Source organism: Malania oleifera, chromosome 4 (assembly GCF_029873635.1).
Source record: "Malania oleifera isolate guangnan ecotype guangnan chromosome 4, ASM2987363v1, whole genome shotgun sequence".
In the NCBI taxonomy this organism is placed as follows: domain Eukaryota; kingdom Viridiplantae; phylum Streptophyta; class Magnoliopsida; order Santalales; family Ximeniaceae; genus Malania; species Malania oleifera.
In genome coordinates, this window is record NC_080420.1 from 48001732 (window position 1) to 48145910 (window position 144179).

The 144179-nt window shown below is 35.8% G+C and overlaps 1 protein-coding gene across 4 annotated transcripts; it reads right to left on the bottom strand.

The window, feature by feature from the left end:
* Positions 1-28429: 28429 nt before the first annotated feature.
* Positions 28430-77047, bottom strand: LOC131153566 (uncharacterized). 4 transcript variants are annotated; one of them, XM_058105956.1, is made up of 7 exons: positions 76436-77047; positions 61348-61589; positions 61126-61248; positions 60869-60985; positions 60540-60722; positions 52605-52746; positions 28430-28918 (listed from the first exon to the last, which is right to left on the bottom strand). In XM_058105956.1, the coding sequence occupies exons 1-7, from the start codon at positions 76893-76895 to the stop codon at positions 28740-28742; spliced, it is 1446 nt and encodes a 481-aa protein (XP_057961939.1). In that variant the 5' UTR covers positions 76896-77047; the 3' UTR covers positions 28430-28739. The 4 variants fall into 4 exon arrangements, with proteins under 4 accessions (XP_057961939.1, XP_057961940.1, XP_057961941.1 ...); XM_058105957.1 differs by having other exon boundaries at positions 52605-52731; positions 76436-76983; XM_058105958.1 differs by lacking the exon at positions 60869-60985 and having other exon boundaries at positions 76436-76965.
* Between the last annotated feature and the right edge of the window lie 67132 nt (positions 77048-144179).

Genomic DNA, 144179 nt, shown 5'->3' on the forward strand with positions numbered 1-144179 from the left:
TTTTTTGAATAAATAAAAAGGGCTTAAGAAGAGAAGATTTTTTAAACCATGTTTTTAAACATATATACTCTAAAAAGTTTTTTTTTTTTTTTTAATAAATAAAAAGGGCTTAAGAAGAGAAGATTTTTTAAACCATTTTTTTAAACATATTTATTTCAAAATATTTGGAAATGAATTTTAGGAATCTTTGGGAGTAATGGATGGTTTCAAAAAACATCTATAAATAGTCAAAATCTTCAAAGGTTTAATATGATGATTATTATTGAAACAATTTTCAAAGGTTTTTGAAATCAAGCAATCTTCAAAGGTTTTTAGATCCAGCAACCTTCAAAGTTTCAGATCCAGCAATCTTTAAAGTTTAAGATCAAGCAACCTTCAAAGTTTTTAGATCAAGCTATTTTTCAAAGGTTTTTAGATCAAGTGATTTTCAAGTATTCAAATTTCTCAAAGGATCTAAAATTTTCTTGTGCTTAAAATTTCTGATCTGATATTGATTTATATTTTTGAAGCAAAGCTTTAAAAAATGAGAATCTTTCATTTTCTTTGAAAAATCAATTGATAATTCATACTAAGCGTTGAGCTTCAAATTTATTATATTTGAATTACTTTAGAGTATAAGTGAGCTGATCATTGTACTAATCTACTCTATTGTGAGAGTTCTCTTTTGTACACAAATTTCTTTATCATCATTCTTTAACGATTTAGAGTTGTTGAATCTTTGGACCAAACAAGGGGTTATTGTTTGGAGTGGCGGGCTCTAGCTTGACAGAAGGAGTGATTGTAAATTGGTATTGTTCCACCAGGTAACGGAACTAATATAGTGGAATCCTTTGGTGTTTTGCCAAAGGCGAGGAGGTAGGCTATGTTGAAGCTGAACCTTATAAAAATCTTGTGTCTTTCTCTCTGCTTTACTTTATATTATCTACTTGCTATTGTGGTATGATTTAAATGTGCAGTTCGCAGATTCTTAAGTGAGAAAGAAACAAAGGTACTTGATATTTAGAAAGTACGTTTTGATTAATCATTTGTAGAAACCCAAAAAGGGAGTATGTTGGTTAATCTGCTGAAATCTTGATCAAGTAAAGTGCATACTAAGAGTTTACAGAAAAATCAACTAACGTTCTAATATTTTTGGTTGAGTGATTGAATTACGTTGATTTCATTAATTGACTTGTGAATTTAAATTTTAGTATTTTAAAGTGTAGTTATCGTTTATATATCTTGTTTTCTGGGTAATTAAAATCAAAAGCTTAAAAATCATTAAAATCTAAAAAGAATCTAATTCACCCCCCCCCCCCCTATTGGGAAGCTATTCCTCATTTCAATTGGTATCAGAGACTAGTTATAGAAATTCCTAACAAGAAACTATAAAAAGATCTAATGGCAAACATTGGAGTAGCACCCTTTGGTGAAGGACAATCCTCAACCCATCCACCAATCATTTGTGGACACAATTACACTTTTTGGAAAAAGAGAATGGAAATATATCTCCAACACATGGATTGGAAAGCTTGGGAAGTTGTTATGGATGGAAATCCTATTCCCACTAAGTTAGTTGATGGAAAGCACATTCCAAAAGAAAAGAAAGACATGACAGACTTAGACTATAAAATGCTTCAGATAAATGCAAGTGTTATAAATGCGTTATATTGTGCATTAGATGCTAATGAGTTTAATCGAGTCATGGCTTGCAAAATAGCTAATATCATTGCAAAAATCCAGGACATGTTAAACCAGAGTGTCCATTGTTCAAGAAGGACAAGAAGAAAAAGAAGTAAGCAATGAAAGCTACTTGGGACGATTCAAGCTCTAGCAAAATTGAAACTGAAACAAATGAACAAGAGATGGCAAATATATGCTTCATGACTAATGATGAAGAGGTAACTCTTATTACTCTTCAACAGAATCTTAAAATGTGTCTTGTGATGAGTCATGTGATAGTTTGCCTTCTTATAAGGAACTACAAACTGAATTATTTTCATTACATAAAAGATTTATAAAAGTGTCTAAAAGAAATATAACTTTGAAGGATCAGAATCAAGAACTAGTAAATCAACTAGAATCATTCAAAGTTATTGAAGAAGAAAGAAATACTTATATTAAGAAGCTGGAAGAAGAAATAAAACAAGAATTAGATAAAACTCATAAAAATGGTTTGAATAAGAAAGAGTTAGAAATAAAGAACTCAAAAAGGTAGTGGAGGATAAAGAAAAGATTATCTATAACTTTACTAAAGGTAAAGAGAACTTTGAAAAGATGATTGGACAGCAAAGGCTTCATGGAAACAAAGAAGGAATAGGCTACAATGGTAAAATAAATAAAAAGAATAAAAAGCTATACATGGGATACTTTAATAAGGAAGCTAGGTTTTATGCTAGCACTTCATCAAATAACAAACATGAACACACCACTTGCTATATGTGCAAGAGTAAAGGTCATATAATGTTTAATTGCCCATTAAAGAAGAAATATGTTAAAGTCCAAGGAGAATGGAAAACAAATAATGGAACCAACAGTAAAACAATGAAAGTCAAAAGAATTTGGGTTCCAAAAACTAACACATAGTGTCCCTCATTATAGGTTTGCCTTAGGACAACAATGACAACGGACAAATGGTACTTAGATAGCGGATGCTCAAGACATATGACCAGTGACAAGGCCAAGTTCACCACCTTAAAACAAAAAGATAGGGAATACGTCACCTTCGGCGACAATGCCAAAGGTAAAATTGTTGGTATTGGTAAAATTGGTAAAGAATCTTCACTCACTATAGATAATGTGCTATTAGTAGAAGGACTAAAACATAATCTTTTAAGTCTTAGTCAACTAAGTGATAAAGGATTCGAAGTAATGTTTATGAAAGAAAAATGTGTTATCTAGAATCCCAAAAATAAAGAAACTTTGTTTATGGCTCATAGAATAAATAATGTTTACTGTATAAATTTTGAGTAGCAAATCAAATCATAACTTGTTTAACAGCTATGAATGAAGTAAGTTGGTTACAGCATAGGAAATTAGGACATGCCAGTATGGACCTACTATCTAAATTATCTAAGAAAAATCTTGTAAAATGATTACCAAACATTAAGTATGTAAAAGAAAAAATGTGTGATGCATGTTAAAAGGGAAAACAAGTAAAAACAAGTTTTAAAACGAAAAAATTCATATCCACCAAAAGACCCCTAGAACTTCTACACTTAGACTTATTTGATCCAACTAGAACCTTAAGCTTAGGTGGAAAACAATATGTTTTTGTAATAGTAGATGATTTTTCAAGATTTACTTGGGTAATATTTTTAGCAAACAAAGATGAAGCTTGCAATCAATTAATAATCTTATGCAAGAAACTACAAAATGAGAAAGGTTATAATGTAACAAGCTTTAGAAGTGACCAAGGAAGAGAGTTTAAAAATAATGAAGTTGATAAATTTTGTACTAAACATAGAATAACTCACAATTTTTCAGCATTTAGAACTCCACAGTAAAATTGAGTTGTTGAAAGGAAAAATAGAACTTTGCAAGAAATGACAAGAACAATGCTCAATGAAAATAGTTTACCTAAATATTTTTGGGCAGAAGCTGTAAATACATCATGTTATATTATAAATAGGGTATCAATAAGATCAAAAATAGATAAAACACCATATGAAATTTGGAAAGATAGAAAACCAAATATATCCTGCTTTGATGTATTCGATTGCAAATGTTTTATATTAAATACTAAAGATGACCTGGGAAAATTTGATGCAAAGTCAGATGAAGGTATTTTCTTAGGTTATTCTACAAATAGTAAATCTTATAGGATTTATAATAAAAGAACTTTTACAATTATGGAATCAATTCATATAACTTTTGATGAATTAACTAAAGAATTATATTTTAGGATGTTCTTAATGTAAGTACTTCAAAGATTAAACTCAAATATAAAGTGGTTTGAAGCTCATAGAAAATCAAAAATATTTTTTAAACATATATACTCCAAAAAGTTTTTTTTTTTTTAATAAATAAAAAGGTCTTAAGAAAAGAAGATTTTTTAAACCATGTTTTTAAACATATATACTCTAACAAGTTTTTTTTTTTTTTTAATAAATAAAAAGGGCTTAAGAAGAGAAGATTTTTTAAACCATGTTTTTAAACATATTTATCTCAAAATATTTGGAAATGAATTTTAGGAATCTTTGGGAGTAATGGATGGCTTCTAAAAACATCTATAAATTGTCAAAATCTTCAAAGGTTTAATATGATGATTATTATTGACACAATTTTCAAAGGTTTTTGAAATCAAGCAATCTTCAAAGGTTTTTAGATCCAGCAACCTTCAAAGTTTCAAATCCAGCAATCTTCAAAGTTTGAGATCAAGCAACCTTCAAAATTTTTAGATCAAGCTATTTTTCAAAGGTTTTTAGATCAAGTGATTTTCAAGTATTCAAATTTCTCAAGGGATCTAAAATTTTCTTGTGCTTAAAATTTCTGATCTGATATTGATTTATATTTTTGAAGCAAAGCTTTAAAAAATCAGAATCTTTCATTTTCTTTGAAAAATCATTTAGTAATTCATACTAAGCGTTGAGCTTCAAATTTATTATATTTAAATTATTTTGGAGTATAAGTGAGCTGATCATTGTAGTAATCTACTCTATTGTGAGAGTTCTCTTTTGTACACAAATTTCTTTATCATCATTCTTAAACGATTCAGAGTTATTGAATCGTTGGACCAAACAAGGGGTTATTGTTTGGAGAGGCAAGCTCTAGCCTAACAGAAGGAGTGATTGTAAATTGGTATTGTTCCACCAGGTAACAGAACTAATATAGTGGAATCCTTTGGTGTTTTGCCAAAGGCGAGGGTGTAGGCTGTGTTGAAGCCGAACCTCGTAAAAATCTTGTGTATTTCTCTTTGCTTTACTTTATATTATTTACTTGCTATTGTGGTATGATTTAAATGTACAGGTTGCAGATTCTTAACTAAAAAAGAAACAAAGGTACTTGATATTTAGAAAGTACGTTTTGATTAATCATTTGCAGAAACCCAAAAAGGGAGTACGTTGGTTAATCTATAGAAATCTTGATCAAGTAAAGTGCATACTAAGAGTTTACAGAAAAATCAATTAAAGCTCTAATATTTTTGGTTGAGTGATTGAATTACGTTGATTTCATTAATTGACTTGTGAATTTAAATTTTAGTATTTTAAAGTGTAGTTATCGTTTATATATCTTGTTTTCTGGGTAATTAAAATCAATAGCTTAAAAATCATTAAAATTTAAAAAGAATCCAATTCACCCTCCTCTTGGGAAGCTATTCCTCATTTCAAATTGGTTAAGCTCTTCCTATATAGACATTACCCGAGATTCTTCCTCTATGGTTTCCTTAATATTTTTGGGCTCTTCGTGGGATAGAAATGCAAAATGACTCACTAGGTTTCTTAAGGAGGACCGAGTGGCTACACCACGTGAAGGCTCACCTATAATTTGATCTAAAGGGTGTTCCCTAATGAATTTCCAATCCTTAGGCAACTATTGAACCTCACTTTCAAATTTACTTTCTTCAATTGATTTATCATTGATTTCAGAATTTTTGTCCACATTATTTTCAATAAATAGCTTATCTAATCCCTTTCTAATATCAATATCATCTTCATCATCTCTTTTAGAAAATGGGTTAGATTCATCAAATACAATATGAATAGATTCAATAACAGTTAATGTTCTTTTGTTAAAAATTTATATGCTTTACTGTTAAGTGAATAACCTAGGAAAATACTTTCATCATATTTAGAGTCAAATTTCTCTAGGTACTCGTTATCTCTAAGTACAAAACATTTACAACCAAAAACATGAAAATAGGAAATATTCGGTTTATGGTTGTTCCACAGTTCATATGGAGTCTTATTAAGTGAGGTTCTAATTAATACTCTATTCATTACATAACAACCAGTGTTCACTGCTTCGACCTAGAAGTATTTAGGTAACTTATGTTCGTTTAGCATTGTCTTACCCATTTCTTGCAAGGACCTATTTTTCTTTCTACAACTCCATTTTGTTGTGGGGTCCTAGGTGTAGAAAAATTATGTGAAATGCCCTCTAGGTCACAATACTTTTCTATGCCATCATTTTTTAATTCAGTTCCCCTATCACTTCTTGTATGAGTGATTTTGTAGCATTTTTCATTCTGAATTCTTCTACATAGTTTAGTGAATTGTTCACAGGATTCATCTTTATGAGAGAGAAATAGCACTCATGTGAACCTAGAATAATCATCCACAATAATAAAAGCATACAATTTACCACCTAGACTTTGAACTTGATTAGGACCAAATAAATCTAAGTGTAACATTTCAAGTGGCCTAGTAGTGGAAATGAATTTCTTTTTCTTAAAACTAGATCTAATTTGCATACCCATTTGACATGCATCACAAATTTTATCTTTCACAAAATGTGTTTATGGCAAGCCTTTGACTAAATCCTTTTTCACAAGTTTTGACAACAAGTCCATATTAGCATGTCCCAAACATCTATGTCATAGCCAACTAGCTTCGTTTATTGCAGAAAAGCATGTAACTTGTTGAGAAGTTAAATTATCAAAACAAGTGGTGTATACATTTTCATAACATTCAACAGTAAAAAGTACTTTATTATCAAATTTACTCTCAACAATGCATTTATCATTTTCAAAAGATACTTTACACCCTTTATCACACAATTGGCTAATACTTAACAAATTATGTTTCAAGCCATCAACAAGAAATACATTATCAATAATGAGAGAAGGTTCCTTACCAACCTTACCTATGCCGATGATTTTCCCTTTTGAGTTGTCCCTGAATGTCGCGAATTCTCCTTCCTTGGGAGTGATGGATGCAAACTTGGCCTTGTTGCCAGTCATGTGCCATGACCAACCACTATCCAAGTACCATTTGTCGTTGGAAGAAGACGACCTTAAGCATACCTACAAAAATATCTAAGTAACTCACGTTGGTCCCAAAATTCTATTGGGTCCAAAGGGGTTTGTTTCTTATTCACCTTTGACTCACTATACCTTTTTAATTTTTACATGCCTATTTCTAAATGGATAGTCAAGCTGAATGTGACCAATCTGTTTGCATTTAAAGCATATCAATCGACATCCACAATCTTTAGGTGGAATTTGGGAATTTAATTTTTGAGTAAAATGTCCTAAGCAAAGATCACGTCGTATCACATTTTCAATACCATTAAATCTGAGACCTTTTTTACTAAGAGAGTTTCTTTGGGCCTCAAGGAGTTAATCAAAATTGCGTTGACCCTTAGTGAATTTATAAATAATTTTGGAGCTATCCTCCAATTTTCTTTCAAGTTCGGCCATTTTCACATTCTTTTCTTCTTGCCAAGCAGAATGAACAGATTTTCCCATTTCAACAAGCTTTTAATAATTTTCACATTTCTTTTTCAAAAAATCATTTTCCTTAGTCATTTTATCTAACAATTTTGACACACGAATATATTCATATTGCAATTCTTTATAAGTAAGCATGCTATCATAATCACAATCATCATCATCATAATAATATGAAGATAAGGAGCAGGAAGACAATACCTCATCACCATGTGCCATCAAGCACAGGCTAGCAACCTCCGAATCACTGCAGTCTGAATCTAAATCACTGCTACTTTGTTTATCCCATGAGGTGCCTACTTGCATGGCTTTCTTCTTTTTCCTAGATTCCTTTTTCAGCAATGAGCAATTAGGTTTGATATGCCCGACCTTGTTGCAATTGTAACACGTGGGAGTGTTCGATTTTTCTTTTCTTTTACTAGGCTCTCCCTTCTCAAATACTACATCTCTAAATTTTTTGTATGGCCTCCTTGAAAACCAAGGTGTAGTCCCAAGAGGGGGGTAAATTGGGTTTAAAAATTTTCTTTTAATTCTTTCCAAGAATCCTTAACTTCTTTTTCTTCTTTTAATGAATTCTTTACTTCTTGTTGATTTATTCAAATACACAATAAATACTTTCAATCCACAACCACAAGTATTTAAACAAACAAGTTACTAATTAATTAATCAAACCAATCAATTTTTCAATCAACCACAAAATCCAAACTAAGATAGAAGATTCAGCTTGTGTTTGTTTACAGCCCTATAGTTAATGAATTTGCTTTCTTAAAATGAGGTGCAATCCAATACTCTTTCTAAAAGCTTAGACGTTAAATAAACTTTCAGTTTAAAGAATCTTTGAATGTTTCACCAATCAACGTACTCCCTTACGGTTTCCGCAAAGAATGGATCAACCAACGTACTCCCTTTCATTTTCCACAATCCCAAAAACAAATTAAGCTTAAGTTTACTTAATATCAAATCCACTTAGTATTTATAATTAAGTAATTTAAAATATCCATGAAATTTATATATTTACTGAAAATAAAGAGCAAAGGAAAGAGAGAGTGAGACCACGATTTTTACGAGGTTCGGCTTATACCCAACCTACTCCTCGCCTTTGGCAAACCACCAAAGGATTCACTAAAATCAGTTCCTTTACCAAGCAGAAAAACACCATTTACACACACCTTCTGTAGGCTAGAGCCCGCCTCTCCAAGTGATATCCCCTCACTCGGTAACTCCTTCAAATAGGTTAGAGCAACACCTCTCTAAGCAATATCCCCTCGCTTAGCCAATGATCCAACAATCCTGGAATCATCACAATCTACAAGAATACAAGACAAACTCTGCGTACAAAAACACTCTCAAATACAGAGCAAGTTGTACAAGTTAAATCACTAAGTGTACTTCAAAACCAAAACTAAGTAGAAAATATAAAGCTCAAGGTTTAGAAGTTACCAATGGTTCTTTCTTATTGATATAGAAATCTTAGTTTCAAATCAAAACCAAAGCTTTTTAATCAACCATCAATTTCATAGAGTTTCCCCCAGCAAAAGTGTGAACAAGTATGAGCTTTAGGAGAGTTTTAGTGTAGAAATCATGTACTGCTTGAGCGTATATTTTCATTGAGTAAAAGAGGTATTTATAGACTTCTTAAAGAAAACTTTCCTCATTTAACAAGTTAACATGGAGTATTTAGGTAACTTTTCAAAAGATATTAAATCATAGAATTAATTTTTGAAAAACTTCTCGTATAGTTCAAAATTCAAAATCTCCATAGAGTCAGTCGGCTGACTCACTCAACTAGGTCATTTTTGTACTAGTCAATTGGCTGGACAGGCGGCTGACACCATTCTGTCTCTCAAAAAATTAATTCTGATAAATTATCAGTCAATTGACTCAACTATGTTCAAAATAGTCAGTTGAATAAACAGACCAGGGAGTCAATCGGCTGACTGATCCCAGTTCAAAAATGGTGAATCAACTGACTAGTCCTCTTTTTCATTTTTGATTTTTATACTCTAGTTCATTTTGAAAATCTCAAGTACACTCTTTCAAAATCATTTTCAAGGGTTTTACAAGAAATGGTTTCTAAGTGTTCTTATCCTAAAGAGCTTCACATATCTAAATAGTAATGAATTTGAAGTACTTACAAACATTCTTCTAAGCATGATCTCCTTAATCACTAAATCTTCCAATCTCTTGAGATTCAATATTTTACTTCAAGTCCTGCCAAGCCTTTAAGCTCTTCATATGTCTTTTATTTCTTCAATATTCTGAAAAGCTTTCATTTGATTGTATTTGATTTATAGTTTGCTTCCCTGATTAACCATGAGTGTCCTTTGGCTTGGTCTTGAAATAAAACCACTCAACAACACATGTTAAAACATCCTTCATTTTTTTATCAACAAAACAATATTGAAAAGCCCAGTTAGGCCAACAATCTCCCCCTTTTTTATGATGACAAGTGAGGAACAAAAATTTGAGTAAGCCTTGAAAAGACTCCCCCTTACAATAAGCATCATCTTAACAATATTTGTAGTTTCGAGACCAATCTCAATATCATACAATATCATGCTCATTACATCATTCAAGTTCAAGATCATTCAATATCAAATACTTCTCCCCCTTCCTTTTGATACATATATTGTGCTCAAATTTTTTAATACTCAATTTTTGTTCAATACTTCTCCTCCTTTTGACATCAATCAAAAAGAACAAGATATCAAAAAGATTAAGTTCAAATGAATATATGAACATACACTTCTCAATATATTGCAATATAGTATATGTAGTGTGTTTCGATAGTAAAATAGTCATGCATATTTCATATTTGTTATTCATATTGCATATGTGTTGTGACATCTTTAAATTTACAATCAGGCATATGTTGTACAACATTCATATTAGCTAAAAATAGTTCAAAAGTCCTATTTTTCATTCATAATTCATCATTTTTTCCCTCTTTTGACATTAATTCATGAAAATTAGATAAAAATCATACTACAAGCAATGAGTCATAATACTCCCCCTAAATTTAATACATTCAGATTTGATACCAATTATGCTCTTAAGTTTATCATCCCATGCTTCAAATATTGATTCATATCATGTATGTGCTCATGGATACTAATATCAAATACCAATATCATGTCAATATCATTATATGCTCATAATTATGTTGTCTTACTCAAATACCAATTGATATATTCATGGATACCAATATACTTCTTAAATACTAATGTTGATGTCATATCATGCATTACTCATAGATACCAAATTATTTATATGCCAATTTTTCATTTATCCATGTAATCCATCATAAGAATACATGGTCAAGAATTAATTAAGTCATTTCAAAATTCATATTTCTAAATCATGCTCAATAACTTTATGCTCATATTTTCAAAATATAGTGAGCCATAAATCATTAATATTTTCATCGTCTTTAAAGATTTCAAGATACAATCTCAAGATATACACATGTAGTATATTGCATATCACATAAGCATGAAGTCTTTCATTATCATGTGCATTGTACTATACTTTTGCTTGGATTGTTGTTATGTTGCTCAAGTATTTCATTTTAAACTTGTTTTAAAAAAAAATTTACCATCAATCAATCGGCTGAGTTTTTTTCAATTCGGTTGACCTATCATTTCTCCTTAAAGGTGTTGTTCAGTCAGTCGGTTGATTTTATGGTCAATCTGCTGACCACTTCTCAAGCTCTCTTCTTTAAAATACTTATGCAATGAGCTCAATTTGCTTTAATTTTATTTTCTTTTGATTTCATATGAAGTCCAAATTTTGCTTTGCAAATCTTAATGTTTTCTAACTTAAGCCTTGTATGATTCATTCATTGATTGAGGCCAACAATTTTTATTAGTTTTAATATGATAAGCATCATTAGGCTTCTTAAAACTCATTATTTCATTTTAACCGGTTCAATATCCTTGTAGAAGATGTGATTAAGTTTCTTTCATAATTTCTAAAAGGAATACCTAACATCTATGGAATCCTTGATTTATGAACTTGACTTTTATCTTGGTACCCATATTTTCTTGGGTATGGATAATCTAACAAAAGAAGTTTCTTTTACTTTCCAAACTTGTTTAATTTTCACATCTTCCCTCTTTAATGGACATTCAAACTTTATATGTCCCTTCTTCTTACATAGGTAGCATATAGTGTGAGTATAGGCATTAGAAGAGGTGCTAGCATAATTTTTTGAGGCTTTTATAAAGTATCCCATGTAGAGATTCTTTTTTCTTTTATTCTCAGTTCCATTAAATCCTATGCCTTTTTGGTTTAGGGACATTCTTTGTGATCCAATATTTTGTAAAAAAAAAAAACAATTTCCCTCTAGTAAAATTGTAAATGATCTTTTCTTTATCTTCAATTTGTCTTTTGAGATCATTTATCTTTATATCTTTCTTGCCATCAACATTCACTTGTGATTTCACTATTGCTTGAGACAAGTTATTGATTTTACTTTTTAATTCAAAAATATATATGTCTTTCTCAATTTCCATAGAAGTTTGGAGTCTTAGATCTTCTATTTCTTTCATCAATTTTTCATTCTTGCTTTCTAATTTCTTGATTTTCAAATCTTTTTCCTTTTCAGCAAGATTTTTAACTTATAACTCTTCCATAACTTCTTCATTCTTGTTTTTCAATTATGTGTATCGTTTAGTCACATTAACTAACATCTTATGAACCTTGAATAAATCATTTTAAAGTTCTTCATAAGATGACATACTCTCATCATCGGATGCAATAGATGAATCACTGCCATATTCATTATCCGATTTGGATGAGGAACAATGTTCTTCATCGTCATCCCATGCCATATAGCAAGTATATGCAACCTCTATGTCACTTTATTCATCGTCGGAACTACTTGTACTAATATTATCCCAAGTAGTGGCTTTCATTGCCTTTTTCTTTTTGGAAACTTTCTTAAGTAGTGGATATTCTGGTTTTATATGTCCATCTTTGTTGCAATTATAACATGTAGGAATTTTATTTCTTGATTTCTTCTTGCTAATTTCTTTTTCATCTGATTCAGAGTTTTGGTTTCTTCTTTTGAATTTTTTTTTCCTTCTAAGGATTTTTGCAAGTTTCTAAGATATGAAGGTTAGTTCATCTTCATCCATCTATTCTTTACTACTAGAGTTTTCTTTTGAAGTTTTGAATGCTATAGATTCTTGAGCTTTGGTTTTACTATTCCTTTCATTCATTGACATTTCATATGTGAGTAGAGAACCTATTAGTTCCTCTAAAGAAGTGGTTTTAAGGTTCCTACCTTCTGTTATTGCGATGGCCTTTGGTTCCCATATAGGTGGCAGCCCTCTAAGAATTTTTCTTATCATCTCATAGATAGTGTAGGTTTTTCCTAAGGAATTTAGGGAATTTATTATGTGAGTAAACCTAGTGTACATGCTAGTTATAGATTCATCTAGGTTCATTTTAAAAGCTTCATATTCGCTTGTAAGCATATTAATCCTATTATCCCTAACATCTATAGTGCCTTTGTAGGTTACCTCAAGTTTGTCCCATATTTGCTTGGCTGATTTGCAAGCCATGACTCTATTGAATTCACTCATATCTAAAGCACAATATAAAGCATTCATAGCACTAGAATTAACTTGCAGCATTTTGTGATCAATTTCGGTCATGTCCTTTTTCTCCTTAGGAACTTGTTTTCCATCTACTAGATTAAGGGGAATTAGGTCACCATCCGTGGCAACCTCCCAAGCTTTCCAATACATAGTTTGAAGATATATTCTCATACGTTATTTCCAAAGAGTATAGTTCAAACCACAAAAGATGGGTGGTCAGGTTGAGGATTGACCCTCTCCGAAGGGAGCTACTCCTATGTGTGCCATTACATCTTTCTATAACTACTTGTTAGGATATTTTATAACCCCGATCTGATACCAATTGAAAACTAAGGTGTAGTCCCAAGAGGGGGGTGAATTGGATTTAAAAAGTTTCTTTTAATTCTTTTCAAGAATCCTTAACTTCTTTTTCTTCTTTTAATGAATTCTTCACTTCTTTTTGATTTATTCAAATACACAATAAATACTTCCAATCCACAACCACAAGTTTTTAAACAAACAAGTTACCAATCAATCAATCAAACCAATCAATTTTTCAATCAACCACAATATCCAAACTAAGATAGAAGATTCAGCTTGAATTTGCTTTCCTAAAATGAGGTGCAATCCCATACTCTTTCCAAAAGTTTAAACGTTAAATAAACTTTCAGTTTAAACAATCTTTGAGTGTTTCACCAATCAATGTATTCCTTTACGGTTTCCACAAATAATGGATCTACCAATGTACTCCCGTTTGATTTCTGCAATCCCAAAAATAAATTAAGCTTAAGTTTACTTAATATCAAATCCACGTAGTGTTTATGATTAAGGAATTTAAAACATTCACGCAATTTATATATATAATGAAAATAAAGAGCAAAGGAAAGAGAGAGTAAGACCACGGTTTTTATGAGGTTCGGCTTATACCCAGCCTACGTCCTCGCCTTTGGAAAACCACCAAAGGATTCACTAAAACTAGTTCCTTTTCTGGGCGGAAAAACACTGTTTACACACTCCTTCAGTAGGTTAGAGCTCGCCTCTCCAAGTGATATCCCCTCACTTGGTCACTCCTTCAAATAGGCTAGAGCAGCACCTCTCTAAGCGATATCCCCTCACTTAGCCAATGATCCAACAATCTTGGAATCGTCACAATATACAAGAATACAAGATAAAATCTGCGTACAAAACACTCTCAAACACAGAGCAAGTTGTACAAGTTAAATCACTAATCGTACTTCAAAACCAAAACTAAATAGAAGATATGAAGCTCAAGGTTTAGAAGTCACTAGTGGTTCTTTCTTATTGATATAGAAATCTTAGTTTCAAATCAGAACCAAAGCTTTTTAATTAACCAACAATTTCGTAGAGTTTCCCCCAGCAAGAGTGTGAGCAAGTATGAGCTTAGGAGAGTTTTAGGGTAGAAATTATGTATTGCTTGAGCGTATATTTTCATTAAGCAAGAGAGGCATTTATAGACTTCTTAAAGAAAAATTTCCTCATTTAACAAGTTGACATGGAGTATTTAGGTAACTTTTCAAAAGATATTAAATCATAGAATTAATTTTTGAAAAACTTCTCATATAGTTCGAAATTCAAAATCTCCGTAGAGTCAATCGGCTGACTCACTCAACTAGGTCATTTTTGTACTAGTCAGTCGGCTGGACGGGCGGCTGACATCATTCTATCTCTCAAAAAATTAATTTTGATAAATTATTAGTCAATTGACTCAACTATGTTCAAAATAGTCAGCTGAATAGACAGACTAGGGAGTCAATCGGCTGACTGATCCCAGTTCAAAAATGGTGAATCAACTGACCAGTCCTCTTTTTCATTTTTGATTTTTAAACTCTAGTTCATTTCGAAAAGCTCAAGTACCACTCTTTCAAAATCATTTTCAAGGGTTTTACAAGAAATGGTTTCTAAGTCTTCTTATCTTAAAGAGCTTCACATATCTAAATAGTAATGAATTTGAAGTACTTACAAACATTTTTCTAAACATGATCTCCTTAATCACTAAGTCTTCTAGTCTCTTGAGATTTAGTTTTTTACTTCAAGTCCTGCCAAGCTTTTAAGCTCTTCATGTGTCTTTTTTTTCTTCAATATTCTAAGAAGCTTTCGTTTAATTGTCTTTGATTTACAGCTTGCTTCCCTGATTAACCATGAGTGTCCTTTGGCTTGGTCCTGAAATAAAACCACTCAACAACACATGTTAAATTATCTTTCATTTTGTTATCATCAAAACAAGATTGAAAAGCCCCGTTAGGCCAACACTACTATTCCTCTTGAAGAACCTACTGAATTTCCTAGTAAGCATAGCCATATCATCTCCAAATTCAGGTTCACTACACTCACTGGATGTATTAGTAGACGTTTTTAATGCAGTAACTTTTCTCATTCTATTGTGCTCATTTAGTCTCTAATTAATAGCTAACTCATAGGTGATAAATGAGCCTATCAGTTCGTCTAGTGACATTGCCTTAAGATCTCTACCCTCAAATATGGTTGTAGCCTTTACTTCCCAAACAAAAGGCAAATCCCTAAGGATTTTCCTAATCATTTCATACGTAGGATAGGTCTTACCTAATGCATGCAATAAATTATTGATGTGTGAACCTAGTGTACATGCTCAGTATGGACTCACCAGTGTTCATCCTAAATGCTTCATACTCACTGGTCAACATATCAATCTTACTATCCTTCACATCTCTAGTACCCTTATAGGTGACCTCTAACTTATCCATATCTCCTTAGTAGAAGAGCATGTCATAACTCTGTTAAATTCATTAACATCAAGACCACAATAGAGATTATTCATGGCAGTAGAATTTATACTAAGAGCTTTCATATCATCATCGGTATATTCTTCTTCAGCCTTAGGAACTCTAGTTTCACCTTCATTTTTCATAGGAACATAGTTTCCCTTAAAGACAACTCTCCACGCCTTCTGGTCAATATTCTGAAGATAAATATGCATCCTTTGTTTCTAGAAGGTGTAATTGACACTATTGAAAACAGGAGGATGTGTGGAAGAGGGTCCCTCGGGGAAAGGGGCTACAGTGTTATAAATCATCTAGATCTTTTGCAGAATAATGGTTAAATCTAAGCTACTAGGCCCCGATACCAATTGTTGGTTTTACTATAATCCCAAGAAAGGGGATGAAATGGTATTTTAAAATTTTATTCTCCTGGGTCAGATATCCAGAACCAATACTACACAACCCTAGGGTCAATCTAAAATAGAAAATTAAATGAATCAATAAATTCATCTGAAATTTAATTATGTAAACAAATTATTGAAGCAAACACAGTAAATCAAGTAGAACACTAGATACGTTATCGAGGTCCGACAAATGTGCCTACGTCCTCACCTTGGCTCACAAGCACAAGGATTACACTAAGGCTCACTTCATGGGTGGAGTGGCACTATAATACAACCAGATCAAATTAACACAGGGATGACCTCAACCTTTACGACCAATCCTTTTGAACTAGATTAACGCCTCCTCAGGCCATGTTTGGAATACAACAAAATCACAATACAAGATGTGTACAAAATATATGCATATCAAGCAAGTTAATTTGTACCAATATAATTGTAACGACATGCTTATATTATCATATAATAAAACATGATAAATAAAATAGTCAACCTGAACCCGACGGTAGGGGGGACACCTGTCATACACAGCGGAAACCTAGGCAGCAGTAAATGTAAATCACATTCTCATAATCATAAAATATAAAATACCATAGCAAACTACAATCCACAGTAATACTGCATTCGTACACAACCTCAAAATATCAAAAATACAATTAGGATCCCACAAAAAAAATCTCTTGACCCTAGCCCAAACTTACCCTCCTAGCAGGGTAGTACAACTAACTCAATAGCGGTCACGCTCCGCTGGTCTTTCTGGATTTCCTGAAAATCATTTAATGTTCGAGGGTGAGACACTTCTCAATAAGGGAAAATAAACTAAATACAGTTGTGTGACAACATGAATATTTAATGATTATATAGATATATAGTATATTTTCCATACCAAAAAACATTAACCATTTAATAACTGCATAAATGTATACCTTCATATTTTAATAAATCATACTAATCATAACTGTCTGGTATAGCTAATAATACTGAAAATATACCAAGATGAATAGCTAGCTAATGTCATGTATTACCCCCCGTGACGGGTTGTGTAGCCTTGAGGCGGGACCCGATAATGGTTGGCCGATCACTGCAGAGTCAAAAATGTTTGTAAGTACGATGGGCCCGCTACACCCTGGTCCGGACTACTAGGTGGATGTCTACAGCTCTACAATGAAAGCCACATCGACTATCCATCTCCTACCCCCTCGTGGGGTGGTTAGCATCAATCTGAACATAGATATCTGATCTATATAGCTACGGTACCGTGCTCCTGAAACTAAACTAAACTAACATTCGGGTTCTGATAACATATAGTACATGATAATATAGCATTTAACATAAATGGATTGATAGCACTTCTATACTTTCATAAATATGGCCTTGCGCCGAACATTTTGTAAATACGGCTTTGTGCCGAACATTTCATACACACGGCCTTGCGCTGGAAATATATAACATACACGACCTTGCGCCGAATATCTCATACGTATCATTCTGAATAAATAAATCAATTATCATGTATTTTTCAAAATCATAATGCATTGTATTATTTCATAATCCTTGAAAACATGCTTTACTCATAAAATTGTCATATCATACTACCCTTCATGAAAAATAATATTCATGCCACACAAAGCTGAGTAAATTCATACATTTCATTCTAAAATCACATTTTCTGTATAACAGCAGTATTTTCCCAAATATGCATTTTTCTCAATAATATTCAAATTTAATACATGATTTCCTGAAAATTAATTGCTGATAAATAATAATAGTTTGCATGAAAAATAAGTGCTTTAGTTTATTCCCTTACCTGACAGTGGAAAGGAACCCCCCTAAAGTCCACTCGTCATGCACCTGTAGGGCTCCCCATTCAACACCCTAAATTCAACAATCCCCATAACTAAACTTTAATATTTTCCTATGAATAACATTTCCTATAACTATGAGAAGACCAAATTCTGAATATTTAGCCTTACCTTGAATGAGGGATGAATTTCAACTTGCTTCCACCAACGATCTGCTCTGGCATATTTGGAGAAAACTTCCCCAGGAGCATCGTGGTGGCCTCAAAATGTCGATCTAGCGAACAACGGAGCCGAAATCGAAGAGAGAGGAGAGAGAAACCGTAGGGAGGAGAGAGTGAGTGATTTTCCTAATTTTTTAGCATTTAAATTTGAGTTTTAGGCAATTTATACAAGGGGCTTCGTCGACGAGCCACGTCACCTCGTTAGGGTGTTTATACAAAGGGCTTTGTCGATGAGTCACATCACCTCGTCAACGAGATCAAGAGGAAATTCATCAATGAACTCTCCCCTTCATCGACGAAATTCAGAGTTGCCCAAAACAACCTCTCGGTATCTTCTCGTCGACGAGACACACCTTCGTCGACGAAGGCTGCTGCCTCTTTTTGTTCGATTTCCATTTTACCCTTTTCTTTATTATTTAAAATACCATTATTCCTCAGGTCATTACATTCTCCCCTCCTTATAAAATTTCATTCTCAAAATTTACTATTTAGATAATTCATCATCCCTTAAAGGCAAAATGGTTTGCTCATTTTATTACTTACCCTCACTTATGACGGAGGAATACCGTGGTTACATTCGAGTTCTGGGAGATTACATATACAAAAGAAAATTTCCCCTAAAACTAAAATACTACACAATCACTTACATATCTAGTTATATCTGATCTTCTTGGAACAATTTCAAGTACTTCTGTCTGATCTGCTCCTCGAGCTCCCAAGAAGCCTCTTTTACTGTGTGATTCCTCCATAGAACCTTTTCTAAAGGAATCTTCTTATTATGTAGTTCATGTTCTCTTCTATCCGGAATCTGCACTAGTACCTTCTCATAGACTAGCGAATCCCTAAGTTCTAATTCACTATAACTAATAATATGAGAAGGATTTGGGACGTATTTTCGCAGCATGGAAACATGGAATACATCGTGCATCCTGGATAACGCATGTGGTAAAGCTAACCTGTAGGCAACTGGTCCCACTTTCTCTAGAATCTCAAACGGACCGATAAACCTAGGGCTAAGTTTACCCTTCCTCCCAAACCTCATAACTCCTTTTAACGGAGCTATCTTCAGAAATATATGATCCCCAACATCAAATTCTAAATTCCTATGGTAATTATTGGCATAACTCTTCTGTCGGCTCTAAGCTTCACTAATTCTATCCCTGATGTGCCGAACTTTATCATACGCCTGCTATACAAGCTCTAGTCCCACCACTTTCCGCTCACCCATCTCATCCTAATATAACAGAGAATGGCACTTTCTACCGTATAGAGCTTCAAATGGTGTCATGCCAATGCTGGCCTGATAACTATTATTATATGAAAATTCTACCAGTGGCATGAACTGAGTCCAACTACCATCAAAATTTAATACACATGCTCAGAACATATCCTCTAGTATCTCTATTGTCCTCTCAGTTTGCCCGTCTTACTGAGAATGGAATGTCATGCTAAACGATAACTAAGAACCTAAAGCTTCTTGCAAGCTTCTCCAGAACCGTGACGTGAAACATGGGTCTCGATCTAACACTATGGACACAAGCGCTCAATGAGAATGAACTATCTCCTGAATGTAAATCTCCGCCAACTGGCTAAGGAAATAGCTGATCTTGATAGGAAGGAAATGGGCGGTCTTGGTCAACCGATCTACTATCACCCATTTCGCATTATGGCCATGCAACGCTGGTAGCAGCCCTAAAATGAAGTCCATGGATATATGATCCCACTTCCACTCTGGGATAAATAACGGCTGCAACTGACCCACTAGCCTTTGGTGCTCAGCTTTTACCTGCTGGCACATCAGAAACTGCGCTACATACTCAGCAATTTCCTTTTTCATACTACTCCACTAGTAAAACTCTCGCAAATCTCTGTACATTTTCATACTTTCAGGATGAACTGTATACAAGGATCTGTGAGCCTTCTCCAAAATAGTCTTCCTAATGTCAGCATCTACAGGAACACACAATTTGGAATGGAACCGTAAAGCTCCGTCATCTGAAATGCAGAATTCCTCTCCCTGACCAGTCTGCACTCTATCTATCACCTCTGCTAATTCTGGGTCTTCCTTCTGAGCATCTTTAATCCTCTCTTGCAGAGTAGGCTGTACCACTAAACTGGTGAAACATATTAGAGGATCACTCTCTACCAACTCTATGTCAAGTATTTCTAGATCCATCATAATCGGATACTGGATCTCTATAGCTGCTAACACTGGTCTCGCAGACGTCCTGCTCAATGCATCAGCTACCACATTTTCTTTCCCTAGGTGGTAACTGATAGTACAGTAGAAATCTTTAATAAGCTCTAACCACCTTCTCTGTCTCATATTCAGTTCCTTCTGAGTGAAGAAATATTTCAAACTCTTGTGGTCTGAGAAAATCTCACATTGCTCGTCGTACAAGTAATGCCTCCAAATCTTTAATGTGTGTACCACTGCAGCTAATTCCAAATCATGGACAGGGTAGTTTTTCTCATATTCTTTCAACTGTCTAGACGCATACGCCATCACCCTACCATGCTGCATCAATATACAACCAAGTCCCTTCAAGGATGTGTCACTGTAGATAGTATAACCCTCACCCCTTGACGGGATGATCAGTACTGGTGCCGTGACTAGCCTCTGCTTCAATTCCTAAAAACTCTGCTCACAACTATCATCCCATTTAAATCTAGCATTCTTCCTAGTTAGTTGTGTCAGATGCCTTGATAAAGCTAAGAACCCCTCGAAAAAACGTGAGTAATAACAGCTAATTCCAAGAAACTCCTGATCTCCTAGACGTTCCTTAGTTTAGCCCAATTCACTACCACCTCAATCTTACTAGAATCCATAGAAATTCCATCTCCTAAGATAACATGCCCCAAAAATACAACTTTCTCGACCCAAAAATCACATTTGCAGAACTTTGCATACAGCTTCTTCTCCCCGAGCATCTACGAAACTTGCCTTAAATGTATCTCATGCTCCTTATAGCTCCTCGAATAGACCAGTATAGCATCAATAAAAACAACAACAAACTGATCTAAATATGGATGAAAAATCTTATTCATCAAATCCATAAATATCGTAGGAGCATTTTTCAGACCAAACGGCATAACAAGGAACTCATAATGTCCATATATGGTCTTGAGAGCCGTCTTCGATATATCTTTCGTTCTTACCTTTACTTGATGGTAGCCTGATCTAAGGTCGATCTTAGAACACACCCGTGTACCCTGGAGCTGGTCAAATAAATCATCGATACGGGGTAAAGGATACTTGTTCTTGATGGTCACTTTATTAATCTCCTTGTAATCTATGCACATCCTCATAGACCCATCCTTCTTCTTCACAAACAGTAATGGAGCTCCCCATGGGGATACACTAGGTCATATAAACCCTTATCTAGTAAATCCTACAACTGATCTTCAGTTCTTCCAATTCTACTGGCGCCATTTGATACGGTGCTTTAGAGATCGGCGTTGTACCTGGAAGTAGATCAATAGGAAAATCTACCTCATGATCAGGTGGCAAACCCGGTAATTCATCCGGAAACACCTTTACTACTGGCATACTAGTGAGCTTCACTTCATTCCCTGTGGTTTCCTTCACGAAGGCAACAAATCCCTGACAACCACTCAGAAGTAGCCTCCTCGCCTAAACAGCTGAGACCATCTGAGGTAGAGAATGTACTCATGACCCTATAAATCTGGTCTTCCTGGGGGTCTGAATATCGCCTCTCTTGCACGACAGTCTATACTGACAAAATTAGCAGCTAGCCAATCTATGTCGAAAATGATATCAAACTCATGCATGTCCAACACTACCAAATCAGCAAATAGAATCTTCCCCTGAAAATCAACTAGACAACCATGAAGCACCCTACTACATCTCATTGCTGACCCAATCGGTGTAGCTACTAAGAATTCAACATCTAATGTCTGTGTTTCAGCCCCATACAATTTAACATGCCCCAATGATACAAATGAGTGTATGGCCCCCGAGTCAAAAAGTGCAATAACTTTAAATGCAAACATATTAACCATACCTGACACCACGTCACCGGCTATCTCAGCATCACCCGGCATTAGAGCAAAAACCCTGTTTGGGGCCATATTCCTCTGCTGGCCACCACGTGGCACCTAGTAGCCTCCTCAAGCAGGTCTAGGAGTAGGAGCAGCACCAATCTGAGCCTAACAATTCTTTTTCATATGCTCTGGCTCCCCACACCGGTAGCAAACACCTCGCTCGGCACGACATTCCCCCAGGTGTCTCTTCCCTCAAGACGGGCAAGCTGGAGATGGCTGCACACCCTAAAAATCGCGATTCCTGGTCTCCTGGCTCCAATATCTGTAGGAGCCACCTCTCTTCCATGAACCATGGCCAACTCCCTGCTGGGAACCAGAAGATGTCGATCTCTTCTTCTGCCTCTACTCCTCAGCCTCCAACCTCTCCCCAATCTCTGCTATAGTGGCTTTATCCACTAGCTCATCAAAATCCTGCAACTTCAGAATTGACACTTGCTTATATATTTCTCTCCTCAAGCCTCTCTCAAACTGTCATACCATATTTACTTCATCTAGTATGATGTATGGGGCAAAGCAAGATAATTCAATGAACCTCACCGTGTACTGATGTACGGTCTGCTGTCCCTTTTCATATTCAAGAACTCCTTTATCTTAGCTTCCCTAGACAAGGTTGGAAAATACCTGTCAAAGAATGTCTCCTTAAATCGCTTTTATGTCATCTCCACAGGTACCGTCCTTTGCTGTTCAAAGAGTTTCATTGTCGTCCACCACCTCTAAGCCTCTCCAGTCAATCTATAGGTAGCAAACAACACCCTCTGCTCCTCCGAACACTACAACACTGCAAATATTTTCTCGATCTCCTGCACCTAGTTTTCAGCGACTATAGGGTCAGTTCCTAAAATCCATAGGGTTCATCTTACTGAATTTATCAATCGAACTACCGTAGCCTATCGACGGACCACCCTGTTCCCTCGAACTCCTGGCAATTTCAGCCATGGCTTGGTGTGCCACGCTATGCAAAACTACATCCGAATCACCGCCCATAGTGCCTGAGGGTCTAGCACCCTCATTTCCACTAGCACTACTGCCACCAAGGTCCATACTGAAAACAAATAACTTAACTTAGAACCCAATTACCATAATATATCATCCAATTAGTACCATATTCCCTTAATTAATTCATCACTCCTAATCTTAATTCAAGGTTCAATCTTACAACCTAGATACCCAACCTGACTATTGTTTAACATGACTTTCCTGAAATCGTCACCCTAGGAAAATCACAGAAACACCACAGAAGTCCTACATCTAGACTACAAAACTAGACCTTAAATTCCCTTATCCTATTCTCTGGTATTATTACTACTGCATTCTAAAGTCTACAGAACCTAGTATCCTAGGCTCTGATACCAAACTGTAACGACCTACTTATATTATCATATAATAAAACATGATAAATAAAATAGTCAACCCGAACCTGACGGTAGCGGGGACACCAGTCATACACAGCGAAAACTTAGGCAGCAATAAATGTAAATCACATTCTCATAATTATAAAATATAAAATACAAGAGCTAACTACAATCCATAGTAATACTGCATTCATATACAACCTTAAAATATCAAAAATACAACTAGGATCCCACAGAAAAAATCTCTTGACCCTAGCCCAAACTTACCTTCTAGCAGGGTAGTACAACTAACTCAACAGCGGTCACGCTCTGCTTGTCTTTCTAGGTTTCCTGAAAATCATTTAATATTCGAGGGCGAGACACTTCTCAGTAAGGTAAAATAAACTAAATACAGCTGTGTGGCGACATGAATATTTAATGATTATATAGATATACAGTACATTTTCCATACCAGAAAACATTAATCATTTAATAACTACAGAAACGTATACCTTCATATCTTAATAAATCATACTAATCATAACTTTCTGGTATAACTAATAATACTAAAAACATACCCAAGATGAATAGCTAGCTGATGTCATGTATTACCCCCCATGACAGGTTGTGTAGCCCGAAGGCAGGACCCGACAATGGCTGGCTGACCACTGCCGAGTTAAAAATGTCTGTAAGTACAATGGGCCCACCACACCCTGGTCTGAACTTTCAGGTGGACATCTACAACTCTATACTGAAAGCCACATCGACTATCCATCTCCCACCCGATCGTGGGACGGTTAGCACTAATCTGAACATAGATATCTGATCTATATAGTTACAGTACCATGCTCCTAAAACTTAACTAAACTAACATCCGAGTTCTAATAACATATAGTACATGATAACATAGCATTTAACCTAAATGGATTGATAGCATTTCTATACTTTCATAAATACGGCCTTGCGCCGAACATTTTGTAAATATGGCCTTACGCCAAACATTTCATAAACACGGCCTTGCGTCTGAAACATAAAATATACACAGCCTTGTGCCAGCTATCAATCACGGTCTTGTGTTGAATATCTCATACATATCATTCTAAATAAATAAATCAATTATCATGTATTTTTCAAAATCATAATGCACTGTATTATTTCATAATCCCTAAAAAAAAATATTTTACTCATAAAATTGTCATATCATAATACCCTTCATGAAAAATAATATTCATGCCACACAAAGCTGAGTAAATTCGTACATTTCATTCTAAAATCACATTTTCTATATAATAGCAGTATTTTCCCAAATATGCATTTTTCTCAATAATATTCAAATGTAATACATGATTTCCTAAAAATTAATTGCTGATAAATAATAATAGTTTGCATATAAAATAACTGCTTTAGTTTATTTTCTTACCTGACACTGGAAAGAAACCCCCCGCAGGGCACCCCGTTCAACACCCTGAATTCAACAATCCTCATAACTAAACTTCAATATTTTCCTATGAATAATATTTCCTATAACTACATGAATACCAAATTCTGAATATTTAGCCTTACCTTGAATCAGGGATGAATTTTAACTTGCTTCCACCAACGATCCGCTCCGACAAATTTGGAGAGAACTTCCCCAAGAGCGTTGTAGTGGCCTCAGATCGTCGATCCGACGAATGACGGAGCCGAATCGAAGAGAGAGGAGAGAGAAATCATAGGGAGGAGAGAGGGAGTGATTTTCTTGATTTTTCTGCATTTAAATCCGAGTTTTATGCTATTTATACAAGGGGCTTCGTCGATGAGCCACGTCACCTCGTCGACGAGGTCAAGAGGAAATTCGTTGACGAACTCTCCCCTTCGTTGACGAAATTCAGAGTCTCCCAAAACAACCTCTCAGTATCTTCTAGTCGATGAGGCACACCTTCGTCGACGAGTCTATACTGCCACGTCGTCAACGAATGTGAAGAATTCGTCGACAAAGGTTGCTGCCTCCTTCTGTTTGATTTCCATTTTATCCTTTTCTTTATTATTTAAAATACCATTATTCCTCGGATCATTACAATAATCAACACACTACAGTATGATAGGATATGATAAGCTCTATGTAGTCTCAATGTCTTCTCTCAAAATAATGCTAGTATATCAATTAGAACGTGAGAGTGTTTGTGTTAGGATCTTTGTTTCAAGATAATAATATCAATCACAAGATGCAGTAACAAAGATCTTCAGCACACAAGCAAATATCTCAAAAATATTTTTCTCAAAATAAACACAATAGATATTTAAAATCGGTCTGTAAAAATTATTTCACAAACAAAAATACAATACAAGCTCTTGAGTATTGCAATGATAATGCAAAACTCACAAGCTCTAAGGAGTTTTCCCAAGGAAGACTTATTGACAAAGTCTCCAATAAAAACTTGAAACTTACTCTCAAGTAAAAATAAATCTCAATCAAATAGACCAAATGATAGTGTAAGCCTTATAGGATAATCACAAGGGCACTCTTACTAAACGATTTTTGCAATGGAAATGAGTAAGAATGGAAGTGGAGAGCTTGAATATGAGAAATAGGGTTTCTGAATTTCATAGAGAATTTGCTAATGATATTTTCTAATTGAGTGTTAATCCATCCAAATGAGGGGGCATATATAGACGCCCTAAAAATTATAACTGTTTGGGACCTATCTGGTATTTTTTGAGAAAGTTTAAATAGGGTTAATAAAAATTAACCACGCTTTAACTTCGGTAAAATTTGAGCAACCTAAGAGGTTTGGTTGACCATTTTTTAAGGTTTGGTCGACCGGGTTACTTAGTTTGGTCGACCAAGGGGTTTTTTGAACCAAGGTATTGGTCGACCAGACTTGAGGCGATTTTTGAACCTCCAAGGTTCAGTCAACCAACCTAAGTTCAGTCAACCAAACCATTTTTCTTCTTCAAGTTCGGTCGACCAAGGCGTTGGGATTTCCCCACGTGCCAATTCAGTCGACCAAGGTGTTGGTGTTTATTTTAAGGATGGTTGACCAAGTGGTCAAACTTTTGACCTTGGGGAGGTTCGGTCGACCGAAGATCTATGTGTGTTTTGGTTCGGTTTAACCCTACACGATTTAAAACAAAAAACAAAAAAAATATATATCTTTTTGTAAAAACATTGATGTTTTGTTTAAAAAAACTCTTGCAAATCTATTGGTTGTTGATGAAAAAGTTGATTTTTTTTTTTTGCTACATAAACCATGAAAACTCATATGAAGAGATCCTCCAACATCAATCACGTGTACTCTTACCATGTGTAGAAGCATTAACATACTTGGAATCACCAAAGAAATCAAGAGAGAAAGCAAAATATGCACTCTCATGAATTGGCAGTCGACTATATACAAGGGTCAATCAACTGCTTGTATCCAATGACTATATTTTCGAAAAGAAAGAGAGGTCGATTAGAGTGTCAAAATCATGCATGTGCATTGAAATTCTTATATCCAATGACTATATTTTCGAAAAGAAAAGAGGTCAGTCAATTGTCTAGTGTGGCCAGTCAACTGCATGAAGGAGACTGTCAATACACATGCATGATTTTGACACTAACATGTTTTCTCTGATGCAATCATAAAGAAATATGTCCTATGATTCCTAACATGTAATTTTGATATAGCAAAGTAGAGAAATCATGAAGCATAAATCACATATATACTTCAACATGTCAAATTCAATCATATGCATAGAAATGAATGAAGTAAAGGATTTAACACTAACTTTTTTGAAGAACAACTCCCTATAGATCAAAGTAGGAGACCCCTCACATCGAAATAGACCCCCAAAGTCTCCTTCAGGAGAAGAGAATTGTGAGTTTTCTTCTTTCTCCTTCAAATGAAAATCCTCTTTAAAATTCATGAATTCTCTTGAAAACCCTCACTTTGCCCTCCCCTCAATCTACCTTAAAATTTCCCCAAGAATGTCCTTTTTTACACTTTCAACGAATGAAAAGGAAGACCATTATCAAATTCAAATTCAAAAATAATTACTAATAACCACCTATAACCACCACTTACTAACCGCCAATGTTGGAAGTTGATATGTAACATCAATGGGATGGTTGATCCAAAGTTTCTAGTCAATCACATTAGAATAAGTCAAAAAATTCAAATTTGTGGCACCAATCAACTGCCTGCAAGATGGAAGCATCAACTAATTTTGACAAGAGGGTTGGTCAACCACCTTATCAAGTCGATCGATACTTCTCTTTCTTCTTTATTTCCTTTAAAATTTTGAATCTTCATTTGGATTAAATGGATTTGGTCAATAATTGACTACCAAAAGCAGCAAATGCTTCAGATTTATAAATCTTTCTAAACCAATCAAATGAAAATTAAGGTCACTTAAAAAGAAAAAAATGTCTATTTGACTGTAAAATTATATTGGCATATAAATTTTAAGAAGCCCTAAATAGTGCAGTAAAACGTCTATTTGATGTTCTATCACCCTTTTGATGAGGTGAGAACATTTGTTTGATTGCAAAATTACATCAGTGTGCTCATGTATCACATTGACCGGCATGCCTGGACCACATGCTAATTGAAGGAATTAACTAAGACAAGTTTTAGAACCAAGATGCTACTATTTCAAATTGTGGACAAGTCACTGTTAAACCACACAAGGGAAACCATTGTCACACTAACACCTATGTAATCCGCTAATCAAAGTGCGGTTGAAGTTGCGAGGTCAGACGAGAGTCATGCTAAACATCTCAAAAATAGACCTGAACTACAATAATTTACCCAACTTATTTACAAGCACTCATTCAAAAGTGGTAAAATTACATCAAGCATCTAACCATACTGGTAAGCTCAAAAGAAAACAACGAAACTTGAATCAATTATAAGCCATAATCAAACTTCAAGCACGGGCTTCCACCAAAGAAATTTTAATCAATTATAAATCATAATCAAACATCAAGCATGGGCTTCCACCAATATTAGAGAATTCTTTTCTAAAAAATGTAGTAGAGATAACCGGTTAGTACCAAACCCTTCCAATTTTACATTACTAGACGTACATTCATGCGATATGCATAACTATACATGAATAGGTGGACAGCCTCAAAGCCACATTTGACTGACTGTCAATAAAATCATTTATTGCATACTAACTAGGGCGAGACTGCGCCCGGTGGGTAAGGGTGGTGTAGTTAAAAAAAAAAAAAGAGGAAGGAGAATAATTACAATTCATCAGGTATATCAAGAACATCTTTTCTAGGGCTGACATGAACGTTAGACGTGGACAAATCATTTTTCTTATCAGAAACAGATGGATAATCTCCTTTCTGACTGCTCTCTTCGTCTTTTCTGGATTTTGTAGGAGTTGAAGATCCAAATATCTGCACCATTAAGCTTCCAACTACAAGGACAGAATAAGTTTTAACATGATTAATATGCTATTTGTATAAAGATTTATTCAAGATAAAATAAATTAATGCAACTAAACACTTCAAACTCAGTCTTTAGTTTAAAGTCAAACCCTCTTTAAGTTAATACTTCAATTCAATGCTGAATGTCTTCAATTCTTGACACATAAAATGATTTAACCAAACCAGCACTAAGACAATAGATACCACAACTACATTATTAAGAAGCACTCCAGGAAAAAAAAATAATCTGAATAAAAATTCAAATCATTACTTTTGCTTACAAGTTTACATACAAGAGTGCATTACATTTTTCAGTTATAACAAAACAAAACATCCAACTAGTACTACCAAACACTTGCCCAGTACAGAGCACAAAAACACTCTCAAAGCACCTTGCCTTGCTCAAAGAGAAATGTTGTTGAGCAATTGGCTTATCAACTGCATACAAGCCTTTCGAAAAATTTGAAGGCACAAAGTCCAGTAAACATACTTTTGCTTTTTTTTAAAAGTAGTTCAAAAAAAAAAAATTCTTCATCAGAATGATTATTATATAGCATCTAGAATATTACCCTAAATCGTGCAAAATGAGAAAAAAGGATGCATAGCCAACCCACTAGTGGGTTAGGTCGCAAAGGTTACTGGCAATGTTGTTTCTATCAACACTTCCTTTCACATTTTGCAATCCACTAAAACACATAGTTACATGATGTAACATCTTGACTATATTCCCATAGAAATTTTCTTGGAAAAAGGAATATTGATTATTGTACAGCTTTTACTGCTATTATCTTCTTCTAAAATGGTTTATTGCACTACTACATTTTTGTAATCAGCAAAGAACTGATGATGTATTATTGAGTATAGAACGAGTGATTACTAGCGCTTTACCAGATACTATAGACCAGATGGCTATTACATAAAACATCAACTAAGATGAACATAAATCCAAAATCTATACATAGGAAACAAGGAGAGATGAAAAAAATATGCTCCCCTAGCAATTCGTATAATTGAAAGCAATTGCAGTGAGTATTACTCCACGCAACACTACAGAATGTAATCGGCATCATATGACTTAACAATCAAAAAAGGAACAGCAATTACACCCAAGCAAGGAAAGAAGTTTATTTGGCCAAACCTTTGGCCATGTGGTTTTTCTCTAAATGTGTATGAATGAGTCTTACTTCTCTTATCCTTCTCACAATATGCAACCTCATGGAATATACTTTTGAACTTCCAAGGTGCAGTTTCCTTTTCTTTCCAAGTTCCACCATAAGATAACCATCAAAGTCTGTTCTACTAAAAAAAACCTGCCCAATTTGCCACTATCACAAAGCATAAACCTCCAAACTTATCTTCACAATAAGCATCTCTGCTTTGTTGGAGTCCGCAAGTCACTCCCTTCTGCAAATCCTTTTGGACTCTCTTTACACCACCCCCCCAACAACCCCCACCCCCCCCCCCCCCAAAAAAAAAAAATAGGCCTGGATTTGTCCAAATTAAATTTCATTGAATATTTTGTAAGATTCCCGAGTTAAAGCTGGTCTCCATTTTTAAGTTTTCTAATTGCTTTCAGTGGCCAAAATTCCTGCCAATGGAAGCTAATAATTAAAAAGGAATTGTCTCTCCACATCACTTTGTGCATGATCTCACGTTCTTGTCTTTGTAGCACAAGACCATAGTAGCATCCTTGGAGGGGCACAATGGGCATACAGATATGTCCCAGAAGAACCTCTAGTGAAACATGATTCGATTATAAAGATGTCGTGGGTGTACTTTCGGTGTTATAATGACTATATGGCTTATATGAACACACATCCAAGTGGACAAAAATAAAAGCATGATTCCTCAAGCCTACTAATGATCACTCATTGCTAGAATGGGAATGGCATGGAAAGATTTCTTGAGGGAGAACACTAGGTGAGCATCCTACCACCCTTTGTCCTAAGTAAGGATAGAAGAACTTGGCAGTAGGCCTTTAACATCCTTAAGAAATCTTGGGTTTCTATGTAGGATTGAGAGCCCCATGGACAACACTTAAGGAGTATAGTGTGTGCGTCACTCTCAATGCAGAGCTCAGGATGTGCATGCGCTATATCCTTTGGGTTCATCATGGATGCAGTCTTATACACATTGGGCTACTGAGAGATACTAAACCATAGTATGTCAATCTCAAGTAGTATAGTATACTTCTTTACTAATAGCTCCTAATTATGGATGTTTGATGGCATGTACACTTGCATGAGGATTGTGCAATGAAGGTGAGAGTCGCCCTTGATTCTTGTCAAATGTTAGCACTATACCCTTACCATTCATGTCATGGTTCCTTACCATCCAAATGGGACAAAAGTGATCATACCCAGAACATTAGAACATTGAATGGGTCCATGAGTGTTTCCATGAATTGGGACAAGTACAACTGTATAGGACTTGGTGTCTTGTTGCCACACAGGCATGCTTTTGTTAAATATTTGATAGCCCACAGTAAAGTTGATTCTTTTAGCCATGGAATTCTGCCACCCTATGATGGTGTCAAAGCAGGTCATTCCTTTGTGGGGTACAATCATATTAATATTGTTGGCATTAACTCTATCGTTGAAAGTTGAGGACTGACAAAGTGAGATGATCAAACACCCTAGAGTTAGTGACACAAAGTGTGTGCTATGGATTTTAGCTTGGAGATCCCTATTGATCATGTTGTGTTCACCTCGAGCTTGTTGGAGTTCTTATTTGATATCATGTGTTCTAATAAATGAGGATATTGATAAGATGGAGTGCGGAAAAATCTTATAGTCTCACATTCTCGCATCCAAGACCCATACGTGAGGTGCATGATAGGAATACTAATGTGTTGTGGAAGAACATCTCGTCTAAGATGGATTAGACCATGGAGATGTCATAAATATGCTTTGAGTGTTACTATAAGTATATGACTATATAGCATACCAAGAGCTATTGAAGTGTCGTTCACATAAAAAAGGGAGTATAACTTTTCAGACCTACTACTAATGTTTCCTCATGTTAGAGCAAGAACAGTATAAAAGGCTTCCTAGAGCACGGTTTTAAATAGTGTATTGGGTAGCACAGTGTAATGGTAACGAGTGTAGGGGCAAGCGTGAGTAGCAGATGTTACATAACAAAAAGGAGGTATAACAACCATGAATTTGTTTCAAGCACAAACAATCCTATATATATTGGTATTTGAATTCTTTAAGCTCTCAATCCTTCTTAAAAAGATCTTTAGTGTATTTTGGATCCTTTAGCTCAATTTACTAATGTTGTTTAGCAAGGCCAATAAATATTTTATGAACAAGTATTGACGCAAAAGCAAAAAAAAAAACAAAGTATATCTTTTCACTCTTTTATTAATAATATGTTTGATAAATAAATAAATAAAATAAAGTGGAGAGTCATGGTCTAGGGGCTAGATTGGTGTCCTATATCAATTAATAAGGCAACCTAGCTACAGAGACCCTTTGAGGAAGAGAAGATTAAATGCTTGGTTTTTGAGATGGATAAAGAGAAGGCCCCTGGGCCAAATGGCTTTACTATGGATACCTTTCAAGACTGTTGGGACATTTTTGAAGGGAGACCTTCTCAAAATGTTTCTTGAATTCTTTGATAATGGAGTGGCAAGAAGGAGTATGAATTCTACTTTTATTACCCTAGTTCCCACAAGGGATTTTATGAGTCAACGACTTTGGACCAACTAGGTTAGTCATGAGTGTTTATAAGATTTTAACTAAGGTGTTATCTAAGAGATTGGCTATAGTTCTAGAGGATACTCTCTCTCTTAGCTAATTGCTTTTATAGGTGATAGATAGATCCTAGATCCTATCTTGATAGCAAAAGAGGTAGTTGAAGATACTGTCCTGTTGAGTTATGGCTCATATTCAGAGGATCCTATTACAAGTTGGGGTTTTGCATGGAGAGTGAGGGCACCCGCAAGGCCCCTAAGCCCTTCATGCATGAAACCTCCATGTCTACTTAAACCAAGCTCAATGGGAGTGCATAGAGAAATCTGGGGGGGAGGGCTCCGCCCCACCTGCAGTACGGTACAGTACGCTTAAGTCAAAGCATAGTGTAATAGTATTATCATATTAGGTTATTTTGGAATTGAATCATATATACATATTGTAGCCAAGGGTTGAAACCCTAAGACAATTTTCGTTTGATGATATAGTGAAAATTGTGCAGGGGCTCTATGGATGTAAGCATTGCAGAACCACATAAATTCAGTGTTCTTCTTCTCTCTTTTGATTTTCTCTTTTTTTCAAATTTTTTGTTTGTGTGTATAACCTTAGAACGTGATTACACAACAATTGGTTTCAAACCTAGGTTTATGCTACATTTTCTAGGGTTTGCATCTTTATCATACTAAGGACGAGCGAAGTGAAGACTAGATTCAAGAAATTCGATGGTAAAGGAAACTTTAGCATGTGGCAGATGTGGATAACTAGTCTATTGGTTCAACAAAAGGTTTACAGGGCTCGGATAGGAGAGAACTCAGAGAAGATTAATGAAGATGATTGGATGGAACTGGAACAAATCGCCTTCAGTACTATCTAGTCTTGTTCAACAAATTGTCAAGCATTTATGGATGAAATTGGAGAACCTTGATACTTTGAAGATCAATACTAACAAATTGCTCTTGAAGAAGTCATTGTTGTTTCTTCATATGCTCAAGGGTGGGGGTCTGAATCAAAATACAAACTAGTTCAAAAAAATTCTCAATTATTTACTCAAAGTGGATATGAGGATTTTAGGGGAAGATAAAGTCTTAATGTTCATTTGAAAACTTGATTACTACACTATTCTATGGAAAACCCACTCTAAGCTTTGAATGATTTTTGGGGTTCTAAACTTCTGTAGGTCTGAGGGAATCGACATACATTTTACAATTTGTCAAACTCCACCACAACAAGGGGTGACTAAAAGGATGAACCGGACCCTACTTGAATAAGCTAGGGGTATAAGACTATATGCAAAATTTCCCAAGACTTTCTAGGTAGATGCAGTCAACACAGCTTGCTACATTATTAACAAATCACCTTCTACAAAGTTGGATGATAAAGTGGGAATGTTTGGACAGGTCAAGAGAATGACTACTCTACATTGAAGATCTTCAATTGTTTAACAATGCTCATTCCTAGTGAGCTTTGATCCAAATCAAACCCTAAATCTAAAAGGTGCATTTTTGTTGGCAATGAAAAGGAGATTAAAGGGGTCAAGTTGTGGGATCTAGAGGATAAGAAGGTATTCATGAACAGAAATGTAGTGTTCGATGAGACGTCCATTATGAGGTAAAAGGAAGATGGAAAAGACAATAAAGTCAATAGGAAGGAGCTATAGGAGCAAGTGGAGCTTGGTAAACTACAAAACTAGCAACCAAAGGTGTCCTAAGTTGAGCAGCATGATCAGCAACAATCAATTGACCACGGTGTAACTACATACAAATCCAAATGCATTACCCATGCACCACAGAGATACGATTTTGAGAATATAGTCTCCTTTACTCAAGTTAATGGCAATGGAGATCCATATTCTTTCCAGGATGCAGTTTCTAGCCCAGAAAGAAATAGGTCGTAAGAAGAGGAGTCTTTGCATAAATATCAAACTTGGAAGTTGGTGAAACTTCCTAAATAAAGGAAAGTAATATGACGTAAATGGGTGATTAGGAAGAAAGATGATACTCTAGAAAGAGACAGTAAATGATTCAAGGTCTAGTGGCAAAAGGGTACTCTCAAAGAGAAAAGATAGACTATGATTGGGTATTTTTCCCGAATGTTTGAGATACCTCCATTGTTTTTACTGGCCATGGCAGCTCAATTTGATTTGGAGTTAAAGTAGTCAAATGTCAAAATAACATTTTTTTTTCATGGTGACTTAGAGGAGCAAACTTATATGGAGCAACCGGAAGGTTTCAAGGAACTTAGGAAGGAGAATTATGTTTGCAAATTGAGAAAATCATTGTATGGTCTAAAGTAATCACCAAGGCAGTGGTACAAGCACTTTGATTCACATATGATGAGTATTAAATATACCCGTTGTGAGAATAATTATTGTATTTTTTTTAGAATTCTATCTAATGGTTCATTTGTCTTTCTACTATTCCATATTGATGAAATGTTGATTGCTGCAAAGAATATATGTGATGTCAATGGTTTAAAATCCTTATTGAGTAGGAAATTTGAGATGAAGGATCTTGGTGTTGTGTAGAAGATCCTTGGAATGGAAATTATAGAAAGATAGAAAAGATCATAAGCTTTGGGTCTCTCAAAAGGCTTATATAGACAAGGTGTTGGAGAGATTTAGCATAAGTAATGCTACTCCAGTACTTACCCAATTGGCAAATCATTTAAACTATCTTTAACACAATGTCTACAATTGAAGAGGATGTTGAGGAGATGCCAACGGTACCATATGCAAATGCAGTGGGTTGCTTGATATATGCCACGGCTTGCACTAATCCGGATCTTGCACAAGCAGTTAGTATGGTGAGTACATTTATGACAAATCCCAGCAAGAAGTATTGGAGTGCTTTGAAATGGACCCTCAAGTACTTGAAATACACTGCAGATTTTGGCATTGAGTTCAGTATATGATAGGATTCAGCTTTGTTATAGGAATTCATTGATGCGGGTTATGCAAGTGATTTGGATAACAAGAGGTCCACCATAAAATATGTATTCACTATGGTAGGTGGACCTATTTGTTGAAAATTCATCTTACAATCAATTGTTGTATCGTCTACCACTAAGATAGAGTACATTGTAATGCTAAAGGCTGGAAAGGAAGCTATGTGGTTGAAGGTATTGGTAATTGAACTTGGCATAGAGCAAACTACTCATTTTCTTTGTGACGGTCAAAATACTATTTAATTAACAATGAATTAAGTCTATCATGCCAGAACAAAGCATGTTGCAGTTAGATAGCACAAGATACGAGAGTTAATTGGTACTAATGAGATGCAATTAGTTAAGGTGGCTACACAAGAAAATGCAGCTAAGATGTTAATAGAAGTTGTTACTAAGGAGAAGTTCTTGCACTATGGTTGATGCATTGAGTAGGACGATTGAGAGAGGAATCGATAAAGGGATGGTGAAGGGGACAAAGAATGGCATGAGGATTGTAGTATTTCAAATCTCTAGTTCACAAATGATACTACTCTCTTTCTCACAGATAACATGGTTTAATTCTCTAATTATCTTATAGGTGTTTGAGAAAGCTTCCAATTTGAAGATTAACTTTTCTAAGAGTGGTTTTGTGGACCTTGGCATTGACGTGGACCTTTTTGCTAGGCTTGCGAGTTGTGCTATTTTGACTTGGCCGATAACTTATTTAGGTGTTCCTTTAGGAGGCAATCCTCATGCTGGCTCCTTTTCGGATCATATTTTTGAAAGAGTGATTAAGAGACTAAATGGTTGAAAAAGGAGCATTATCCACCTTAAGGGATCATATCTCATCCACATGTGTCTATCTTCCATTTCTTTGTACTATCTTTCTCTTTTTAGAATTCTTGTGAGCGGTACGGCAGCTTAAGAAATTAATGAGGGACTTCTTGTGGTCGAATGGGGGAGAGAGTAATAGAGATCACCTCTAGGCTAGGATGTTGTTTGTAGGCCTAAAAGAAGGAAGGTTTAAGTCTTGGTAATTTGGTGTCCAAAAATATTTTTTTGGTGGGGAAATGTTTATAGCACTTTCCTAAAGAGCCTAATTCTCTTTGGCATAAGGTACTTCGTAGTAAATTTGGCCTATAACAAAATGGGTGGAAAGCGAAAGTTAGGTTTAATATTACTCATGTGAGTCCTTGGAAGTTCATGTCTCATATTTATGATTTCTTTTTTCAGATCAATAGAGAAAGTATATATTAAAAAGGCATCAAGCAGATGCCAATCCAAGCTAGAAGATATCAACCACCTTGAAGGGTGTCACAAAAATAAAAAATTACATTAAACTCATTTGCTACAACTCCACAAATGCCAACTAGTAACCGCAGTAAACCGTTGCTTTTCTCTTAATTAAAGCGTCAAGACTGAATTTTGGAAACTCTTATATTCCTCTATTTCCAAACACACCAGAAAATCACAGTAGGAATGAGAGACAAAGCGTTCTTTTTTTCTTTGGCGCCCAAATCCCTTTCCAAGCACAAAGCTCCCCTCAGATAGATCTACTGGTAACCCACTATTGTTCAATAAGAGTCAAAGTCATATTCCAAAGATTTCTAGTCTAGGGGCAACAAAGAAGAATATGGTATACTAATTCTGCCTCAGCCATGCAAAGGGAGTATCTGGCGCGTTTGTTTATAATGGCGAAACCCCTTCTCTGTAAGTTGTCTAGGGTCAAGATCTTACCAGGAGCGGCTTCCAAGGTCAAAAAAGAAAAAAGGAGGCAACCTTATTAGGGGCAGCCATCTTCCATAATTGAGACTGAGAGGAGTTACTGTTGTTGGACTCGAGAACAAAAGGTTTTCTAAAAAAGGATCTAATAGTGAAGACCCCCTTCTTGTCCAAGGATTAGCAAGAAGGTCGTGAATGTTTAGAGGTTGAATGATATAATGATGGCTGTAGAAATCAGTGAGTTGGTGAAGTTCCTAATCTTCCACATTTCTTTGACCGGGGATATTCCAGAAAAACTCATGAATTGATGCTTGAAGATGCTGACTTTTCTTGAACTTCTCAATGATGGGGTCCCAAACTCCTTAATCTTTAAATCTAGCTCCAAAAGTCAACCCAAGGTGCTGATAGGGAATCATCATAATTTGCACCCAAAGAGACCTGCAAGGAAAGGTCCTCCAAAACCATAGACAATTGGAATAATTTCACCTTTTTCGAGATTAATTTTCAAACTTAAAATGACCTCAAATGCAACTAAAATGCATCAAATTTAGAATGTGTAGACAGTCATCCTCATAGTAAATGATGTTGTCCTCCATAAATGATCATAATTTGCACCCAAAGAGACCTACAAGGAAAGGTCCTCCTAAACCATAGCCAATTGGAATAATTTCACCCTTTCCGAGATTAATTTTTAAACCTAAAAATGGCCTCAAATGCAACTAAAATGCATCGCAAATTTATGTGTAGACGGTCATCCTCATAGAAAATGATGTCCTCCGTAAATAAAAAGCAAGAGACCTCCAAAGACCTTCCATTTCTTCCAATCTTAGGCCTTTAAAAATTCCACTACTCGTGGCTTTTTCCAACATGAGGCTTAATACTTCCGTCACCACAACGAATAAAATGGGAGACAAAGGATCCCTTTGTCTCAAACTTCTGGAGGAGCCAAAGAAGTCTAGGGTACACCCATTTATGAGCACTACTACCAAGCTTGGAGTACTAATGCAAAGGGTAGTCCAGCTGCCCCATCACTCCTTGAAACCCATGTTTCTAAGAAGATAAAGTTGAAAGTTCAGTTGATGTGATCAAAATTTTTCTCCTTGTCAAGCTTACGCACCACACTACTTCTCCTTTCTCTTTAATAAGTATCCACCACCTCATTAGCAGTGAGGGTTGCATCCATGATCTGTCTTCTAGCCACAAAGGCATGTTGGTGATGCCTGATAACTTCCAAAATGCCTCTTTCGATCCTTTTAGCAAGGACACTAGAAAAAATCTTATGCATACTCTCCACCAAGTTGATTGGACAAATGTCCTTGATATTAAAAGCCCGAAATTTCTTCGAAACCAAAGTCAGAAACGTGGTATTAATGTTGCACACGAATCTACTAGACCTAAAGAAGTCCTCAAAAGTGTCGACAGAGTCCTATTTGAGGGTGTCCCAATTAGATTGAAAAAGGGATCAAGAAAAACCATCTAGGCCAAGTGCTTTGTCTCCCTTGCAATCTCTTATGTCTTGGAGGATTTCAACTTCTTCAAAGGGTCTCTTTAGCCAATCCATAGTAGAGGGACTGAGCAATTTAAAATTAATTCCGAACACAACAGGTCTCTAGCTTTTCATTTCAAAATAAAGAGCTTCGTAAAACTCACAAATGCCCCTTTTGATATCTCTTTTCTCAACCAAGGTGTTCTCCCTAATTTCAATGCTTAAAATGGTATTCATCCTGCAATGAGTATTCGCAGTGCAGCGAAAAATTTTAGTTTTATTATTACCCTCCTTGAGCCATAAGGCACTATATTTTTGCCTCCAAGTGATCTATTCAAGGCTAATGATCTCTAACAATTCCTTGACCCATGTCCTACTCGCCAAGCTCCTTAATGTCATTAACAATGATAGTCTCTTTTGCCTGAATATTTCCAAAGGTTCTTTTATTCAACATCTTGAGCTTTTCTTTCAACCCTTTCAACTTTGATGCTAGCACAAAGCTAGCATTCCCCTCAACCTAAAGCGAGGCCACCAATTCTTAATGAGGTCTTTGAAGCCAAAGTGCTTTAACCGCATGTTCTCAAAGCGTAAAGGGGTTGGCCCCCATTTGACACCTCTCCTGTCAATAAGGATAAGGAAGTGATCCGAGGTATATGATTTTTGAAATTGTTGTGATTTAATCACATATTCTCAAGTTGGAAAGGGATGGGCCCTCATTTGACACCTACTGTGTCAATAAGAATAAGGAAGTGATCCGATGTTGACTTGGGAAGGAGTCCTTAAGTGGCTTTGGAGAAGTGAACATCCCAATCTATAGAGATAAGGAATATGTCAATCCATGAGAAAGAAGGTGGCTCTCTAGTGTTGGACCAAGTAAAAGTTCTCCTCATGAGTGGAAGATCGATAAAGGCATTCATAGTAATGAAGTCCAAAAACTCTCTCATGCAATTGCTCTCTATTTAATTTCAAAAATTTAGTATTTGGTGGGTAATGGGTAGTGAATACATTCTTGGGAGGATTTTTACTTTGGGGAGATGCCTTTGGCTATTGCTTAACCTCGTCTTTATCAAGTCTCTATTCTTCAAGATACCCTATTTCTAAATTTTTTTACAAGGGGATTGTTTCTCTTAGAATTTCCATTTTAGGAGAAATTTGAATGATAAAGAAATTAATCAGTTGGTTCTTACAACCAACTTCCTTGAAATCAGAATAGGTTTTCTGTATTTCTTGAATGAATAATTTGTACAAGCCGATACATTATACTTATAATACAATCGGGTATGCTAAAGATGGAAACAATCTCCTAAAATAATCTCTCTCAATAATAGACAATTCTCTACATAAATATCCTTTAAATCACTCCAAGACACTTGGGATTTCTACACTCCCCCTCAAGTTGGATCATAGATATGGATCATATCCAATTGCAGATGAAATCATCAAAACTCTATTGGGCTAACCCTTTGGTAAATATGTCTGCTGTTTGTTCCTTGGTAGGAACATAAGTCATACAAATGGTTCCTTCTTCAACCTTTTCTTTGATAAAGTGTCGGTCTACTTCTACATGCTTAGTCCTGTCATATTGAAATGTATTGAGAGAGATACTGATGGCTACTATGTTATCATAGCAGAGTTTGATAAGGAATTTCACCATGATCTTAAGTTTTCTACTTCGAGCCACTACATTATGTTTTTTACTCCTCTAAGTTACCAAATTTCCTCATACAAAGGTGCAATATGCAGTGGTAGACCTTCTATCTTCCGTTGATCCTGTCGAAACAGCATCTATGAAAACTTCTACTTCCTTGCTTTCACACTTCTTGAAGAAAATTCCTTTGCCCGGAGAACCCTTGAGATACCTGAGAATCTTGTACACAGCCTCTAGGTGAGTCTCCTTTGGTGAATGCATGTGTTGGCTTACCACACTTATTGCAAATGCGATGACAGGTCTGGTATGTGATAGATATATTAGTTTACCAACGAATCTTTGATAGCTCTCCTTTTCAACCGATATTCCACAATCTTCAACTTTCTTTACTGCTTCAATAGGGGTTTCACTAGGCTTGCATCCAAGCATGCCAGTTTTAGTTAAGAGATCAAGGATATACTTTCGCCTAGAGACACTGATACCCTTTTTGATCTAGCAACTTCCATTCCCAAGAAGTCCATCTCCACTGTATCATCTCCAGTTAGGATTATATCATCAACATACACAATCAAAATTGTTTTCTTCTCATTTTCGGACTGTTGGAAAAACATACAGTGATATAATTGCCCTTGTCGATATCCTTGGTTCTTTATCGCCTTCTCAAATCTATCGAACCATGCTCTAGGAGATTGCTTGAGTCCATACAGGGACTTCTTGAGTTTACATACTCTGTTTTCTTCACCTTTCTTACTGAAACCTGGCGGTATTGTCATGTAGACTTCTTCTAACTCGCCATTTAGAAATGCATTCTTAATGTCGAGTTGCTGAAGTAGCCAATCCAAGTTGGCTGCCAAGGACAGGAAACCCGAACTGTATTCAATTTTGTCACCGGTGCAAACATCTCCGTGTAGTCAATGTCATAGGACTGTGTAAACCGTTTTGCAACAAGATGGGCTTTATACCGTTCAACTGTCCCATCAGCTCTATATTTCACAATGAAGACCCATTTATAGCCTACTAGCTTCTTCCCTCTCGGAAAATTCATAACATTCCAAGTTCCATTCTTTTCCAGGGCCCGCATTTCCTCCATAACGGCTTCCCTCCATTCAAGGATCTCCAAGGTTTCCTGGATATTCTTTGAAATTTTTCTCTTGTCAAGGTTAGAGGTAAAAGCACACCCTGTAGACAAAGTTTTATAAGACATGAATTTTGAAATGGAATGGAGAGTACATGACCTAGTTTGTTTTCTGGGAGCAATGGGTAAATTGATGTCATCAGGTGCAAACTTATCAGAAGAAAGCTCATGGCCATTTGGATCTATTACCTGGCTCATGGTTACTCAGAGCTATCACCAGTTCCAACTCTCTTGATGTCTCAGGTATGAGATTCTCCCTGTTCTTTGATTTTGGCTTCCTTGAGTAAACAAGTATCTCCTTGTTATTTTGTTTGTCTACATCTCCCCCTGAGTTTAAGTGGTCTTTTGTACATGACAGATCATGGAATGATGTAATGACAATGGTGTTGACAGACTCAGTGTATGGCACAAATTCATCAACAGAGAAATCAAAGAACTGATCTTCACTCCAATTCTCCACTTGAAGAGAAGGCTTTTGGAAGTAAGGAGTGGTTTCAAAAAACGTAACATCAAGGCTAACAAACAATTTTTTTATGACAAGATCATAACATTTGTAGCCTTTCTGAGTAGGAGAGTAATCAATAAAATGCACTCAATGGTGCGAGGCTCCAATTTATCCCTATTGTGAGCATGAACATGTACAAATGCAGCACCCATAAATTTTTAGGGAGAGATTGGAGTTGAGCCGAGAGTTGGGAAAACATTCTTGGAATTTTTGGAGAGGAGTGGCAAAAGAAAGAACCCGACTAGGCATTCTATTAATGAGATATATAGCTGTTAAAATAACATCGCCCCAAAAATATTTTTTTCATATTTGTAGTGAACATCAATGCCCAAGTTACTTCAAGAATATGCTTATTTTTGCGTTCGGCAACCCCATTTTGTTGAGGGGTATTCACACAAGAACTTTGATGGATGATTCCATTTTCTTGAAGATAATTTCCCAAAATATTATTGAAATATTTTGTACCATTATCAATACACAAGATTTGAATGTGAGTTTGGAATTGTGTTTGAATCATGGAGTGGAAATTAATAAAAATATAACGGCCTTCAATTTTATCTTTCAACGGGTAAACCCAACAAATACAAGTGTGATCATCAATAAAAGTAACAAACCATTTCGTGTGAGTGCAATTAAGAGAGCATGAGGGCCCCTATAAATCAATGTGAATCATAGTAAAAGGTCTGGATGGTTTGTATGTGAATTTTGGAAAGGAATTACGTTGGTGTTTTGCAAGTGCACAAATCTTACACTGAAAATTAGAAGACGTCTTATTTAAACAAATGGAAAAAAATAAACATCTTACGTCTTAAAAATTTGGATGACCCATCCTAGAATGCCATAACAAAATTTCACTATCCCTAGAAACAGATGCAGAATCACAAATAGCAGTTTGACTTTGTTCGCTCATATTCGCCTGCTCAAAGTAGCAGAGTCCCTCACACTCATGGTTCTTTGATTTCTCTGTTGATGAATTTGTGTCATACACTGAGTCTGTCAACACCATTGTCATTACACCATTCCTTGATCTGTCATGTATAAAAGACCACTTAAACTCAAAGGGAGATGCAGAATCACAAATAGCAGTTTGACATTGTTCACTCATATTCGTCTCCTTAAAGTAGTAGAGTCCCTCACACTCTTTAGCAATGTCAATCGTCTTCCCCAATGATAGGTCCTAGAAAACACAGTGAGAGGAAACAAATTTAGCTGAGCAAATGAAATCTTTTGTCAACTGGCTAATGGATAACAAATTGCAAGATAGCCTAGTACGTGTAGGACAAATTCTAGAGTTATAGAGTCAAGAGATTCGAATACTCCCTTTGCCTGCAACAAATGAGAGTGATCCATCTGCAATTTTAACTTTCAAATTTCCAACACTAGGTGAATAGGATGAGAACAGGTGATAGGAATCGGTCATATGAGCAGAGGCACCAGAATCAATTATCCATGGTGATTTGTAATGAGAGACGGTATTTAAGGCTATCAAAAAATTACCTCGGTGGGGTTAAGAACCAAAAGGAATACGTGTAGAAGACTAACCCGATGCTTGAATGGTGGAGAACATTTTATAGAGTTGCTCCAATTGTTTTGGATTAAATGTGCCACTTGAAGTGGAATTATTATTTTTCTCACCTTATGGTTTCTCTGCTGGGTTATCAATAGCAGCTTGGTAGCCACGATTTTTGGGATTCTATCTCGGCTTCCAATCTGCGGGCTTCCCATGTATTTCCCAACAATTATCTTTTGAGTGGCCCGGCTTGCGGTAGTGCTCACACTAGGGTCTTCCTTTTTGCATTCATTGGCTTGTTCCAGTAGGAGTTTCTTTTGAAATGAGGGCAAACATTTCGGGCCCATTGTTTTCGACCAAAATAGGCTCCTTCAACATCACTTTGCGCCGGTTCTCCTCTCGCCTCACCTCCGAGAGAACTTCCCGAGTTGAAGGCAGAGGACGTCGGCCAAGAATCCTCCCTTGCACCTCGTCCAAGTCTCGGTTGAGTTCGGCCAAAAATTCGAAGACTCGTTCATTCTCGAGTCTTTTCTTGTATCGGGCACTGTCTCCAGCGCATTTCTATTCTTCCTCAATGCTCAAGTCGAGTTCTTGCCAAAGATTCATCATCTCCATATTACTGTCTGCGACTTCTCTTTCTCCTTGCCGCATCTGCCATAGCCGAGTTTTGATCTCAAAGATTTGAGAGTAGCTTTCAACGTCTGAGTATGTCTCTCGGACAACATCCTAGACATCTTTCACCGACGGTAGGAACAGATAGGTCTTGTCGATTGAAGGTTTCATGAAGTTCACCAGCCACGCAGTCACCATGGAGTTCTCTGACTTCCACTTTTGCAGAGCTACAGCATCGGTTGAGGTGGGCTTCTTCTTCTTGCCAGTAAGGTAGCCTAACTTTCCTTTGCCGTCAATCACGAGTTTGATTGACTAAGCCCATTCACGGAAATTCTTTCTGTTGTCTCTCCACCAAGAGTGGGAAGGACGAGCTGTCTAACCCATTCGAATTCAAGGTAGAGATGGCTTCAGTCTCACCGTCAAGAGCTTCAGAGGTGCACGACCCTCTGCTGTTGACGGCTCCTGCCATCGTTAACTAGGATTACAGAAACCCTAGCTTTGATACCATGAAATCATAATAGTATTCTATATTTCTTGAATGAATAATTTGTACAAGTCGATACATTATACTTATAATACAATCGATATGCTAAAGATGGAAAGAATCTCCTAAAATAATCTCCTCAATAATAGACAATTCTCTACATAAATATCCCCTAAATCACTCCAAGACACTCGAGATTTCTACATTCCTTAATTATTTTCATGCTCATTTGGAAGTGATAAAAGGGATTGGAGTTTAGATCCTTCTAGGGAATTCTCTTGAAAATATTTTTTTCTCTCACTTGACTACTGACCCTAGTACAGATCCTTTTGCTTTGAAATCTTTGATTTGGAAAACTAAAGCTACCTAAAAAATAAACACTTTTATTTCGACTAGGGTTCTTCGAAGAATTAATGCCAATGATTTGCTTTAGAAGAGAAGGCCTAATAAGGCCCTATCTCCAAATACTTGTATTATTTGTTTATAGAGAGGTGAGACTTGTTCACATATATTTCTTCTTGCCCTTTTGTTTGGGTTGTTTGGAATAAGCTCTTTCGTGTTTTTGACAAAGACTAGGTTTGTGCCTCCACCTTGAAGGCTTTTTGTACCATCATATTTTGGGGTTCTAAAAAAAACAAGAATAGGAAATCCCTGTGGTGAGATGCACTATTATGGCGCTATTATTTGGTTGAACAGGAATGCTAGAATTTTCATAAGAATTGCTACCGCTAATAATTTGCTCTGAAGTAGAATGGTATATTTGTGTCATTGTGGGTGTTGGCTAAAGGATTTTTCCATCATGTTTCTTTCAAAGACCTGGAGCAAGACTAGTTGGCTCTGCTTCATTGAGATGGCTTTCAATTTATGATGAATTTTCGTTGTAATATACTATTATTGATGTAAAAAGAGGATTTCTTATTCTCCTTATTCTACTTTTTTTCTTTTTTTTCTTCTCTTTCTTTTCGATGCACATTCTTCTCTCTTCTAATAAATTACGAAATACAAATAATACAATAAATTAAACAAGTTCTATTATTTTATTTGTTAAAGTCATAAAAATCTAATAAATTAAGACCAACAAGTTATATTGTATATTTATAACCTAAGCCTTAAAATTATAATACATATGTTTCTAAAATTTATCATTAAAAAATTAAAATACTAACAACTAGAACACAACAAAAACTAGAAAGAAAAGAAGGTTGAAGTTGCAAATATAATATTATATATATATATATATATATATATATATCAATTCTTTAATATTATCACAATAAATATCAAATTTTTAACCAATGCATCTCTTGCAAATATTAATAAAAATAAACAGTTTTTGTAGCATTATAGTCCCCATTATAATCTTTCCCATCCCCTCTTCACATAGCTTATCAAGAATGACTTATGAAAGGGGAAAGGAAAGAAAAATGAAAATAAAAAGTAAAAAAAAAAAATACCAATTATGTAGCAATAGTAGGCAGTTGTTATGCAATGGTACCGATCAGCAGCAGCCACCACGGTCGTGAATTTTATTCCAACAAATTAGCACTGTGTAACAATATTGTGAACCCAAAAAACCATAGTGTAGTAGTCGCAGCCACTATTTAAAACCACATTCTAGAGGACGAACATCAAGTCAGCTTCCTACCATCCCATGTCTTAAAAGGCACTATGTGAGCGCCCAGAGAAGAACTTGGGGGTTGGCTCCTGACACCCTTAGACCCCAAAAAATAGAGAGGTGTCTTGGGCTTCCACATGGAATTGGAAGCCTCATGAACGACATTATGGAGTATAGTGTAGCATGTCACTCTCGATGCAAAGGTTAGGATGTGCCTCCGTGATGCTCCTTGGGCTTACCTCAAATGTTACATTCTTATACCAATTAGGCTATCAAGGTATACCAAACCTTTGTCTGCCTATCTCAAAACAGTTCCACTAATAGATCTATCTTACAGATATGTACAGTTACATGAGGATTGTGTGGTTGGGGCAAGAGTCACCTCAGTGCATGTGGGATTTTGAGTACAACAGCCTTACCATTTGACTAATGGCTCCTCGAAAACCATCCGACAACCATCCCAAATGCGATGGGAGTTGTCATACCCACAATGTATGACTACTACTAAATGGATCCACCTTGAGTGTTTCCTTGTATTCGGATGAGTAAAGCTAGACAAGACTTGGAATATTCATGTTGCTGCACATGTTGATGAGACATGGTGTAATCATGTTGCCACACAAGTTGTTGATACTTAGTGTAGTCATATTCCGCACAAGTGTGGCTCCATCAAATATTTGTCATCCCACTACAAAGGTGATTCTTTCAGCCATGGGATTTTATGGTCCTATGACACTTTGCACCACCAAGTAACAAACTCCAATCAAATCCATAACTCCTCCCATCTACTTTGTCCCAGTTTTCAAGCCCAAAGGGCTTACACAAGCCCCTGGAGGGGGCGCAATTTAGATAATAAAATCTATTATGGTGCTCTTAACTAATGCCTTAAGCTTTTGGGTTAAGTAGTCCCTCAATATTTTTTTCGCAAATGCACCAAAGAGAAACAGTCTGGCATCTCTACTTCTCCAATTATTTTTCCTAACCAAATTTCTTTAGTGATTTTCCTAGTCCAATTGTTGTTAGTCCACATACCCATGTCCTTTTCTTTAGCACCCTTGCACATTAACAATACAAAATAGCCTGGAAAGAGCAAATCGCAAACCCTGTTTAATTGAGCTATCATACATACCATGCTGTTCATAAATGTTCTATCCCTCCAATTCTTGAAGGCCTTTTTTGGTTTTCAAGAAACATGCAATTTTTCCATAACAATCTTTGATAAACCCAACACCAAGACCTCCATTCTTCTTTGATTTAGCAATACTCTAGGCTCTAGCTTGCCAGTTAAAGTCCATCTCCCTCCCCTTTATTTTTTCTCCTAACCTTAGCTAGTATGTTGAATAATGACACATAATAGAGGGGTGAGTTCACCATAGTGGGTTTTAAATACGTTAATCTCCTTCCTATTAAAAAATTTTTAACCTTTCAAATAGCAAATATGCCCCAGAGGTTTTCAATGATTGGCTGCCAAGCAATATTGGCTCCCAATGGTAAGCCCAGAAAATAAGGGCACAGTATGGTACCACTTTTTGACAAGTACTTACTTCAAATAAGCACTAAATTGAAGTTAAAAAGATGCATTTATTTCCTAAATAAGAAGTTAAGAAGACAAGAATTTATTAAGGGAAGGAGTAATAATTAGGATTTGCCTATGTGTCTACTTAGGAGTTGTCACCATTTAATTGGATTAGTCTATAGATGATGTGGTAAACCTAATAATTTCTTCTTTTTTTACACACAGAGAGAAGAGAGATACCAAAAGGGGCTGGGGCTTTGCTGCCTTTTTCATCTTTCCTTCACATTGGTAATAATTGTTGCTAATAACAAGTACTAACGAAGAAAGAGATGTCGGTTGAATCAAAAGAAAGTACTGATTTTAAGCATTGATAGAATAAGAAGTGTTTGGTAGCTCATGATTATAACATATTAATACAAGTTGTTAGACTACCACTTTATTTAAAAACTTAAGCCATTCAATTGTGGGTCAACAATATATGTCAAGTTTTAACACTCCCCCACACATGCAGCCTAGTTGCATGTGGAGAGATAAACAAAGACAAATAACACCCAATATGGGAATAATATTGTTTTAAATTGCCATACAGTAAATGCAGGCAACAAGTCTGGAACCCAGGCAAGCAACCACAGCTCTGATACCATGTTAGAGTACACATTACCAAAAAGCTAAAACTGCTAGGTTATATAAGCCAAGAATGTATATCAAACTTTACAAAAAATATTAAATTAAAATAACTTCATATAACTTTTTTATAAATTGATCTCATACGTCACATAAAAATTAAAATGATAGAACATGCATAAAAATTAAAAAAAAAAAAAAAAGGTGCCTTTCTATCCCTAATTTTTAAGTTTACACGTTGGCTCCCAACCTCATTCAATACCAATAGCAAATTCATTCTCTTTGCAACCCAAATTCAGAAAATGCAGAACCAATTGCAATTTCCAATAGAAACATGAGCATGTCTGGCCATGTTCCTGGAAATTACAGATTTGAGAGCAAGTGTGCAAATGTGTGTGTGTGTGTGTGTGTGTGTGAGAGAGAGAGAGAGAGAGAGAGAGAGAGTGAGACAGATCTGTTTCTCTTAAAAAAAATACAGATCAGCAGATTCTAATTTCCAGCAAAAAAAACAGAAATTTGTTCTTAATCCAAAAGAACAAATTCACCTTCTTGTCCATGGAAGGTGCCCACTGCGCCGGGGGAGGGGGGGGGGGAGAGATTTCTCACCCCAAGAGAAAAAAATAGCAGCAGATCACCTTCATTCAGATCTGAATAGCTCAACAATTTTGCACCTTTAAAAATATAAGGGGACAATAAATAAACAAATAAAACAAATTAATTGTAGCTCCAAGCTGGAAGGGACAGAGATGGCAGAGGAGGCATGTTGTACCCGAGAGAGATTAAGATGAGCGTTAGTCAGTTGGAGTAATTTACATGTTCATTCCATCATTTATGTGGAGTTGTAGCTCCTTAGGAGCAGTAACTTTTTTCTAATAGAAAGTTTCATTAATAGGAAAAGAATTTACAAGAGGGAGAATGAGACATCTCCCAAGAAAGATTTGGAACAAAACAAAAATAAACAACTAGGAACAACAAAGAGAGAAGAAAAACAGCCACCATGTTCCTCTAGTCTCTTTGTAACTCCTGAAAAGACCCTCTGAAGAATACTTCCACCAGTTGAGAAGTCCCAAAATATATCCCAGAGTACTTGTGCAAAAGTTCTTTAAAAAAGTGATTTTTTTAGGTACTTAAACTAAAATTAATTGTTCAAAAACTCAACCAAACACCACCCCTTATGTGCAACTACTTATTAAGGGCCGCAAGTGATAAGCAATTCAAGGGAAGAAGAAAAATAAAAATAACAAAACAGTGCCAAGCAAGGGCTTAATTGGCAGCCTCTGCATTTTTCGTCCCAGTCCTCTAGTAGTCTAGCTCTAGAGCTTATCAGCTCACTTGAGCTCCTGCAAGGCAACTTTTAGAAAAGTTTTCACCCTCAGACCAGACAACTGGAAAACATCTCAAGGTCCTCTTGATATTCACCAAATTCTCCCAATCAACAGCAGAAAATCATAGTCTAATCAGCAAATTGGAGATGGCAGATGGTGGAGCTATCCTTCCTAGCCTTCACACATTTTCTGATACATCTGGTTCGTCAAGTAGAATAGGGTGGGAATGGAATAGCGATATATAGAGATATAATTGTTTACAAAGAGAAAAGTGGTGTCATTCCAAGGCAAGTGACCATGCAAAAGTTATTATTCAAACAACATGGAATATATAGAGGAGTATTCCCAAATATCACAATGGGGAATGTCCATACCTATGCCATTCCATCTTGGTTGAAATACCAACTTTAGCATGATCATTTGCTATTTCTTTGTAAACTACTGTATCCCTCTACAATAGCTAATCTATTCCCACCCTATTCCATTCCATGAACCAAATGCAACATTAATCTTTTTCTCTGGCAGCCAAAAAGAGACTATTTAACCCTTCTACCACCATTAGGAAAAGTTAGGGAGACCCCATGGGCAACTCTCGGACGGATTTTCAATGTGCTTGCGGAGCCTGTTGATAATTGTCAACCCTCCATGTACTCTTTAAGTTACTCCAAAAAGAAGCCATTGATGAGAGCAGACAACCACCATAGATGTGCACTCCTGCATCCAATTCCTCCATTTCTGCCTAGAACTATTTTCTCTATCACCACGTGCAAGAGCTGCCAGTTCACACTATCATATGGTTTTTTAAAATTTAGTTTAAATGTCCACCTTTTCCAGCTCTTCTTAAGAAAACCCACCACCTCATTAGCAACCAGCAATGGGGATACCATCCAAAATTTTTCTTCCTTCAACAAGCGTTTAACTGAGTTTCATTAATTAGGTTATGGAACAGCCTTCAGTCTACTGACCAGCACTTCTGAAACCAAATTATAGATACTGTCAATGAGAGTAATTGGCTTAAGTCTTTGAAGCTAGTACGGTTTTCTACTTGAATTAGGGCTGTAAAGGAACAATTAAGGTCCTTTACTGACTTCCCATTTAGATGAATCTCCTCCCAGGAACCCCATCACCTCCCCCTTTACCAAACGCCAGCACTTCTTAAATAAAAAGAAACTATAGCCATCGGGTCTAGATGCTTCATCCCCTTGACATTCCTTGCTACTATGACCTCTTCCTCAGAGAATAGGAGCACCAAATTCCTATTAACAGAATAGGATTTTTGGAGCAGAAAAGTGATTTTTGAAGTAAAAGGAGGATGCAACAGACAGTCGCAACTGTTATTTGGATGTTGTGGATTCTGAAGCAATGGAGGTCTTAGATGGAAAAGTCACCTGGGAGAACTCATCATTAGCTGCCCTCTCTGAAGTAACCACAGTTAATGACTGACCACCTGCACTACCCCTCAAAATTTCTTTTATCCCTCAGTATAAGCCAGAGTATGAAAGAAAGTAGTACTTTTAGCCCTCATTCAGCCAAGTCTACCAGGACTTTGCCTCCATAAGCTCTTCTTCAATCTATACTGCTCCCCAACATCACTTATCATTACCAGTATCTTGCTTTCGTCGTCCTCCTTAAAATTTCTTTATTCCTTCATACCTTCAAAAGCATTCAGTTCCACTTCAACAGCTTTTGTTTTAGCTTCTATCTTATCTTCTAAAAAGGTTATGCTCACACTAGCATCATCATTGTCATCATTATTACCTTGCACTCCAAATTTTAACATTTTCTATGTGGAGAGGCTAGCATGCATGTGCATACACGCAACAAGCGCATGTAAAATAAATCGCTTCTTCACTCGAGCATTCACCTCATTTATGCTTACTTCTTGGTGCAAAGGCTACAAGAGACTTCAGCGCCTTAAAACCGCATCAAGCCCCTAATAACACTGATAAGTAATTAACAAGCATTCACCCAATATTACCAAGTTAATGAGTACTTGAGATTTCCATAAGTTTGCTCTTTTTTGAAATTAAAAAGTGTTCTTTGCGTGTATTTTCATCTGTAGATGCACATTTGAACAATAAAAAATGTCTTCCTTAATACTGGTTCTAACTTCTAACTAAGAAAAGGGAATTCTGAAGAGCCAAACCAAATCGAACTGTGAACAAATTGGTGAGACAGCTCAGTCATTTGGTCTATTAAGTTCCATTCCAATTCTAGTAACAAAGGAACCAAAGAGCTCTAGTTCAATTCTTGGTTCTACCAACGGATTGAACTGATCCATTAACCAAACTGAACCAACATAAAGACCTTAAAACCAAACCAACTCACAGTGACTAAACCAAAACTTAAAAAATAAAATTTATTTGACCCAATCCAAAGTGAATTTTAGTGCCTCGTCTTTGCTAAAGGACTATTATTCACCCTTGACATAAAGTTTTAAAATCTAATGGGAAACCAATCGATATGCTATCCGACAAGCTTTGAATAATATTTATTGGATATCTTAATTAAAGTTATTGGCTGATCACTGTAATAATATCTTAACCAAGTTAACCTACACTAGACTTCCTATTCTTCCAACATTTCTACTGAAAAGTGCATGATGCCATCAAAATATTAGAGCTTGCCAGGGATTACTTAGTATTACAACCATTGGCGGAACAATACAGGTACTGAGTTACCTATTATTAATGGTAAAAGTTACCACATTGCTTTCACTCTTGATTCTGTTACTTCCAAAATAGACATTAAAGCATTTTGAACCACATTATTGCAAATCTGTCGCTTCAAAGTAGCCATTAAACATTTTATGGTCCAGTTCTCATTCCAAATTAACTTTTAAGTAAAAGTAAGAACAAGAACATATGACAAAATTACCAATCACGAGAGGAGCCCCAATCCATCCAGCTGTGCCCCACCTTTCACCAAGGAGAAACCATGCAAAACCAGCACCCCAGACTGGCTCCATCCCATAAATTATTGCAGTTTCTGTGGCTGATACATCCTGCATGGCGGCCATCTATGTAACAAACAATTTGAATTAAAAGACAATTGCAAATACAATCTTCCTATTAATAGAGCTGTAAGAAGAAAAAATTTCAAAAAGATGAAAATGAAGGAGATTTCCCACCAAAGCCAATAGAGTTATTCTTACTTTCTTTGATCCCCACAACCTCTCTTTTCTGCTTGTCAGTTTCAAGCATTTAGGGTCTGTTTGGTATTATTTCTATTTTCTGTTTTCTGTTTTCTGTTTTCTGTTTTCTGTTTTATGTTTTATGTTATATGTTTTCTGTTCTCATCTGTACAATGAAGAGACATAATGAAAACGCATTTGCTTAAACTAAAAACCATATTTTTATGGTTTTAGTTGCTCTATTGCCAGAATAGGTCAATATCCAGAATTAATTTTTTTGGATTAAATTATTCATTTCACACATACTTTTTTAATTAAAATTAAAATTAAATGATTAGATGAATTTGAAATATAGTCATAACAAAAATGTAGGTAAAATTTCAAAGAATTATAAAAAATAATAAAATCCATTTAAAAAATATTTTTACTATTTCAATTGTCATATATAGTAAGAATGTTCTTGTAAAGTGAATTTTGAAATATATGAATAAATTAAAAATGATAATTATAAGTATGAATTAAGTAAAATAATTAAATTAATTTTTATTTTTATTATTGTATTCTTAATTTGTATTGTTTGTTCTTTTATTACCGTAATCATATTTTTTTTAATTGTTATTTGATTGAAAGACAAAAATGTGCATTTTTAATGAAGCTTTTAATTTGTTTTTAGGTTTAGAAATACTAACCTAATAGGTTGTTGGGTTTCAGTTTCTGGTTTTTGTTTCTGATTTTTAATTTTCATTTTTAATTTTTGTTTTCATAATTTTTCACAGTGATACCAAATGACCCATTAAATTTTCAAAGTAAATTTTGAAGAAATTTTTGCTTTCCACCGCCCTCAAAATCAAAATGGCAGTCAATTTTCTTACAATTTCCAACAAAGTTTCCATGAATCATCCAAAATTTATTAAAATCTTGGAATTTTAGCAAATTTTTTTTTGTCAACTGACTATGGAAGAAAATGTTAAAATTGAATTTTGAATTTCAATATCCAAATTGAAATTTCTCCCTTATAAATCTTCTCCTTATTAAAAATAAAGATTATTACAGGAAGGAATTGAACATAGATATTAGCTATAACAATATATTCAATGTTTTATGTCTAAGTCAGTTGTATTTGCATAATAACTAATTTTTACCCAGTTTATGAATTTCTTTATAATAACCGAATATGTTTAATGTGTTAGATAACCACTTAACCTAAAAACTTAAGCTATTAGGTTGTGGGTCAACAATATATATCAAGCTTTAACACTCACCTGCACATGAAAATTGATAACACATGGAGGGATAAACACACGATAAATAACACCACTACAGGGAATATAATAATTTTTTAACCACCACGTAATAAACATGGGCAATGAATCCAGAACCGAGGACCTCTTGGTAACCAACTCTGATACCATTTTAACCACTTTACCTAAATGTTTAAGCTATTAGGTTGTGGGACGACAATGTATATCAAGCTAAAACAATATGTAAAGCCAAAAAACAGTCTTTTTTTCCTTTTTTTTAATTAACTGCAATTGAATCAGCTGCACATTGATCGCTCTCTATTCAATCAATTAAATTTCATTTTCATGTCCAGAGACGGGATGGTTCTTTTTCCTGAGCATTTTGGGCAATTCAAGAACTTGACAAACAAGCAAAAAAGCCCTAAACATTTGAAAATGTTTAACTCTTGCATTATTATGGATATTAACTGTTTATAAAGTCTCATATTAACAGTTTAAATGACATATATTCTTTTTATTAACAGTTCATAAAGTTTCATATAATTGTCTTCTATATTATCAATTTTCTTTTTTATGTCCAGGGACAGGATGGCTCTCAGTTCTTGAGCAAGCTCAAAGACTAAGCGGTAATTGAAAAAGCTACTCAAAAGCTAGACAAACATGCAAAAGAATCCCTATAAATTTGAATGTTTTGCATTATTATGGTTAGTAACAGTCTAAAGTTTCATATTATTAGGAATGAAAAAAATCACATTTCTACTGATTTTCATCCAATTTTAAAATCAAGATCGAATTTGACATTGACATAAAAAATCCCGCATTTTTTAAGCCTCAAAATTTTAGTCAAACTGAAATTTAGAACCTTGGATTCAACACATGAATCAAGCCTATTGAAGAAGAGGAAAGATAAAACCAGACAACAAGCATACTAATATTGCAGTTCTATTTACATGTAGCATCAAAAATTATATATATCACACCACCACCCCCACCTCTCCAAATATGAAGGCCACTTACGAGAAACATCCTCATTTATACTTCTGTCAAAAAAAGCAATACCAATTACTTATTGAAAAGCGGGGTAAAAGAGGATAACCATGCAGTCAAAAATTAAAACAACTGAAGTATCCCCATCAACTATTTCTGAAAGTCAAATTGACAGGAAAACAATGTTTCTATCCCTCAAACAAGCACAAGCTTCTCGCAATCAGAACGATTTCAAAAATTGAAGCACTGAAAGAATATTTCAGTCAATCTCCTTCAAATTTGTGCTATTAATAGCACAAGCATGGAAAACAATAATTAGGATCACACTTGCAGTACACACATTACCAAACACATGGAATAGTGAAGGAAGATGGTAAGGAGATGCCAAAAGCAACCATTTCAATTATAATGTTATATTGATTGGAACAATTAAAAGAAAGTAGGCACTGAAACAGGATTCACCTAAAAATAAGGTGGCCTACAGGACGTGGAGAACTGCATTCAGGGTGCTCTCAATAATCCATATAGAGAGAGGTTAGGGGAAATAGCCGTGTAATGACAACAAAAAAGTTGCCTTCATAGCAAGACAATCACAAATCCACAAGGCATCCAACACAGGATGCGTGCAACTCCACAATGACAAAGAAGCACCCACACAACTCTTAAAATAGCAGGGGGGAAAGGCAGAAAGATCAGGCTAATCTTGGTATCTGCCGAAGCCCAATTTTGACTCAGAGCTTTTTATAGTAATAGATGGGCTTAAAAGAGGTTTAAGCCCTTCTAGGGAGCTTTGGCTGCAATTTAGAGCCTTTCAGTCTCTTAGAACCTCTTGGAACCTCTCAGGACCTCTCAAAACCACTCAGGGCTTCTTAGAGCCTCTCAAGGCCTCTCAGAGCCTCTCAAGGCCTCTTTGGGCTTCTCTGGGCCTCAATAAGGGTAATGGAGGGGCTTCTTGCAGATTTAAATATGCATTATTGGGCCCCAAGAGCTCAGAAGCATCTTTTTAGCCCTAAGAGGCAAGGAGGTAATTATCCTTGCACCAAGGACACTCTAGGAATTAGCATATTTTCTAAGAGGAGCCCCAGCTCCCTCTTTCCTATAAGAGGAGCTAGGGATAAGAGGCACAAGAAGGAGCTTACGTAAAAGAAAAACGAGAGAAAGCTAGAGGAAAAAAATAAAAGAAGAGAGAGAAAGAGAAGGGGAGAGAGTACGTAGAAAAAAAGACACAAGAGAGCAATAGTGCTTACATATACAAGCACAAGAAAAAAAAAAGAGTAGGAACTCAGGTAAAAAAGGAGAGAGAAAGAGAAGAAGAGAAGGGAGGAGGCACGGCAAGAAGGAAGAAGAGGACGAACCCATGTTGCCTGCGGGTATAGTAAATAAATCCCAACAATCTTGACGAAAGAATCAAGAGAAGGCGGTATAAGGTAGGTTTTCTTCAACTATCTTTGATATATACTTCGATATAGGGCTGTGCTCACGTAGCCTTAATCATTATTATTTTAGGGATCTTTGATAAATCATGTTTACAATTTCATACATGATGCCCTATATTGGCTCACTTCTTGGCTTTCTTAAAATCCTGTCTATTGGCTGTACGTTGTTTATTTTTTTGAGAACATGTGGTGTTGATGAAAGGTTTGATCATGGCTGTGATTGGTGAAGGCAGCCGTGGTGGTTGCAACTTGCTTCAACAAGGTTAGCTGTTGCAAACAGCAGCAATATGGCTGTGGGTAGGGAGTATTTGCAGCAGGTGAGAGGCTAGAATACAGTGCCAATAGCGTGCAAGGGCTGTTGCAAGATTGGGGCTGATTGCAGTAGGAGCAGCTGCTGCAAACAGCAGCAGCAGCCGCAGGTTGGGGGCCTTTTAAGTGGTAGGCAGCAGGTTAGCATCCAGGAGTTAGGAGCAAAGAGGGAAGCTAGGGTTTCCAAGGAAACATAGCTGTGTTGGCAAGGCTAAGGGATGTTTGGGGGTTCGGTTGAGGGAGATAGGGGCCGCTGTCGCCATAACAGCTGCTGCTGCGGTTTGGGATTGTCTAGGGCAGCAGGAAGCGTGATGAAGCTCGGGGGGATGGCGGCTAGGGTCTACTTGCTGCATGGGGGATTGAAGATGGCTTAAGTGTGTGCAGCTGTAATGATAAGGAGGCTAGGGCTTGGGGGTTCTTGGTGGCTATGGCAGAAAGGGCTGCACGTTTAGATTGGTGATGGGGTTGCAGCTATTGGTGGGCTGCAAGGGCTTCTTATGAAACCCTAATTTTTGTACGGAAGAAGATGTTAAGGGTCATGTTAGCCAAGCAATTTTCCTAAGCCATCTCATTGTTCTACATGCTTAGCACTATATATTGTTGCACCATTTTTTAATTCCTTCTAAAGGCACCCTTGACTTATTGTACTTTGATTGATTCATTGTATTTTACGGTCTTGAATGGATAGGATTCATGTCTTGTCTTTGATTGCTCAATGTTTTATCATTTTTAACGAACTCGCTTTGTTTTCTAATGGTTGTTCCAAATGAGGGTTCTTTTAAATTCCTTTTGGATGTATGAAAATGGATCAATAAGACAGAATGGTAAAAGAGAGAAGCATGGAGAATCATCTCTTTGTCAAATATTGTAGCATACTTGAGCGTAATGATATATCGAAGGTCTCTTGTATGTTGAAGGCCCTCATCAAGATGGAATGTGATCCAAGTAAGTATTATCAATGACATAGGGTCTAGTGCAAAATTTGAAGGTATGGTTATTAACGATGACAAGATTGCTCATGCATGTTGTTAATGGTGTCAAATTGCTCATACATGCTTGTTATTGACGTTAAAATTGCACCTACATGCTTATCAATGATCCTCATTTGCCCACATTCCCTAATATTGCATTATGTGTCTCCAAGGGTAGTTCAGGACTTCTCAACCCAGCTAATAATGGGATGATAAGGGAGATCTCACCATATGGTGAACTCTCTCTTCTCAACCCTAGGAAAGGGACAAGTGCTCTCCCTTAAGCCTGTATGGGTGAATGAAAGTCAATGATTGCATCACAGGACTAAGAAGTCAAGGGCAAACTTGGAATTCCAATTCTCAAAAAAACATTCATTTGCCAAAAGTCCAACCAAATTCTCTCTCTATAGCCAATGATGAGTTTAGAAAGTTTTCAAAAACCTTTCCAGCTTTGTCAAGTATTTCTACTCAAAATAGGAAATTTCCCTTTCTCTTTTTCAAAAATGCCAAATCTCTCTCTCATAAATATCGATTGCCCAATCAAAGATACTCTATCCATCAATTAAAAACCTTGATTGTCAATTAGGGATTTTCAAATCTTCAATTAGAGGATTGACTCCAATCAGTCATTAAAACTCTGATTGTCAATTAGGGATTTTCAAATCTTCAATTAGAGGGTTGACTCCAATCAAACATTAAAATCCTGATTGTCAAATAGGGATTTTCAAATCTTCAATTAAAGGGTTGACTTCAATCAGATAGTAAAACCTTGATTGTCAATTAGGGACTTTCAAATTTTTAATTAGAGGGTAGACCCCAATCAAACATTAAATCCCTAATTGTAAATTAAGGATTTTCAAATCTTCAATTAGAGGGTTGGCTTCAATCAAAAATTTAGAGGGTCGACCTCAATCAAACATTTAAACTCTAATTATCAATAGGGATTTTCAAATCTTCAATTAAAGAGTTAACTCAATCACACCATTAAAACTCTAATTGTTAATCAGGAGATTTTCAAACCTTCATTAATGATTGACTCCAACCACATTCCAATCCATATTGCCAATCAAAATACTTTTGCAAATCCATTAATGATTGATTGACTTCAACTCTCCATTAAAATTTGATGTCAATCAGGAAATTTCCTACCCTGTCGGCATTAAACTCTCTAATTTCAATCATGGGATTGAGACCACAATTTCCATCAATTCAAAATTCAACTAATAATGCCATCCACCTCATCTAGTCCTTGATTGAAATAAGATATTTTGATGTTGACTTTCTCCAAATCTTAATTTCCAAGGAACGAGTCATCTTTGAATTTACTCATGGCAATCAATCAAAACTTTGTTTTCACATCTTTTACTTCATATTTTCAAAATTTAGGGTTATCTGAGGCCAAACCCCTTTACAATTTCTTTTCTCAATTTGGATACACAGTTACACACAGGTAGCAGTAACCGTTCTTAGTATGGGCATTGGTAGGGTGTTGGTTGGCTAATCTCTCTTAGAATGGTTAGTCTACCACCTTCTATACATACAAGAGTACTCCCGAACCCTTATTCTCTATGTCATAGACCTTTTAAAGTTTTTTCCTTTGTTTTCCCTAAACAACAATAATAATAAAGGTGGCGACTCTGTAATTTCAATCTTTGTATCTTCTCAAAGTCTTATACACACCCCTTTTAACTTTTCTTGTTTGAGGGATCACCATGCAAAAGCACATCCCATCTGTTGGCACACCCCCCCAAACTAGAATCCGGTGTCGACAATATCAAAGACAATGTAAGTATGGTCCTAAGAAGTTAATAGGTTTGCCTATAAATAAAGAAATAGGAAGTGTTATTAGAACAAATTTAGATACCATTTGGTAGTACTCAAAAAAAACTTCTTGTACCACTTATCACTTGAAATAATTGCTTGTGTAAAAAAATATTGTTTGGCATGTTCCAAACAAAGTGTTTATTCAAAAGTTCCAAAAAAGAACCACCTTTTTTTAAGTGGCTTTTGAGAAGCAAAGAATGATTGCTTTTTGCCACGTAAAAGTAGGTTGTGTTGATGCATGGGGGCAATTCTATAGCATTGCTATTAACATAAATTGTTATTAACCGTACATCATTTTATTATGTATAGTAATATATTTTTTTGCTAATTAGAAGATAATGATGATAAATTATATTAATTATAATAATTTACTTTTTATTTTAATTAATATTATTATTAACATAATTTAATAAATTGTTATGTATTATAATAAATTATTGTTAATCAAAATAATAATGATGAATTAGATTAATAATCAGATCCTACTTTTAGAAACAACCAAACAGTTTTACGACTTTGAGCACCTTTCTATTCAGCACTTATTATCAGCACATAAAATTAAGCAGTTTCTTCAATTCAGCACTTTACATAAGCAGCTTCAAACTATCCCTTAGATATGTACCTCAAAGACCAATAATCACACATGACAAGAATAAAAAGGCTCAGGGCATGAGTAGAAGTTTGTGAAAAAGACATGACGTGTCATGAGTAACCAAAAACTTTTTCCGTGGAGTAGGTTGGAGGAGGGGATTTGGTGTCACCAATCCAGACTGTCAAAAGATTCAAAAGTGTTTTGTAGTTGGTTTGAGTTTTAAAAGCATTTGAAAAAAAAAAACAAAATAAATAAATAAAACAAAACAAAACAGTAGCAAAATTAAGCAAGGGGAAAAACTCTTCACCAAGAATAGTACCTCAATCCACAAGCATAATCCAGTCGAGAATATGCCTGTGTAAAGCACCGGTATCCATGGAAATGTACACATCCAGTTCCAAAACATTGTCCATGTCCAAGTTGATGGAATGCAAACTTGGGTGGTGCCAAAACAGCCTCCAATGACATACCACACTGTTGATAAAAGAGCAATAACGGATACCTGGAGAAACAAAAAACATTTATTAAAAATGCATGAAGACTAATAAGCTACATAAATTAAAACATCACATTGAATTATGAACTAAAACGGAGAAAAAGGGAGGGGGGGCTTGTAGCTCATTCATGAGTCATGATCAATAAACAGACCTCATATCCAATGAGCGGTAAGAAGTTTTCTTTATTTGTACTTCTTGAAATATGCTCGGTTCTAAGCATATGGACACCAAAAAAAACAGCACTAAAGAAGTTCAACAGATCTCCAACCTGAATGAGAATAATGCAGAATGCTGAATAAATAAATGACTACTCATACTCAATTATGCATAACACATTCTCCATTAAGTCCTGCTTGGATCATCATAATTTGGATAGAAACAACCAAAAAGATACCAAGACACACTTACACTGGGAGGAGATCCACTGGATTCCAGCATAGCAACTCCTAAGATAGACATGAAAGCTCCTAACCAGGTACGCGAAGACACCGTTGCTCCTAGCAAACCATCCAGAAAGGGAACCACAATTACCTGCTCAAACGAACCAAAACCTTTAAAAAATCACAAAAGAAAAAAAAAATTTGCACTCCATAAAAATTATGAATGCACATGAGCCTATGAGGAGCGTACAGTTAATGCAGAAATAAATGATGCCCGTCCAGCATCAGATGTAAGCAGTCCAAGTGCCTGCATAAGGTATCCTAAACTGACCCATAAACCGAGCTCGATCCCTGCATTACGGGTCCGAGCATCACCCCGTGCTTGGAATACAAATGGTATAAATGGAATGGCTGACACAGCGAAACGCACAACAGTGAATAGCGCTGGGTCTGTTATCGCTTCAACCTCTTTCACAACTGGAATATTACTAGCTACAAGATGAAACGAATTGATCTTTAAAACTGTGATCCATGCACAGCTCTACCTGCAATCATACAAAGATTTACGCAAGCACATGCACACACGCATGCACACAATCACACACACAGATGCACACACAAACAGGCACCCACACTTTAAGATTTTGGTGACTGATAAACATAATAACTAGAAGGCAATGTGTGAACTACTGCTATTGTAAAGAGGTACATCTCAAGTACGTACTAGCAATTATGTCGTGAGCCATGTTTCTGTCATGGACCTTTCCCAAAGGTCTTTCACTAGCCAATGTCAGATCATTTTCCTTTTCTATTAGAGTCTAGCAAGATCAAATGGGATTTGTTCCATTTATATTTGAAAATATGTGCCCCGAACAAAAGTCCGTTCAGTCATTGATTCGGAGTGTTTGGAGTGAAAATGTTGATAAAAGATGGGAAGAGTATGTTTTCTGAAAAACTAATTTTGAAGCCTTTGGGGGTATCAGGGATAAGAAAAGTAGCATTTTAGGTAAGCTTGATTTGTTGCATAGGAATGAAGAAGATGGGGATCTTTTGGAGTGTGATAAAGATAAGAGGATATTATTGATAAATGAGTTAAAGGAGGCAGTCTTTAGGAAAATGAGGAATTGGAGGCAAAGGATGAAATTTAAATGGGTAGAGAAAATGAAAATAATTCAAACTTTTTCCATAGGTTGGCTAGTGCTAAAAGAGGAGAGGGAACATGATTCGGGAATAGGAACTTAGGAGAGGTGAGGTTATTACTGATTCTTGTTTGATATCTGAGGCAATTACAGATTCTTTTCTACTTTGTTTACTGAGGAGAATAATGTGTGAGAGTTTGGAGTGGAGTCCTACTTTTAGTGACCAAATGAGGTGGTTGGAAAGGTCATTTGAGGAATGTGAGGTTAACGTGGTTATGTTTAGGATTAAGGGGGGGCAAGGCTCTAGTTCCAGAAGGGTTTCATATGGCTTTCTTTCATGATTACTGAGATGTGGTTAAGAGGGATTTAATGAAGAATTTCAACAAATTCTATTTTAATGGGGTTTTAGGAAAACGTATTACCTCAACTTTCATCACAGTGGTGCCTAAGAAGAATAAGTTTGCTAAAGTTGAAGATTTCCGGCCTACTAGTATGGTGACTAGTGTGTATAGTATCATTGCAAAGGTTCTATGGTTCTACCCGATAGGTTGCGTTATGTAATATGGATACTATTTTGGAGGCTGAAAGTGCTTTTGTGGGGGGGGGGGGGGGGGAGGGGAACATGCAGAATGTGGATGCTCTTTTAGTAGTAAATGAGGTTGTTGAGGATGTTTGTAGAAGGATAGAAAAGGGCGTTGTTTTTAAATAGGACTTCGAAAGGCTTATTACTAAGTTAGTTGGAACTTTCTTGACAAAATCATTCTAGGAAGAAGTTTGGAGACAGGTGGCCAACTTGGCCGAGGTGGTGTTTATCTAACGCCTCTTTCTTAGTCATACTAATGGGGAGCCTAAATGGTTAGGCAAGGAAATCCTCTTCTTCCTTTCCTATTCATTCTTGTAGAAGTCTTTTTAAATTTGCTATCTTGCAATTGTTCAAGAGGGTATCTAATTTAAAAATAAATTTGGGGAAGAGTGGGATAACATGTATTATCGGGTGTTTTAGATCTTTGGATTTGTCCTCTTTATATGGGTGTAGTATTCTTGATTGGCCTTTGATTTATTTAGGAATGCCTCTAGGTGGTAATACTAAGACAATGGGGTTTTGGATCATGTAATGGAGGTGTCCCAGAAGTTGGATGGAAGGAGGAGGCTTTTATTTTTTCTGGTTGAGCATGCGACATGTATCTGGGCATATCTTGCTGGTGTCCATCTCCATTTCTTATCTATTTTTAGAATTCTTTGAGGTGTAGCCACAAATATTGAGAAAGTCCTGAGAGTTTTCCTATGGTCTAGAATGGGGGAGAATAAAGATCATTTGGCTAATTGGGAGGTTGTTTGTGGGTCTAAAAAGGAAGGGGTTCAAGTCTTGGAAAGTTGGTGCCTAAGAAGATTTCTTTAACGTGTAAATGGTGTTTTCCTGCTGGCAAGTAATAATAAATAGATTTGGCTTGTAGGATAATGGATGGGTGCTATTTTGGGGTTGAAATGTTTTTGTGGAGTCCTTGGAAGGGTGTTCACCATTATATCCTCCGTTAGTCCTTACACTAAATTTATTACAGGTAATGGGTATAGTATTCGATTTTGGGAAGACATTTGGGTGGGGGACTCTTACAATTTGCACTTCTTTTCCTTGTCTACATAGAATGTCCTCTTTGCACAATAAATCTACTTCTTCATTTTTACATATTAAAAGGGGAGGAAGTCACATAAGATTTGTAGGGCTCTTAACAATATGGAGGTGTTGGAGCTAACCTCTTTTTTATGTTTGTTGGAGGGTAGTCTTCCATCTGAAAGGAGGGACTATCGTTCGTGGGTTCTTGAATCTTCAGGGGATACTTGTAAATCTTTTTTTGAGTGAAAATCAAGCCGCTGTTCAAATTATTTCAAACCCTTCTTCATGAGAGGACAAAAACATACATTGAAATTAACTGTCATTTTGTTCAAGAAAACCTTGGAGGAAAGCTAATTGCAAGTACTCAAGTCAAGAGAAGTCTGAAATCTGAATATCAGTTGGCTTTTTGGTTTATTAAGTACTTAGAGGGGCCTCAAATTAAGTTCATTTGCAACAAGCTATAAGCATATGATATATATGCCCCAGCTTGATGTGGAGCATTACACTACAGGTTAGCATATTAGTAAAAGCATTACCATAATATCATCATTTATTGAACATGGATGTATTATAAACAGAATAAAAGTACTTATAATTCAGTGGTTCTCCAGTTATCACAATTCCATTCTTCAACACTCATTTGTTCAGAAAATTCAAAGAACTGACTGAGACAGATATACACAATGATTAGATATTTAAATTGAAGGAATGCAGGCAATTTCACAAGTAAACTGTAAAAAATTTGTCAAAATGCAATCTATAATAATCCACTCTAAACTGTTACAAAATCGTACCCTGTATCACAGTAAATCTGCTTACACCATCAATGGTGTAGTGATTGTAATATGGAAATAAACTAATGGCAAGGATCAGTTGAATGCAAAAATAAAACAAAGGAGAAAAGTAAAGAATATTCGAAAGAATGCACTCATAAATGTAGGTTGTTCAACTGTGAAACCTAAATCCACAAGTGCCATAATGAGAAGAAATCCACTATGAAACAGGAATAGTACAATGGAGAAGATTACATAAAGCTCTCAAGTCCCAAAGACTGATTTCCCCATAATCAAGGCTGTCAACAATTTTTTTTCCATCTTATTTTCTTCTTCTTCTTTTTTTTTTTTTTTTTTTCGTACGTTGGTGTTATTATTTGCATCATTCAGCCATATTACTCTGCCTTACTGCTATGTTAGTAAGCGTGAGTTAGTAAAGGTATTATGGTCATCACAATGTACTCGACATATATTATAAATAGAGGGAGAGACCTATCATTGTGATTAGGTCTTCCAATCTACCCAATATTCAACATGGAACTGAAGCAAAACGTGAGCTAAACCATTAGTGCGTAGCCACTGCCAAACCAAATCCTAGGTCTCACAATCCCATGCAAACCTGCCACCACAGAAGGATTGTCCACACCACAAGAGACAAGAAACAACTCCAGGAACCATCAGATAAATTCCTAGACGTTTGTTTAAGAACCCCTTCAAATTTTGCAAAACCAACCCCATATAGCCACAGAACCTGCCGCTCTTCAAGTCTGAAACTTCATCGCCAGCCCCCACCACCCCCATGCAACAACCAAAAGCCAGTATCTCAGACCCCACGTGTCGGCACATGAGAGCTTTTTGAACGCTATTATTGGTCCAATTCCTTCCTGAATGCCTTACTACTTCCGTACTCCATAATATCAAGTTATCAGGCATGCCTTCTGTTCAAAATCAAACCTTTTTTAGTCACCCACTCGTAGCACTTTGTTGACGGTTGTTTGAAACCATTAGAGCTGCATGTTAGTTTCTTGGGGCTGTGGCAGTGTTATGCTAGTTTGTTTGTGTCTCTTTCGTCCTTCTTTCAATTGTTCACCTTTGTCCATGGTCGTTCTGGTTGTTCAAGTCATTGACCTTGTTCATTGTTGGTCCCCTATGTGGATGTTGGGATGGAGTCTGTGAATACCAAATTATGTCCCTTGATCATTGCCTCAAATAATGATTAACAACCAAGATCTTGGAAGGAAAGAGTCGTGTGCAATGGTCTAAGGCTGTCAAGATACATTTGACTTAGGTAAATCTGAACACTTGTTTCAAACCAGGCATAGTGATAACAAAAGGAAAGAAGCATGGATTCAAGAAGATACATCGATTGTCTCCCTATTGTGTAACCCATGGAATCGTAGGTTGCATGGAAGTGCATACATCTAGCCGTATGCAAGGAGATTTCGGATTATGTCAAGCTCTTATATTCCAAAAACATTACATGTATGTATGATCTATCCCAGGAATATTTCCAATTACAACAGGGAGACAAGAGAATCTCAAAGTACTTTGCAGAGATGAAGTGCATCCATGAGGAACTTAACATCGTGCAACCCATATCTGCCTTTGTTTAAGAGATGCAAAAGTAGAGAACAGACAGTTCTTCAGTTCCTAGCGGTTTGAAATCCAAGTTTAGGCAATCTGATCTAGATCCTCGGTAGTGCAAAGCTGCCACCCTCTCCTGATGTTTAGTCTTGTGTCATTTAGTCATCCTCCCGCACGAATCCCTCAGCCCCTACTTCTGCTGTCTCAACCCCTGGGTCTAAGAAGACTGCTTTTGTTACACAAGGTGATTCTAGTTTTCCACCAAGTAGCTGCAGAAATTCTCAAAGTGGTTTGAGTGGCTGTGGGGGGGAGGGATGGACATGATAGAGGGCTCCCTGCAAGCGTGGTCTTAAATTTCCACGAAATTGTCGAAATTTATGTCAAAATTTCCGATTTCTATCACCCTCGAAATTGAAATGGCACTCGATTTCTATCTTGCATAATTTCCGTCAAAATCTCAACGAATCATCCGAAATTTATCAAAATCTCGAAATTTTAGCGAAACTTTGTCGAAATTTCAGATATTTTAACTATACGATGAAATTTTGTCAGAATTCAAAGGAGAAATTTAGGAGTGAAGTGAAATTTCTATCTTAATTTATTTTATCCAAACAAAAAAATATTACAAGTGCTTTTGAAATTATATGAAAAAATAAACTTACAATAACATTTTATTTAACCATTCATGCCTAAATTATCATTATTTGTATAATAAATTTCATTTGTATTAACTGAATATGTTTAATGTATATTATCTTACAAATATGTTTGATACACATACTATTTTACAATTTTTCCACCTCATACAAAACATAGACGTATTTAATTTGTAATATATTAGTCCAAAAACTTATATTATTATGTTTGTTAACCATTTCTAAAGTTTCACAAAGAATTCCATTCTTTACTACTAATTTCCGTTATTTTTCAAATCGAAATAGAAATTGACATCAAAATCAAAATTTTTGTCGAAATTTCCGTACTTTTAGAGCTTCGAAATTTGAGTCGAAATCGAAATTTAAGACCTTGCCTGCAAGTGAAAACATTGTGGGCAAGAAGGTCATACGATTGAGCATTGTTGGGATCTTCATGGTAAACCGCCATGCATTGCCAATGTAGCCACCACAGATTCCACATTTTTAGACTTAAGTGGGAGGCAGCATAGCATATCAATGTTAGATAAGGAATATTCCAAGTTCCAGCGGAATTAAGCATTCTAACAAGCTTCTCTCCCCATTGCATCTCTTGCTCAGGATACCCGACAGTTTGCCTGTTGTGCAGTATTTCTCACAATAGTTCTTGGGTTATAGACTCAGCTACTACTAATAATATAACAAGCTTCTAAAAGCTTACCTCGTGTTACTGTTGCTAATGGTTCCACTACTACTGTTGAGGAAATAAGGACAGTAAATTCCCTTCCTTCGTCTCTCTTTCTTCTATTTTCCATATTCCCTAGTTTCTCTTCAATCTTATATCAGTTGGCAAGTGTTAGATTATCAAATTACCTAAAAGCTTAAGTTGTTAGGTAGTGGACCAGCAGCATATATCAAGTCATAACATGCCCCTACACGAGCAGCCCAATTGCACATGGAGAGATAATGCACAATAAACAACACTCATTACAAGGAATAAGATCATTCTTAATGTACAAACAACAAATGTGGGCAAAAGGACAAGAACCCAGGACCTCCCAGTAACAATGGCTCTGATACCATATTATATTACCACTATGCCTAAAAGATTAAGTTGTTAGGCAGTGGGGTAACAATATATATCAAGCTTTAACAACAAGATTACAAAATTCATGAATTGTTGATTAAAAACATTCTTTTGTCATTTTATTGTCAACTTATAATTGGTGGAGAACATAGAACTTTACGACTTTGAGTCGCTTTCTCCTTCCATTGCGTGCACTGCTACTGCTACGCCACTCCAAAGCCATTGTTGCTTTGATCATCCTTCATTAGACAAGTTGGGAAAGCATCATCATACTCCATTTGCTTCCCAAGTCAATAAATGGGCAATAAACCCTTTCATGCTAATCCACTATGATGTTTGGGGTCATACCAGAAACTTGATCAGATATATATTCCACAAGAAGTACTATGAGCCAGGTTCTTGATTCTCCGAGAACAAGTCACTCAATGGAGAATTCACATCTTGAGATACCTCAAAGGTGCCCCTGGAAGAAGTCTCTTATATCAAGATATAGATGCAAATTAGGTTGGATCACCTTCCAACAAAGCATCTACAATCTAGTATTGTATTTCTATTGCTGGTAAATTGGTATCTTGGAAGAATAAAAAACAAAATGCGATGGCCAAGTCAAGCACTAAGTCAAATTATCAGACCATGGCTCACACTACATGTGAATTCGTTTGGTTAAGCAACGTGTTGGAAGAACTTGGTTTCCCACATTCTCGGCCTATGGAGTTGATGCATGATAATCAAGCTACTATTCATATAGCCTCCAACCCAATTTTCCATGAACAAACAGAACACAATGAAGCTGATTGTCACTTTGTTTGGAAGAAACTTGTGCATAAGCTCATTACAACCACTCATGTGAAGTCTAAATTCCAACTTGCTGATTTATTCACTTAAGGATTGCTTGAGTTAAATTCATATATAACAAGCTAGGAGCATATGATATCTATGCTCCAGCTTGAGGGGAAGTGTTCCTTATTATTTTGATCAATTAGCATTATTACTACGTGTTGTTAATATGTTAATGAGCATGACTTAGTAAGGGTAAGGTCATTGTTATGTAATTGACATATATTACAAGTGGAGGGAGGACCTATCATTTACATCTTCCATTTTGCCCAATACTTCAACAATTGATAAAAAACATTTATAAATTAAAAAGGAATTCGATGGGAGTTCACCCAATTATCAAGAACAACAAAAGAAACTATCAAAAAATCTACAAAGGATCCAAAGCAGCAATAATAAGAGATATGAAGCTAGTCATTCTTCTTTTAGCTTTTCCAAAGCATACTCATTCCCTTCAAGGTTGTCATTTCTCCCTCCAAATGATCCAAAGCAAATCAAAAGAGACCACATCCCAATATTCTCTATCTCTCATCCTACATTTGGAGCCTCTCCAAAGCTGCAGTTCTACTCCCACTTCACTTATGACCAACTAGTTAACTACCAAAGTAGCATAGACTAAGCACCATAGCACCCTCATTCATTTAAAATGCAATAAAAGATGATTAGTGATTTCAAAGTCTTCCTTGGATCAACAGTAAGGTTGCTTGTAACCAATTAGTCAAGGGTTCGGACCAAGGAAACAACCTCTCTTCATATAAGCTAGGGGAAACTGTTTATACTATGAAGACCCTCCCCCCATGCCCACAAAGCAAGAAACATTGCGGTCTAGTGCTACAGTCCAAACACTTCACACCTTGTGAAGGGTCGTGAAACACTAGCTAAAGCACTCTTACTTAACTAGTTAGCCGAAAGTATACCACAATTTACCACAAAAACACATTCACAACCATCAAATGCACAGTAAGCAAAAGCAATAAGTAATCATGTGAGCAAATGAGAATCATGCGGTAAATTGTAAAAAAATCAACTCACTAATAACACCTCTGAAGGCCACTTGTGTTTAGCCAAGGAGGCAAACAGGCTAAACATGTTTACATGCTAGTGAGTATTACAATGATTGATGAACACTCACTCTACCCCTAAAGAGCTTTCTGTGTTATTCTAGCTCTAGCGCTTGGAAACATAAAATTGACCAAGGAGCCATATTCCTATTTTACACAAAGGCATTAACCCACCCAATAAATAAAACCAATACCACTATTTATATGATGGTTACCAATCTCATGTACAAAAGGCAAGCAATCACTGGCAACCATAATGCCCTAAACAAGCTTGGCTTGTGACACCCAAAGATGCCCTTTTTTACCTCTTTTAATGAGACAATCAATCTTTAGGATTCTTTCCCATGTAGCCACCACAGAAAGAAGGCACCCTTGGTCCGAATTTTAGGTTTAGAAACAGATTTCTAGGGAAAATATGCTTCTCCTATCTTGCCTCCCTTCTTTTGATCCATGAATAATAAGATTTCAATGAGAAACTACCACTTTTTTGGGTTTAAAAGGGGGGGGGGGGGGGGCAACGGGGATAAGGGAGAAACTTCCAATTTTTGAGTTAGGCTAGGAAATTTTATCCACACCCATTCCATTCACCCCCACTATCATATAGTGACTTCAACAAACTCAAGCAACCATCCATTTCAAGCTCTCTAAAGTTACTTCAGAATATTAGGTCCCACCTTTTTTTTCATCACTCTCAATCACCAAGCTGTCACTAACTTATACTTTCATCTACAGACAACCTCTATAATCAATGAAATTGACATTTTATAGGGGTATAACCATATCAAACATAGGCCAAATAAAACCTTAAGGCCATTGTCAACCTCAAAGAAGACACCATTGCTGAACTCCTTCTCCCAATCCTTCCCAAAAAATTTCCAACACCCCACCCCACGAGAATTCCTACCATCTACCACTACTAGCCATATGGCTTTTCTCATATTTAGCCTGTCACCTTTATTAACAAGTTTGTCCTCTCACAAGTATACCTCCAAGCCATTTTCCAAGCAGTGCCTTGTTCATCCCCAGTAAATCAAAGACATCTAAACATCCCCAATTGAATAGGGCTCTTACAATTCCCTTTCTTACCAGATGATGCATGAAGGCATCCCACTTCCCCAAAGAAACCTTCTTTGAATGATTTCAAGTCTTGGAGGGAAACTAAAATAAGGATTAGAAATAAAGGCAAAATATTAATACTTAATTCAAAAGACATTGGATCAATATCAGCAGACCTCCTTCAAAAAACAAAGGCACTTTCCAACCAGCTAGTGCATTCCCAAATTTTTCCATCACAAGCACCCACATTCTTCAATACTTTACCTCAAGTAGAGAGTCCAAGACCACACCCCAAAACAGGTGCAACATCCTGCCCATCCTAAGGCCTCCCACTGGAACACTCAGCATTTTCCCACAATTCATTTTCAAACCAAACACTACTTCAAAAGCAAAGAGAACATACCTAAGAGAGAAATTTCAATCTTCCATTGCATCTACAAACAATGGTATCATCAATATGTGAAACTTCTAGATATTCACCTCCAAAGTTCCCCATTGTCAACCCTTGTGGCCCACTTCCACTACTTTTGCAAGGATTTTGTTGAAAGAATGAATAGTAAAGGGGATATTGGATCCCCCTTGCCTCAGTCCTCTCCTATACCCAATGTCCCATTCACAAAAATGGAAAGTTCCGCTATAGATATATGCCACCAGATCCAAGATCGCCACCTTGAATTAGACTTGGCAAAGCAGATCGGGTCGGATAATCCGTGGCGGATAAGGCGGATTATCAGGTGGAGAAATCATAATTCATATTCAACTCGTTTAAGTGACGGATTAGGCGGTTTCAGGTCAGATAATTAATGGCAGATGAACGGATAATCCGCCATTCTCAAATATAATTTTATTAACAACTTATTTCGTGTCATAATAATTTAAATTGTATACGACAGCTTGCAATTAGTTTGTGTATTAACTTTTCTAGTAATTATTTTAATCATTCAATCGTTTAAACTAATTAACAACTCCTGATTCATGTAAGTAAAACTATAAGCATTAAAACATAATAAATTAGTCCCAATCCAACTCAAAATAGAAACTCAAACTGTGTGACTTGTGTGAGTCTCTCTAAAATCTAAATTGAATTGCTAGTCAAGATGGATGACTGTTCCTATCATTTTAAGTGCCTAGGTTCAATCCACTAGTACACAAAGTTTTATCCAGATCCTTTAGCAACTCATAAAACCTTTTGACATCCTCATTCGGCCCTGTGTAGGTTCTCGACTAGTAGTCTCTTCTCTAGGTGAGCCTTCAAATTCATTCTAATTGTGCCTATGCATTTGAAAGACCTCATATAGCATCTTATGCATATCACCAACAATATTTGGGACTTATTGCACTTAACTTTCATTATTTCTAGTAAAATAACTACTAAGAATGGTTTTCCAGTAAAAACAATTAATTATTATAGTTTAGATTAATCCCACTAAGGTTATCACGCACTTTCTTTTTGACTCCACCGCCATGCATTTGTGCACTTCACACAAAAACTTGTCCTTTTATAAATTAGAAATATAGAGTAGATGATTACTGCCCGTTGAAATAAAATTAAGTCATAAGAGGCAAACCCTCTGGTTGTTTAAAAATCAAGACAAGTTTGAAGATTTAATTAAATTAATCAGCCAAATGAAGATAGACCACAAGTTTGAAAGATTTATTTAAATCATTCAAATGAAGATAGGCCGTATTAGACATAAGAAGATGAAGGAAAAGAGTATTAATAATGAAAATTACCTACAAATTGCAATGCTTTTAAGGAGGGATTAGGTAAGCAAAATGGAAATGATTAATAGGTGTTTGGTGAGGGTTTTGCTAGGCGTGTACTCTGCAATGAGTATCCAATCAAAATTCTACAACTTTCCATACATTGCAACTTATCAACAGCTCACCCATGCCTCATCCTAAGAAAAAATAAAAGTCAAAATAGAGAGATTCATTACACCCTACAAACTGAAGGAGGGGGAGAGTAAGAGGAGAAAATACCTACAAAGGTCTTGAAAGCAAAGGCCTGGAGATCGAACAAACAGTTTGGAAAGAAGCACTGCTATTGCAGATATTTTGATTTTCACTTGGAGAAAGGAGATTGGAAATTATTTTGGAGGGGCGGCAAGAACTAGGAAGGTAAGAGGGCAGCGGGCAGACTAAATAAACCGCTACCGCGTGGAGGAAAATACCAGCAGTTTCATGATAGCTGGCAAGGGCCGAATGGGCGAGTGGCTGGGCGAGGCCACAAGGGAAGACTGGGTGAGGGAATTGTGGCTCGTGGCCGTGGGTGCAGTCAGCTATGGCAGTGGCAGTGGGAATCATCGTCATCGTGGGATGTGGCTGTGCAGCTGGAATTGAAAGTTTTAACTTTGAATCAATGAAACCCAAATAGGATTTGAGATTTGGGACTGGGCTGGCCTGGGAGTGGGGGGGAGGAATTGACGGACTGTGGGCAGTGGGCCTGTGGCCGTGTGGGCTACTGGGCTGTTTGTGTAGCGTGGGTCATGTGTGCACTGCCGCACTGGGCTCTCCATACTTGGGCAGTAGGCTGTGGGCTGTTGGACTATTATAGGTTAATTAGTAATGGAATATTAAGCGGTTTGACGGATATCTGTCGAATAAATCCGACCCGACTTGCTAAGAAGGTGGATATGAAAATGGAAAACCATATTCGACTCATTTAGCAAGCGGTTGATTATAAGTCGGTTAAAACGGGTCAGATACGGATCGGATTAACGGATTTTTATCCATTTTGCCAGCTCTACCTTGAATAAACCCCATTCTCTCAAGGACATACTTTAAGAAGCCCCCAGCAAACATGACCATAGGCTTTCTAAATCTCTAATTTGCAGAATACCCCTAGGATGCCTTCTTAAGACTTGCATCCACCACTTCATTGGCTAGTAGAGCTCCATTTTTTGAAATCTATTTGTCCTCCTTAGAAGCATGCTAGTAGGTTCCAACAACCTTCATAGTCACCCTCTTCAATCTGCCAGCTAGTACTTTGGCAAGAACTTATAAACACCACCAAAAAGGCTAATTGGCATGTAGTCCTCGAGATCTTTACCTCCACTTCTCTTTGGAATCAATGCAATGAAAACTATGTTAAGCCTAGTCACACATATTAATTGTGGTATGAAATTACTTGAGCACAACCAAAATATAATATGTAATGACAGTAGGGCTGCAAACGAGCCGAGCTTTAGTGTGTTCATGCTCGGCTTGGTAGACAAAAAACTCAGCTTAGACTTGGGCCCAAATGAAAACGAGCTCAAAAATATGGGCTCGAGCTCGACTCAAAAAATGAACTACAAGCTTAGGCTCAATTCATTTCACCTTTCCACAAGCTCAATTTTTAGAGTACGAATTAAACTTCAAGAGCAGTCTGTTCTATTGAAGTAGATGAGGCCCAAGCCCACTACCCAAATACATTGCCTTTTACTAGATTAAGATGGCATTTTGAAAGGAGGAGTGAGCTTCCAATTTTGTGAGGTAATCACTGTGGGACAACTATCGTTTCTTTCATCTCCTCCAATCAGCAACAGAGCTCAGCTTCCTAAGCCCTGGCTCCTTCAACAACATATTCTAATTGAAAAACCTAAACCTATGTGATCAACAACAATCCTCTATCGACATGTCGAACATTGACATCTGAGGAAAACAAGATTTCGGCAGTCCTCAGCTGCCCGCTGCTGCTGCGTATGCTGCGGGTGTCTCTCTTGCGCAATAGGAAATTGTAGATGGAGCCAAAATTCTGGATGTTAATGTCACCGGAGGAGCTAGAGGAATTCTTCCAATCGAGCTTCAAGATCGTCACCGACGACAAGACAAAAGGAACACCTATAACTGAATTATGGTGGTGCCTAATTGCCCATGCTTCACCTGCCAATTTGATTTTTTTTTTTTTTTTCAAAAGGTACCGATTTTATTTTTTTTATATAAAAGTTTTAAATTTTCCTCAATTGAGGTTAGTTAATTTAAAGTTTATAGCTAGTTTTGGTTCAGAATTTTGGGGAATTGGGATGTGCAAGATAGATGCATAGAACATTTATCATATAGGTTTTTCAATCAAAGTTAAATGTGAAAATTTTATTAAATTGATAGGCTCAGAATGTTGAATTTGTTTTATGCATAAATGAAAACTAGGTGTGGGGCCGTCAACTACACATCATTTCACATATGTTATCTAAATCAAGGGAAAGCACTTGAGATTTCTTGAGGAGGAGAATATGGAAGAAGAATGAATGAATTATAGATGATAAAAAAAGGCAGTGCGGTGAAATTGAAGTCTTCCCATTTCCCACACTGAAAGATGCAAGTCTTCCTGGGCCTCCCCTTTTCTATATAAGCCCCCTTCCTCACATGTGTTTAACTTACCACAATAGTTAATTTAACAACTTACAAAAATAAAACATTCTCTAAGTATTGAAACTAAAATCGAGCCTCTTAACACGCCCATTTTCAAGCCTAATAAATGAGCCCATTCAAGCCTATAATCAAGCTATTCACGATCCAAAAACGTGCAAGCCTATCTGTGCTCAAGTTTAGCTCGTTTATTAAACAGACCCAAAAATTGAGAATTACTCATTTAGATAATAAACAAGCTCAATCAAGATCTTACTAAGCCGATCTCCAGAGCCACTCTCTTACTATTACTAAGGCGAGCTCTTAAGCCACTCATGAGTGGCCCAGTTTGTTCATAGCACTAAAAGAAACCCCAATTCTTCTAGGGAAAGAAAAACGCTGAAGAAAAACCATCAAGGTCTAGAGCTTTGTCTCCATTAAGTTTCTTCACAGCTGTCAGCACCTCTTCTAGACCCTCTTAACCAAAACCCCCCACCTCGACAAGTCCACCAAGTATATTGCTAGAGCAAAGCACAGGAAGAAAACATCAGCCAAGTAATAATTGGCCATACCTTTAGGCTAAACTGAATGTCATAGTGCAGTTGTGTTACATGGGCATATTATATAAATGACACCAGTTGTATAAATCCTGTCTAGAAGAGCAAATTAAACACTTTATGGCCGCCATGCCAGCTCCATTGCTAAAACTGTTTTGCAGGATCAGAATGGCCCGTGCAATAAACGGATTACTCCTAGTCTTCCAGCCTTAAGTTACAGAAGCCTCAAAAGAAAGGATAGCCAGTCCACTAAGTTTTCTGTCCACCAAAAAAAGAAAAAAATAACTAAATAAGTCACAGATAAATGCATTGTATCAAGGCATTTCACAGACATGCCCCTATGGATCTACCCTCTCTTCTCTCTTTTTTACCAATTCTTTATCAAGCGGAGTAACACTGATAATTGGACAAGAACCAAAAAGCACAAATTCAAGTATTCAACGAGCTGTCCGTGGAGCACACCCTTTTTTTTTACTTTTTTTTTTTTTTTTTTTTGGGGGGGGGGGGCGGAGGAGGGTGTTACATCTAATTTGGTTATTTACCTCTAAATTATATCGCAAGTATTGCAACTGCAGCTTCGAGGATGGAATCATAAAAGAAAATTCCGAATTCTTACACCAAATTTGCGAAAATAAATGCAATAAAGGGGAGGGAGAGTGTGTGATAATTACCGTAAATAATAGTGAGAACATTGAGCAAAATGATGCTCCTGACTTTTCTCGAAGCGAAAAAGATCCTCCGCCACAACGATCGCCTTCCGAACAATGATTTGAAACTTAACTTTCGTTTATATCGGGATCGAATTGGACTAGAAGAAACTACATTCTCTGAATTAACTTCTAAGGCGATAGATTTAGAACTCGAAAAATCCTGGTCTCTTAGAAGTGGCAGAGCTTTATCAGGCGACCTCACAAGGTTTACAGATTGCTTGAGCCTCTTCGTAGAGTTAGGAGTAGGAGTACAAGACCAAAAAGAAGAAGAACAGGAAGAAGAAGACGACGACGAAGAAGAGTCGAAGGAGGTGAACGTGGTTAGACGAGTTCTACAGTGATATAGAGGGAAACAAAATATGGTGGAATGATGGCTGTTTATAGCCTTCCTCGACCAGCTCCATGGTGATGGAGAAGCCATTGTTGAGAGAGCTCTAGCTCTCTCGCTAAACCCCAGAAGCCACGGTAATTGAAGCACCAGAAAACTAGACAATCGTAGTACGTGGCGTACACACGAGAGTAATCGTTTAGGCTACGTGGAATTTCATTATTGGCTTCTTTAGCAGGGATCTTGCGTCTAAGCACGTAGGAATCAGCTTGAATAGAAGGGAGTTTTCTTCAATTTTAATTTTTTTTAATAGAAATTCTTTAAAAATAATTCGAAATGAACATTTTTTTCTCAAAATGATGCGTCTCAAAAATCATTGGTCAATTAAGAAAAAAATATTTGATGAACTAGCATCCTTTAATTAAAAGACCCTACTCTTTATAGTGTTTTCTACTTAAAAACATTGTATGAACCAACAATTTTTGCATGTTTCATGTTTATTTTAAGTCAAAATATATATGTAACGTTGAATATTAGTGAATTTTAATTCAAATTATCTTAAATTGAAAAATTAAGCAAGATAAGATTAATGACTTATATATAATTATATGTAAAATTTAAAAACTAAAATTTTTGAGTTAAACTAGTGCTCACACATGACCATCAAGTTTGTTCATGAAAAAATCATGATACTAATCTACTCTTCAATCATGTTGAAATTAAAATATTAATTAGTATATTTTTTCGTTTTTTGAAGTTTTCCATCTTTAGAGGTGACTATATATGCACATAATGCTTTGATAACCCAAAAGCTCATGCTTTATATTCACTTTTTTTTTTTTTTTTTTAAATTTTACACGTAATGCTTTAATAACTCCTAAAGTTAGTGTTTTATATTCACATTTATTTTAAATGAATTCACCTATTGATGACACTTATGATCAGTTCATTGTTTGGTAATTCTAAAAGTTTTCTATTCTTCGATTAGATATTTGGGTTATCGTTGGGTTTTGATGTTCTTTCTCTTCATGATTAAAGGTTGTATCTCTGATGAACTATTAGAAACCTCCTCCATCGTAACCAGAAAAATGACTAGGGCTTTTATCTTCCTTATCTGATTAGGACTTCTCAGTGATTATCTCTTCCTATGGTCGGCGAAGAAGGACATTGACAATCGAGAGCCAAGGAAGCGATTGTTGGATCTACCATTGAAGCAAGACAAAAGAGGGGAGGAGAGATATTTTAAAGAAGATAGATAAAGGAAGGCGTCATTGCAAAAAGAGGGAAAGTCATGTTGCATATCCTCTGAGCAACTAAGAGTCAATTAGAGGTTGATACACCCTAAATATACCAAGATCAAATGGTCAATCTGCCATAGAAGACAATTAGGACACGACAACAATCACGGTCATCGACACTCAAAGGCAGCTACTTAGAATGGGTCAAACGCCATAAAGGCCAGAGTAGCTCACACTCGCGCCATAAACTGCTAGTGTCAACCTCATAAAGGCCAGAGCGATTTACGCCTGCGCCATAACTCGCCAATAAATGGCATTACCTCCCAGAGTCAAACTCCTCTGCTATAAATAGGGAATCAGGTGAAGAGGCAAAGGTATCACATTCTAACCTCATTTCACTATTGCATACAACCTCTCTAAAGCATTCCCTTACTTAGGCATCGAAGAGATCCCTCGAAGTACACCCTGGGTCCTCTGAGCCACCTTTATTTTCATCCTTTTCAAGTGATCAGAGATCGGAAGGCTCATCAAAGGTCCTTGACATTTTTATCCCGCAACAGTTGGCGTCGTCTATGGGAACGCTTCTAGAAGGTGTTCATCCCGCTTCCGATCTTGATCCCTGAATAATGGCAGCAACCACCAACTCCATATCTGCCCCTGCCACAGGCGATCAGTCACCCCAGTCTGTGCACTCTACACTCATAGACCGCTCATGAGTCACAAAGGAGGAGTTCCTTATATTCCAAAGGAGAATGGAAGCCACCCAGAACAAGATGGAGAATATGTTTAACATGCTCTTACAATAAAAGAGTTGTGGAGAACATGCCCTTCACTAGTAGCCGATCGATCCTAACTCACTGGAGAAAGCAGAAGACCCAAAGGAGAGCAATAAAAAAACAAATTTCCCGAAGAAAGTGGAGGATGCGAATAGCATGGTAGCAAATGAGCAACGATCGACTAAGCTAGAAGAGAGGATAAAGAAGATAGATCAGATAGAAAAAATGATGAAAAAGGGACGAACCAACCCCTCTTATGGAGAAACTTTACTAAAGTCTTCAAATCCACCTTTCACCAAGGATGTGATGGAGGTCCTGCTACCCAACAAGTTCAAGATGTCAACTTTCGAAAGGTATGAAGGATCAATTGATCCAGTCGATCACTTGGATACCTTCAAGGTATTGATGTAATTTCAAGGCACACCTGATGCCATCATATATCATGCATTTGCTGCCCCCCTTAAAGGAAATGATAGGGCTTGGTATCGAACCCTTAAGCCTGAATCGATCAGCTCTTTTGTTGAGATAAAGCAGCAGTTCACCACCCATTTCATTAGTAGTCGAAATGTAACTCCCCAAATATAATTATTACATGAGGATGTAGTGAATCTAAAAAAAAAAATTAAAGAAAAAATAAAAAATAAAAACAAAAGGTAAAAAAATAAAAAATAATAATTAATTTAATTTAATTTAATTATTAATTAATTAATTGGTTAATTAGTTAATTGATTAATCAAATAAATAAAGTATCATGATATATATATATATATATATATATATATATAAAATAATTTAATATTATAAAGCATATATTGGAATCTCCTGAGGATTCAATTCCTTTGAATTTGGGCGCACGCCCAGAAGCTTCCCAGCTTCATCCTGCTCTCCCTCACTCTCCTCGTCTCCTCTCCCTCTTTCCTCAATTTCTCGACAAATATTCGGTCGATCAGAAAATCGAAAATACCGTTGGGTTCCTAGTTCCGCCACCAATATTTCTACCGGAGCGGATTTGTCATAGGAGCGATGTAGGCACTATTCCTGGGGTAAGGTAATCTTTCCCTATTTTATCAGTTTCTCTTTAGATCTTTAGCCAAATTGACGATCGGGCACCACCATGGGGTTCTAGTCGCAATAGTCGTCATTTTGGTTGGAGTAAATTTTTAATTTGGGTTTCCTAGGCATCATTCCAGAGCGAGAGTGAGATTTGGGGAATTAAGTAAATTGGTTATACTTGAGGGTGTAATTATTTATTTGAAATTTATGGACCTAGGAAATATTAAAATAGTATTTTATTTAGGGTTGATTTAATAGAATTAGGATTCTTGATTTAGAGCTTGGATAAACACCGCGGGTGTAATTTCAGGACCCTGCGGGCATAGTTCGGAAAAATCAAGGTAATATGATCATTTTGGAGTTTAACAATTTATTTAGATTATTGGGAGTCTAGGAAATGTATTATATAATTATGTTGCAATTCTGTTGAATGTTTTGGGGAAATGGAAATTGTACATTTTGTGTTGGAAATGTCACGAGTTCAGGATTGAATTGTGTGGGCATCTCAGTAAGCTGGGTAAGGGAATAAATTAAGTCAGAATTTTCATGAAAATACTTATTATTCTACAACATTTTATTTCAAAAATTATGTATGATATAAAATTATGTTTGGAAAAATTAATGTTGTTTATAGGGAATGTATATATATATATATATATATAATCAGAGAAAATGGTTTAATTTGTGTGGCATGGGTATAAAATCTTATGATTTATGTGATGACAAAATGTTATGTTTTTAGAACCTTCATGCTATTATTGTTTTCAGGAAATGGTTAAAATAGTATAGGAATTATATTTTTCGTAATTTATGTGAAACGGCGCAAGGGTCGTAATTTATAAAATGACGCAAGGGCCGTAATTTACGAAATGATGTAAGGGCTGTAATTTATAAAATGGCACAAGGGCCGTAGTTTATGAAACGGCACAAGGGCCGTAATTTATATGAAATGGCGCAAGGGCCATAGTTTATATGAAACGGTGTAAGGGTCATTAATTTATATAATATGATATGAAATGTCGGCGCAAGGGTCATAATGGAAGATATGTTATTTTTATAAAAATATTATTGTGTTAGATATTATGGTGAAATGATTATATTCAGCATATGAAATACAGTATATGATATCAATACCCGGATGACTTAGTTTAGTTCAGTTTAGTAGCACAGTACCTTAGCTATATATGTATTCAGATTATGTTAGTGCTACCACATGCAACAAGGGGCTGTGGGAGATTGGCAGTCGATGTGGCTTTAGTGTAGAGTTGTAGACGTTCTCCTGGAAGTTCGGACCAGGGTGGGGCAGGCCCATCGTACTTACAGACTTATATTGATCTAGCATGGTCGGCCAGACAATGTTAGGTCCCGCCTTCGGGCCATACAATCGAGTCATGTGGGGGTAATACATGACATCAGCTAGCTATCCATCTTGAGATTTATTTCACGTATTATATGGTGATATAAGATGTTTTACGTGTACAGATATATAACATGACATGTATGCTACTTTCAAATATGTTTATTCAGTATTTATTATACAGATTTCTCATATATGATTTATGTACAGTATATGCTTATGACACATGAAATACCTATGTTGCCACACACTGATATTAGTTTATTTCCCTTATTGAGAGATGTCTCACCCCAACTCTAAAATATTTCAGGGAATCCAGGTAGGTGAGTGAATAAAGTTCCGTAGCGATAGTGGTCGCCTGATCTACCCTACCTGAAGGGTAAGTCGTTCCACTAGGGTCATATGGATTTTGGGGTAGTGATCTTAGGGAATTTTATGTTCATGTTGGGATGTGTGTATTTGAATATGATAATTTTTTGTATAACTCTGGTATTGTGTTTTTTGGACTATTTGATATGTGTATGTTGTAGCCTTCCGCTGCTAGGGTGTCAGGTTCATTTGACATGTTTATTTGCCAACACCCATGGGTCTGGGTGGATTATGTATGTGGTAGTTATGATTATTGATAGGCTAATATGTGGACAAAAAAATAAATGTGGAAATTAGGTAGGTCGTTACACAAAGGATCTCCAAGACCACGACCCATCGGATAAGTCTGGTTCAAGGAGAACCGGAGACGTTGATGAAGTTTATACACTGCTTCGTCACAACAAGCCTAGAGATCCGCAACTTAGATCACGGGGTGGCACTGGCAGCCCTAACCATGGCTCTCCAGCCCGGAGCCTTTCTATACCCGTTAGGGAAGAAGCCACCAGCCGACATGGGAGAGCTGATGGTTAGAGCATAGAAATACATCAACTTGGAGGAAGTGATGGATATGAGAAGAGATCAGATCAAGTTGAAAAGAAAAGGCGCTACTAGAGAGGTCAACGAATCTTCTAGAGCTGAGAAAAGATAGGAGAATAGCAAGCCACAAAACAGCTCTAGGGGGATGGGACATACCAATAAGTTTCAAAATTGTACTCCCCTAAACATACCTTGAACTAATGTACTAATGCATATAAGAGAGAAGAGGTATGTGTCATGGCCTGAACCTATGCGAACACCCTCGTATAAACTGAACATGTTAAAGTTAAGTCAGTTTCATAGGGATCATAGACACAATACTGAAGAGTGCATTTACCTAAAAAAAGAAATCGAGGCCTTGATTAATAGAGGTTATCAGTCAAAAGTTTTGAAGAAAGAAAATCCCCGAAAGGAGTTTTGTGAATAGAAAAAGCCTGATGTAGCTAAAAAAGAGGAACAGATTATTGGAGAAATTGTTGTAATCTTTGGTGGTGTTGTCAGCGGCGGGGATAGCAGAGGAGCTCGAAAGAGATATGCCAAACAGGTGCTCTTAACAGAGATAAGGGAGCTAAAAGGAAAAAAATAGAAGCAAGAAGACACCATAATCTTTAGCAGTGAAGCTGAAGAGGGAGTATAGTTGTCTTATGAATATGCCTTAGTAGTGTCGCTACTTGTGGCCAACTACAAAGTAAGACGCGTGTTGATAGACAATGGGAGCTCAGCCAACATAATATTCTGATCAGTGCTTCAAGAAATGAAGATTGGCAAGGAACGCTTAAAGTCTGTCTCCACCCCTCTAGTCGGGTTTGGAGGAGATGTAGTGCATCCGCTAGGTATGATAATGCTCCTAGTGACAATGGGATCTACCCCACAACAAATCACCTTGATGACTGATTTCCTAGTGGTTGATCGACCTTCGATATACAACATTATACTGGGCCACCCGTCGCTCAACGTAGCCCGAGCGATAACATCCACCTATCACCTAAAGGTAAAGCCCAACCCCTCACAAGACTAAGATGATCAAGGGAGACCATATGGCAGCTCAGAATTGCTACGTGATGGCATTAGAGGGTAAGAATGAAGAATGAGAGTCTTGGGCTATCGAAGACCAAGAAGTGAGGGGGGAATACCCACAAATCAACACGCTTGACGAAGACCTTATGGGTATCCCCACAAATGGTAATCAGGAAAGATGTGTGCGGATTGGGAGTTGCTTATCTGACTATTTAAAAACTGAGTTGAGCTAACTATTGAATGAGTTCGCAGATGTCTTTGCCTGGTCGGCTGATGGCATGCCAGGGATTGACCCTACAATCATGGAGCACAGGTTATAGGTAGACCCAAACCACAAACCTGTGAAGTAGAAGAAGAGGAGCTTTGCATTGTAGCGGATCAAGGTGATAGATGAAGAAATGATGAAACTAGTACAGGCCAAATTTATCAGGGAAGTCAGCTATCCAGAATGGCTTAGTAATGTAGTCTTGGTAAAAAAAAGCCAAACGGAAAGTGGCAGACTTGTATTGACTTCACGGATATAAATAAGGCGTGCCCAAAAGATAGCTTTCCACTTCCCCACATCGACCGACTAGTGGACTCAACATCTGGACATGAGCTCCTGAGTTTCATGGATGCGTATTCGGGATACAACCAAATCCCAATGCACCCAAGAGAGGAGGAGAAAACGTCATTCATCATGGAAAAGGGACTCTACTGTTACAAAGTAATGCCTTTCAGGTTGAAGAATGTGGGGGCAACATACCAGCGGCTGGTAAATAGGATATTCAAAGACCTGCTCGAAAAACAATGGAGGCATATGTGGATGACATGCTGGTGAAAAGCCTGAGAGCAAAGGAGCATTGTAAAGATATAAAGGAGACATTCAAATTGTTGTACAGGTATCAAATGAAATTAAACCCTTCCAAATGCGTATTTGGTGTCTCTGTAGGGAAATTTCTGGGCTTCATAGTGACACACAGGGGAATAGAAGCTAACCCAGACAAGATACAGGTGCTACTGGAAATGAAAACCCCTCGAACAAAGAATGAGGTATAGGCTTAACAAGAAGGATTGCCTCACTCAGCAGGTTTGTCTCCTGCTTGGGAGATAAGAGCCTAACCTTTTTTAGGGTAGTGCAAAAGAAAAGAGGATTCGAATGGGGCGAGGAGCAAGATAAGGCCTTCAAACAACTCAAGCAATGCCTTGGTTCCCCCCCCCCCCACTACTAGCCAAGGCGAAAGCAGGAGAGGACCTCTACCTATACGTGGCTTCAACTCCATATGCGGTCAACTCGGTCTTAGTTAGAGAAAAAGGAAGGCAATATAAACCCATCTACTATACCAGAAAAGTACTGAGGGGAGCTGAGATAAATTACACCACAGCAAAGAAGGCGGCCTTTGCGGTTATCTGTGCAATATGAAAGTTAAAACCATACTTTTAGGCGCACAAGATAATTGTGTTTACCAACTTACCACTAAAATAGATTCTCCATCCGCAGGAGACCTCAAGGAGAATGATGAGATGGTCAATTGAGTTAGGAGAATTTGACATATATTACAAGCCAAAACCCACTTCATGGTGGAACAATCATATGAAACAACTGAAGAACCAAAGGTCTAGAAACTACATATGGATGGATTGTCTAATGCAACCGGAGGAGGAGTGGGGCTTATCCTTACAACGCCAAACGGTTTGGAAACACTGTATGCGCTAAGGTTGGAGTTCACAACAACTAATAATGGCGCTGAATATGAAGCCCTGCTGGCAGGTCTACGCCTAGTAGAGTCCCTCGGAGTGGCTCCTATTCATGTGTCGAGCGATTCACAATTGGTAGTGGAGCAAGTGAAGGGAGAATATGAGGCTAAGGAGCAAAAAATGAAGAAATACGTAGCAAAAATGCAAGAGTACATCAAAACATTCACTCAATTTGATATAGAGCACGTACCATGATCGGAGAACAAAAAAGTTGATATGCTGGCAAGATTGGCCTCAGCTACAAGGCCAAATTAGAAGAGCGTCGTTTACTTAAAAAGAGTTAGGAAGCCTTCCTACGAGGAGGCTGGTGCAAACTTGGTGGTGGTTCAAACTAATGAAGGGGAATAAAGAACCCCCTTAATAGAGTACCTTTGGGACGGGTCTTTACAGACCGATAAGAAGCAGTCTTAAAAAGAGTTAGGAAGCCTTCCTACGAGGAGGCTGGTGCAAACTTGGTGGTGGTTCAAACTAATGAAGGGGAATAAAGAACCCCCTTAATAGAGTACCTTTGGGACGGGTCTTTACAGACCGATAAGAAGCAGTCTATGAAGACAAGAAGGAGTGCAGCTCGGTACACACTGATAAATCAAGAGTTGTACAGGCGGTCCTTGACATTTCCATACCTGAGGTGCTTAGGTACCAAAGAAGGAGAATACGTGCTAAAGGAAATTCATGAAGAAAAATGCGAAAATCACCTGGCCAGTAGGGTCTTAGCCCACAAGGCTCTGCAATAAGGGTTCTACTGGCCCACTATGAAGAAAGATGCGCTTGAAATGGTTAAACGGTGCGACAGGTGCCAAAGTTGCGCTAGAATACCACACATGTCGGCCAATATTATACCCCCTCTGATGAGCCCTTGTCCCTTCACTCAATGGGGACTAGACATCTTAGGACCATTGCCTCAAGCAACATGCCAAAGGAAATTTTTTTTGGTGGCTATTGACTACTTCACCAAGTGGGTAGAAGTAGAAGCCTTGGCTCACATAACAGAGCGTAATATCACCAGATTCGTATGGGTTTCGGTGGTTTGTAGGTTCGGCATTCCCTGGGGCTATAGTCACAGACCACAGAAGACAATTTGACAACAAGTGCTTCAAGAAATTTTGTGTCGACTTGGGCATAAAACTTCTATTCACATCTGTTGCACATCTGCAAAGCAATGGTCAGGTGAAGAACATGAACCGAACAATACTGCACGGTTTAAGAACACTGTTTGAAACGTCACAAGGTAGATGGGTGGAAGAGCTACCGTCAATAATTTGGGCATACCACACAACCAACGAGCAGCCACGGGAGAAACCCCTTTTATGCTGGCCTTTGGAGTAGAGGCAGTCATTCCTGCTGAGGTCGGAATACCCTCCTGGCGGAGACAACATTTTGACACAAAGAACAACAATGAAGAACTGAGAGTAGAATTAGATATCTTGGAAGAAAGATAGGACCAAACATAGTTGAGAGTCGCGGCATACCAACAAAAAGTGACCAGGTATTACAATGCTTGAGTTAAAGCATGAACATTCAACCTAGAAGATTTGGTCCTCAGGAAGGTGTGAAACAACCAGGAAAAGCCGGGATCAAACAAGCTGAAGTCCAATTGGGAGGGACCCTACCAAGTCGTGTCATAAATCAAGTCGGGGACATACATTCTAAAAGAATTAGGGGAAAGAAAATAAAAAACACATGGAACTTCGATATGTTAAATACCACTCTTGAAATTCCATTACTCAAAAAGTTGCACAACAGAAATAAAATTCTATTACTCAAAATGTTGTACAACAGAATTAAAGGACTGAATAGCCAAAGGGTACTATCAAAGATATAATAAGATGACAAGTTGATCTCTCTAATCATCAGCTTTACTCCCTTCCCCAATCTAAATCTCCTCGGTCTTGTCCATCTTCTCCCCCAATTCTGGGCTTTCATTGTCGTAACCATACGAGCACACACCAACTAGAGAAAGGTCAGGATGCATCATTGAAAACTAAGGTGTAGTCCCAAGAGGAGGGGTGAATTGGGTTATTTAAATTTTATTTTAATTCTTTTTAATATTCTTAACCTCTTGTTGATTTAACAATCACAAGAGGTCTTTGGGGGCACGTGAACCACTCTACTCAGTTTGTACTTTGTCCAAGCCCATTGGGTGATGATAGGGGACATGATAGGAACCTTTTATTAATAGGGAATATAGCTTAAACCACACATATTTAACTTTAGCTTCCTGTCTTAGAATAGAGCCTTGGTAAAAATTTGTAAGTAATAAACCCACCCGAGGTTGGGACAGGAGCCTCATCCTTCTCCACATGATTTAGTCCATTATTTTGTATATATTTTTGAGTTCTTCAGGTTGTTTCCTATATTCTGCATCCATTGTAGACATGAATACTACTTGCTCAAAATTCAAATCACCTTATGGACAACCCAGTAATGGTATTCCATAAGGAAGAAACAGAGGTTCAACAATATTTTGGAATTCAACAAAATCATTAGAAAATTAGTTGAATTGAAAGAATTGAGGTGATTAAGGAATGAATTGAGGAGCAATCTAGTAAAGTTGGGGCATTAAGTGAATCCTCAATGATTGTGCCCTTAATAAATTCCCACACTTCAAAAAGGACCTTTTAGTTGCTAGGTCTCGCCTCAACAAAAATGGAGGATAAAAAAAAAAAAAAAGTATGGCTATAGGGAAAGGAGTGACTAAGGAAGGAGTTGAATGCTCAGCAGATAAGGTCAGCTTTTAGGAGTCATCGGAAGAAAATAAACATGTATGCAAGTTCTTAAATTGAAAGGGTTGTACATCAAGGCCATTTGCATAGCCATGGCCAATGGGTCCTTGCTCATGTTCCAGTTGCCTACAAAAGCAATGCACCAAGGTGGTACGAATCAAATTCTTGATGTGAGTATCATGTTGGGGCAATAAGCCACTGAATTGAAAAATAATGGCCTATGAAGCGCAAGATACAAGCTTTAAGGGATGCAGGGTGGTTGTATTTTGATAAGAAAACTAATACACATGGTAATCCATTGCCTAACCATGGTGGATCATAGTAGTGAAGGGAAAACAACAATTCTGGGTTGGAAGATTGACTAATGGTCAACTTTTCCAATACGGAAAGTGCCTAGTGGTTGATGAAATCAACGAAAGGACAACGTCCCATATACTCTTTTTTGTTCAAATTATTTTGAGTTTTAATGAAGAAAAATGCATTTCTGTTTCATCTCATATCCATGAAGGAAAAATGGTAGAACCCTTTGAAGAAGGACATAACAGTCATGACTTTTTATTCCTAACATCGTACCTTCCTTTGTACTTATCCATCAAGATATGTTAGATGCATAGCCATAAGGAAACTTCATTGATTTCAACCACTCAAAGAAATTTTTTTTTCATCCTTCAATGATGTGTAACATGTTGATGGCATGAGAAGCTTGTCCCCATCATGAATCAGGTGCAACTCAAGTCATATTCCCATCTCTTCCATATCCAGGCGAGAATTTGCATTATCCTTTGTCTTCCTATTTCTATCCAATAATGTACCAATCAAATTCTAACAAATGTTATTCTCAATGTGCATAACGTTCAATTTGTGGCGTAGTGAAAGATCTTTCCAGTATGACAATTCAAAAAAGATGCTTCTTTTTTCCAATTTAACTCAATCTCAGTACGTTTCCTTTTTCTACTGGTGGGTGCTTTCCTAAATTTCACATTTCTTATCAACTTCAACTGGTTCAATATCTCTTCCCCACTTAGTTGATTTGGTTGCAACTTTCATTTAGGTTTTCCATTAAAGCATATATTAGAATGAGTCCTCCAAGGATGTCCAAGTGGTAGAAAATGACGATGACACATAAAGCATAACTTCTGTCCATGCTTCAAGGATAAGGACCCGACGTCCTTATTACATACTAGGCATGCGAAGTATCCTTTTGTACTCCTCCCCAATAGATTGTCGTAATTGGAGAAACCATTAATTGTCCACAAAATTGCAGCATAACTGAAATGTTTTCCCATTTTCCAAATCAAATGTCTCCACTCCTTCCTTTTCATAGTTCTTTCAACTCATCAATTAATGACCTTAGTTAAGCATTAATATCATTACCAGGTGCCTTCGGTTTAGGAATAAGCAAAGACATGTAAATGAATGATTCTTTCATATATCGCCATAGTGGAAAATTATATGGCATTATCATAATTGGCCACATGCTATAGGGTTGTTCATGTTACTAAAAGGACTGAAACCATATGAAGCAAGGTCAAGTCTGATGTATCAAAGACCACTAAAAAACCACAAATGCATTATGTCAAACTTAGCCTAAGCTTTGTGAATCTGCTGGATGGTTAAGGGTGTTTTCCTCTTGAAGATGTTTCTCTTTATGCTACCTCATATCTGCAGCAGTCTTTCTGGACATGTATAATCTTTGAAGCCTTTGTATATTGAACAATATCGCAATTTTTTTTGGGGGATCCTTTTACCCTTCTTGTGATTAGTTTTATACATTAGTTCACCACATTCTGGACACTTGTTTGCAATTTCAAATTCACCATAAAAAAGTGCGCAATCATACCTACATGCATGTATTTAAGTGTAACCGAGACCCAAATCCCACAGGTATGTTTCCGCCTTATAAAAAGACTTTGGAAGTGTTTCACCATCAAGCAACGCCGCCTTAATTAGCCTCAAATTCATATTGAATGCACTCTGAGTTTTACGATGCATTATCCTTGAAAGAAGAAAATTTATCAAGAACTAAATTTTGAGAACATTTTATAGTTTGGGTAAAGTGGCACTCGTGCATCCCTTACAAGATTAGCAAATGATTTATCGAGTTGATTTAATTGACTAGGATTGCAAGGTATGCTACCTACTGAACTAGATTCAAGACTAGTATGTGACACATTGCCATCCTTCGTGTCCACTGCATTCCCCCTTTGCAAGTTACCTAACATTCCGATTAGCTAATTCGTATGTGTACCACCACCTCCTACATTGGCCCCCTTATCTTCATCTTCATCATCATCCCTTAGAATTTTGTAATCTAGCTTCATCGTGAAACACTCATTTTGTGTAGCTATTGTCACTTCCATAGTCTAATAAATGTTTTTCAACAAAATCATGTGTCGAAATGTTATGTTTTAACACATTTCTTGCAAGGACACCTTATTCTACTAAATTTCTCAATACAGGGACGTGCGAACTCTATGAAATCTTGTACCCCTTTGATGTATTCTAGCAGAAATCTACTCTGAGCCTTTATCCAACTCTTATCCATGTTCATTAATTAGCCTATAAAATCTTCAAGTAAATGATGTTGATTATATTCTCATAATTTTTATAAGGTATGCATCATGAATACTAAAATCAACCACCTTTTTTCTAAAGGGTACGGATCCTATACCATACGGGAATGATGGAATTACATTGCAGTCTATCGCTCAAATTCCTTGATCATACTCATTCTAAATTTCGGCAGCATCTCCCCATGGTTCTCCAAGTACAAGAGATGGGGGAAGTGAACATGTTGCTAGTTTTTCATCACTAACAAATTGTCATGACACCCCACTATGCACTCAGAGAACACAAGTAGAGACGCTCTCGAAATATGTAATGAGAATGAACAAAGCGTGAACGATGACAACAATGTAAATACAAATTCCTAAACTATCCACACATTGGACAATTCAAGAATGATTGAAATGCAAACATCACTAATCATAAATAAAACAAATAATTAACATGTTCCATTGATTATTAATCTATATAGTATGACTAATAATTAATTGAATATTAATTGATTTGTCTCACATTTATGATAAGACATGAATGTATAGTAACGATTCTTGAACGAGTCTAAGCTTCAATGAATACATGCATATAATGAATGAAAGCATAGAAATATGATTTTTTTTAATTATTTAAATGCATTTTACTATTTGTTTGTTGTATATATATTGATATAGGAAATTCTCAATTATATATGTACGAGGTGACTCCACGTGCAATGCACATGATGCACTCTACTCATATTAAAAGATTTTAATTTATACTTCCAATCACTACTTTAAATTGTTTAATAAGGAATTAACCTAAATTGAGCTAAAGACAAACCAAATTCCAATCCAAGCCAACTAAGCATGCAAGGCCCAAACAAGCTTAGAATGCAAGCCTAAACCCGCAACCTAATGTGGAAATATAACCACAAACCAAAGTCACATATCTTTTGTCTATCCTATGTTTGTATATGTTCAGGCACTGCATGCTAGGGTTATAAAGAGGGAAGGATAACCAGGGTTGGTTGTAAACTTCAAAGATTCTCCATCTGTTCCTTGCTTGTTTTGGGGCTTTCCTTATCCTTTACTTAACATAAATATAGCAAACGCATTTTGTAATTCGATTAAACACAAATACTCAACTTGATATTATGGCAACAACCAAGGCTATTGATTATTAAAATTTAGTAAATTAATGACTGCTGTAACTCTGTAATTTGGAAGACAAAAGCCTAAATTTAAAAAATAAAAAAGAAATGGATCCATAAATTACAACTGATATTTCAAAAACTCCAAAATGATAGTCGAGCATGCATATATAGCAATAAATAGTATTTAAATTAAATTCTAAATATATCAGGGAAAAAAACAACAAGAAGAAGAAGAAAAGATAATGGCATGGTTTTTCCTAATCCATTAAATCATAACAAGCTATGTTTTAAAAAACATTCCAAAATATCCAAGAAATAAAAATAGATGAAAGAATTGATTAATATAACCATTTGATATATTTTTCCTACTCCATTATGTTGAAGTATGCACATGAATAAAACAAGAACTAATGCACAGCTAAAAGGATTTAATTTAGGAACCCTATCGAAGTAAGAGATAATTTATTAATGAAAATAAGTACAAAGGTGTTGAAGGGAGTGTACAAGGAAGGCTAAAAGTTATAGTAGACAAAGCTAGATTGGGCAGAGCAGTAGTACTACAAATTAGAGGAACAACTCCACTAGTACAAGTTGCTGATCAAAACCCATTTAAAGATCACTGATGCTTCTACTTCTCCATTTCTCTCCAAGTTAATTTCCAAATGGATTGAAACTGGAATGGGCTATTAATTTGAGGAGAGCTTTAGTTTTTAGTGGCAAGAGGTCGCAATTGTTGTTGTCGTAGGTAGAAAACGGCTAGCCGATTGTCCTCCTCGCTCAACAGAAGTGGTGGCTCTCCAACAAATAGCACGCAGTGGCTCTATGGCAGAGGGGGATGCAAGAGGGAGCATGAAAGAGAGAGAGTAGGTGTACAATATGCATAGGATTTTGGGTGAGGGAAGCCGAAAGGATATTTAGGAAACGCTTTTAGTGATAGTTCCAAGAACTGTCACTAAAATACGATTGTTAGTGACGAACAACAACCGTCACTAATAATAGAGTATTAGTGACGAAAAATTTCATCACTAATATCCGATAAATCGTTACTAATATTTTTGCGCGATTGTTTGAGTGGGAAAATAAACTTTTAGTGAGGAAAATATTAGTGATTAAGAGGAAACCGTCACTAATAATGCATTATTAGTGACGGATACCGGTTTCGTCACTAATTCCTTAACTATTAGTGATGAATTTATTTTTTGTCACTAATAGCGCATCATTAGTGACGATTTTTGTTTCATCACTGATACTTTCGTTACTAAAAAGGTAATTTTTGTAGTGTATAGTAATCCTCAAGTTCATCGGGGTGCAGCATAGGCTTATCCAGTTCCAAGACACGTGGGACCTTATAGTCTTTGCCCCTACACGTATGCCATGTGGGGTAGCCCAAGAAGTGCAAATAGTGGTGCCTTTCTTTTATAGAACTTTAGGACTTAGTTAAGCCCTTTTTGCTTGCTTGATGAAGAGAATGGCGGTGCCCAAGGCATGAACTAGAAATGCCTGAGCTAATGTAGAGCCAAGGCGGGTGCATAACTAATGCATCCCCTTGCTCCAAATAATGTTACCCAAGGAAAGTCTCCACATTGAAGAAGCATGGATTGGATGGGCATCCACTTTGCCAACCACCTTAAGGTCTTCCCTTTTAGCTCTCCAAAACTACAATTAGATCAGCCTTTTGATGACTAGTTGCATAATCATATAATGGGCTCCTTTTCTCCATTCAAGCACTATAAAATAGAGAAGGTGCTACATGGCCAAGGAACCAAGTGTATAATAATTGTGTACAACATAATAAAGCTCTCATACCTTTCTCTCGATAGAAGTTGAGTGACATGAGTATCTTAGCAATGATGGTAGGAACTGGTGCTTACCCTAAATGCTCTATCTCTACATATATTATGGCAGCACCATGATCAATAATGCAAGCAGCTGATGGCAACAAGACCAACCTGTGATTTATGGTGTATTCCCAAGAGTGGGGGGGGGGGGGGAGTGAATTAGATAATTTAAAAAATTATAGGTCGTTTATGCCTTAATTTTGAAATCTAGAATCAGTATTACACAAGCCTAAGATCTTTCTAAGCAATCACAACTTCCACAGATATAAAGATAGACAAATATTTAAATCATGCACAACAAACAAAATATTTCATACAAATACAGAAAATAAATAGTTAAGGGAAGAGAGAGCGCAAACACAATATTTTTATCAGGTTCAGCAAACCTTGCCTACATCCTCTTCTCAAGCCAACCCGCATGAGGATTCCACTATCTAGCTCACTTAACCAGGCAGACCAAAGCCATTTACAAATCTCCTTACGTGGTGGAGTCCCTCTTTATAACCGCTCCTTATAGGATGAAGTCCTCCTCTTCAAGAAATACCCTATGCCTGGCACACGGCTCACTACCCGAACCGTAGGGATACAAAATATGTGAAAATAATTTTTTGTGTATAACCAAGTGCTTCTCAAATAAGCTAGTGTGTAAAATGAAATTCTATATGCACTCTTATATGATAGTATTTTTTTCTCAATAGAGTTTGTATGTTTTCCTCCCTCAAAAAATATTTTGAGATAAATGAGAGGATGTAAGAGTATATGATCTTTGATTCAAAAATGAAGCTTGTAAGAAATGCTTTCAAAGATCTAAAACCCCAAGTGATATCTCCAAAAGTTATTTTCAAAATTAAATGTAGGAGAAGCTTGGGTTCTTGCTCTCAATAAATTTTTCAAGTAAAATAAGTAGGAGAGTAGATGATCTTTTGATGAGAAGATAAATACCCAAAAGAATGCTTCTTCAACAACCTTCAAGAGCAAAAAATGATTTGCAAATGAAGGTAGTGAATGAGAATAAATGCTCTCTTAAAAAATATTTTCAAAAGAATGAGAGTAAGAGAGTAGAGATGGTTGCTTGCTTTTGATAAAATGAGAGAAGTAAAGCTCAAATAATCAAGAGTAAAATATGATCTATTCAAAAGTTGTTTAAAGAGCTTAGAGTAGGGTATTTATAGGGTTTTCTTAGCCTTACAAGGCTTAAAATCTTGTTTTGATGATAACAAAAGATGAACTTAACATATTTGGTTAAGTGATAATATTTCAGGACTCAAGTATGTGAATACAAGGTCAAATACTCACAAGGATCATCCAAAGCTTATACTTCAAAGAAAGATGATCAAATGAATCTTAAAAAGTCAAGACATGGATTCAAAGATGTCCTAATAAAGCTTGAAGATTATGAGAGCATGGATGTTAAAGAGGACTTGCTAAAAAGTTTAAAATATATTAAAGCTTGAAGACAAGATGGAGCCAAAGAAAGACAAAGCAAGAGAGCTCAAAGAAAGACAAACAAGAAGATTTAAGTGTTTAGAATGTCAAAAGTCATAAGAAGTCTTTATGTAAGTACTTCGTATTTAAATATCTTGTGAAATATTTTTGAAGCTCTTCTAGGGTTATTCATTGACTTAGAGACCTTATTTAAAACCCTGAAAAATATTTTATAAGAAATCAAAGCAAAAGAGAAAAATGTTTTTAAAAATAAAATGAAAAATCTGAAAAGTGACTGCCCAAACGACTGAGGAGTACCCCCAGAAGTTGGAAGATGAACCTTTGACGATTGAAGTTTTACTTTAGACGTCTAAAGAATTTCTTTAGAAGATTGAAGAATTAGTTCAGTCTACTGAAATTTATTTGTTGAAACATGGAGCAGGCAAAACACCCTCAAAAGATTGAACCCTCAATTCAGTCGTCTGAGCTGGGACTTCAGAAGTCTGAACCTTTAGTTCATTCCTTGATACACTAAAAAGTCTGAACCTTTAGTTCAGTCGTCTAACCCTGTGTTCAGTTCAAATTTTTCAGTGTATCAAGGAACATCAGAAGATTGAACCCAATACTTCAGTTGTCTGAACACTATTAACGACTAGAAATTTTAAATGATTTAAAAATCCGATTAAAGGTTTCTTGTGCCCCAAAATTAATGTAAACTTGGAAGACACTCAAAGTAACCTTGGGCACCCCCAAATTACTTTCAATAGCTTATAAATACATGGTTTTACAAATAAAATCACAACCAAGAAAGAAAGAATTGAAAAATCTGCTGGAAGCCATCTTACAATCAAAGCTCTCTCTTGCTCAAATCTTTACTGAACTGATGTGTTGAAAATCTGAAGTGCTGATCATCGCACTACTAAGTTCTGAGTTGCTAATTCTTATCTAGAAAGAACTTGGTGATAAATTCTCTTGAGCTTCATTGTATTTCATATTGATATTTAATTATTGAAGTATATAATGATGGAATTTGTACTAATCTGCTCTTTGTGAGAGTGTCATTGTACGCAACTATTGTTTCTTGTTTCTTGACAATTCCAAGTTGTTGAATCGTTGACCGAGCATGGGGTATCACTTGGAGAGGCCATGCTCTAGCATATTGAAAAAGGGACCGAGTGTGGGGTATCACTTGGAGAGGTGTTGCTCTAGCCTACTTAAGGAGTGTTTAAGCGTGGGGTATCGCTTGTAAAAGGTTTGTTCCACCTAAAAAGGAACTGGTATAGTGGAATCCTTTGGTGGTATTGGCCAAAGGCAAGGATGTAAGCTGAGGATAAGCCAAACCTCGTAAAAAACGTGGTGTCACTCTCTTTCCCTATTTTTTTTTAATTTCCTTCAAATATTAACTGCGTGGTTGTGTTTTAATTTCTAATATTATACACTACATGGATTAGATATTAAATAAACTAAAGCTTAATTTGTTTTTGGGAATTTGTGAAAATCAAAAGGAAGTACATTGTTAGTTGATCAATACGAATTGCAGAAACCGTAAGGGAGTACGTTGATTGGTTCAACACCCAAGACTTATTAATTGAAATTTTATTTAAGGTCTAAGTTCTTGGAAAAAGTATTGAATTTCATATTGAGAAATCAAATCCATTAGCCACAGGGCTTGCATAAATTCACAGGGCTACATACAAAAGTTGAGAATTTCCAAAAAGCTATTTATTGTATTTTGTGATTGATTACTTTGAGTTATTAAAGTGCTGAATCTTGAAAGCATTGTTGGAATCAATTTAACTTGTATATCTTGTTTTAATTATTTTGGTTGAATTGAATTGTTGGAAGAATACCTCAAAATCTACTAAGTATTCAAGTTACCATACTTACACTTATTTATAAAGGTTTATGACTTAATTAATTTTCCGCTGAACTTGTGATTATAAACTAATTTTGTTTATGTTGTGTTAAAGTATTGGTTTGTGGATTGATTGTCCAAATAAGGTTTGGCTGTGTGATTGCTAGATTAACAAGAGGTTAATAATTCACGAAAGGAATTAAAAGAAATTTTAATAATCCAATTCAGCCCCCTCTTGGGAGAACTCCTTAACTTTCAATTGGTATCAGAGCAGGGTTGTAGCAAATCCTAACTCGTAGCTACATAGAGATCTAGATGGCACATATAGGAGTAGCTCCCTTTGGAGAGGGTCAATCCTCAACTAGGCCTCCCATCTTTTGTGGTATAAACTATATATTTTGGAAACAAAGAATGAGAATTTATATTCAACCATGGATTGGAAAAGCATGGAAGGTTGTTACACATGGGGACTACATTCCTACAAAAACCGTAGATGGCAAAGAAATTCCTAAAGAAGAAAAGGACTTAGCTGGCATTGATTCAAGATGATGCAAATAAACTCTAGTGCCATGAATACACTATATTATGCCTTAGATGTTAATGAATTTAATAGAGTCATGACATGTAAAACAAGAAAAGAAATATGGGACAAGTTAGAAGTTACTTATGAAGAAACCATTAACATTAGAGATAGTAGAATAGACATGCTCACAAGTGAGTATGAGGCTTTCAAGATGAACCTTGATGAGACCATCACTAATATGTACACCAGGTTCACTCACGTAATAAACTCCCTCAATGTCTTAGGAAAAACATACTCAACTTATGAAATAATTTGTAAAATCCTTATAGGACTTCCTCCAATATGGGAACCTAAAGCTACAACAATTAAGGAAGGAAGAAATCTCAAAAAAACATCCCTAGATGAACTCATAGGATCCCTTCTCACCTATGAGATGGTCATGAGTGAAAGAAGTGGTAAATTTAAAGCTCAAGAATCTATAGCCTTTAAAACATCAAAAGAAAACTCTAGTGATAAAGATGAAGAAGAGATGGATATAGATGAAATAGCCTTCATATTAAAGAAACTTGCAAGAATACTAAGAAGGAAGAATAAATTCAAAAGAAAAATCTAGAACTCAAAATCAGATGAGGAAGAAACTAATAAGAAAGAAACAAAGAAAGAACCACTTACATGCTATAATTGCAAGAAAGTAGGACACCTAAAATCGGATTGTTCGAAACTTAAGAAAGATTCCAAAAAGAAAAAGGCAATGAAAGCCACTACATTGGATAATATGAGTACAAATAGTTCTGATAACGAATCAAGTGACCAAGAGGTTGCTTATACTTGCTATATGGCTTGGGACGATGAGGAAAGCTCCTCATCCAAATCAATTAATGATTCTTGTAGTAAGTCATCTAATGATTTCGATGATGAAAGTACGTCTTCCTATGAAGAACTCCAAAATGAATTATTCAAGGTGCATAAGATCTTAGTTAATGTGACTAAAAGATACACATCATTGAAAAACAAGAATGAAGGTGTAGTGAAAGAATTAGAATCTTTAAAACTTGCTGAAAGAGAAAAGGATCCAAAAATCAATAAACTAGAAAGCAAGAATGAAAAGGTGATAAAAGAACTAGAAGACCCAAGATCTCAAAATCATAAGAAAGACACACACACACACACACACACACATATATATTTCTGAATTTGAAAATAAAATTAGCAAGGTGTCTCAAAACCAAGAAATGGTGCAAGAAAAGGATAAAAATACTCAAGACATAGAAATCAGTGATCTCAAAGGAAAAATTGAAGATCAAGCAAAAATAATTTACAATTTCATAAAAGGAAAAGAAAACTTTCATAAAAAGATAGGTGCACAAATAATGTCTTTAAATAAAGAGGGCATAGGTTTCAATGGAGTGGAAAATACAACGAGAAAGAACCTCTATATGGGGTACTTCACAAAAGCTTCCAAAGACTATGTCAGCACCTCCCCTAATGCCTATACTCGCACTATATGCTTCCTATGTAAGAAGAAGGGACATATAAAGTTTGAATGTCCATTAAAAAAGAAAAGATGTGAAAACTAAACAAGTTTGGAAAGTAAAAGAAACATCTCTTGTTAAACCATCCAGACCTAATAAAGTATGGGTACCAAGATGAAAGACTAATTCATAAACCAATGACATCAAAGATATTTGGATTAGTTATTTCCCTTAGAAATTAAGAAAGCTACTTACTCCAAATCAAGGATATTAAACTAGTTGAAATGAAAAATCCCAAAGAAGAGTTTAAGAGCTCATTGACAATTATATCATTGAAACAAATACAAACAAAAGGCATTGTTGGCCAAAATCATAGGATGATTTGTACAAGGCTTAACTTAGAAAATATTAAGATTTGGAAAGCAATATGAATTTTGGGTATTCTTATGAAATCAAAAGAAAGAAAATTTGAAGAAAAATTGAGCTTATTACATGAGTATTTTGATTAAGAAAATATATTTAAGAATAAGAAATACTTGAGAAACATGAGAACAATTTGAACAATTGTAGCACAATGCACAATGCAATAACATACTCCATGCTTATATATGCTGATATGCTATGCTAAAATGTTGACATGTATGATTTTTATATTGCCAAAGGCATGATATTGACTTGACTCATATTGATAATTTATGGCTCACTATACATTGCAAATTTGAGGTTGAAATTATTGAGCATGAATAAGAAGCATGAATCTTGGTATGATATGATATTAGTATTGGTATCTATGAAATATATTGGTATCCATAAGTATGTTAATTGATACTTGAGCATGACAACATATTTGTATTCATGAGCATGTGATGATATTGATATGATATTGGTATTATTCTTAATATTGGTATTCTTGAGCACTTACATGAAAATAAATTAATATTTGAGCATGGCATGATAAATTTAAAAGCACAATTGGTATCTTCATGAATACATAGTTTCCAATTGGTATCACAAATGAAAATATGAATTTATTGAATATAAGATACATTTCATTCAAGGGGAGTTAGACTTATTAAAATAATGATATCATGATTTATGCTTAGTAATGGAAATCATTGAAAATTATAATATAAAATCTTTTGTATTTTCTCATACTTCTTTGGAACTTGTTGTCTATCTTATCATGCATGATGAATGAAAACTTTTGATTATAGTTGCTCAATGCCTTAATATTTATATTTTTCTTGATATCTTACTCTTTTTGATTAATGTCAAAAGGGAGAGAAATTTTGGGCAAAAATTGAGCATGATACTGCATACTCTTAAGTTGATATATTGGTATTTGATCTTGAATGATGTGATTTTGATATATGAGCATTAATATTGAAATTGATCTTAATATTACAAATATTGTTAAGTTGATGCTTATTGTAAGGGGGAGTTTTTTAAGACTTACCCAATCTTTTGTTCCTTATTTGTTATCATCAAAAAGGGAGAGATCATTGGTCTTATAAGGCTTAAAATCTTACTTTAATGATAACAAATAAGATGAACTTAACATATTTGGTTAAGTGATGATGTTTTAGGACTTAAGTGTGTGAATACAAGGTCAAATGCTCATAAGGATCATTCAAAACTTATACTTCAAAGAAAGATGATCAAATGAAACTTAAAAAGTCAAGGCATGGATTCAAAATGTCCTAATAAAGCTTGAAGATTATGAGAGCATGGATGTTAAAGAGGACTTGCTAAAAAGCTTAAAGTATATTAAAGCTTGAAGACAAAATGGAGCCAAAGAAAGACAAAGCATGAGAGCTCAAAGAAATACAAGCATGAAGACTTACGTGTTTAGAATGTCAAAAGTCATAAGAAGTCTTTATGTAAGTACTTCGTATTTGAATATCTTGTAAAATATTTTTGAAGCTCTTTTAGGATTATTCATTGACTTAGAGACCTTATTTAAAATCCTGAAAAATGTTTTATAAGAAATCAAAGCAAGAGAGCAAAAATGTTTTTAAAAATAAAATGAAAAATCTGAAAAGTGATTGCCCAGATGATTGAGGAGTACCCTGAGAAGTCGGAAGATGTACCTCAGACGACTTAAGTTTTACTTCAGACGTCTAAAGAATTTCTTCAAAAGACTGAAGAATTAGTTTAGTCTGCTGAAAATTGATTTGTTGAAACATAGAACAGGCAGAACACCCTCAAAGGACTAAACCCTCAATTCAGTCATCTAAGCTGGGACTTCAGAAGTCTAAATCTTCAATTCAATCATCTGACCCTGTGTCCAATTCAAAACTTTCAATGTATTAAGGAACATCAGAAGACTGAACCTGATAGTTTAGTCATTTGAACACTGTTAACGGTTAGAAATTTTAAATGATTTAAAAATCCAATTTTTGAAGTGCTGGTCATTGCACTACTAAGTTCTAAGTTGCTAATTCTTATCTAGAAGGAACTTGGTGATAAATTCTCTTAAGCTTTATTGTATTTCATATTGATATTTAATTATTGAAGTACATAGTGATTGAATTTGTACTAATATTCTCTTTGTGAGAGTGTCATTGTACACAACTATTGTTTCTTTTTTTCTTGATGATTCCAAGTTGATGGATCGTTGATCGAGTGTGGGGTATCATTTGGAGAGGTACTGCTCTAGCCTATTGAATGAGTGTCCGAGTGTGGGTATCACTTGGAGAGGCGTTGCTCTATCCTACTTAAGAAGTGTTTGAGTATCGCTTGTAAAAGGTTTGTTCCACCCGAAAAGAAACTGGTATAGTAGAATCCTTTGGTAGCATTGGCCAAAGGCAAGGACGTAGGTTGGAGATAAGCTGAACCTCGTAAAAAACGTGGTGTCACTCTCTTTCCCTATTCTTTTTTAATTTCATGCGAATATTAACTACGTGGTTGTGTTTCAATTTCTAATCATATACACTACGTGGATTAGATATTAAATAAACTAAAGCTTAATTTGTTTTTGGGAATTTGCAAAAATCGAAAGGAAGTACGTTAGTTGATCAATACAAATTGTGAAAACCGTAAGGGAGTACGTTGATTGGTTCAACACCCAAGACTTATTAACTGAAATTTTATTTAAGGTCTAAGTTATTGGAAAAAGTATTGAATATTGAGCATCATATTGAGAAATCAAATCTATTAACCACAGGGCTTACATAAATTCACAAGGCTATATACAAAAGCTGAGAATTGCCAAAAAGTTGTTTATTGTATTTTTTGATTGATTACTTTGAGTTATTAAAGTGCTGAGTCTTGAAAGAACTTCTGGAATCAATCTAACTTGTATATCATGTTTTGATAATTTTGGTTGAATTGAATCGTTGGAAGAATATCTGAAAATCTACTAAGTATTCAAGTTACCATACTTACACTTATTTATAAAGGTTTATAACTTATTAATTTTCCGCTGAACTTGTGATTATAAACCAATTTTGTTTGTGTTGTGTTGAAGTATTGGTTTGTGGATTGATTATCCAAATAATGTTTGGTTGTGTGATTTCTAGATTAATAAGAGGTTAAGAATTCACGAAAGCAATTAAAAGAAATTTTAATAATCCAATTCACCCCCCTGTTGGGACTACTCCTTAACTTTCAATTTTTCAAAAATTTACTCTTTAAGTGACCATTGGGCATTATTTTAATATTAAATTTTGAATTTTTAGCCGTTTGGGAGCTTAAAAATGGCTCAACCCGAGAGGTCCAATCGACTAGGGTTGGCTCCAATCGTCTGGCCTTAGGTGATTTTCGAATCCCCAAGGTTCGGTCGATTGGGTCTCAAGATCCGGTATACTGGATCATTAGGCCAGTCGACTTGGCTTTAAAGAGCATTCAAGGGCCGGTTGACTGGGCCTTTGTACTATGGCCAAGTGTTGGTTTGGTCGATCGGGCTATAAAGGTCGGTCAACTAGGGCCTATTGACCCTATGGGTCATTCCTAGTTTTGATAATGACAAATACTCTGGTATTTAATGGTTGTCAAGTTTGTGTGCGGGTTCTTATTGGCAAATTCATATAATTGCATGCGGTAACCTAAAAAGAAGTGAAGACCCAACATATTTATTGTTGTATTTTTTTATCATTAGGTCTATAATAATAATCATCCAAGGTCTGTAATAATCTGCATATCATGCATGTAGGACTATAAGCTCAAGACCTTAGAGAGACCTTAGGGATCACCCTTCAGTCGACTGATGCCGGATTTTTTCAGTAAAGAAGAAAGACCTTAGGTCCCTAAACAAATGCACAAACAGTGCCCATATCACTTACATAATTAGGGGAATTAATTGAAGCAAAAATTGGGCTTAATTGAAAATCTTAAGAGAGGTCGAGCGACCGAACCTGTGGCGTTCAAAACGCCTTGGGTGACCGAATCGTGGATAAGTCAACATGTTGACTTGTGTTCGGCAGACCGAACCAAATTGCACATATCTTCCTTAGTCGACTGAACCTGTGTCAGGTTACTTTTCAACAACCCAAGCGCCCAAACCTTTGCGTTCAAAGTACCCTCGGGCAACCGACTTGGAAAGTTCAGGCTACCAAACATATGACCGGGCACCCAAACTTTGGACAAAATGATTTTCGCCTTAGGTCAGCCAACCGAGCTTGAACTCGAGCACCCGAACGTCCAAAAGTTGCTTTTCTGGACTGAGTCTATTTTGGTGACCGAACCATGGTTCAGCCACTCGAAACCTCTCGAGTTGCTTATTTTTTTACTATAGTTAAGTAGGTTAAATAGGGTTAATTTTGCTAAACTTTTTTAAAACATATTTAATAATACCGATTGAGTCCCCAACGGTCATAATTTTGCCTATACCTCTATATACAAGCTCATTTGCAAAATTAAAGAGTGATTAGCAAGATCATTAAGGTCAAAATTCTCTCAAATTAAAAAATCATTTTATAGCCTATACTACTCCCAAACACTTCAAAACTTCATTTTCCTTGATCTTTCAAGTGTTGTGAGTATATTTAGAGTGCTTGTGCTTAATCATCATTAGCTCATACTCTCATTTGTGGTGCTTATTGTTTTTTTTATTAAGAGTAAAGCTTAAAGTTCTTCCACCAATTTTATTTGATAAATCTTGTGTGGAAAGAATTAGAAGGTTGTGGTTCTTGCATTGTTATTGCAAGACACCTAAACCTATATTTTGTGTGCAAAATCTTTTTCAAAACTTGCATTCAAACACTCCTTGTGCTTAGTATATTGAGAATATCTTGTTGATTTTATTTGAATCATCGTGCTAAGCATATTTGAAACCTTGATATGATTTTGTGATATTCATATACTATGTTTCAAATCTTGCTTTGATATACACTCTTGATTTAGATTGATTATCTATAATTATTTGAGTATTTAGCACACATAGAGCATCGAGCTTATAGTTCATACATACTTGAGGTGCATTGATTATATTGTGCTTAGTGGTACATATTCTCTTATGTAAGATGCATTTTCGTGTACACAAAGTTTTATATTCATTGTATTCCAGGCGTGGGCCTGAAGAGGAAGACTAGCACTGTTGAATAGTCCTAGACTGGCTTGGACCCGGTTAGGAAAGCTAGGCGTGCCACTCTGGTAAGGCGTGTTATATTAGGTGCTGCTCCACCTATTTAAGTGAGCCGTAGGGGAATCCTTGTGCTAGTGTAGCCAAGGTGGGGACGTAGGCATAGTTGGTCGAACCCCGATAACATATCGTGTGTGCATTTTATTTTTTCGTAATTTATTTACCACACGTGTATGTTATATTGTGAATGTTGCACATGATTTAATTTCTGCACGTCTTATTTATACGCGCATTTGGAATTGTATAGACAAAGCCTAGGTTGTGAATATATTGTTGCTGAACTAGTTGAACCTAGGGGAGAAATTTTTAAATTTCTAATTCACCCCCCTTCCTAGGAATACACAAAAGCTAACAATTGGTATCAAAGCCTCGTAGCATTGACTTAAATGTTTTTGCAAAAGATCGAGATGGCTCAAATTGGTGTATCCCCATTTGGAGAGGGACAGTTACCTTCCAGTCTTCCATTGTTTTGTTGTGTAAACTACACCCACTGAAAAATTTGAATGAACATTTTTATAAAATCTGTGAATTGGAGGGTTTGGCAAGTGATTGATAAGGGAATTTGTATGCTAGTAGAAAATGATATTAATTTAATACATGCAAATTCACATGCCATGGATTTATTGTACTGTGCTTTATATACTTATATTCTTCATGAGATTATGGCATGTAGTAGTGCACGTGAGATTTGGGTTGAGCTTGAAAAGAAGTATGGCTTGCAAAATTGTTGTTCTGGTCATAAGACTTGGTTGGTCGACTGGGCACTTGAAAAATATGATTTTAAGCCCTATTTTTCATACTTAGTAAGCCTTCTAATGAATTAACCCAACCTAGGACAAGTGTATATGAATTTTCATGAAAATCTTGAGTCCCTAAGGTTAGTCTATGGTCCTTATTGAGCATCAAACCACATCATGCAAGATATGCAATTATAATACAAACTTAATGCAATTACAAAAGAAAATAAAATCTTCATTCCTTGCTATTCACTTTTCCATGCAGCAAGCCAGGTGATGTGAGCTTTCAGTTCCTCATGGCTTCCATTGTACCTCGACTAATTGTGCCTTCTAAAATAATTTTCTGTTCAAGCACTAGATGCACAAATGAGATACATAGGATTTGTCATTATCAAAGCAGGATAGGACTCATAAAGTCAACAATCTCCCCCTTTTTGATGATGACAAACACAAGAGAAAAAGTGGGTTCAGCCTGAAAAGGCTCCCCCTAAGAATATGACTAATTTAAATTTTCCAGTATAGTTCAAGCATATTTAGAAAAGAAGACATTGTTAAACAATATGCATTTAAGTTTGACAATATAACTCAGATGCCAAGTGTGACAATGTAGCTTCGATACCAAGTTTAGATAGAGAGGTCGGAAGAAGCAAGATATATTAATAAAATTTTGCTCATACTTCTCCTCCAATTTTTCTTGCTCAAATTTACACTTTTTCACCCAATTTTCCTAAGATATTTCTCCCCCTTTTGGCATCAGTAAAAGGGTTAAGGTAAAAAATATAAGCATTTAAATGAACCTTAAGCTAGAAAAAATTTCCCTTTTTTGATATAAAACTAGCTATTTTGAAAAAAGAAAAAGAAAAAGAATGAGCATTTTGTGCACAAAACACTATTTCAATCAACATGCAATACGTAGTCATCTATCAGCATGCATACACAAATTCTGCAACAGCCTTGTAGATGGCATTCCATACAAGCATGCAATCCAGTATATCCAATCAATTCAGTATAGACTAATATAGTTCAAGATACTGGATAATATTCATCTATCAAAAGAGTTTAAATATTTAGTACAACATGGATAGCAAATGCAATTCTCACATAAAGGCATATAAGTATAAAACAATATAAGATTGTGAGAATGTTTTAACTTTCAAGGCCATAGAAGTTTCAAAATAAGTTGCTTCCCCTTAGATATGCACTCCACTTGTTATCATGGGATAGGCCTAAATGATAAAAACAAGTAATACTTCCCTAGTGTGATGTAAGCATAATTGACGTCGAATTTGGATAAATCTATCCTCTTGAAGTGGTTTTGTGAATATATTGGCCCATTGTTCATCAATGTACAAGAAAACTAAGGTGTAGTCCCAAGACAGGAGGGTGAATTGGGTTATTAAAATTTTCTTTTAAACCTTTTATGAATTCTTAACCTCTTTTAATTCTTTTAATGAATTCTTGACTTCTTGTTGATTTATCCAATACACAAAAAATACTTAAGTCTTTATTCAATTCTCAAAAACAATATTCAACCCACAACCATTCACCAATAAAGTAACCAATTGATCAACCAAACTTTAAACCATTCAACTACAATATATTTAATAAATCAAATATTCAATCAAGAAAGCTTTATGGCAATTCTCAGCCTCAGTTTACAGCCACGTGTATATAAATTTGATTTAAGCCTTATAGTAATGAAATTTGTTTATTCAATGCAAACCACAACTCAAATTCCCAACAACTCAGAATTTAAATAAACACTAACTTAATTTGTCTTTGGGTGTTAACCAATCAACGTACTCTCTTTAGGATTTCCGCAAAGTATTGATCAACCAACGTACTCCCTTTCGGTTTCTACAATCCCAAAACCAAATAAAACTTCAGTTTATTTAATTTACAAATTATGTAGTACATATGATTAGGAAATTTAAACCATCCACACAGTTTATATGTTTGCTGAAAATTAAAGAGAGTAATGGAAAGAGAGTGACACCGGGTTTTTATGAGGTTCGGCTTATCCCCAGCCTACGTCCTTGCCTTAGGCAAACTACCTAAGGATTCACTAAACTAGTTCCTTTTCGGGCAGAATAAAACCGTTACACACTCCTTCAATAGTCTAGAGCACAACCTCTCTAAGTGATACCCCACACTCAGTCACTCCTTCAATAGGCTAGAGCTGCACTTCTCCAAGTGATAACCCACACTTGGTTAAGGATCCAAACAACTTGAATCGTCCAAGAACTACAAGAAATATGAAATAAACGCTGTATACAAGAACACTCTCAAATAGAGCAAATTAGTACAAATTCAGCACTATTTACTTCAAGAATTTAAATATCAATATGAAATTGAATTGAAGCTTAAGATAAGATATCACCAATTCCTTTTCTAGATGAATATCAGCAGTAGTTCAGTAGAATTCTCCAAACAAGAGTGTGAGCAAGAGTGAGTTTTGTGAGAGATTGAAAGTAGGATGCTTGATTTCTTGATTGTATGCTTGGTTATTTGATTCCTTGGGTTAAAGGAGTATTTATAGACTTTTTAGAGTGAGTTTCCTTATTTCCCAAGTTACTTGGAGTGTCCACCAAGTTTTTATAACGTTCACTTTTGAAAAACTAATTTTTAGAATTTTCCTGTTGAGGTTCAAAATTTAAAATCTCATAGGGTCAGTTGGCTGGATAGGCGACTGGGTAAGTCGCCTAAGCATTTTACATAGGGTCAGTCGGCTAGAAAGGCGACTGAGACCTTCAGTCTGCCAAAAATTAATTGCATTAATTTGTCAGTCGGCTTACTAAACACAGTTCAAAAAGTGTCAGTCGGCTGACTAATCATAGTTCAAAATGGTTAGTTGGCTGGGCAGTTATTCAACGGTTATGTTTGTCAGTTGGCTAAGAAAATTCAGAGCATTCTGGTCAGTTGGCTTACCGGTCAATTTTTTTAAAACTTCTGATTTTTTAATTTTTTAAACCTTCTGTTATTTGAAAGACTTAAATATGACTTTTCAAAAGCATTTTCCAAGGTTTTAAAAAACTGGTCTCTAAGTATTTGTTGCATCCTAATGAGCTTCAACATATTTCAAAAGATATTTAAAATATAAAGTACTTTCATAAAGACTTCTAGGACTTTCGACATTCTGAGTGCTTGAGTCTTCATGCTTGTTTTTCTTTGAGCTCTCTTGCTTTTCTTCAAGCTTTGGTATACTTTAAGCTCTTTAACATCCATGCTCTCATATTATTCAAGCTTTAATAAATCATCCTTAAATCCATGTTTTAAACTTCATATGATCATCTTTCTTTGAAGTATAAGCTTGCAATGGATCCTTGTGAATACTTGACCTTGCATTTTCATAGTTGAGTCTTGACATGTCATCACTTAACCAAATATGCTAAGTTCCTCTTGTTTGTTATCATCAAAACAAGATGTTAAGCCTTGCAAGGCCAACAATCTCCCCATTTTTTATGATGACAGATAAGGAGCAAAAATTTGAGTGAGCTTTAAAAAGACTCCCCCTTACAATAAGTATCATCTTAACAAACTTAACAATATCAAGATTGATTTCAAAGACTCTTTTACTATGATCATCCATTATTTAAGTTCAAGATCATCAATCAATATCAAATACTTCTCCCCCTTTTGATACATATATCAAGTTCAACTTTTTCAAAATTTCAAAAATTTTCAATACCAAGCTCAATTTTTGCTCAAAACTTCACCTCCTTTTGACATCAATCAAAAAGACTAAGATATAAAAAATGATTAGGTTCAAATAAAATCATATTTTGAGCATATGAATATCAAACATGCATATCAAGCATATGTATGCACTCAATTCATTATTTTTCAATGTGACATGTGTAGTGTGTTTCAATAGTCAAATAATCATGATACCAATTTTAAAATTTCATTAATTCATGATACCAATTGAACTTTTGAATTTGTGATACCAATTAAAACATTAAATAATATTACTAATTGAACATTTCATTAATTATGATATCAATTGAAAAATTAGGGAGAAACAAAACATAGTACAAGCAATAAGTCATATGACTCCCCCTGAATTTAATACATTTAGATTTGATACCAATTATACTTTCTAAATTTATCATCCATGTTTCAAACATTTGATTCATATCATATATATGCTCATGGATACTAATTCAAATACCAATATCATGTCAATGTCATAACATGCTCATGGATGTAATTATGCTTGTCATGCTTAAATATTAATTGATATATTCATGGATACCAATATACTTCATAGATACTAATGCTAATGTCACATTATGCACTGTTCATGGATACTAAATTATTTAGATGCAAATTTTTCAATTTATCCATATGATCCATCATTAGCATGTATGGTCAAGAATTAATTTCATATTCATATATCAATATCATATCAAAATTTATGCTTATAAATCACACTTAATAACTCCTTGCTCAGATTTTCAATATTTAGTGAGCCATAAAACATCAAAATAAGTCAAGTCAAGTCATACACATGTCTTTGGTAATTTCAGCATTTTAGCATAGAAGTATATCAGCATAACATTAAGGATGGAGCATATCAATATCATGTGCATTGTACTACAATATTACTCAATTTGTTCTCATTCTCAAATATCTTTTCTTAATTAAAAACTTAAGCAATAAGCTCAGATTTTCTTTGATTTCATATGAGTTCCCAAGCGTCATATATCTTAATACTTTCTAATTTAAGCCTTGTATGATTCATTCACTTGAGGCCAACAATTTTCATTAGTTTCAATAAGATAAGCATTAATAAGCTAGAAAAATTTTATCCTTATTCTCTATTTCAATTTTGTTCAATATCCTTGAATGATTTTCCATAAATTTGATATCAATTGAAATTAAAGGATTTAGTCATAGACTTTCATCTTGGTACCTATACTTTCTTGGCTCCGGATGGTTTAACATGAGATGTTTATTTTACTTTCCATACTTGTTTAGTTTTCATAACCTTTCTTTTTAATGGACATTCAAACTTTATATGCCCATTCTTTTTACATAGGTAGCATGTGGTATGAGTGTAAGCATTTGAAGAAGTGCTAGCATAATTTTTAGAGGCTTTTGTAAAGTATCCCATGTAGAGATACTTTTTCTTTGTATTCTCAACCCCATTAAATCCTATGCCTTCTTTATTTAAGGACATTCTTTGTGTCCCAATCATTTTGTCAAGATTTTCTTTTCCTTTGGTGAAATTATAGATTATTTTAGCTTGATCTTCAAATTTTCCTTTAAGATCACTAATTTCTAAATTTTCTATATTTTTACCCTTTTCTTTCACCTTTTCTTAATTTTGAGACATAGTAATTTTATTCTCTAATTCAGAAATATATGTCTTTTTCTTTATCCATAGAAATTTTAGACTTTAGATTCTCTAGCTCCTTTATTATCTTCTCATTCTTGTTTTCTAGTCTTTGGATTTTTAAACCTTTTTCACTTTTAGCAAGTTTTAAAGATTCCAGCTCTTTCATAACTCCTTCATTCTTGTTTTTCAATGATGTGTATTGTTTAGTCACATTAACTAACATCTTATGTATCTTGAATAAATCATTTTGAAGTTCTTCATAAGAGGGCATACGCTCATCATTGGATTCTTCTTCTGAATCATCACAAGAACTATTAAAGGATTTGGATAAGGAGCTTTTCTCATCGTTCCAAGTCATATAACAAGCAACCTTTTGGTCACTTAATTCATTATCGGAACAACTTGTACTCATGTTGTCCCAAGTAGTGGCTTTCATTGCCTTTTTCTTTTTCGTTTTATAATCTTTCTTAAGTTTTGGACAATCCGGTTTTAGGTGTCCAACTTTCTTGCAATTATAGCATGTAGGTAGTTCTTTCTTTGTTTCTTTCTTCTTAGTTTCTTCCTCATCTAAACTTGAATTTTGAATTTTCCTTTTTAATTTATTTTTCCTTCTTAGTGTTCTTGCAAGTTTCTTGGATATGAATGCTAGTTCATCTTCATTCATTTCATCTTCATTTTCATCACAAGAGTTTTTGTTTGAAGCTTTAAAAGCAATAGATTCTTAGGCTTTAGATTTTCCACTTCTTTCATTCATAAACATTTCTTATGTGAGAAGAGAACCTATGAGCTCATCTAGGGCGGTGTTTTTAAGGTTTCTTCCTTCTATTATTGTGGCAACCTGCTTAATTTCCACATTTTTTTTCATAATATAAATACAATATCATAAAGCTCAGCAGATCATAATCCACTTGGACCCATAGGTACTAGGGATACATCAGAACACATAACGGAAGCCTAAGCAGCAGGAAACATGTAATCTTAATATCATAAATACAAAATCATCCATCACAATACTAGAGTTACTACAACAACTTTATATATATACACACTGTACACAACCCAAAAGATATCTAGGGTCATCTCACAAAATACATCCAACCTTATCAAAACCACTTACCCTTCTGAAAGGGCAGATCAACAGTACTAGATCAGCGGGGCTTTACCCGCTCTCCTATCAGGGGCTCTTGAAATGTTTATAAAATTTGGGGTGAGGCACCTCTCAGTAAGGGAAATAAACTAATACTAGTGTGTGGCAACATGAGTATTCCGTGTCGTACATATATCATATAGAAACATATTTAGTAAACTGTCATGTCATATTTGGGAAAACGTATATATCACCATAACATGGAAGAACATACTACATTTTCATAAACATATATCATCTCATATAATAATAATACAAAAATATTCCTGGTAGGTTAGCTGGCTGTTGTCATGTATTACCCCCACATGACTAGGTTGTGTGGCCCGAAGGTGGCACCTGACAATGGTTGGCAGACCATTGCCAAGTCAAAAGTACAGTCTGTAAGTCCGATGGGTCTGCCAAACCTAGTCCGTACACTAGGGGCGCTCACACACTTCTTAAAAACCACATCAACCATCAAATCTCACACCACTCCGTACAGCGGCATTAACACAAATATCATGATCATGATGACCATAGACACATAGCAACGGTACCGTGCAAGTGTTAGCTTAGACCAAGCTAATTAGGTTCTGATATCATATAACATATACTGAAACTGTGATACATGGATCTCTCATATCATTAATTATCAAATCAATCATATCATTTTGCATATATACGTATATCATGAAAATCATCGGCCCGTACGCCGGTATTTCACATTTTACCATAGCTTAGCCCGTACGCCGGCAAATCATATACATAGCTCAGCCCGTACACTGGTAAATCATATCCATAGCTCAGACCATATGTTGGCAAATCATATACATAGCTTAGCCCGTACACTGGTAAATCATATCCATAGCTCAGCCCATACGCTGAAAAATCTTACATATAGCTCGGCCCGTACACCGGTAAATGATATCAAAATCTTGGCCCCGTACGCCGGTTTTCCATTATAAAAATCTGTATCATTAACATATATCCAGAAAAAAGTATTTCATATCAATTTCAACTCATGCCACACGAACAAATTTTTTCGTATATTTAACATACCATCATTTTTAGCAGTATTTCCCAAATATAAATCATATATAAATATATTTATCTCCTTGAAATCAAATGCTATAATATTATACATACTTTTCATAAAATGCTAGCTTAGTTTATCCCCTTACCTTATTCTTGAAAAGCCCCTAAATCAAACACTCTTGCACCCGTAGGGTTCCCCATTCAACACCCTGAAAATAACATTCCCCAGAACTAAAGTTCAATATTTCTACGCGTAATATGCTTTCTACAACTGTCAAAAAGCCAAATATTGAGTAGAAAGCCTTACCCTGGATTTGGGATGGTTTCCAACTCAGTCTCACCAAATATCTGCTCTAGCAGACTTGCAGAGAACTTTCCTAGGAGCGTCATGGTGGCTTCAAATCCTCGAACCAGCGAAAATCCGGCCCGAAATCGAAGAGATAATGGGGGAAGAACCGAAGGATGAGAGAGAGAGAGAGAGAGAAATTCTGCATAGTAAATGAGCTGCAAAATCACGTTTAACCCTATTTATCCTGTGGGATTCGTTGATGAGCCACGTCACCTCGTCGACGAGTTCTGTAGAAAGTTCGTCGATGAACCTCAACCCTCATCGACAAATTTCAGGCTTTCAAAAATCCTCGCTCGGTATCTTCTCGTCGACAAGATCCTAAAAAACCCTCATCGACCAAACCCCTGTGTTCGTCAACGAGGCTTGGAAAATTTCTCGGGATTATCCCATCCAAAACGCAGTGTTGTCGACTACCTCCTTCTGTTCCTGTTTCCATTTCCCTTTCTTTTTATTATTTAGATACCATTATTCTTCAGGTCATTACAGTTATAGCTATGGATTTTGATTCCCATATAGGTAGTCGCCCTTTAAGAATTTTTTGGATCATCTCATAGGTGGTGTAAGTTTTTCCTAATGCATTCATTGAGTTTATTATGTGGGTGAACCTAGTGTACATACTAATGATGGATTCATCTGGGTTCATCATAAAATTTTCATACTCACTAGTAAGCATATCGATCCTATTATCCCTTACATCAATAGCACCTTCATAGGTTACTTCTAATTTATCCCAAATTTCTTTTGCAGATTTATATGACATGACTCTATTGAATTCATTCATATCAAGGGCACAATACAATGCATTCATAGCACTTAAATTTACTTGTAACATCCTATGGTCATTGTCGGTACATTCTTTTCTTCTTTCGGTACTTCTTTGCCATCTACAAGTTTAGAGGGGATAAGGTCACCATGTGTGATAACCTTCCATGCTTTCCAATCCATGGTTTGTAGATAGATTCTCATACGTTGTTTCCAAAATGTGTAGTTTAAACCACAAAAGATAGGAGACCTAGTTGAGGATTGACCCTCTCCAAAGAGAGCTACTCCTATGTGAGTCATTAAGATCTTTGTATAGCTACAAAATAAGATTTTCTATAACCCCGCTATGATACCAATTGAAAACTAACGTGTAGTCCTAAGAGGGGGGGGTGAATTGGATTATTAAAATTTTATTTTAAACCTTTTATGAATTCTTAACCTCTTTTAATTCTTTTAATGAATTCTTGACTTCTTGTTGATTTATCCAATACGCAACAAATTCTTAAGTCTTTATTCAATTCTCAAAAACAATATTCAACCCACAACCAATACCAATAAAGTAACCAATTAATCAACCAAACTTTAAACCATTCAACTACAATATATTTAATAAATCAAATATTCAATCAAGAAAACTTTATAGCAATTCTCAGCTTTTGTTAATAGTCCTGTGTAAATAAATTTGATTTAAGCCTTGTAGTAATGAAATTTGTTTCTTTAATGCAAACCACAACTCAAATTCCCAACAACTCAGAATTTAAATAAATTCTTAGTTAATTTGTCTTTGGGTGTTAGCCAATCAATGTACTCCCTTTGAGATTTTTGCAAAGTATTTATCAACCAATGTACTCCCTTTCGGTTTCTGCAATCCCAAAACCAAATTAAATTTCAGTTTATTTAATTTCCAAATTACGTAGTACATATGATTAGGAAAATTAAATAATCCACGTAGTTTATATGTTAGCTGAAAATTAAAGAGAGTAAGGGAAAGAGAGTGACACTAGGTTTTTACGAGGTTTGGCTTATCCCCAGCTTATGTCCTTGCCTTAGGCAAACCACCTAAGGATTCACTAAACCAGTTCCTTTCCAGGTGGAACAAAACCGTTACACACTCCTTCAATAGCTAGAGCACCGCCCCTCCAAGTGATACCCCACACTCGGTCACTCCTTCAACAGGCTAGAGTTGCACCTCTCCATGTGATACCCCACACTTGGTTAATGATCCAAACACCTTGAATCGTCCAAGAACTACAAGAAATATGAAATAAACACTGCGTACAAGAACACTTCAAAGCAGATTAGTACAAATTCAGTACTATGTACTTCAAGGATTTAAATATCAATATGAAATAGAATTGAAGCTCAAGATAAGATATCACCAATTCCTTTTCTAGATGAATATCAGCAGCAGTTCAGTAGAATTCTCCCAGTACGAGTGTGAGCAAGAGTGAGCTTTGTGAGAGATTGAAAGTAGGATGCTTGATTTCTTGATTGTATGCTTGGTTATTTGATTTCTTGGGTTAAAGGAGTATTTATAGACTTTTTAAAGTGATTTTCCTTATTTCTCAAGTTACTTGGAGTGTCCACCAAGTTTTTATAATGTTCACTTTTGAAAAACTAATTTTTAGAATTTTCTCTTTGAGGTTCAAAATTTAAAATCCTGTAGGGTTAGTCGGCTGGACAGGTGATTGGGTAAGCATTTTACGCAGGGTCAGTCGATTGAACAGGTGGCTAAGACCTATTTGTCTGCCATAAATTAATTCCATTAATTTGTTAGTCGGTTGACTGAACACAGTTCAAGAAGTGTCAGTTGGCTGGACTTGTTAGTTGATTGACTGATCATAACTTAAAATGGTCATTCGGCTGGGCAAGTATTCAATGGTTATGTTTGTCAGTTGGCTGAGAAAATTGAGAGCATTCTAGTAAGTCAGCTGATCAGTCAATTTTTTTAAACTTCTAATTTTTTAAGCTTTTAAACCTTTTGTTATTTGAAAGACTTAAATGTGACTTTTCAAAAACATTTTCCAAGGTATTAAAAAATTGGTCTCTAAGTCTTTGTTGCATCCTAATGAGCTTTAACATATTTCAAAATATATTTAAAATATGAAGTACTTACACAAAGACTCCTAAGACTTTGGATATTCTAAGTGATTGAGTCTTCATGCTTGTTTTTCTTTGAGCTCTCTTGCTTTTCTTCAAGCTTTGGTATACTTTAAGCTCTTTAACATCCATGCTCTCATATTCTTCAAGCTTTAATAAGTCATTTTGAATCCATGCTTTAATAAGTCATTTTCATAGTTGAGTTTTGAAATGTCATCACTTAACCAAATATGTTAAGTTTCTCTTTTTTGTTATCATCAAAACAAGATGTTAAGCCTTGTAAGACCAACAACACACAAACTCAAGTTCTATGTCCCCTTTTTGCCCATGGTTACAAATAAAATGATGTTTGATTTCTATGTGCTTAGTTTGTGAGTGTGATATGGGGTTCTTAAAAATATTTATTACACTAGTATTATCACTTTTTATGGAAATAGTGTCATAATGCAATCTATAGTCCATTAGTTATTGTTTCATATAAATCGTTTGAGCACAACAGCTTCCTACCACAATATATTCAACCTCGGTTGTAGATAGAGCAACTAAGTTCTATTTCTTGGAAAACCAAGAAACCAGAGAATGTCTTAGAAAGTCTGCATCAGAATAGCCAACAATCTCAAATAAGGAATACTTAGGGTACCATAATCCTAATTCAATGGTCCCGATAAGGTATTTAAGTATCCTTTTGACTACTAATAAGTGTGACTCTTTAGGTGGAGTCTGAAATCTCGCACACATGCACACGCTAAACATGATATCAACTCTTCTCGTACTCAGGTACAACAGGCTACCAATCATTCCTCAGTAGCGCTTAACATCTACTCGTATGTCTTGCTCATTTTTTTCTAATTTGGTGGAAGTGCTCATAGGTGTTCCTAGAATTTTGGAACCTTCCATACTGAATTTCTTGAGCAAGTCTCTCACATATTTTGATTGGTGTACAAATGTTCCATGTTTGGTTTGTTTAATCTGAAGTCCTAGGAAGAAATTAAGTTCACCCATCATGCTCGTCTCAAATTCATCTTACATGCATTTGGAAAACTCATTACACATCTCTCTATTTGTTACTCCAAATATGATGTCGTCTACATATATTTGCACTAGGAGCATGTGTTCATTTTTAGATTTAATAAAGAGAGTTGTGTCTTTCTTTCCCCTAGTGAAGCCATTATCTAAGAGAAAACCACTTAGCCTTTCATACCAAGCTCTAGGAGCTTGCTTTAATCTATACAACACTTTAGTTAATCTAAAAACATGATTTGGGAATTTGTGGTTTTCGAAGCCTAGAGGTTGTTCTACATATACTTCCTCATTTATGTAGCCATTTAGAAATGCATTTTTAACATCCATTTGATATAATTTAAAGTCCTTTAAAGCTGCATATGCTAATAGCATTCAAATTGTTTCCATTCTAGTTACAGGAGCATAGGTTTCCTCAAAATTTATTCCTTCCTCCTGGTTATACCCTTGGGCTACTAGTCTGGCTTTGTTTTTGAAATTAAGAATAGCTTCCCAAGAGGGGGGGGGGGTGAATTGGATTCTTTTTTATTTTAATAATTTTTGAGCTTTTTCTTATGATACCAAGAAAAACACAATTAATAACTGATAATCACACTTGAAAATAGTGAAATTTAAATTCACAAGCCAATCAATGAAATCAAAATGATTCAACCACTCAACCAAGAATATTAGTACTTTTTTCAATTTCCCTATGATTGTTTACCACCTTCTTTGAGTAACCTCTTCGTATGCACTTCTCTTGATCAAGATTTCCGCAGATTAACCAACGTACTCCCTTTTGGGTTTCTGCAAACGGTTAATCAAAACGTACTTTCTAAATATCAAGAGTCTTTGTTTATGTCTGACTTTTGAAACTTGCTACCTGCACTTTAAATCACACAATAACAACAAGTACAGAAAATAAAAAGTAAAGAAAAGAGAAACACACAAGGTTTTTACGAGGTTTGGCTTTAACACAGCCTACGTCCTCACCCTTAACAAAATACCAAAGGTTTCCATTATAGCGGTTCCGTTACAGGGTGGAACAACGCCTGTTTACAATCACTCCTTGGCCAAGGCTAGAGCTTGCCATCTCCAAACAATATACCCTTGTTTGGTCAATGATCCAACAGCCTGGAATCGCCCAAAATCTATAAGAGAGATATCAAAAAACTGGTGTACAAGAGATGCTCACACAAAGAGCAGATTAGTACAAATAGAAACTATGTACTTCAAAAGATAAAAATCAAGAAAGAAATACACTTTTGAAGCTTTACAAGAATTTCACCAAATTCCTTTTCTCCAGATGAGAAATCAGTAATCTTTCTTCAGGAATTGATGGGCAAGAGTATCAGAACAACAATACTTTCAGCTTGCAAGAGATTGATCAAGGTGACATTTTGAGAGCAAAAGAGCTTGAGAGATTTTCAATGCTTGGTGTATTTTTGATTTACAGGAACCATGTATTTATAGGATTCAAGCAAAGTTTCCTTCTTGCAAAAGTTTCCTTGTTGCAAGAGTTTCCTTAGAGAGTTTCCCAAGTTGTTAGAAAATTTGGGGTTCAAACGGCTATAATTTAAAAAATAAGATTTTTTAAAAATTTCCCCATTGAACAGTGTTTAGATGTCTGAGGATTCAAGGTCAGATGTCTGAAGTTCTTGAAACCCTTTAAAAATTGAACTAGATACAGGGTCAAATGTCTGAAGAGAAGGTTCAGACGTTTGAGGTGCCAGGTTTAGATGTCTGAAGTCGCGAGTTCAAACGTTTGAACTGCTACTGCTTGTTTCTGTTTTCATCCATAAAATCTTCAGACGCCTGCACTTAATCTTTAGACGTCTGAAGTAATTCTTCAGATGTCTAAACACGAAGTTCAGTCATCTGATCTGCCAAGAACCTATTTTAGAAAATATTTTTCTTTGAAAACTGATTTGCTCTCTTGTGATTTTTACTAAACTTGTTTGAAAAAACTTCAATAGGTTTTTAAGTCCTTATAATCTCTTGGAAGAGCTTCAAAAACATATTTCAAACGATATTTTAGCTTTTGAAATACTTACAAATTGTTTCCTAAGCTTTTATATGTTATGCTTGAATCCTTTCTCATTCGTTGCTCTTGAAGTTTCTTTGACAATTTGCTTTAGCTAACTTTATCTGCAAATGCCTTAGATTCTCCTTAGATCATTGATTAGTTGGCTCACACTCGATTCATACTCGATCTTTACTTGAATCACATTTGATCTTTACTTGAACTATACTTGATCTTTATTTCCTGAAACACAAAAACTCAACCTTTCCAAGTTAAATAGTCCTTTGTTTGTTATCACCAAAACCGATTGAAAGACCTTGTTAGACCAACAATCTCCCCCTTTTTGATGATGACAAACAAGGAGTAAAGATAAAGGTTTTATAAAACATTAATAAGCAAGCCATGAAATAAAGTACTCCCCTTACTATGAGCATTAGTAAGCAAGCCATAGAAAGATAGAAAGTTCATCATATATCCATATCAGTTTAAATTCCATTCATCTAGTTTTCATGTGTGTCCATATATGTTAAGATTCATATAGTTCAAGTTTTCATGTGTGTCCATATATGTTAAGATTCATATAGTTCACTATGATCTTTACATATTTTATCTTTACTAAGCACTCTCTCCCCCTTTGTCATTAGTCAAAAAGAGTAACAAGATTATGAAGAACCATCAAAAAGTCATTCTTATAACAAAAGGTAATCAGTACAAAGAGGCAATACATAGAAGTTTCATATGTTCCCATACAAAAACAGAAATACAACAAAAAACTGCATTGTAGCATGATTACAAATATTTGAGGTACATAAGTCTTGATACTTTATGACAAGCAAAAAATTTCATAGTAACCTACTCTAGGTAGCTATCCTAATCTTCTTCTTCAGAGCCAATTCTTGCTCTTCTTCTTCTTCTTCTTCTTCTTCTTCTTCTTCTTCTTCTTCTTGAGTTCCTTCTTCTTCAGTATTCCCTTCATCACCTTCTTCTTCAGAGTCTCCTTCTTTTTTAGCAGAGTCATCATCATTATCATCATCATCATCATCATCATCATCTCCACTTGGAGGAGCAGAGCTAATGTCCATAGGATCACCTCATTTAGAAGATTTTGCATGATATTGTTCTATATGAGTGACCCACTTATCAAGTGATGTGACTTTTTCTTTAATGTTCTGAAGTCCAGTGTGTACTTCAGATGAAAAGTTGGAGAAATCCCTTTGAAAGGATAAGAACTATGAAGGTGTGTCTTGAGATGAGCCAAGGTCCTGTGTAGAAGAAGATTGTGCTGCTGTTGATATTGGTGCAGAGGCTGAGGCTGAGGCTGAAGCTAAGGCTACTGCAGAGGCAAGTGATGCATGTGTAGTCCTTCCTATTTTCAAGTACCATCTTGAACTTCCCTTGTCATACCCCATTTGCTTGAGAGAAGTCTCATTGAAAAGATCATATCGGGTTCTTTTTATGAAAAATTCAGAGATATTGGTAACATTAAGATGAGTAAAAAGAAGAGTAAGAATTCCTCCATAAGGAAAAATAACTCAATTAGATTCCAGTTTGGTCCACATCCACCTAACGATTAAACTAGCAAAATCTAGTTTCTTTCCTTAAGCAGACACCAAAGAACAAAGCATTCAATATAAGAAAGATGATCAAAAGAGCCTTGTTTTGGTATGATATTGTTTGAAACAAGTTTATGGAGAATCTGGCCTTTTAAGTTTAGTTGCTTGTATAGCGGAGGATGTGCAAAATAGATAGGTTCATTTTCCATGATCAGTGGAAGAAAAGCTTTAGGCGTGAATCCTTGTTCTAGGATCCAAGATTGAGCAAACATAGGACAGTTAAAATCTCCTGAAGTAATTGTGAAAATGGGAGACAATATTTCAGAATTCAGCAAAATTTTATTTCCTTTAACTTCCAAAGAAAAAATCCCATTTTCACATGTCATATTTGCATAGAAAATTTTGACCAGAAGAGGAAAACAACCTTTGGGTTGTTGAGTGATGAAATCAAGCCAACCAATGTCATGAAACAATGAAAGGATATCTGGAAATTCAGTAGTGAAAAATGATACATCCAAGATTTTACCTAATATTGGTTCTACAGAACTCAGTGAATTTCGATAACGGATTCGAGCTCGAGGAGCAACCAACCATTTTTCAATATTTTGAGTATCCTTCCCTGATGAAGAACCCTTGTTTGTAGTCTGCTTGATTCGAGGCATGAAGATATGAGATTTTGGATGCCCTAGATTTCGTGGGGTGAATCTTTGTAGAGTAGAAGCTTTGGATTAAAGTGAGGATGAGAGAAGATGAAAAGGGAGGTGTTTGGATGAATGAAGCAAACAACTTCAGAAGTCTGAAGTTAGGGTTTAGTGTGCTAATAGTATTTAAACTCCGTGACTTCAGATGTCTGAAGATTATCTTTAGATGTTTGAAGTTTCTAAAGCCTAGAATTTGAAGAGTTAGTAGGCGCTCAGACGTCTGAAGTCCCAGGTTCAGTCATCTGAACCTGTCTCCTACAGTGCTTAGATGTTTGGGGTGTGAAGTTCAAACGTTTGAAGTGCATGAAAATTTTGAAGTTTCATTTTTAATATACTTCTCTGCTATGGATTAGCCCAAGTTCTCTCCTAATATGTATAAATCTTTCTTCACTTAGAGGTTTTGTAAATATATCATCCCATTGATCACTTGTATTTATAAATTCAAGAATTATATCCTCTTTTTGAACATGATCTCTCAAAAAATGATGTCTTATGTCTATATGCTTAGTTCTTGAGTGTGAAATTGGATTTTTAGATATATTTATAGCACTTGTGTTATCACACTTTATTGGTATTGTTTTATACTCTAGATTGAAATTTTTTAATTGTTGTTTCATATATAAGATTTTTGCACAACAACTTCCTGCTACCACATATTCAGCTTCGGCGATTGATAAGACTATAGAATTTTGTTTCTTTGAGAACCATGATACTAAGGATTGTCCTAGAAAGTGACATGTGCCACTTGTACTTTTTCTATCAATTTTACATCCGGCATAATCAACATATGAGTAACTTATTATATTAAAATCAGTGTCCTTTGGATACCATAAACCTAGATCAAGTGATCCTACCAAGTACCTAAGAATTCTCTTGACGGCTATTAAGTGAGATTCCTTAGGTGCTGATTGAAATCTAGCACACATACACACACTAAACATAATATCAAGCCTACTAGCAGTTAAATATAGTAAGCTACCAATAATTCCTCTATAGTGTGTTATGTCTACTTGTTTTCCTTTTTCATCTCTATCAAGACTTGTGGATGTACTCATAGGAGTTCCTATAGGTTTACTTTGTTTCATATCAAACTTTTTTAGCATATCCTTGATATACTTAGTTTGATTTATGAAAGTTCCATTTTTAGCTTGTTTTATTTGTAACCGTAGAAAATAATTTAGCTCCCCCATCATACTCATCTCAAATTCTTTTTGCATACATGTGGCGAATTCTTTGTATAGATCTTCATTTGTAGCTCCAAATATAATATCGTCCACATATATTTGAACTATTAGCATATCTTTATTTTTGGATTTAATGAATAAAGTACTGTCAACCATTCCTTTTGTAAATTCATTTTTAAGTAAAAATTTACCTAACCTCTCATACCAAGCTCTTGGAGCTTGTTTCAAACCATAAAGGGCTTTTGTCAATTTGAATACATGGTTTGGATTTTTAGAATTTTCAAAACCTGGAGGTTGTTTGACATACACTTCTTCATTTATATATCCATTTAAGAATACACTCTTTACATCCATTTGATATAGCTTAAAATCTTTATGGGCTGCATAAACTAAAAGCATTCTAATTGCTTCCATCCTTGCCATAGGGGTAAAGGTTTCATCGTAATCAATTCCTTCTTCTTGATTATACCCTTGTGCTACTAGCCTAACTTTATTTCTTACAACAACTCCATTTTCATCATTCTTATTTCTAAACACCCATTTAGTTCCTATGATTGATTTATCTTTGGGTTTAGGAATAAGTTCCCATACTTGACTTCTTTCAAATTGATTTAGTTCCTCCTGCATAGCTATAATCCAAGAATCATCATTTAAAGCATCTTCAATGCTTTTGGGTTCATCTTGAGATAAAAAGGCATAATGGTTGCAAATATTTTTTAGTGAGGCTCTAGTGGTTGTTCCTTTTGATGTTTCACCAAGAATTTGTTCTTTTGGGTGATTTTTATCATATTTCCATTCTTTAGGAAGTCTTAGATTTTCTGTAAAGTTTTCATTTGGAGCATCATTATTCTTTTCTTCTTTTATTTCAAGATCTTCTTCTTTATGTGAAGTGTCTTCTTTTTCATCATTCTTATCTTTAATGTCATGATTATTTGATTCATCAAAAGTTATATGAATTGATTCCATAATAGTAGAAGTTCTTTTATAGTAGAAGTTAAAATTTCTTCCTAGGTTAAATCAAACAACTAGAGTATTTTGCAACCTAGAGTCATTCAGAGCGGTCTCAATTTCCCCAATAAATCAAGTGTGCAAATATTTAAAACAAATATACTACAAATTAAATATTTGCATATACTAGACACATCATATCCCATTTAAGATTTAAAGCGTGTATAAGGAATGATTAAGCAATGAATGCGAGCATACACGTGTGTAGCATATATCATTTAAATTTAAATGTGTGTATGCAAATAAATATACTAATAAATAAACAAGCATATATGTGCGAAAATTTAAGTACAGAAAATAAATGAGATAGGGAGAGAGACACACGATATTTGTTATCGAGGTTCGGCCACACCAACCTACGTCCCCGCCTTGGGCATACCCCCCAAGGATTGCACAATCCCTACTCACTTAAATGGGCGGACCAGAAGCCATTTACAACCTTTCCTTATAGTGCAAGGTAAACCCCAACTCAATTACAGGGCTGAGCAACAACCATACAACCTCTCCTTATGGGGTGAGGAATATCCTACCTCAATTACTAGGCAGAGGCGAATTGGTCTCCCTTATGGGGCAAAGAGACCTTAGTTCAATTTTCAGGATGAACTCAATCGGTCTCCCTTATAGGGCAAAGACTCTCCAGTTCAATTTACAAGCTGAACCTAACCGGTACAAAAAAAACCATTTTTGTACATATTACATGTTTCTAAATACAAGCAGAGATGTACAACAATGAAGCTTTTAAAATGCACTCACATATGATATGAAATATGCTTAGTAGAGTAAGGGTGTTTTCAAAATAATTTTTCAATCTTTGGATATGATATATATGATAAAAAGCTTCAAAGATTTAAACCATATAAAATATTTTCTCCAAAAATATTTTTCATAGAAGAACATGAGAACCTAGGGTTTTTAGCTCATACAAATTTTGTCAATAAACACAAGTGAGCTTGTGAATCTTACAATGAATGTGCAAAAATTCACAACCTATATACAAATTTCTCCACAAAAATACTTATCAAAAAAAAAAAAAGTGGAGAACCTTTAATCTTACTCTCAAAGATTATTTTTCAAAAGTAAAAACTTGAGGAGTAAGTGCATTTGAATAAACTAAAATGCCCAAGTAAAATGCTCTCTTCCAATGGATTTTTCAAATGAATAGAAAGGAAAGAGAGTGGGAGAGTGAAACGATTTTTCCCCAAAATAATTTTGCAATGAAAATAAAAGTGGGGGAACTTTGATTAAAAAAATATTTGAAAGAGTTTTGAAATTAATCAAAGTTACTAATCAGAGTTATGTGAGAGGTATTTATAGAGTTTCTAAATTTTTGACCATTGAGGGACACGGTTGGTATTTTGAAATTTGTTTCATTAAAATTTAACTGTGTTTAAGTGCTGAAAATTACTGAGACTAGAGAGGTTCGGTCAACTGGTGCTAGCACCGGTCGACTGACCACACTGTAAAAATTCAAATTTCAAAACTAGGTTTGATCGACCTAGGGAGGCACCAGTCGGCTAGCCAAAAGGCGATTTTAATCCCTTGTAGGTTCGTTCGGCCAAGATATAAGATGGTTTACTGGTTTTTAAGGGCTGATCGGTCGAGGCATTTTTAAACTAAAATTGTCGGTCGGCTAAGGCTTTCTAAAAAGCCAAAAGTAGAGGTTCAGTCGGCTAGTCTTTAGTTCATTTTGTGGTCGGTCGCCCGAGCTTGACCAAAACTACAATATTGCCCTCAGGTCATGGTCGGTGAGCTAAGGTGTTTAAAATGTGACTAGGTCGGTCGACCGAGGTCTTTATAAAACCCAAGTTTTGTCCTGTTTTTGTCCCTAAGTTCATTTTAAAACCTTGTATGATTTTGGAATTTTTAGAAAAGGTTTTTCATGAACGTGTTGGGTGCCTAAGGTTAGTCTACAGTCATTACTGAGCTTTCATCCACATCATGCATGACCTACATTATTACAGACCAAATAAAGAAACTAAATGCAAATACAATTTAAATACATTTGTCTCCTTCTTCTTTCTGCTCTTTACTTCATCATGGAAAGCACCGGATAAAGTGAGCTTTAAGTTCCGTTCTAGCTTCCATTTCTCTTTGTCTTCTGTGCGTGCTGAATAATATACATGTTCACATGCTAAGTACACACATAAGAAACGAGTGCTTTGTCAGCATCAAAATAGGGATCGAACTCAAAAAGTCAACAATCTCCCCCTTTTTGATGATAACAAACGCATCAGAGTAAAATGGGTGCAGCCTAAAAAGGCTCTCCTTAACAGTGTGCATAATTTAACGTATAAATCGTAAAGCTCAAGCATATTTATAAAAGAAGACATTTCAAATGAATTATGCATTTAGGCTTAGCATTAAGCACAAGCTCAGATATTTTCCCCTATGTTATTTACCATAACATATTTCCCCCCTTTTTAGTCATTATCATTTTGCTCATAAGTCTCTCCCCCTTTTGGCATTAGCAAAAAGGATTAAGCTAAGTAGAAAACACTTTGATCATTTAAAACAAACTTAACTTAAAAGAGAAACTCCCCCTTTTTGAAATAATTTTTATTTTACTTAAAAGACTCTCCCCCTTTTTGGTATAAGATTTGGGCATAAAAAAATTTAGAACTGTTTTAAAAATATTTGGCAATTTTGCACACAAAAACAGTTTAACTGGTCATTTAAAAATATGACATAAAAAACATGGTCAGACCAGAAATATACACAAACCATTGCAATTCAAGCATTTTATAAGACCTGCAAAAAATTGGAATTTGAAGCATGTAGCATATGAAAAAGTAGGTTCGAGCATAAAATTAGTCTAACTAGTTCACATGCATCTCATGTAAAAGTAATGAGCTAGTTATTCAACACCCTTAAAAAATATTTGATATATATAAAAATATCATGACATAAAATTTGTATAACAGTTTTAATAGCACAAATCATGAGTTCATTTAAGCACACAAGCAAGAACTAAGATATATTCTATATAATTTCATTTCTTGCAATTTAATATATACATATATATGTATCCCCTTATGATTTTCGATAAATGCTGGGGCCTGTGCTTGCTGAAAAAGAAACTTTAATTTAAGGCTTAAGCAAGCAATGTTTTTCTGGTGGGCAATAAAGAACATAGCACGAATTTACCAGAAAAACCAACCATATGGATCCTAGAGATATCAGGGAATTTAAAACAAGGATCATATGGCAAATTCAAAGAACTTGTAGCAAAGATAATATTTTTCAAATTAAGGTTTTCAATAAAATCTAAGCATAAAAAGTTCACAAGATAATGTTTTCTACTTAGCACATGCCACAAAAAGTTGATGCTTAAGGTTTACATTTAAGCACATGCCATAAAAAGTTCACAAGTTATCTAAGCATAAAAAGTTGGCGAGCATAATAAGATGAAAATTTATTTTCAGATGCTCCCCCTATCGATTTTGAGTGTGTGCTTAGATGTTATGAGTTTAAGATATACTATGGGCAAAAGGAAATTCATTATACTAATCATACGGGCCATAGTAACCTTCTTATCTAAGCCTAGAGTGGGGAGAGCAAAAGTAATGGAATTTTTACAAAATCTCCCCCTTCAAATTTTAAAGCAAGCTTAGACAAAAATTAATCACTTATATCAACTGTGGAAATTCATTAAGATAGTATAAGAGACAAATTTTAAATCATTTAAGCAATTATACTGATAGTAAATAGGCAATTTCCAACAAACAACCAATATAATCAATCATATGGGATACACATGCACCAGAAATTGCAAAAATTAAGATATGTGCAGTGTTCACATATCCATGAACAATTTATATCAAAATATAATTCTATGAACATAAGATATGATGTTCATGGTGTTAAGAATTCCACTTGTGAACTTGTCCCACATTTGAAAATTAAAAGTGAATAATAGGTGCTTATATACATGGATGGACCCAAGACCCAAATGGCTTGAGCTTTTAGGTCAAGTTGGTGTTCACCCATGTGTATCAAGCCCACCCATGGGCTCCTCCGATCCTAACAAGTGGTATCAGAGCCCGGTTGGAGCAGAAAAGCCAGATCGAGAGTGATCCCGAAATCAGAACTCTGTCCAGTGGATCAAAACTAAGTTTTGAGGCCACCGTCTTTTTCAGCTCGCCGAGATGAAGAGAACGGTGCAAGCCGGAGCTCAAACGGAGTCCAGACGAAGCCTCACGCGCCCTTACGCGCCTCGCTGGGGTAGGATGCTTCGCCACGCGCCAGTGACCAGCTCCTTACGCACTACACGTGATTGCACGCGTCTTCCTTGCCCAGACAGCCTCGACCTGACCCAGGGGAACCCAACCCAACCCAGATACAAACTCATACCGAGTTAACTCGAGAACCGGTCCTTGACCCATATCCGACCCACCGCCTCAGCACCATGTCAGCGAGCCACGCTAGCCAGTGGGCCCACTGCCACGCCAGCGCCCATATCATCATGCCACGTCAACCTGCCATGTCATCTTGCCACGTCAGCAAAGTTGACCAAGCTTGACCAGGTTTGACCATTACTTTGATTGAGCTTTTCAGAGTAGTTTTGGGTCCGTTTTTCAAGCAACTTGAACCATTTCTAGGGTTTTCGATCGTTCCAAATCCAACTGCACTATCCATTTGAGTAAATTCCATCTCTAGATTAGTGAATCGAGATGTCGAATGAAAAGAGCTCAAAAATCAAAATGTTTAATGGGAACAATTTCGGTTTCTGGAAGATGCAAATAGAAGATTATTTGCTTAGGAAGGAATTGCACTTATCGTTGAAGGGTAAGCCAACATCCATGAACAAGGATGAGTGGGTGTTGCTTGATTAAAAAGCCCTCGGAGCCATCAAAATGACGTTATCAAAATCTGTGGCGTTGAATATCAAGCATATAAAATCCACCAAGTCTCTTATGGATGCGCTCTCTATTATGTACGAGCAACCTTTAGCCACAAACAAGGTACATCTCATGAAAAGACTATTACAATGAGTATGTCTGTAGGTGAAAGTTTCAGCCGACATTTAAATAACTTCAATGAGTTGTCTAATCAACTCGCCTCAGTCAGGATAACGTTTGATAATGAGATTCGGGCCCTACTGATTCTCAGACAATTTCCTGAAAGTTGGAATGATGTTGTTACTGCCATCAGTAGCTTCACAGGAAAATTGAAGCTTGTATACGATGAAGTTGTCAACATGATTTTGACGGAGGAAATCAGAATGCAGTCGAACCATGGCTCCACTTCGAGTTTAGCTTTGAATATGGAGAGTCGAGGCAAAGGAAACATGAATGGACGATCAAACAACCACGGTAGATCTAGGCCCAAGCGGTCTAAATCCAGAAATCCGAGAGGTACTCAGGACATTGGTTCCCAGAGCACAAAAGTTATTGAGTGCTGGAACTGTGGAAAGAATTCGAGACGAGGGCAAAGACAGAAGCAAATATTGCTTCCGAGAATGGTGAGATGTTGATCTCCTCTTTGGAGAGCAAGCAGGAGTCTTGGGTCTTAGACTCTGGAGCCTCATTTCATGCCACTTGCTGCAAAGATTTCCTAGAGGAGTACACACCAGGTAATTTTGGTAAGGTGTACCTTGGCAACGAACAACCTTGCGACATAACCGGCAAGGGAGTTGTGAAGATCAATATAAACAGGTCAGTATGGAAGCTAAAGGATGTCAGATACATTCTAGACCTAAGAAAGAATTTGATCTCAGTTGGTCAGTTGGCAGATGAGGGATACACGACAAAATTCATTGGCGATGAATGGAAAGTTTCAAAGGGTGTACTAACGATTGCGCAAGGTAAGAAAAACGGAACACTTTTGCTAACCTCCAATGCCTCCATGTCTATTTCAGTTGCTGCAAGAAATGACGACAGCAACATCTAGCACCAACGGCTTGGTCACATGAGTAAGAAGGAACTCGGGGTGATACACTCAAAGGGAAAATTGAGTGGTCTATAGTCAGTGTAGATTAACATGTGTGAGGATGGTGTAGTCGATAAATAAAAGAGGGTCAGTTTCCAGATAAACACCCATGCCCCAAAGAAGAAGAGACTAGAACTAGTCCACTCAAAATGTGTCGGTACACAGCAGGAGAATGCCAAGAATCCTCAGGTGGAGGATCTAGTGGAGCAGATCGTTGCAACACCATCTCCTACTCTAGGTCTGGAGCTTAGGAGATCTACTCGATTTCATGTACCAAATAGAAGGTATATTGATTACTTACTTCCTACAGATGGAGGAGAGCCCGAATGCAATGATGAAGCATGTCAGGTGGCAGATACAAGCAAGTGGGAGCTTGCGATGAAGGATGAGATGAAGTCTCTCACCTCCAATAGAATGTGGAAGTTGCCCAAAGGTCTTCACAACAAGTGGGTATATAGAATCAAAGAGGAGCATGATGGCTCCAAAAGGTACAAGCCTCAGTTGGTAGTCAAAGACTTTGAACAGAAGGAAGGGATTGACTACACCGGCATCTTTGCACCAGTTGTAAGTTGACAACCATCAGATTAGTCCATAGGAATCGAGCAGATAGGAAGGTGGTGATTACAGAGAAACTGAAGTTGTGTTCAACTTTAGCTGGTCTTCATGCCTAAAGACATATTTTGTGCACATCATTTATTCATGATACTGGTTGAGGAGGTGTCTCTGACTTCAAGTGGGAGATTGTTATAGCTGGAGCCAGGAGACAGTTAGGAGAGTTGGAGTTGAGTTGGAAACACGGTGTAATTGATCTCACATGCTGAAATTAATCCCTATTTATCCCACGATTGTAAACCTCCCATTTATGTTTAATTGTGATTAAATAATGATTTAAATATCATCCTTATAAATAAAGGGCTGAGGAATACAAGAAATGTATAGTGAGAAGCTCAAAGAGCAGAGAGGAGAAAAAGGAGGAAGAGAGGGAGGGAAAGAGTGAGAATTGTAATTTTCTAGCAAAATAGTGAATATTTGGTGTGTGCTCCGTGGACGTAGGTCAATATTGACCAAGCCATGTTAAAATTATGGTGTCACATCTTTCTGGATGCTCACAGATTCCTAACAAGTGGCATCAGAGCCGACGGTTTGTAACTCTAGGTGAGCGACATCGTAAAAGTTGAGGTGGGAAGCTAATTCTCCTGACGTGCTAACAGTTGGAGGACCAAGTGTGTGGCTGAGGCCAATAAGGATCATCTAAGCTGCATATGGATCCGAATAGAGTCAAGACATGAGAGGTAGGATTGGTTCGGAGGCACGTGGAATGCAATCTGATGCACGTAAGGCGCCAGTGGTAAGGCCCACTTGAGCAACTATTGGAGAACTGTTCCAAAAGGGAGACAGTTTCCATTCAAGGGGAAGCAGCTGGAACTCACAAGTGAGGGGGATATTGTTGATAATTCCACTTGTGAACTTGTCCCACATTGGAAAATTAAAAGTGGATGATAGGTGCTTATATACATGGATGGACCCAAGACTCAAATGGCTTGAGCTTTTGGGTCAAGTTGGTGTTCACCCATGTGTATCAAGCCCACCCATGGGCTCCTCCGGTCCTAACACATGGTAAAAAAAAATTTCGGTCTCAAAAACAAAGACAATGAAAAATGTGAGTCCATGGGGTAGGTGAATTTTAATCCTTTTTTCACAAGGATGGGGCTAAAGCTCCCTGGTATATTCTCAAGCACACATAAGAGCATTTACAGTCAAGGATGAATTTCACTTAAGCACATTCAATATATGTTCATCCTTCAAAACTTAGCATGCAATAGAATATAGGCATTAAGCTCCTATTCATTTTCTTTACGCGTGGGGCTTAAGCTCCCCTATCTATTTGCATGCATACATACTTGCATTTAGTTCAAGGATGATGATCATTTAAGAGCATGCATCATATATTCATCCTTTCAAAGGATTTCAGTATACAACAAATATTAGACATTTAGCACACAAGCATGACATATTGCATTTCAATTGAAAAGCACGATAGCCAGTCAAGGCTATACTCAAGAATTATGCAATAGGGGTTCAATTATAAGGATAACACAACTTAAAGTACACAATGAGTGCGTCCAAAATGAAAACTCTCCCTAAGTCACGCAACTGTCCTAGTTTATGGACCTTCATCTAAACATGTGACATTTGATTACAAGGATTATGTTTTACCATTTAGATCCCGAGTAAGAACACATGACACAAAAGTTAGACCAAATGGTGTCCATGAACTAGTCCTTCCTATGGCAGTAAACTGTGTATATGTTTTCAATTTATATAGCATTTTGGATTTAACATGTACTAACTTATTAAATTATTTAGCATCTTAGGAAGGAGAAATGAGTTGCTTATACTAATCATGGACTAATTCCACTTAAGTATATTAAACAGTATAAGCACTCATTGTAGAATTTTGTAAACCAATTATACTGAATATTTATCAATTATATTCACCACCTAATCAGTATAGTCATCCCTATAGGCCACAAATGCATCATAATATATATATTGAGGCATACTAAAGAGTTCATGAACTTGAGAACAATCCATAGCAAATAAAAAATCCACAAAGTATGGATATGATGTTTTAGGTTTTCAAAAGAGCTGAGATATTCTAGAAAAATGAAGTGATGATGCATGTGAGTCATTTATGCTCTTTCTATAGGGATGGAGCTTAGCTCCCCTAAATATTTGATGATTATGTAAGGATGAAATTTAATATCCATTTAGTTTTCACTCATCCTTTCAAAGATGTTTTAACATTAATTTTCTCATAATCATCTTTAACACATGGTTTTGCTTTTGGGAAAATTCTAACAAAATTTCAACAATATACCGTCTGTAAATTGGACATTTTTCCATAAAAACCATGCAAAAAAAAAAAAAAAAACTGATAGATTCAATAAATCAATTCATAATAATCTGCATCATGTAGATACCATTCAATTCAAGCATGCGATAACCTATATCCACTACTAGCATGCAATACACAATATACTGCATCAGCCATACAATTGACGTTCCAGATAAAACATGCAATCCAATAGTTCAAGCATAGTCAATAAAGCATATAAACTATCCATTATTTAAAAATAGACATTAAGCAAAGATAAATAATGGGATTCAGCTTAAAGAATAGATCATGCTAAAATATAAATCATCCATCAATTGATGTAACTTTAAAGCTAAAAATGGATGGTTGGCGTTCAACTCTCAAGTCATCCAATATAAATAATACAGTAAAATATTTCTAAGTTAGGCACAATACATTTGATTGCACAATGGATGAATTTTAAACGAGGCCGCTCCCCCTTAATTATGTAGTCTAAACATTAAATCTTTTAACCAGAAGTTTCTAATTTTCAATAAGCAATTATTTGGCATTATATTCTTCGATTTAAGCTAATATTTTCTGATAAAGGTATGAACTTTAAGCTCCCTTATGAATTTAGGGTTATATAATATTAATTCCCTAAACTTCAAATCCGTGTGATGGACAAAATATGCTATATTCAAGAATTTTAAACTTTAAGCATATATATAGCATTAAAATTATTTAACAGTTAAAAATATTTTTGTCCACATGAAGGGGATTCACATAAACGTGCTATAGCCAATATATTCAAACATAAACCAATCATAATGATATATATACCTTAAGCGAAATAGATAGGGTTTTATCAATTTGGATATTCATATTGGCTTGCTTTTCTAATAATCTTAGTATAATAATAGTGTATACTAAAATTTAGAATTTTAAGCTCAAACACTATTTATGCATTTACAACATTATAACCCCTTATAAAATATATTCTAATAAGAATCTTATGAGTATAAATAAAATTTCTTTGAAATGTGCCTCATAAGATATCATGCTATTATCAAAAATAAATTTATCATGATTCATACAAAAAAAAAAAAAAAAGTTTAACACAAGATATATCATACAAATCATGACATGAAATATACAATGAAGTAGAAGGAGGAAGATATATACCTTTCCATTTTACCCCTTCTTAATCATCTAAGATCAGAGTGGCATTCTTCTCTCTCTCAGTTTTTCTATTCTTCTTATGGTTCCCAATTTTCCTCAGTACTACTATATGACATAAACTTTGCACAAATATTAGTAGCTAAGGCACAATATAAAATATGCATGACACACAAATGATATGTATAAGTTCATGTCATGCTCATTCAAACCATTTTCATGTTTGGGAAAATTTGCATTTCAAAAACATTTTCAATGGGATATGAAAATTTTTCTTTTGCAAAACACTTTCCAAATACTCCAAACAATTGATTTTACAAAAATCATTTTCAATATTCAAATGGTAAAATCTATACAATAAAAGTAGTGGAGGATTTACAAAGGTTTGACCCACAAAACAGGGACACAGAAAAATAAGTCATTGCAATCTTTATGCAAACGTGATTAAGTTTATTGCAACTGGGCTCTGATACCAATTGATGTAATTGGTGTAATCCCAAGAGGGGAGGTGAATTAGAGATTTTAAAATTTCTTCCTATGTTAAATCAGATAACTACAGTATTTTGCAACCTAAGATCTTTCTGAGCAGTCTCAATTTCCCCAATAAATCAAGTGTGAAAATATTTAAAAAATATATGCTACAAATTAAATATTTGCATACATCAAACACATCATATCCTATTTAAGATTTAAAGGGTGTATGTGGAATGATTGAGCAATGATGGCGAGCATACATGTGTGCAGCATATCTCATTTAAATTTAAATGTGTCTATGCAAATAAATATACTAATAAATAACAAGCATACACGTGTGAAAATTTAAGTACAGAAAATAAATGAGATAGGGAGAGAGACACACGATATTTGTTATCAAGGTTCAGCCAAACCAGCCTACGTCCCTGCCTTGGGCATACCCCCCAAGGATTGCACTATCCTTGCTCACTTAAACGAGTTAAGCAGAAGCCATTTACAACCTTTCCTTACGAGGTAAGGTAAACCCCAACTCAATTACAGGACTGAGTCACAACCATGCAGCCTCTCCTTAGGGGGTGAGGAATATCCTAACTCAATTATTAGGCTGAGGCGAACTAGTCCCCCATACAGGGCGGAAACACCCAATTTAATTTTCGGGTTGAACTCAATCGGTCTCCCTTATGGGGCAAAGACTCCCCAGTTCGATTTTATGGACTGAACCTAACCGGTACAATAAAATTTTTTTTATACATATTACATGCTTCTAAATACAAGTAGAGATGTACAACAATGAAGCTCTTAAAATGAACTCACATATGATATGAAATATGTTCAGTAAAGTAAGGGTGTTTTCAAAATAATTTTGCAATCTTTGGATATGATATTTATGATAAAAAGTTTCAAAGTTTTAAACCCTATAAAATATTTTCTCCAAAAATATTTTTTCATAGAATAACATGAGAACCTAGGGTTTTTAGCTCATACAAATTTTACCAATAAATACAAGTGAGCTTTTGAATCTTACAATGAATGTGCAAAGATTCACAACCTATATAAAAATTTCTCCACAAAAATACTTATCAAAAGAAAAAAAAAAGTGGAGAACCTGTAATCTTACTCTCAAAGATTATTTTTCAAAGGTAAAAACTTAAGAGAGGAAGTGCATTTGAATAAACTAAAATCCCCACGTAAAATGCTCGCTTCCAAAGGATTTTTCAAATGAATAGAAAGGAAAGAGAGTGGGAGAGTGAAAAGACTTTTCCCCAAAAGAGTTTTGCAATGAAAATAAAAGTGAGGGAACTTTGATTAAAAAATATTTGAGAGAGTTTTGAAATTAATCAAAGTTACTAATCAGAGTTATGTGAGGGGTATATATAGAGTTTCTGAATTTTTGACCATTGAGGGATACAGTTGGTATTTTTAAATTTGTTTCATTAAAATTTAACCGTGTTTAAGTGTTGGAAATTACCAAGACCAAAAGAGGTTTGGTCGGCCAGTGCTTGCGCTAGTTGGCTGACCACACTATAAAATTCAAATTTCAAAATAGGGTTCGATTGACCTAGGGAGGCACTAGTCGCCTGGCCAAAAGGCAATTCCAAACCTTTATAGGTTCAATCAGCTGAGATATAGGCCAGTTTGTCGATTCTTGAGGGATGGTTGGCCAAGGTGTTTTTGAACTAAAATTGTCGGTCGGCTGAGGGTTTTCAAAAAGCCAAAAGTAGAGGTTTGGTCGGCTAGTCATTTCAGTTCATTTTGGGGTCGGTCGCCTGAGCTTAACCACAACTATAATATTGCCCTTAGGTCATGGTCGTCGGCTGAGGTGTACAAACGTGACTAGGTTGGCCGACCGAGGTCTTTATAAAACCCAATTTTGGTCCTGTTTTTGTCTCTAAGTTCATTTTTAAACCTTGTATGATTTTGGTAATTTTAGAAAAGGTTTTTCATGAACGTGTTGGGTGCCTAAGGCTACTATATGGTCATTACTGAGTTTTCATCCACATCATGCATGACCTGCATTATTACAGACCAAATAAAGAAACTAAATGCAACTACAATTAAATACATTTGTCTCCTTCTTCTTTCTGCTCTTTACTTCATCATGGAAAGCGCCGAATAAAGTGAGCTTTAATTTCCGTTCTAGCTTCCATTTCCCTTTGTTTTATGTGTGTGCTGAATAATATATCTGTTCACAAGCTAAGTAGACACATAAGAAACGAGTGCTTTATCAATATTAAAACAGTGATTGGACTCAAAAAGTCACTAGTCTCATATCTCTTTACAGATGTACATGTCATAACTCTAATAAATTCACTTACATCTAAAGCACAATATAAAACATTCATGGCAGTAGCATTTACTTGAACCTTTTTCATATCATCATCAGTAAATCATCTTCATCTATTGGAACACTTTTTCCTTCTACAATTTTAAGGGGTACATAATCTCCCTTGGAGACAATCCTCCACACTTTCCAATCTAAATTTTGAAGAAATATCCTCATCCTTTGTTTCCATAAGGTGTAGTTAACACCACAAAAAATTGGAGGACATGTGGACGATTGTCCCTCACCAAAAGGGGATACACCAAGATGAGCCATTGCAATCTTTTACAAAAATGGTTAAGTTATTTTGCAACGAGGCTCTAATACCAAGTGTGATTTGTGGTGTATTCCCAAGAGGGAGGTGAATTGGATAGTTTAAAAAATTATAGGTTGTTTATGCCCTAATTTTGAAATCCACAATCAATATTACATAAGCCTATGGTATTTTTAAGCAATCATAACTTCCATAGATATAAAGATAGAAAAATTATAAAATCATACACAATAAAAATATATATATCATACAAATGCATAAAATAAATAGTTAAGGGAAGAGAGAGTGCAAACACAATATTTTTACGAGGTTTAGTAACCCTGCCTACATCCTTGCCTTAAGCCAACCCGCTTGAGGATTCCACTATCCAGCTCACTTAATAGGGCGGATGAAAGTTGTTTACAATTCTCCTTACAGGGTAAAGTTCCCCTTTACAATCGCTCCTTACAGGATGGAGTCCTCCTCTTCAGACAAGACCCCACGTTTGGCATACGACCTACTACCTGAACCGTAGGGATACAAGAGATGTGAAAATATTTTTTTATGTACAACCAAGTGCTTCTCAAATAAGCTAGTGTGTTTAATGAAATTCTATATGTACTCTTATATGATAGGATTTTTGCCCAATAGAGTTTGGATGTTTTCCTCTCTCAAAAGTATTTTTGGATAAATGAGAGGATGTAAGAGTATATGATCATTGATTCAAAAATGAAGTTTGCAAGAAATGCTTTCAAAGATCTAAAACCCCAAGTGATATCTCTAAAAATGATTTTCAAAGTCAAATGTAGGAGAAGCTAGGGTTCTTACTCTCAATAAAATTTTCAAGTAAAATAAGTAGGAGAGTAGATGATCCTGTTGACCTCATAGGTCATACCCAGTTTTGATAATGTAAAATACTCAAGTATTTGATGGTTATCGAGTTTGTGTGCAGGTATATATTAGCAGATCAATTGATGACAAATAAAGACTTAAAGTATACAAACCCTGAAGTTTTCTTTTGTTGTAATTTATATTATTGCTCAATTCGGGTCTATAATAATAAAGTAGGATTGGTTTGCAATAATTTATGTGCATCATGCATATAGGAACTTATAAGCTCAAGACTAGATTGACCTTAGGGATCACCCTTTGGTCGACCGATGCCTGGTTTTTTAGGCTAAGTTAAATAGCTTCAAAAGACCTTAGAAAGACCTTAAGTCCATGCATGAGCACATAAGATGTGCCCAAAATCAATTAACATATCAAAGGAATTAATTGAAGTGAAAATTAACATAAAGGGAAAGACTGTGAGGTTTCGAGTGACGGAACTCGTGGTGTTCAAAACACCTCGGGTGTCTGAACCATGGACCGGTCAACATGTTGACCTGAGTTTGGCAAACCGAACTAAAATACACGTATCGTCCACGGTCGACCGAATCACTGATCTGACCTTTCCAACAATTCGGCAGCCCAAACCTTTACATTCAAATCATCCTTGGGCAACCGAACACATGAGTTCGGTTAACCGAACTTCAGACCGGGCACCCAAATCTCGGACAGTGTGGAAATCGCATTGGTTCAGCAAACCGAACCCATGCTCAGGCAACCGAACTTCAAAAATTAACTTTTTCCATTATCTCTGTTCGGGCGACCAAACCATGGTTCAGCCACCCGAAAACTCTCAAGTTGTTTTATTTTTACCGAGGTTAAAGATGGTTAAACAAGGTTAATTTCATTAAATGGTTTTAAAATTTTTTTAATAAAGGCCTCTATGTCCCTAACGGTTATAATTTAGCTTACTTCTATATATAGGGCTTCATTTGTAAGGATTAGTAGGAGATTAGTAAGATCATTAGCGAAAAATTCTCTCAAATTTAAAAAGCCTATTTTGTCAATACTACTTCAATTACTCTCATACACTCTTTTCTTTGATCATCCAAAGTATTGTGAGAGTTCCTATTATGCTATTACTCCATTTCAAATTGTTTAATACTCTCATTTGTATTGGTTGTTGATTTTTTGATTTTTGAGAGTTAAGCAAGAGTTTTTCCACGGATTTAACTTGATAAATCTAGTGTTGGGAAAACTCATTAGCTTAAGGATCTTTGCATTGTTATTGCAAGATTCCTTAAGTAATATTTTTTTTGTGTGCAAATTATTTTACAAACTATAGTTCAAACAACTCTTGTGCTTATTTCATTGAGGAAAATATTTTTGAGTTAGTTTGAATATTTTTATCAGCATCTTTGAAACCCTAATCTAATATTAAGATTTGTTATATCCCATTTCAAAGAGTAGCTTGTTTGAACACTCTTGTGCATATTAAAGATTATACATTACTGAGTGTTGATAGCACACATACACATCACTGAGCTTATAAATCCTATACTATTGATGTGTATTGATTGATTGTAGTTGGTACATATCTGATTAGTTAAGAAACATTTATTTGTATGCAAAATTATACTATATTTTGTATTTTAGGTGTGGGCTTGAAGAGGGAGACTAACCCTGTTGAATAGTTTCGAATTGGTTTAGACTTGATTAGGAAAGTTAGGTACACCATCCTGGTAAGGTGTAGGTTGAGGTCAACCCCATTAATTGACTTGGTTGTAATTGGTGCCACTCCACCCATTAAGTGAGCATTAGTGGAATCCTCGGGCTTGCGAGTTAGAGGTGAGGATGTAGACACTTTGACCAAACCCCGATAACATTTATTGTGCATGCTTTTAATTTCTACATTTTAAATTCCAGCACATGAATGTTTGTATTTTACTATTATGAATGAATGAGTTTATAATTTCATAGACAGACCCTAGGTTGAGTAATACTGTTACTAGATTAGTTGAACTTACGAGAGAAATTTTAAATACCCAATTCAACCCCCTCTTAGGAATACACCAAAGCTAACATATCTTTTGATGAGAAAATAAATACCCAAATGAATGCTTTTTTAACAACCCTCAAGAGTAATAAATGATTTGCAAATGAAGGGAGTGAATGACAATAAATGCTCTTTTAAAAAATATTTTCAAAAGAATGAGAGTAAGAGAGTAGAGATGCTTGCTTGCTTTTGATAAAATGAGAGAAGTAAAGCTCAAATAATCAATAGTAAAATATGATCTATTCAAAAGTTGTTTAAAGATCTTAGAGTAGGGTATTTATAAAGTTTTTCAAAAATCTACCCGTTAAGTGATCGTTTGGCATTATATTAATATTAAAATTTGAATTTTCGGCCATTTGGGAGCTTAAAAATGGCTCAACCCGAGAGATCCAGTTGACTATGGTTGGCTCTGGTCGACTGGCCTTAGGCAATTTTTAAATTCCCCAGGTTCGGTCGACTGGGTCTCAAGATCTAGTCTCTTGAATCATCAGGCCGGTCGACTAGACCTTTATATTCTAGCCATTATGGTTCGCTCGACTGGGCTATAAGGGTCGGTTGACTGGGACCTTTGTAAAATCGTTATTCTAGCCATAAGGCTTGGTCGATCGACTGGGCACTTGAAAAATATGATTAATTTTAAGCCCTATTTTTCTTACTTAGTAAGTTTTCTAATGAATTAACCCAACCTAAGACAAGTGTATATGAATTTTTATGAAAAGCTTGAGTCCCTAGGGTCAGTCTATGGTCCTTATTGAGCATCAAACCACATCATGCAAGATATGCAATTATAATACAAACTTAATGCAATTACAATAAAAAAATAAAATCTTCATTCCTTGCACTTCACTTTGCCATGCAGCAAGCCAGGTGATGTGAGCATTCAATTCCTCATGGCTTCCATTGTACCTTGACTAATAGTACCTTCTAAAAAAATTTTCTATTCAAACACTAGATGCACAAATGAGATACATAGGATTTTTCATTATCAAAACAGGATAGGACCTTACTACTCCTCCCTTCTCCTACATCTTGTAAAGTAAGGAGTTCTGGTATAGGACACTTATGATATGAAAATCCATGGGCATGACAAAACATATACACATGGCATATAATAACATTAAAACACATATACATGGTATACATAACATGGCATGAGAAGTAACAAACTCAAACAATTACATATAAATAAAAAATCATAGAAGAGGTGCTCCGACTCTCTAGGTTCTCTAGCAGAGTCACCAAAGTTGTTGACATTGGGTTTTGAGGACTCATTTGGGTTGCCAACATTTGGTGACGGTTTAGAAATCCAACAAGTATACATTTTCAAACCATTGGTACATTTAACTTGCCATTTTTTCTTATCTTTGAAAAATGGAGTCACCACTCTATTTTATTTTAGAAAAGAAAAAAATGAAGGAAAACCTTTATTAGAGATTAGGTTCGAGAGTACAATTGTGCATGGGGAAGGTAACACTTTAAATTTCCATTTTTGAGAATTCAAAGGGTTAGCACCCTAAAATACCCATTCCATTGAATGGTTGCCGTAGTTACCTTGTACGTGTGTCTGTGTTGTGCATGTCTGCGTGTGTACATCCCTTCAAAATGATTCACTTTAGAAAATACATAACTTTCACCCATTTTGAAAAGGCTTTTGTAGGGCTTATATATGAAGAGGTTTAAGCCTTAAGGAAACCCTACTACTTTGATGTCAAATCAAATCAAAACAATGCAAAGAACATACAACAAACTTATACATGCATACCAAACAAATGAGAGATGTAAGGAGATTTAAGTTTTTTGTTTGTTGAATCTACCAAAGTAAATTGCCTATTTATCTTCAAAAGAGGAATCAATCCATTTTGTAGTTTGAATATCATTTTCAAAACAACTTTAAAAAGCAATTATTTAGATGATCATTTTCTAAAATCATTGTTGAAAAACACTTGAAATATTTGATTATATCTTAAAACCTTCATTGAGAAATCATTGTATTTTTGACTCTATAAAATAGAGATTCAAAAATAAGTTTCTACTTGAAAAATCATTTTTCCACTCAAACCATTTCATGGGTGATTCTCATGAAATGATTTTTATTTTGTAAAAAGTTGAAAATATTATGGACTTTTGGAAGGATAACTACAAATCCAACGTAAAGTCCTAGTTGAAGACTTGGAGAACACCCAAAAGTCCCATCATTGGTGTATAAATCCAAGGTTTTGTAAAAAAAAAAAATAATAAATAAATAAAAACTTTTAAAAACCTTTGAATGCTTTGAGAGAAACATGAGTGATCATGTTTAATCTAATGAAAATTTGACTTTTTTGTAGAAAAATTACAAGTACCCTTACAATTTCTCCACAAAACACAATGATTTACACTACTTAGGAAAGTGTAAGAACTCAAAGTGAGGCAAAATTCTGGAGAAAAATGGAAAAAGGTGCAAAATTTGCACCTCTCGGGATTTGGCAGTTGACTTCCTATTGAAAATTCAAAGGATTGGTTGACCGCTTGTAGCCGCAATGACTAGTTTTTCAAATCTACTTAGGTCGGTCGACCACTTACACGGGTTGGTCAACTGTCTACACTAAAAATACATAATTTTGTACCATTTTGGCCCCTTTTTTTCATGCATACTTATACACATCTTAAAGAAAAAAGGGAAAACACTACAAAACTACATATAAAGTATCACAGAAACATAAGAGAAACAAAATGCATAATCTTGTGCCATTTTGGCCCCTTTTTTTCATGCATACTAATACACATCTTAAAGAAGAAGGAAAACACCATAAAACTACATATAAAGTATCATAGAAACATGAGAGAAACAAAAAAAAATATCACTTGCAAATTCTAGAGCATGCTTATAAGGATCAAGGCATGTCATACATTAAAAAATGAAAGAAACTACATTGGAGGAAGGGTTAGACACTAACCTTTGAATGCAATCCCTCCCTATAGACAAGTGAAGGTCTCTCCTTTAAGAGATCTCTCCCCAAATGCCTTTGAACAATTTTGAAGAAATAAGTTTTCTTCCTTTCTTCTTCCAATCAAAATTCTTTCTTTAAAACTTTTTTTCTCATAAATTTCCTCACATTGTCATTACTTGGGACGTGTCCTAAACTCTTCTCAGGAGGGTCTTTTTATAGACCTCTTGGGAGTGGAGGGAAAATCTTTTTTAAATTTGAATTTCAAAATTCAAATTCAAAAATAACTACTAGCCATCAACTGCTATGGCCATCAATTGACATGTGAAATCAAAGAGGCTCGTGGCATGCCAAAAACCTCCAGTCATGTGAGAACAACTAACAAATTCCAATTTGGGACTGATCAGGGCCGGTCGACCACCTATAGGCTATGGCCAGCACTAGTTTAAGAGAAAGCCGGTCAACCGCTCCAAGGGACAGGTTGACCACCTCTAACTTATTTTCCTCCTCTCTTTCTATTGCTTCCATTTTTCATATACTCAAAAAGAATTTTATTTTAGGAGATAAAAAACGACTATTATTTTCAGCTGATTTTGTTTTAAGTAACAACTTAACCTAAGTCAAATTGTTCCAATCCTTAACCAAAAAAGTGAAAAAGAAGAGATACTTTTTTATTGATTTTCCAGTTAAGTTGGCGCACTACCATTTAAATACCAAATTCATTTCCAACCATATATTTAATTTGCTACTTCAAATACACACCAGCTCAAAGACACGCACCGAACATTATTCCATTTTCTTAAAATATACCCTCTCTGTTTAAATAAACAACAAACCCCCATTTTTCCATATTCATAACCAGAAAACAAGAAGTCCTCAGGCACCACCGGTCAACTAAAGGACGCCATATATATCGCTTACAAGGAATACTATTATTATACTTAGCTACCATGCATAGGCTACCTAGCTACCTTTACAGCCTGCATTTTCGCTAGATCTTCTTTTATCATTCTTTGTTTGAGAGTGCCTTGTCGCCACCCTTCTCTCCTTCCCTGCACCCCAACTGAACTCATTAGTCCCCCGGACGTACTACTGTTCATTCATTGCCACCCCAAATATTAAACCCTCTCTCTCTCTCTCTCTCTCTCTCTCTCTCTGCATTTTGGTTGTTAGGCTGCTAATGAGTTTTAAAGGCTCCTTCCATATCTTGACACCTATATGAACCAAAATCATTCTTTCAAATTCTAGCTCTCCACTGAACATTCTCATTGAAGTGCTGTAAAAAGCCAACTCTGGGGGACACCTTTTAAGACCAATCTTTAATAAAATCAACAACCAAAGGATATAATGGAGAGGAAGGAGTACGCATTCATTGACATTATTATGGCATTAATTAATTGGTTGATATATATATATTGTGATCTATATAGTGACTATGGGAACTGGCTCCCAACCAGCTGCCTGTGAAACAGTGCACGTGGGACCTCTCGCTTTATTGGGGATGTATTGATTCCCATTTTTCAACTTGTGATGGAAATGCTGTGAAGATACGTGCACCAAATATTGCATGATGGGGAAAGCCAGCAATGGCAACGGCAGTGGCAATGACAGAGTGGGTGTGAGAGCAAATTAACATTCATTATGGAAATTGACAATGAGAGGTAGTTGCACTTTCATCATGCATACCTAGCTAGCGAGCTTCCCTCTTCAACTCTTTTAGCGTTTAGATGTTGAGCGATGGTCCAAGCAAACATTCATTTTTTTTGGGGAAGCCATCTTCTAGCATAAAATTGGAGCATTAATTAATTCTATAGAATATTTTGAACTACTAATCAATTATATGCCTCCCTAGCTAGCTAGCTTCATTTCTCTCCAGGCATTTCTTTGGTTTTTTTAATTCTGTTGAAAAATTAATCTGATTCCAAGGAAGTTTCTATAGCTTTTTTATATGTAGATCTCTCCTTGGAAGCATGAACATTGCTTTTTTAAAATAAGCGATGACATTGAGAATTCATTAAAAATTGATAGAGAGAGAGAGAGAGATGAAACGTGTACTGTGAGAGCAGTGTCCTTGCAGCAGAATGGGCGACAACTGTGTAAGAGATGGAAAGTCCTCATTAATTAATCACTGCCCAATTAATGCAAAAGGCGGGCTCAAGAAAAAGTTTAATAATCCAATATATAATGTAAAAGGCGGGCTCAAGAAAAAGTATAATAATCCAATATATAATTACAAATATCAGAATAAGATATGTCATGAGGGGTCGAGGGTCATGACTCATGTGCGCCTAGTTAACGGGAGCTTGAGAAAGGGTGCTGGGCAGGTGACTACAGGCATCCCCATTGGGAAGAATGGACGCATTTAAGTCAAAAACCATATGGGAGGGCACCTCTAGGAATAATCAATCAACACCACCCCCCTCCCTCCCCAAATCCTTCGAG

Coding starts and splice junctions, on each gene's coding strand:
- LOC131153566 (XM_058105956.1), bottom strand. CDS start 76,895: ATGGCTTCTCCATCACCATGGAGCTGGTCGAGGAAGGCTATAAACAGC. Junction 61,590..76,435: donor TGTTCTCACTATTATTTACG/GTAATTATCACA, acceptor TTCATCTTGTAG/CTAGTAATATTCCAGTTGTG. Junction 28,919..52,604: donor TGGGGCTCCTCTCGTGATTG/GTAATTTTGTCA, acceptor CTGTCCTTGTAG/TTGGAAGCTTAATGGTGCAG.